Source organism: Nyctereutes procyonoides, unplaced genomic scaffold, assembly GCF_905146905.1.
Source record: "Nyctereutes procyonoides isolate TBG_1078 unplaced genomic scaffold, NYPRO_anot_genome, whole genome shotgun sequence".
Lineage (NCBI taxonomy): Eukaryota > Metazoa > Chordata > Mammalia > Carnivora > Canidae > Nyctereutes > Nyctereutes procyonoides.
The window spans coordinates 18,723,694-18,845,589 of record NW_026575139.1 but is presented as its reverse complement, the minus strand read 5'-3'; the positions used below and the strand labels follow the sequence as shown (position 1 = coordinate 18,845,589).

Sequence of the window (121,896 nt, the reverse complement as noted above, 5' to 3'; positions counted from 1 at the left end):
TCTGGGCCCTGAGACCCCTGTGCCTGGAGAGGGTGACACTAGCCAGTGCCCAGCTGTTCTGGCCAGCCCAGCCCAGGCACAAGGTGTGAAGGTCTTAGATATTCTGGGCCTGGAAGATGTCAAACAAGCTATTCAAGCCACACCAGCAGAAGTCCCAGACACAGAGGAACAGAGTTGAGCCAACCTCAATGTGCTCTAGATGTTTCTTCATGCCTTTACATTTGTAAGCAGCAGTAGATGCCTGCAAACACTGCTTTAAACAACACGTGCTGAAAATAGAGCAGCTTGTTAACAGGGACCAGAACTAGGCTGACACGTGAACTGGAGAACATTGCAAAATTTGGTGGTTTCTTTTTCCTGTTGCCTATAGTGCTATGATTCATACCTCCACTGTACACCTCCCTAGCTGCGCTTAGGAGACAGTGTAGCACTCTACTTAAGAACTTGGGTTTTAGAGTTAAGAAAGTCTCTTATTTGAGTTCCAGTGGCCTCAAGCGAATGGCTTAGCGTAGACCTCAGTTTCCTCATCTGTTAAAAGGGAATGACATGAATAATACAGATTAAGTTCATTAATGCATGTGAAGTATTCAGTGCCTGTCATATATTCACATTTTGCGGTCAGAATGGTGGTTGGTGGTGATCCCCAGAGCACAAGAGCCTTTTTTTTTTTTAAAGATTTTATTCATTTATTCATTAAAGACACAGAGAGAAAGGGAGAGAAGCAGGCTCCAGGCAGGGAGCACGATGTGGGACTTGATCCTGAGACTGTGGATCACGTTCTGAGCCCGGGGCAGGTGCTCAACCACTGAGCCACCCATGTCCCAAGGGCCTGATCTTATCTTTAAATTCAGTGTACATTTCAGTGCCTGGGCCATAGTGATTAATAAAGGCTGTTACATGAATGACAGAATGAAACCCTACGTTATAAACTTTAAGATCGACATTTTAACACGAAGGATGACTTTGCCTGTACATTATTTGGAGCTAAGCACTTTAGGTCAATGGAGTATGTCATTTCTACCATGAAGTCCTGTAAGAATCGGATGTCAGTGGGAAAATAAGCCAGTTCAATTGCTTTTGGCATCTTAAGGCCTCCAAAGGGCTGGACGGCACCGTCACGAGCATCCCTTGCAACCTGTCTCATGGTGCATGTGTAAAGCGAGTGGCTTGCTCCAGGCCACCCACCTGCTGTGGGGACAAGAGCAGAACTCTTCCCTTATGAAGGTGATGGCGTCCTTACCCTCTTCTTGCACACCCCAGGGCCATTCGGTGTGGTCAGGACTGATCACTAATCTCTTCTACGAAGGGATCGCGCACCTCTTGGAGAGGCAATGGGAGAACCCGCCGGGGAGGCAGGAAGCACCTGTAGGCCACGCAGGCTGTATGCGGGGACCCTTCCTTTACGCATCTGTCCCACCTGTCATCATAACTCTTGCACTGGAACAGTGACTCATCATGAAAAAGCCCCTTTTTTGCATTGCTGGGATGCAGTTTAAGTTTTCTGTAATTAATGTTGGGGTTTCATCCTAGTTCTTAGGCCTTTCTTCGATTTCCCTGCTTTAAGGCATCAATGTCTTTTCCCAGCTTAATTTACTGTGTCTGGTGAGAGCTGGTAGGACCTTCTTTGGTTTACCAAACCTGACGACACAAAGTAGCAGTCAAGTCTGTTATGTAGTTTTAATTGGTTTAAATTTCTATAGATAACAAGTAAGCAAACTGAAGCCTTCTTCAGTTCCTTTTTTTTCTTGCCTTTGAATTCAGAGCTGCTGTTCGCAGATCCAGTGTGGCACTTTTTAAATTTAGTCAAAAATAGAGACTAAAGGAAAATCGTGCACTGTTTTCACCTCTTTCTGGCAGTTTCTGTGCATCATGTAAGATGTTGCCAGCCAAAGAGCATTGTCCACATGGTATGGAAAAGAAAATAACATACTTGTGTAGGTTGGAAAAATTCAAGTCAATTCTTTACTAGGATATAAGGGTAAGGACTAAGACAGCTGGTAAGACCAGCTGAATGATTCCCCTACCTCTTGTCCCTCTTCCCAATCAGGATTGGTTTCTATTTGTTTTAAGATTTCATTTAGAACAAACAAGATTCAATTAATGACATTTTTCTAAGTAAAAAAACTACAGACAAGGGCTTGGGGGATGAGCGGGGAAACCCAGATGTGCCACCTCTGAAACTCACAGCTGTGCTTCGGATCTTGAAATAAATCTGTTTCCAAGAATGGAGGTTTCTGTTGTTCACATTTAAATCTTGAATCACACTAAAACGTCAATGACGTTTTTATGTTCCAAGTTCAAATCCTTATTTAGGATAGTTGAACCTCATATCCAGCACTCACAAGACTCCTGAGACATTCTTTTCGATCCTGACAGGTTAACAGAGATCTATTGAGAGGTAGGGAGAAGGCAAAGGGAAACTTCATTGAGCAACAACAGAAGATATTTATATGAATGTTCTGAAGCCAACTGACCATATTCTATACGAAGAAAATTTTTTTTCTATGAGAAAAAATGTGGGGTTTTAATAGTTTAATGAATAATCCAGCATTACTAGGTAATGCATAAGAGAAATTAATCCAGACCAAAAACACTTGGCCACTATGAAAATCAAGATTTGATGTAATAGTAACAATAAATGTAATACTAACAATAAATTACAAGGTTGGTAGATTTTTCAGGATCCAATCATAAGGTTAAAACTGATGACGTTCTAAGTGGTGAGAAAAATGGCATGGAGAGAAATATACAGGACCCATAACACAACAGTACCTCCTTTTGAACTGGTAGAGTCTAAAGCTCATTTTCCTTGCCTAAAAAGTTTTTTTTATGGTTTCTACTACAGAAATCGCTTCTAATTATTTCCTTGCATATATTCACGTATATGCTGTTACATAGTATTAGTAAATGTCAAGGCTCATCTAACCAACCAAAGTGGTAATACTGCTGATCTTACAGTTCTGATGTCCAATTTCCCCACAACATTAATATTCAAGGTCAGTCAAGGTCATGTAGGGTGGCTGTGCTCCCAGAAGCAAAATTTGAGATCCAATTTCTCATTTGCCACAATCTGCATCATCCAGACATTTTATCCAAGAATCTGATGCTTCTAAGCTGGAACATTTTAGCTCATATACTTTGAGTTGGCTGCTAGGAAGTTAGGGCCAGATTTGTAGCCTATTTCTAACATTCACTTTGTGTGCTAAATTCACTCCTGGTTTGATGTTTTTCACTTACACCTTACCTTGATTGGCTTACTTAATCCATGTAAATTTTATTGTGTGTGGCTCTGTAAGCCCTCTCTTCAAAACTTTTTGAGAAGGCAGAGAATAAAACCAACTTTAGATACGTTTCATATATCACAGGTTGATTCAGGTCAAAGACCTGAGATTTTAAAAGTTGTATGAGGGATAGATACCTGGTTAGCTTAGCTGGTAGAGCACGTATGACTCTAGGTCTAATGAATCTGAGCCCCATGATGGGTACAGAGATTACTTAAAACGTGGTAACAGGGTGAAATAGGTTAAGGGGATTAAGAGGTACAAACTTCCACTTATAAAAAAGTCACGAGGATATAATGTACAGCGTGGGAAATATAGCCAATAATATTGTAATAACTTTGTATAATGATAGATGACAACTAGACTTACTGTGGGGATTTTATAAGGTTAAAAAAAAGGTAACATTTCTTATCAAATCCATTTGTCCCTAGGGCAAAATTCAACTTATAAAAATCTGAATTTGGAGAGTTAAAAGTAAATGAAAGATCGATTCAAGCTGCCCCAAATGAATGTCCCCAGAAGCTTCTAAAATTTCAGAAAGGTCCATCAAAAACTGAGTCATTCAGATTTAAAAAAAGAATCTGACTGGAAAGATGCTTGGTCATGGCACATTATGGCATACAGGATAACCAGAGGTGGATTCTTTATTTCACAAGTTTCAAGATACAGTACAAAACGAATCTGTACATCTCTCTATTAACAGGACTTGTTTACACAATTATATTACACTTCACCAGCCTTTATACCGTATTTAATTAAATACAAAATAAATTTACAAAAAAGTCTACCATGGTGTTCCTTCCAATGCCAGCTTATAGTCTTTTAAACTTCTCCTAAATATTGATAGTGGTTATACCTCGATCATATTTGACATTATGATTTCTTTTCTTAAATCAAAGAGACTAGTGTCAGCTTGTCTGTCATTCCAGACAGGAAAAACAGTGCATGCGAGATGACTTCCTGCACATAATCAGGACATCCTCATGCACACAAAATCAGAGTTTTGCTTCTGCAAATAGTCACTTTAAAATACAAATCATTTTTACTCAGGATATTTTAGACTTTCTTGAAATACCAAGTGAAAGGAGAAATTTAGCATCAAGAACTACTATACCTGAAAAATCAGGTAGTGTCTTAGATAATGTGGTGTTAAAAAATTTTGTATTTTCACTTATGTTGGAGAGCAATGACTGAGGATGATTTTTTCATGAAAACAGAAGTTTCTTTTGCCTTATTGCTTGCATTCTTCTGGTCACAATATTGTGCAACGCATATTATATTCACTTCCAGAACAAATACTAGCTGTCGTCAGGGCAAAAGAAGCCCACACTGCTCTTCTTGGCAGGTATAGGGGCTGTTTATCTGACACTGTTCTGAAATGTGCATGTGAAACGTTAGTCCAAACCTCTGTAAAGGAAGTTTTTTTGCAGATGGAACTAGTCAGTAATACATATACTACACACATGAAGAGTTGTGGTCTCCACTCACAGGCTTGCATGCATACTTCCAAAACACTGGTTTGAAGAACAAATATGAGAACCAAAGAAAGGAGGGAAAAACGAAGCAAAAGAAAAAAAAAATCCTATACAAAATACTTAAGTTTCCTGGAGGCAACAGCAGCTCCTTAATTAAATAAAGCATCAGATCGTGGCCAGATCACCACAGAAGTTTCGAAAACTTCTCAATGGTACAGAGCTAGCTCAGCTTAGCAGTAAAACTTCCACAAATTAATTAACCTTATATGCACAAGGTAAATCCTCAAGCGTACTACAGTAAATGATTCAAAGTAAATCTCATTTAAGTGTTAAAATAAGGAAGTTCGGAAAAAAGGCTTTTCCTTTTTCTGTGCCATTGAATATTAACCAAAAATAAGATAAGCCTTATTAAGAAAACAAAAACTTCAAACACAGAAAGAAAACAAAACAAAACAAAATCCCAAACACCAATGCTACCTTTATAACATAAAACAGAAGCAAAGGGATGGTCTCAAGACTGAAATAGTTGACTAACCACAAACCGAACGCAGAGGAGAATATAAGCTAAGTACTACTGTCCTCACCTTCGAAGGCAGGAAGACAGGCTAGAGGGGTCAGGAGACAGGCTACCACGGAGAAAGAGAAACTGCACTCAATCTGCTAACTCTAAATTCTAACATTAAAACTCCTGAATCCCGGAGTTAATTTAATGTCATTGACATTAACTAGCTTTAGTTACTGTCATTTGATTCAAATGGATGCCATTTGATTAGGTAAGTATTGAGCATTATTTTAGGAGAAACACCAAACCCAGTTCCTACTTGCCTAGGTATTATGTCCCATGAACAGAAAACGAGGAGGAAGCAAGGTATTTGTAAATATACTGTTCAAATTTCCAGGAGCAAGTGACCCGGGGTTGGGGGGGGTCAAGCAGGAAGTGGAAACAAGCCACAAAGAGGCTACTTGGAATATCAGTAATAAAAAGGACACGGCAAGTAGTGGTAAACGAACAGGGAGTTTGTTATTGCATGAAGAGCACGATGGCGCTTTCCCATCTGGCTTCAGGTAGTGCACACTGCTTTAGGAAATGTCTTTTCAAAGCACGAGTGGAGGGAAGTAAAGCTAGAGATTAAAAAAAATCAGGTGGATGGCTAGAGGGGGAGAAAGGGAAGTTCAGTCATCTTGGAGGGTCTTAACACATTTAAATACATTAAAACGGTTCCTTGGAAATGAAATGTTGGCGCTCCTGTGAACTATCCTCATCTGTGAGGGGTGGTGGGGAAAGGTCAACTGCACTCGAATCTCAGGGTAAGAGGTCAAAGCTGTCTAATTAAGAGCTGTCCAAAACAACATGATGCTCTCAAGGCTCAGACTTGCTACCTCTCAGATAGGCTTTTACACACATGGTTCTGTGGCCACCTTTTCAAATTTGGAAGCAATTATGCGGGAGTCAAGTTTGAGTACCAGGTTTCTCGTAATCCTCCAAAACACACACAGAAAGCCTATGACTTCACATTCAAAGCCTTCATGTTCATCACAGACTAATTAACTCTAGTTCTAAATACAATGCCGACTTCAAAAACCAAAGTCTTGCGACTCTACAGGTAATACACTCTTCAAGTTTTCTGGCAGGTGAAGGATTATGGAGCAAGAGTAGAAAGGTTGTTATAAACAGGTTGAGGTCAGGAGGCATAGAAAGCCTGCTCAGATACGGACGTAGTCTCAGACTAGATGTAGGCTGGTGAATGCCACCATCTGACAATAAAAAGAAATACAAATTCGGCTTAAGTTTAAATTTCTTCCTTTGTATGATGTGTGATGTCCTCGCTTTTCTTTGTTGTTGCTGTGCTCCACACTATTTAACCAGGCAATTCTCAAGGGGCACAGCCTTGATCTTCCTCAAGTTACCAGTTGGAAGCTGGTGAATATGACAGCTAAGGACGTGGCTGACTTTCTACCGGAATAGAAAACTGCTGAAGTAAAAATCGCCCTGAACAGTATGAACAGGCTTTGGCTTTCCTCAACCACTGAGTTTAATGCATCTTAGAGTCTCTGAGCTTGTTTTATACTGGGAGTCACTCGATGACACATCCTGGCAATATCATTTCAGATCTAAAGAATTCAGGGGGGTGAGATCTGTTCTTTTGTGGTAGAAATACAAAGTGAAGTGAGATCCTGGGAACAAATGCTTCATCTTTGGGGGAAAAGTGTCTGTCATCTTGGTACCCTACCTAGACTTCTTTACCACTGTTTTCTAGTTTCTCCCACTTAGTCCATCCTCTGGCTTCTGGATCAAGGCTCTGTATACTCAAAACAAACAAGCAAATTACATTGAGTAAGTGGGGGCAATGTCACATGTTAGCTCAAGGAGTCAGTTCACAATGTTTTATATATTCCATTCCAGAGAAGTGAGGTTCATATAAAACTCTTTAACACGCCTTTCAGTCTGTGAAGGAGAGAAGTATGGGATAAAGTGTGACAATCACCAATAAGAAGAAACCTCCCCGCCTTCCCTTTTAAAATAACAAATATGTTCAATATGTATACTTGCATGTGGATTGGTAAAAGTTTCTCAGTTATTGCAGTTCTGAAACACTTTGCTTTTTTTTTTTTACTTAAAAGGCAAGTTCTATTTTCAGACTTTCAAACATGTTAAGGTTAAACTTGCAACTAACTGGTTTTTCCTTTTTACAGTGATGAGTTTTTAGTGTTGATGCACAAGACCTTAGAGGTGGTTGATAGAAGAACTTATGCACATTGAGAGAATGACTGAAAAGGACCCGAGAGAGACAGCTGGGTGCAGCAGACTTTTGAGTGTCTCACATGTTTCCAGAAAAAAAAAAGGGGACGGGAGAGGAAGCCATTGAGAGTTGTTATTCCACACGGCACTGAAACAAACATTCAACTCAGTGTAGGTAAGAGTTACTTATCCCTGAAAATAAAGGCATCAGATTCTAAGCAGCTTTAGGAATTCAATGCTTCTTGTGCCTCTTCCAGGAGGTGACCGCTGATCCGAAGTTCTAAATCAAATGCAAGTGTTCTCAGCAGACAATATCCTTGGTTGTCACTGATCAAGGCTGGACATGGTGGCTGTTACTGGGGTGGCTGCTGCTCCGGTGGCCCCTCCTGCTGTGGCGGCCCTGGCCGTGGTCCTGGAGGCCTGGGGAGAGGGATGTCCTGGTGCTGCCTCTGCCTGTAAGCTATAACTGTTCCCAAGAGCAACGCGATGATGGTCATGAGGTAAAGGTCCCACTCAGGTCCCAAAAGCTGGTCCATGTCAAGCTGGGTGAACAGATCTCGAATCTTAATGAGAATAAGAATAAAAAACACTGTGATCACTAAAATGTCAGGGAAGGAACTAGGAAAAAAGTAACATCACAAATTATACATGAATACAGAACTTATTAAAGTAATTGGTTTTAGGAACATTTTGCAATGTGATTAAACAAAAAAGCTTTAAAAAGCCTTCAGGAACTTTTATAATAATATGCTTCAGGAACTGAGTTATTGTCATAGTAGGTGCTACAAAGTGTCTGACAGGGTTCCTTTCCATCAGTAGTCCAATCTACTCATTTTCTACCATTTCTCACAGAAAATACTTGCACGGGATACTAGACAGTGGAGAGCCGAGGGGGGACAACAATCAGTACCTTGGCCGCCTGTTACCTGTCTGCTCTGACAGCACACCAGCTGAAGAGTCCTGTTCTGATGACAGCAAAGCACTTCACTTCTCTCATGTAACTGGAGATGGCAGGAATTCCAACGTTTAAGAGCTGCATGACTAATGCTTTTTAAATAGGATTTCACTAAATATTTAACGTCTGAATTTAAACTCAAAAGATAGTTATGTTCTTAGTCTAGGAGACTTCATTTTAGTGTCACTTAAGCCATTTCTGGTATCTGTGGACTGCTACCTACCTCCAAAGGAAATAAACATAGGATATAATCCTTTATATTTAAGTAAAGTTATATTTAAAAGGTCCCCATAAGGGCACCTGGATGGCTCAGGCGGTAAAACATCTGCTTTCGGCTCAGGTCATGATCCTGGAGTCCTGGGATCAAGTCCCATGTCTGGCTTCCTGCTAAGTGGGGAGTGTGTTTCTTCCTTTGCCCTTCCCCTGCTCATGCTCTCTCTCTCTCTCAAAAAAAAAAAAAAAAAAAAAAAAAAAAAACAACTTAAAAAAAAAAATAAAAGGTCCCCATAATATATATTTGCAGGTGCAGGTGCTAAATTTTTTGGGGAAAAGATTATAAGAAATTATTAACTGTGTTTCCTGGGGTGGGACCTGTGATAGGAGATTCGGTGTTTTCTGTACCGTCTGACTTTCTCACCATCAATACTTATTTATTATTCTCTTTTTTATACTTCTGTATTAAAAAAAAAAAAAACAAGACAATGCACTTAGTATGGCATATCGCATGACCCAATCCTAGATCATTAGCAGTTTCTTAGTCCTACAAACTGTGAGAGACAAGGGACTGAAACAACCATGAGAGAAAGTGAGCGAGAGGGGGAGAGAGAGAGAGAGAGAGGGCGAGCACAGGCTGCCACACTGTTGTTAGCTTTTCAGTTAAAGGAACAATGATTGTTTCCATTAGTGGAGGGTACAGCACTCGGCTCATGCTATCAAGTGATTACAAATTTAAATTTACCATTACAAATGTATAAGCACTTGGGAGGGTGGAGCCCCACACCTCCAGTCCTCTGGGGTGCCATGCATGGAGGACCTCAGGTAGTGCAGGACAGAGTTGCAAAAAGGAGCACTATGGATCCCAATTATATCTCTATCGCACAGGATGAAAAGCCTGTTCTGGAACCTAATGCTGAAATGGTGTATCAACCTATCCTGAACAATGATAACAAGTAGTTGAAATATCATCTTGTTCTGGTCTGGAGTGAATTAAAGTTAAATAGCCCTTGTTTCTGCAGACATTTTAGGACTTTCAGAGTTAAATCCCATACCGGTCAATCCATTATAAGGCAGTATAGGTAAACCAAATGTAAAACTGGAGACCCCACGGGCACTTACCTGTAAATACGGATAACTAAGCTCAGTAGTTTTGAAAGGGATGGGGAACCCACCTCTTATCCGGGTTCTAACATTAGCTATTTAAGTAGTTCAAGGTATTTGTACAGAAGAAAATTCTGGTGCTGTTTTAAACAAGTTTCACACTATCAGAAGAATTTGAAGTCCAACAGCCTGGGCAGGTTTTCAGGTTCTACTTCTTTCCCTTTTTAAAAATTCTCTTTTTAAGGGACTGGTCTCAGTCACTGGAGGCAGTCATCTGATTTATTGTTTACTGAATTTAGTTAGCTACTGTTTCAATTGCCAAGGGTTAGTCCCATTTTCTCTAGTCCAGAAGACACATGCGTCAATGAAAACTGCTTTAGCACCTGGAACCTACCTCAAAACATACTGCTCTATGGCTACATTCACCCCACACTTGATGCAGTCCCCTGGTAATTCACTTGGGGGAAGAAGGAAAAGGACCAGACACTTGCAGGACATTCCTCCCCTCTCCCTGAACTTTTAAAATACAAACGTCTAGACTGAGCAGCTTATATCATTTATATTTTAATTAAGAGGCATGGAGGAGTGCCTAGATGGCTCAGTCAGTTAAGTAGCCAACTCAGTTTCAGCTCAGGTCATGATCTCAGGGTCCTGGGATTGAGCCCCACATCAGGCTCCTCACTCAGTGGGAGCTCTGCTTGAGGATTATCTCTCCCTCTCCCTCTCCCCCTCATGCCATTCATGTATGCTCTATGGCCCTCTAAAATAAAAAGATAAATCTTTAAAAAAAAAAAAAAAAGGGCATGGAACACTTACGTTTGTTTCCCGTATGTACTGCAAGAAATATACCACACCCAGTTTGCATAGTGCTAGGAAGACTGGTACTTGGGCGTCTGGGCTGGCTTCAGCTGCCATGTCATAAAAACGTTTTGCAAGGTGAATATCCTATAATATAGGTAATAAACCAAAATTCATCTTTTGTTAAAGTAAAAATAATATTAATTTAGTTTATATATTCAGTTATCAATTTATGTATTTAGAACATTTATTTCACCTTTCAAGTTTTCATTTTACCTAATGGAAAAACTCAACCTATAATTGGGTAATATTTCTTTAATTATCTAACTGCTTAATTTTGAAAAATTTAGCTGAAAAGTATTAAAGTTTAACTCATGTTCCTCCTGTCTGACACCCTCTTTGCTGCATACAGCTACCTACCTTATGTATAACAGGTTTATCTGAAGATTCCCGGGGTGACCTATAAGTCTCAAGTTAATTTTTCCTACTTAAAATTTCAGTCACTATAAGTGATTTCTGGTTTCAGTTTGGAGCAGTGATCTTTCAAACTTGGTAACATGCTCACAATTTTTCAAAGGGTACTTGCATGGAGAGTGTTAAGGAACTTGCATTCTGCATTTCCCTGCCTTAGACATATTTCTGTAAAAGGTGAAACAAGTCATATGGATTCTGGCTTAGACTAGAGTGTTCTGCATACACATCAATGCAGAATGGCACAGGACATTGTGAAATTTTCATTTTACAACCTCACTTTTTCCATGCCCTGACTATTGTCAAAGAAGACCAAACTCCAAGGAAAGAATTCCAAGAAACATGGGAAAGAAAGTAAACATTAAGAACTTTCCCAACATAGTTCAATATAAGCAGTTACTTCCAACGATTCCCTAAACTGTCACTAGAGTGTGTCATTACTTAAAAAGAAGGATTTCTTCTGTTACTAACAATAACAGTATAGTCTGGTTTTTCAAAAAATGTAACAAGCTTTTCTTTTTTTGGACTATCACATTTTTTAAGATCATGGATCAAACTTTATGTGATAACATCAACTTTTGTGTAAGTGATTTAACAGGGTAACTAAATCTTATCAATTACATCCCAAATTATTTATTCTATATAAACAATAATCATTTAATCCTTAATATTCTTTTAGCTGTACTAGATGCTAGACTGAGTAGTTTTCAGTAGTATGAATGCTTATTGAAAAAATGGGAAAAAATAGGAAAAGGAGATCATAATGTTGTAAAAACTAATGGAATCATTCTGATTTTTATACATGATTAATTATTCTTTAAAGTTGCATTCCAGAGTTCCCTACTCGCATTCTTATAAAAGAAATACTGTGCTTTTTATCATTGTCATCTAGTCAAGAATTTATATAAGCTATACATATTACAAATTAAATTATGAGAATGCACACTAATTTTTTGGCTTCTGATCTATTATAAAAACACACTGTTAAGAGTTCTATTACTTTAATTTTGATTGCTTTCCGTAAATTATTATGAAGTGTATTCCATAAAAACCATACATATGTGCAATCTTTATATTAGTCATCAAACACATTAATTTTATTGGAATTAAAAAAAACGAAGTCAGACTTGCTGACAGAAGCGAAATCTGATCTGACTGACTGGTCTGACAATTAAGAGGGGCTTTGTTCAGTAACTCAATAATATGGTAGAGATCACCTACAAGCTGAATGCACTTTGCCTGCAGTTCCAGAGTCCTGATAAAACTACATTCAAGTATCTAATATTAATATAAGTGTAAAATATAAAACTATACATACTGGAATTAAAAACATTAATATGCAAATGTGGTGAAACAAAAGGCACTTGGACACTAGCACTAGTGCATTAGCAAAATGAAAATGAACAACTTGCCCTTAAGTACATTAGGTCAATAGAGTGTCTCTAAGTGACAGAGTTATAACAGAATCAGTTATTTGATCAACCTTGGTCAAGTCTTCGGCACTCCACCCAGAAACTGAGAAAGTGAACGACTCCAGTAACTAGGGGATGAATACACCTTTTGCAACCCTCTAGTTTCAAATTCTTTACTTTCAATAAGATTGAAGGGGGACTTAACAAACTGTCAATGATAGATCATTGAAAATAATGTGAATCACTCTGATTTGGGGCATATGTTATAGAATAAATGTTTGTGTCTCCCTAAATTTTTAGGTGGAAATTCTACTCCCTCAGGTGATGGCTGGGATTAGAAGGTGAGGTCTCTGAGAGTTACCACCATTAGATGAGGTTATTAGGGCAGAGCTCTCATGAATGGAATCAGCATCCTTAAGAGTCTTTAAGTGCTTGCTGCTTCCTTCTTGCTCTTTCCTTAGGTAAGGACAAAAGCTAGAAGAGAGCTGTCTCTGGCCCAGGAAGCAGGGTCTCACCAGACACCAAATCCACAGCCACCCTGCACTTCAACTTCTCAGCCTCTAGGACTCTGAGAAATTGTGTTGTTTAAGCCACCTAATCTACGGTATTCTGTTATTGCAGCCCAAAAGAAGACAGCACATAATCGTAAAGCAGTTTAAGGAATTAAGCGAACTTGCTATAGGAAGATTCCTCCCATTCCATAAATTTGTTTATGTGAACAAGATTCCAGTCATACATTTATAAAAATGATACATGAAATTAATGCCTAATCTACTCAGTGATTCTTAAACTGATTTTTAGAAGATGCTCCATTCATCTCATTAAAAGATTTGTTTTCAATAACTACCACAGAAAGTAAAATTTTAGTGAAATTTATAGTATTCTGTTGATTCATTCAATACTGTATTGATAATTAACCAACTTATGACTAATAATATCTCATGAATTTTTCTTACCACTTAGAGCATATAGGAAATAAAATTTAAAGTTTAACATACTTTTTTTTTTTTTTAACATACTTTGTTTCACATAAGTATGATCCAGTGATCAGTAAAGGAGCTCAGCATTAAAAACATTGCATTAGTAGTATGCAATGCTAGGGGAATAATGGACTGAAAATATAAACTCAGGAAGAAAAAAATAGACCATTTTAATGAGCTTGCTGAGTATTTAAAAAAATGAAGGTATCAAAATTTTGTTATTTAGAGTAATTTAGTCATTTTATTTTAAAAAATACTGGTGTGGGCAGCCCGGGTGGCTCAGTGGTTTAGCGTCGCCTTCAGCCCAGGGTGTGATCCTTGAGACCCAGGATTGAATCCCACGTCGGGCTCCCTGCATGGAGCCTGTGTCTGCCTGTGTCTCTGCCTCTCTCTCTCTCCTTTTGTGTTTCTCATGAATAAATAAATAAATTCTTAAAAAAAAACAAAACAAAACTACTGGTGCTTAGAATAGCTAGAATTTATATCCTGTGGCGCTTACAATGAAAAGTTTTTAATGTCAAATTAAAAAGCGCAGCTTTTAAACACAGTTTTTCAAAATTCCCTTAAGGGTATACAGGCAAAAACTTAAGGCCATGGGGTCTAAAGAAAGTTAGAATTCCTTAAGAAGGTGTAGACTTAGAAATACGTTTATCAATGCAAACATCTTAATTTATTTCTCAATAATTTAGAAACAACAGAATTTGGCTGGAGATGGACAGTTTTTCAAACAAGGAGTTCCATTTAAATGAATCTGGTTTTGGCTTACTATCCTAAATATAGCTAGCTGTGTGCTTTTGACAGCAACAGGCATGTGTCCAATGACAAGAGAGATGTAAGTAAGGATCAGCTTCTGAAAAATTACAAAACTGTCTCATTACTTAGTACTTAACATCTGAGCACATTCCAAAGAAAGCCTATATTCTAATAAAAATGTAGATGATTCCCCCAAATCACAATTATATCATTCAGACATTTATTTTGAAGCCCCGCTCACCTGTTTAATGCCTAGTCCTTTCTCATGCATATATCCCAGATTAAACATAGCTTGTGCACTGTGTTGCTGCTCAGATGCTAGGCGATAATGAATAAATGCAGTCTCGTAGTCTACGTCAGTGCCAAAGCCATAGAAATGGTAGTCTCCAAGCTTAATTCTAGCCACGGTATAGCCTTAAACAAAAATTAAATGCAAAACTGCCAATAAATGAAGGGTGTTTAAAACAGACCAAACTACTATTATTTCTCCTCCTGTTAACATGCATACATAAAACAGAATTCTAATTTGTAGTACATAAACTTTACAACAAATCCTTCAGCCAAGCTATAAATTCAATAAAGGTTTAAACTAGAGGTGTTGCTCTTCTGAAGAAGGCTTTGTAATAGGGAAGGGTAAAACAAAGTAGGTGGTAATCCCTATTTCATGATAATACTCTTCAAGTGAACATATTCTAGTCTGTCATGCCATTTACATTGTGAAGTGGTTCAACTGGACCACTGTTTGGGTTTGAAGAAGGGACAGCCAAGCAATGTTGAAAGGAGTATGTGAGAAAGGTTAAAATCTTTTGGGGTTTTAGGCTAGTATTTTGTTATACGTTCTATTCAATTCTAATTTTATACAGAATACTGGTCTCAAGCTAAAAACCAAAGAATAAGCCATAACATGGTATCAATGTCCAGTACAAAGACCTGGCAATTCAATTCAGAAACCCAGGGACTGGAACTTCTGTTTTAAGAATAAATCAGTCCCGGGCAGCCCTGGTGGCGCAGTGGTTTAGCGCCGCCTGCAGCCTGGGATGTGATCCTGGAGACCCGGGATCAAGTCCCACATCGGGCTCCCTGCATGGAGCCTGCTTCTCCCTCTGCCTGTGTCTCTGCCTCTCTGCCTGCCTCTCTCTCTCTCTCTGCCTCTGAATAAAAAAGAATAAATCAGTCCTGATGCAAACAAGTTAAGCAACAGTTGGTCTGTCTGCTTAATTTTAAGTTGATGAATGACATTATTTAAATTTTTTGGAGATAAGAAAACAAAATGGAAACAATAAAGAAAGGTCCATGAGTGGAACTCTTCTCTACAATGCAGTGGCCACTCACCCTGCGAGGCAGCCCTGTTCCAATGCAGCAAAGCTCTAGGGTAAGTCTCGTTCTCCCCCACGATGGTTGCTTCCCCTATGAGGGAGATGAAGTAAATACGTATCAGGCAATTAAGGACAGGCACTAGACTTTTAGGCTTCATTTATTAGTCAGGGTGGCTATGCAGAACATAATTTAAACAAGAATTGTGATATGATAAAAGTTAAATGAAAAAAGCATTGTATTGACGTTAAACTAGTATGAGAATAAAATACTGAGTTTAAAGGAATCACTGCCTCCATCCAGGACAACACTACTTGCTGCAAAATGCTGTATCCACAGAACTAATTAGGAGACTAACTACTGAGCCACTTCTAGGGATCTACGTACCACTGGAGAAACAATGTTCTTCTACCTACTGTATTTTGAAAAATGGACTTACTGAAAGCAGTTAATTTTGTGACAAATGGCAAATCCATTTCTACTGTCAACTCTAACATATTAAACTAATATGTTTAGTTATGTTAGTTTGGTTGGCTTAGGGAACTGAGGGAAATTACTTGAGCACCTGTGTTGTTATGGTCTATTTACAACAATAAAGAAGTTTCTTTGTGGCTTTTCTCTTTAAGCACAAACAGGTTACCCGAGATATTCTACAGCCAAGGAAGGCCCACACTGAACCTTACTCTGATCGAGAATGAAGGCTGCGTTGCTCTGTGCCACTTCATAGCCTTGTTCGGCCAGCAGGAGGTACTGGATCACTGCGGCGTTGTAGTCGCCATCTTTATAGCTATTATAGGCCGTCATAAGCCTCTCGGACCAACGGCCTCGTTCACACACATTCTTAAACAACTGCGAGAATAGGAAAGAAAAAAAAAAAGAACCCGGTAAGAAAATAAGGAACATCTGCCAGAAAATAAGTTCTGCACTTTGGCTACAAGTGACTATTAAGCTACCTTTCTGAATCTCTGGCAGCTTTATTAAACATATACGAAGTCTGCGATATTTATTTGAAGCTTTCAGTTAGTCTTTAGAAGAGCTTTATAAAAATAATCGTGAACAGTTACATACCATTACCCTTGCCAGGCACTGTTCTAGTGCTTTATGTTCAGTATGTACAGAGCTTCTCTTAAGGCTCCCATGAGGTCATGGAGGACACTCTATGAGGTAAGTTCTATTAACTGCCCCATTTTACAACCAAAGAAAATGAAGCACAGAGAGGTTTAGAAACTGTGCCAGGCATTCATCAAATGCCACTCTGAAGTGCCATTTATGAGAGAGCTAAAGAGGAAAAGTTCCCTTTGGGAGACATCAGCATTCCCCTTTGTAACATTCATTCAACACAGATTTTTTGGTGCTGTTTCAGATACTGTCTAGGTGCTAAAGAGACAGCAAACAACACCACCTGTCCTTATAAATGCAGATTCTAGTGGGAAGAGACAAATGAAATGAATAAGCATGATAGTGACATATGACATACAGGCCTTCAGAGTCTTCCCTCAGTGTATCAAAACTAATAGGTTGAGTGTGTTTCTACTCAAGAAGATATCATGCAAAGAAAACCAGAATTAAAATTAATCTGGGAAAATTAATTTCCTGTGTACAAGCTGGTAGGAAAGCCCTTACCTCCACTGCAGTGTGACATGATCGCATCACACCTGTGCCGCTGGCATGCATCTGTGCTAGGTTATAGAAAGCCAAGATATGGCCTCCCTGAGAAGCTAGATTAAAATACTTCAAGGCTTGTTTATAATCCCTCTTGACTCCAATGCCATCTGTAAGGAAAATCACACGAAAGGTCAGAAATAGCCTTAAATAAGATTTACTTGAAGCATCAGAGAAGCCTTACATAATGAGTAAAATGAAATGAAATTGAGAATTCTTAATCAGGAAAGATGTGAATCTTACTAATATAGATTAGCATATTAATACAGATTAACATAATTTATAATGAAAAACAAGATGCACAAAGCATAGAATTAGAAGAATATTAATCAGCCAGAATGTAATAGTTCTCATTTCATGTCATAGTGGCATCTAGTTGAAAATAAATAATTTAGATCTTGGTATATACAGTGTTTAATTCCAACATTACTTACTATAGTACATAGAGCCAAGCTGCAGTTGCCCATCCACCCAGCCTTGTTCAGCAGCTTTCTGGAAATACTTTAGTGCCAGATCATAATTCTGCAGGAAAAGAGGTTACATGATCACATGATGAGAGAGCTCAAAAGGTTGATATACTCAGGAGAGTCATTCATTTAAAAGAGTTAACAAAACACATAGAAGGCATTCTCAATCACTAAAAAGACGATCATAATTTTTTAATAATATATAGATGGTAGTCTAAGTCACAGAGGAATTAATATAGTTAAGACTATAACTATAGTTAAGTAGTTATTTATATAGTTAACTATATAGTTATATGGTCTTAACTGTGAAGAAAAGCAAACAGAGTTTTTGGGAAATAATATGTTCACTGTCAGAAAGGCTACACCACACTAGTGGAACACAAGACCAGGACTTAAGAAAGTTGTATCTTTCCTATAATCAACAAATCTTTTTTGAACCTCAATTTTTCTAACATTAAATAAGGAAAATTATTCTCTTCTTATTCATTCTTTCCCTATGTAGCTTATCAAGCACTATATGATTATTAGACTTCAAATATCATATGTATCCATAGAAAAAAATTAAAACAAAGATCACTACTGAATTTTAGTGTCTTGAAATGACTAGAAGGAATCAAAATAAGAACATACTACTTTCTTCTGAGCTGGTGAACAACTACAGATTAGCAACCTAAACCTAACTCTTTGTTTCAAGCCTGAATCAAAAACATTTTACCTGGAGAGATCATACAGAGAAGAGAAGAGGGCAGCAATGAGAATCTAGGAGCATCCAACATGAGGAAGTAGTACAGAATGAGAAGCAATGGCTTAGGAAAGCCAAGAGAACTTGTAGAATTCCAGGAAAGAAAAAGTTCAAGTGATGTAGAACCAAAAATGTCAACAGGAGTTGACCTTTAGAAGGTTACTGGCGACCAGCATAGAGCAGTTATACAAGGCAAAAGCCTGACTGTTGAGAGATAAAGAATGCGTAGTAGCCACTCATATGGTTCATTCTTTGGAGAAATCTGGCTTTGTAGAGGACTGGAGAGAAGAGAGGTAATAGCTAGAAGGGCAAAGAATAGAACAGAAAGCTTTTCTTCTCCTAAATGCACTTTCTTAGGCTTGAGTGAAGAAGTAGGGAGAGGGGTGTCTGGGTGGCTCAGTAGGTCAAGCATCTGCCTTCAGCTCAGGTCATGATCCCAGGATCCTGAGTCTGCTCAGCAGGCAGTCTGCTTCTCCTCTCCCTCTGCCCCTCCCCACTACTCGGGCTCTCACTTGCTTTCTCTCAAATGAATAAATAAAAAATCTTTTTTTTTTTTTAAAAAAAAAAAAAAAAGAGAAGTAGGGAGGGATAAGTCCTGGAGAAGTGGAAGCATAGGTAGGGTAGAGAACATAGAAGAATGAGAAACAGCTTCATCTCTTTAGAGAAAGTGCCAGAGACAGAGCCATTCAAAGAAAGCAGTTACTATGGTGGGTTCCAGGTGAAGGGTAGTAGGGAGTCAAGCCCAGAGAACAGGAAAAGGTTTAGCTCTAGTTATAAAGGAAGGATTTCATCCAGGCTGGAAGCAAGTTACACTTTCCTACCTCACTAGCTGATTGCTTGTTTAAGTCAGAAGGCTAGCCTCAAAACTTACAACTTGAACTCCTCTCCCGTACAGGTAAGCCATTCCAAGTCCACTCTGTCCGACTGGGTTGCCCTGCAACCAGAGACAAAAGAGTGAAAGGATTCATTAAAAAATAATAATAATAATAAAAATAAAAGGAAAGACTGACTACCAAAGAAATAATTTACAAGCATATTCAAAAAATGTCTTTGTAGTTTTCAATTCAAACTTTTCTTTCCCATCAGGCTAAATGTAATACTGACTTTCAGAGCTTTGGAGGTCTTCAATAATTTGCTGAAAAATAAAATTTACCTAGAATTAAATTTTAGTGACTTTACATTATGACCATCTGTTCCATGAGCTTATGATAGAAAACATGACTAATGTATTTCTTCTTCTTAAAATTAAAAGTAGGTCACTCCTGGGGTAGTTTTTCATTGGTAACCTCCCTCCCTGATAAAGATGGAAGATGCCATGGTGTAAAGTCAACAACCATGTAAGACAGCAATATTGGAATCAGGTGGAAAAGATACACTTAAGATTACTGGAGTGGCACAGAACAAAGACAATCATTGTTTTGAGACCTGAAAGAGAAAAATCTAAAATTCAACCTAAACTCAGAGGGGACGTTTTTTCAAGTCTCACAGCACTCCTTTGGGAAATACTCAACTGACATTTGGAACTAAAGTAGTTGGCAAGGAGATAAGCATACACATTGGAGGCATACAGGTCTTAAATATTCATACATAGTCTTCTCTGGGCCAAAGAAAGCCTGAATTTTATATTTATGATTACTGAAAGTACCCAGTTACATAAGTTTTAAACCTCAAGTTGCAATACAAATGGGGCAAATTATGTAAATCTTAATTGCATTGCTAAAATCAGTATTTCCCCAATGAAGAAACTTCTCAATGAAATTGAAACAGAGGCTTAATATTCAATAATGTGGTTCCCCCGTGCCAAATAAATTGCTTTTTATCAGGAAGGTTTTATTCCTAACCACTCCATTCCCACAAAAATCACATTTACATAAGTGCTTTAAATAATCTGAGGCCATGAGTTGGTTATGACTAATCCTTCTGTATAATAAACCTATTTATTAAAATAATAATAACATGGCACACATTTCAATACACTGAGTCATGAGGTCTTACCATGTCAGCAGCTTTCTTAAAGTAGTGAAGAGCTGTCTCATTGCTCTGCGGTACAATATCACTTCCCTCTGAATACATCTGGAAAACAGAGCCTAATTTTATTAAGAACTATACTCCTTTTGCCTATAATGTATTTCTAGCTCATCTCATTCTGGTTTTTGTTAGGTATCATGAAATTTTTCAACAAAATTTAAAATTCCCTGTAGGATATTTTTGATTTAAAAGCAAAACCTTAAAAGTAACATTATTATATTCTCTTTGTCATAACAAATTTAGGACTTCTCTATAAACATGAATATCGTAAAATCATGTCACAGATCAATCTCAGGAGGAGGAAACCTTTAACTCAAGGTGAATCTTTTCTCTCTATGCCAGGGTAGTCAAATGGTTGATGATCTGCCTGGGGTCACTGATTATACAAGAAAAAGGAGTGCTTTTGGCAATGCCCATGTCCCTTTCTCTTCTATCACTATTTCCCTCAGGGTAAGATACAGGGTAGATCTTAAGTTCAGGAAAATAACTAAAAGGTTATTTTAAAAGGTTTCAAGCACTGATGATCAGAGTACCAGGTACGGAACATGATAAAAGGGCCAAGAGAAAGAAGAACAGAATGACCAAGACTGCTTTCATCCAAATCTACATTAAGAAAACAACAATGGACATCTTTTTTTGAGATAGGGTTAATTAGGAATTCAGAGAAAGAACCAGAAGGGCTAGAATGGAAAGTTCTTAAAGGATTAACAAAAATAAATGGGGAATATACCAATTTCAATGCTATAATCGTTCAGCTGTCTACATATACAGTTCTCAGGCCCGAAATAACTGGTTGTGATTATGTGGCAAATACTAATGAGATTTTTCTATTTCCAAGAATCTTTGTGACAGATTTATTCTATCTGAGCATCCTAACCTTAGGATTTGGTTATGGATGAAAATATCCACTGATTTATACTGTATTTGTCTTCAAAATAATGAAAAAGGAAGCTCTGAGACTGTACCATGTCATATGGAATCTATTTGCTAGGTCTCCAGACTTCAGCGTTTCCCGGCTTAGAAAAGAACTGCATTGACAAGTAGGTGACAGCCATTACACTAAGATAATTAAAGTCTGCAGACAAACGCCAATAAACTCTAGTTGCCTCTATTCAGCATGGAAGAAAACAAGCAATTATGATTGACTTAGCAAAAAACCTGTACAGCATGAAGAATAAATTCCTCATTACTGCATAAAATACACACAAAGTAGGAGCTCAGTGAAAGCTAATTTCAACCATACTGATGAGGAAATGCTGTTTTTCTCATGTTACCTGAGAAAATACCTCAAAATAACACTTATCTTACCACAAGAGACAATTATCCTTGTATTGGAAGTTTTACTTCCAGTTTATTTTTAGTAAACTGTAGATCCTAACTACAACACGTGCTTATTATGCAAACACCTCTTGCTATTGCATAATACATTCACAGGATGTACAGTACCTTTCCCAAGAAGGCCATAGCATGTGAATTGCCAGCATTAGCTGCTAAATTGAAGTAGTCGAATGCTCTCTGTGAGAAAAGAATTAAAATAATTAATTTTTATAGAATCTGCCTTTGGCTTTTCACCAAAACAGTCATTTCAGGAACATTTACAAAATCTTGTAATATTGCAGTATCTCATTTAAATAGCAACATGCTATATATCTCTTGGATGCTTTAGGTATCCACCTCTCTTCAGGCCCATACCAATCCATCACTGGGGTCCTGTAACTTTCATCACCAAATTCCTCTTAAATCTACCTATGATCTTCTACTGCCACAATTCTAGGCTAAGCTACATTATCTCACAACCGAACTTCTGGGACACTCCCCTCCTTGGTCTTCCTGCCTTTAGTCTTTAGTGACCCAAAGCAACAGTTCAAAAAACTTAACATGCTGGTCCTTACAGATCCTTGAAGTTCTTCAGGGGATATAGTGACAGGATCAGACATGGCTTATTTTAGTACCGCTCAGCTTGCTCTCTGCACTCTGGTTCTTCACACCTCAGGACCTACACACATACCACTCTTTTTGGCCTGGAATGATCTTACCTCCACCGTTGACTGAAATGTCACCCATTTCTCCTCAGAGACAACTGCTACCTTCCACTGATTAACCTGTTACTGGACCCTTTCATTCTCCTTAGTAACAACAATCACAATTTATTACATATTTGCTGGTGTGTGATCACTTAAAAAATATATAATATTCTAGTTCTATTAAACTTGAAGCTCTGTAAGGACAAAGAGACCAAAGCTATTTTGTCTAGCATTATATCCTGAATGCCTAGCAGTAAAGAGGCACATAGCAGACACTCAAATTATTGTTGAATCAATGCAGTTATGTACTAGGAACTCCTTTTATTCCTTCTGAGAAGCTGGTGAAAAAATTTGTCCTTGTGTAGGTGTTTCACAAGTAGGCAGCATACACCAAGAATATCCCAAAACTTGTATAAAAGATATGTAGCAAACTCGTCATCCAGAATTGTTCTCTCATCTGACATTTTTATTAACCAGTTCATCTGGCCTAATGAGATATATCTTAATGACCTAAAGACAATTAAAGCAGTCAAAATGCCATCTGAATTAAAAAATATGCATATAGATATTTGGTATAGTTTTTTTTTTTTTTAAGATTTTATTTATTTATTCATGAAAGATACACACAGAGAAAGGCAGAGACACAGGCAGAGGGAGAAGCAGGCTCCATGCAGGGAGCCCGACGTAGGACTCGGTCCCGGGTCTTCAGGATCACACCCTGGGCTGAAAGTGGCACTAAACCGCTGAGCCACCCAGGATGCCCATGTATAATTTTTTTTAAAGATTTTATTTATTTATTTATGAGAGACACACTAAGAGAGGCAGAGACATAGGCAGAGAGAGAAGCACGCTCCCCTCCGGGAGCCCGATGTGGGGCTTGATCCTGGGACCATGGGATCATGCCCTGAGCCAAAGGCAGATGCTCAACCGCTGAGCCACCCAGGCGTCCCGATATTTGGTATAGTTTTAAGTGATAAGTGTATTTTGTTATGATCTAATTCTTAAAGTGGATGGGATATGGAAATGAAATAACCTTAATTAGAATATTTAACTTATAGCACAGTAACAGTTTTATTAGTCTACAAACATTTATCAAGAACTCATTATGTGTCAGGCACTGTCAGGTGCTGGGAATAAAGTGGTAAAGTCCATGCTTTTTTGCAACTTAAGTTCTAAAAGAGAAAAAATAATAATAATTAATTACATAATTAATGAATTTACAATGGGTAAGGGCAGTACAGATTTTCGGAAACTGTAACTGTGGTACGTGACCTATTGGTCCTGGAGTGGAGTTAGGAGTCCAGAGGAACATTTTAGGGGAAGATATACTGGAGTTGAATTCTGGAGGAAGAGTAGGAATTAGCTATGTTAAGAAAGGGGATGGGATAATATTTACTCTAGACAGAAGGACTCGCATTCCAGAAGTCCTGAGATAGGTTCTTCATATTTACAAAGACCTGAAAAAAAGGTCCATGTGCCTGTGAAAGGGTCTGGTGAAGTAAACAGAGACTGGTACAAGATCTTAGAAATCATGTTAAAGGTTTTGGTCTTTAAGCAATTAGAAATCGTGGACCAAGAGCTTGAAGCATGGGAACCATAGGATCAGGTGTGTGGTTTACATAGGCTCCTGCTTAGGAAATGCAAGCAGGAGATGACTCACACAAGTGGTAGGCATACTGATGGAATCAAGGGAAGAGATGAGGGAGATTTAGGGCATAAAGCACGCAAAGGTCAGTGACAAGATAGAGATGTAACTGCTATGGTTGTAATACTTCTAACTTATCACAAACGCAACAATGACTTTTCCTCAGTTCTATGGAATATTTTCCAATGGGAGTTTTAAGACCTATTTCAAACCATATACCTACAGGAAACCAAGACATTGTGTATATATTTTTGGCAATACTGAGAAATAGGTTTCAGAATTTAAAAAACCCTTCCCTCCACCATGAGGTATAATCACATTTTTAGTCTTCAGCTTTCTCAGGGGTCGGATCTTGAAAGATCATTTGTGATGATTGTCTAAATAACACAAACTTGATGCTACCACTGACTAACAAGAACTACATCTAGAGTTTCATTTCTTTCTACAACATGGAGTGCAAAGTCCTGGGAACAAAAAAGTTACCTGATGGTTTTGTTCTACTCCACGACCTCCATGCAGGTGCAGTTGTCCCAGACCAACCTGAAAATTAACAAAAATGAGCAAAAGTAAATGGTACCATCCAGTGTCATTAAGTTAGAACAAGAAATTATTTGGTCATAAAAAGGTTTCTCTTCATAATCCAAAAAAGTGAAGACTTAGTTTAAACTCCTAAAGATATTACTTTAACATTTTTTAAAAACTGAAAATGTTTGCTTTTATTTACAAGGTATAATTCTGAAATAAAGATGAAATAAAGGCAATTTCAGGCAAGCTAAAATTGAATTTGTCACCAATGAACCCACTGAAGAAATTACTAAAGGATGTTCTTTAGGAGGAAGGAAAGTTATCTTGGCAAGTTTGAAGATGCAGTAAGAACTAAAGAACAATGGAAAATTAAATTTCTGAGTAAATCTAAATTATATGGACTATATAAAAGAAGAATATCTTGTGGGATTCAAAAATATATAGAATTAAAACACATACGGAGTACTCTAAAGTTTACATCGTCTAAGAAATGATAAAAGTGATCATTCATACTAGACTTTGATAAGAGTAGTAAACAAAGTCCAGCTATTACCTTAGTAGAAGGGAGGAGGTACAATAGCAGAAATACTAAAACCAAAAGAAGGTAAGAAAGGAGATATAAAAGAGCATGAAAAATCAAAATGAAAGAAAGCAAGCAACATAGAAAATATAAATATATCATTCATTACTTTTAATTAAAAGCGTGTCAGAAAGGATAAAAAAATAAAAGTAGGCCAATAATGCTCCCAAGAGACATATCTTAAACATAAGAGGTTGAATACAAAAGATGGAAAAGACAGTCTATGTAAATACTAACCAAAAGAAAGTGGAGAGTGGAGTAGCTAGCTAGTATCGGGCAAAATACAATTTAAAGCAAAAAACATTTCTGGAGATAAAAGAGGATGTTTCGTGGGTCACCTGGTAGCTCAGTGGCTGAGCGTCTGCCTTTTGCTCAGGGTGTGATCCCAGGTTCCTCGGATTAAGTCTTGCATGGGGTTCCCTGCAGGGAGACTCCTTCTCTCTCTGCCTCTCTGTGTCTCTATGAATAAATAAATAAAATCTTTCTTTTAAAAGATTTTATTTATTCATGAGAGAGAGAGAAAGGCGGGGAGGGGGGCAGAGACACAGGTAGAGGGAGAAGCAGGCTCCATGCAGGGATCCTGACGTGGGACTCGATCCCAGGTCTCTAGGACCACGCCCTGGGCTGAATGCAGCGCTAAACCACTGAGCCACCGGGGCTGCCCAATAAATAAACTCTTAAAAAAAAAAAAGTTTCATGATATGCAAGTTAAACAAAAAGATAACAATATTAAGTCTATATACATTCCACATGGCCTAAAAATACATAAATCAAAATTGAGAGAAATACAAGAAGATAGAGACAAAGTCACACCCCAGTGGGCAATTTAAACAATACTGTCTCAGCACTGGAAAGAAAAAGCAAACTCAGTAAGGATCCACAAGATTTAAGCAACAGGATTAAAAAACATAACTCAATTGACACATTAAGAATACTATACCCAACAACTGAAAAATTTGTATTCTCTTTAGCACACAATATTTGGCCAAACTGACCAAGTGATGGATCATAAAGCTAGTCTCAGGAAATCCCAAACAAATGAAATCATATAATGCATATTCTTATATTCTTTTTTTTTCAAATTTAGATTTATTTATTTGAAAGAGGAGAAAGAGAGAGATTGTGTGAGTGAGCCCGTTGGGGGGGTGGGCAGGGGGAGAGAGAACCTTAAGCAAACCGTGTACTGAGTGTGAAGCCTGACATAGAGCTAGATCTCACAATCTGAGCCGAAACCAAGGACTGGATGCTTAACCGATTATGCCACCCAGGCACCCATACAGAGCATATTCTGAACACAGTGGATTAAGCTAGATATCAACATAAAGGGTAAGTAGTAAATTCCATTTATTTGAATACTAATCAATTCACTTCTAAAATTACACATGGGTCAGAAGAAATCACACTGAAAATTAGAGCTAAATATAATGAAACTATGACAGCAGAACATATTCTATAACATATCAAGAACTATAAAGTTATAGAAGTTCCAGATAGTACTGATGCACAAGACATGCAAGAGAATATGCACAGATCATTATTTGGAATAGCCTAAATCTGGGAAGAGTAAAATAGGTAAATAAGTTGTGGGATTTTTACACAATGAAATACTATAGGGTAATGTATGTGAATGAATTTCAGCTACATGAAAACACATGGGCTGATTTCATAAACATAATGCTGAGCAAAAGAAGCTGATATCAAAAAATGCTGTATAATTTTTTAAAAAAGATTTTATTTATTCATGAGAATAAATTTTTTATTTATTTTATTTATTCATGAGAGACACAGAGAGAAAGGCAGAGACATAGAGGGAGAAGCAGGCTCCTTACAGAGAGCCTGATGTGGGACTTGATCCCCAGACATGGGATCATGACCTGAGCCAAAGGCAGACGCTCAACCGCTGAGCCACCTAGGCATCCCTGATTTTTTTTTTTTTTTAACATAAAATTCAAAACCAGGCCAAACCAATCCATAGTATTAGAAGTCAGCTTAGTGGGCAACCCATGGGGAGGAGGGGGCTTCTTGGACGCTAGTTATGCTTCACAGAAGGTTCATCTGGTGATAATTCAGGGGGCTGTATGCTTCAGATTTATGTACTTTTTTGTATTAAGGTTGTAATTCGAGTAGTGAAAAGAACAAAATGATATACTATACCACAGATGGAGTTTTTAGTTTGAGTTTTCCACCAAATACACTGAAGTCAGCTTTCCACAGTAAGTAGTGTTCTACATAATTTTTGATGGTTGCATAAAATTCCACTACATGGAAGTGCTACAGTTGAGGTAAATCCCTATTTTGGGGCATTTAGATGGTTTTCAATTTTAACTGGCCTTTGATATAAAAGGAAGATGTTTAATTAGATAACTTTATTATAATTTCCACGAACTAGGATTTGGATCTTTCGCTATAATTTTTTTTTTAAATCTAAGATTCCTTTCTGTTAAGTCTTAAAATCAATTGTTCTCAAAAAAGTATCTAATGCTTATCTTTCTATATTTCTATATCAGAAAAGATCCGTAACTGCATAGAAAAAAATGTAAATGTTGAAGTCCTCCTTTTTATTTCAAGATCAGCAAATAACCCATGAAATAACAAATTATACACGGTACTTTCATGGATATACTATACAATTTACATTAATCAAGGCTTTTTCTGTCCTTGACACCTTGAGGAAATTATGGTCTAAGATGAGCAAAGGAACATGAACAGTAAATGGCACTGATGGGCATCTGAAATTCCAAATATTCCAGAGACTTTTTGTTGAAAGTGACAGTTTTCATCATTGGTGACTCCAGTAAGAGCCTTCATCATCAGTAGTACACTGCTCTGTTTAAGCAGCAGTTTTCAACTGTGGTGCAATCACCTGGCCAGCTTCTATGAACTCAAGGCCTAGGCTACATCCTAGATGAATCCAAATAGAAATGTCCTGATATTATGGGACTCTTGGTACTTTTAGGAAAATGCTACTCAGGTGATTCTAATACGCAATTAATAATGGCTCAGAGCAATGGAAATGTTTCTTATGGACATAAGTGCAAGTGCTTGCCCCAAGACTAATATATAATGCAGTGAGACATGCCATGAGATGTTTAAACACATACCTGTGCTTGTACATCACCTTTTTCCGCTAGAAACTGATAGTATTGAATCAAATCTTCTTCCAGCATTCCACTATTCATTCCTGGATTTTCCACCTCATCAGGCAGCCGTATTCTCTGTACTACTGAGCCTCCTGTCAGCGAGATATCACTAGCAACTGAAACAGGGGGATGAAGTAGTAACACAGAGGAAGGTAAGAAGGAAGTAGAATTTCAGCTGCCAAATGTTGATAGACACTACGCTAATAGAAATTATAGATTACAAAATAGTAATCTATACAAGCCCAGTCTTTTCTACAAAATATTTAAGAAGTGAAATCCAAAGTGCACATGCACGGGTGTGCGTGTACACACACACACACAAAGGAGTTCTTAGTCAATTAGTGTAAAGATCATTCCACTTAAGAGAGTTCGTCATGATTATTTCGTAGTACAACGACAACAGACGTATTTAAAGTTAATTCCATTTTGTTTTTTGTTTCTTTTGATAAAATGAAAGGCAAAATAAATAGATACCATGATTGGCAACAAGACGATAATGAGTCAGGGCCGATTCACAACTCTGGAGGACTCCGATGCCAGCCCAGTACCGGTAACCCTGTGAGACAAGCTCTAGTGAGAAGACTGCAGGTTCACACATTCCACTGGCATTCTTGTTGGAAGGAATAAAGCCACCTGCACTCAGAATGTAATTCCACAGTTCCTTGATCCCAGTACATTACCACTTCTTTTATCCTGAGTTTTAGGTTCTGAGGTAACTTATTTAACTCCAAAAATCAGACTTTAGCTAAGAACTAGGAAATAATGATGTTCCCACAGAAATCAAAATAGATGCTAGGAATTTTATGGGTGAAGTAAGAGAAAATTACTTAGGTTCTTGCTTAGACTACATTCTAATCTTATTTTAGACATGATTTTAACAAATATGGGTAACCCATCAAACCAGCAAAGCAGCAAAAACTTAGCAAAACAAGGAAGATGAGAAACTACTAGGAGCAGACATAGTAACATGAGCAAAAAATGATTTCAGAATGATGGGGAAGATAGCTAACTATAAAGAATAGAAAACAAAAAGTGGACCTCTTGAGTCATTTAGCTTTATAAATTTTAACAATCCTTAGGGCACTACTGTGTAATAATGTGTATAATATTTAATGTTCATATTCTGTAGCCACTATTTAAGAGAATTGGTAAATTAAAAAAAAATCCCGGTAAAAAATATAGAACATACTTTTGCCATATAAAAATATGCTTTAAACTTCTGGAAAATTCATCTAAAAAGAACTTTTCAATTATTAATTGAGGAATAAATGCTACCACAGATGAAAAAAATAAAAAAAACCCTTCAAAATTAATGAGGAATGTTTCAGAAAGTTAGAGCAACATCTTTGTTTTTCACTGGCTTAAACTACTTTAGCAGTTCATGTCTGACATAGATGGGGTCCAAGCTCCTTGGCATGATGTACAGCCCATTTACGTGATTCCTGATGAATTTCCTGGCATTCTACTCTCTCACCACACTAAACAGCTTGTATTTTCTTGCAGGTACTATATTCCTTCATCATTGTCCCTCTGTATGTATTGCTCCTGCTGTCTGAATGCCCATCCACTCGTATTCACTCCCTGCTCTTTATCCTTCAAGAACTGCTTTAGTTCCCTCAGAAGTATCTCCTTTAAACTCTCCTTCTAACACCAATATGGGTTAAGTGCCTTTCTAAGTAATTCCTATACTGTAATGATCTCCTGACTTGTGTAAATTTAAATGTTAATCAATTTTCAATGTAAAATCAATTTAAATGTAAAATCTGTTGATAACTCAGATGTAGAAATGATTTTGACAAACAATTCCAACTTAAAGAAAATAAATGAGCCATTTATCACATCTCTATTTTAAGGGTAATCAGTCAAATACATCATTTTATTTATTTTTTAAAGATTTTTATTTATTTATTTATTCATGAGAGATACACAGAGAGAGGCAGAGACATAGGCAGAGAGAGAAGCAGGCTCCGTGCAGGGACCCTGATGTGGGACTTGATCCCAGGACTTTAGGATCATGCCCTGAGCTGAAGGCAGAAGCTCAACCACTGAGCCACCCAGGCATCCCTCAAATACATCATTTTAAAGAAAAATTGTGGAGTGTACAAATTTTCATCCGCATGTAGATCCAAGTGTTATACCCATTAACAAGAATCTGAAGAATGTTCAACTGAATACTAGATCTTAAGGAATATAAGTACACCTCCTTCATGAAAGCTAGAAAAGTTGTGGCCCTTCATGAACCAAAAATTCTGCCACTCAACGTTACCAAAGTCTTACTTACCAAAACCATGTGTGCAATGAGGTTGCCCCCAAGAGCTCCAAAAGTATAATATACTAGGGCCTGTGAAAGAACAAAATATACTTAACTGAACACAGGAAGACACTGACCCAGTTCAAATGGTAGTATACAATAAAGTTTTAATAATATTACCTTTGCCTGACTTGAATTAACACCAAGTCCAGAGGCATACAGAAAGCCAAGAGCCTGAAATAAAATGATAAAAGTAAGAATTCTTCCCTAGTGGAGGTTTATCCAGCACAGACATAGTTTTATGAATGAAGAAAAGATTCAAGAATCTTTAGCTACTGAAAGACTTGAACTAAGTATGCACAAATGTGGAATTAAAGAACCTTAGAAAAGCATTCAAGAAAAAAAAAAAGAAAAGCATTCAAGGTTTTACAAATGACACAATAAAATACAACTTTAAATAAATCAAAAAGTTTAGCTTGAAGATTAAAGATAGTTTAATAAAATATTAACTAGAACAACAAAGCTGAACACACTGAAATATGGCTTTAACTTTTTTTTTTTTGGCTTTTACTTTATCTTGATCAACAGCTATTATGAGAACCAAACAAACCCTTTATCATTATATCAACACATGACCTGTCAAAGGAGAAGACACAATGCTAAGATAGACATCCTAGAATAACAAGTGGCGGCAAAGGTGACCTCAAAAGGGTCAACAGAGAAAAGTCACTTGATAATACGGAAGCACACCCAATTTTGCATTACAATCCGCGCCCCGCCCAAATAAAAGAACTCCAACCAACCAAACTGAATCGATAAGGTTCAACCCTTTGCCTGTTGAGGATGGCCCTTGATGACAGGAAAGCATAAGCTGAAGTCAGAAAGGCAGGTGTGGCACGTGCCAGCATTCATCAAAATCTATAAGCTCCCCTACATTTCCCAGTACCTTGTCCTTGGGTAGGGCCATGTGTCGAGGATGTGGCAAAGAGAAATGCAAGCTATTTTTAGGCCTGGCCATTAAAAACTTTCCAGAAATGCTCCAGCCCTCACTTCTCTCTTCCCAAAGGCTTGAAAGTCCCAGGTTTGAAATAGTGCAGTTATATGACAGGAGCAGCCTTGGGCTGAGTCACCATTGGGAAGAGTGCCACAGGCAGAGGAACTGCATCAACCCTGGTATGAACAAGTAATAACTTCTTTGTAGTGTTGAGCCACTGTGACTTTGGGGCTGTGTCTGTTACATCAGCTAGAAGTAATTACCATGGAGAGAGTGCTTGCAATATGCAATATAAAGCACCGGCATTGTAGGGTGCTATTACTAGAGGGAAAAGATGCTTAAGAAGTACCACCATTCTTTAGAGCCAAATGTGTCTACAGAATAAAGAATGTATATGTGAATTTGTATAAATTGACTTATACTGAAAAGGGAAAAAAACTCTGCAAAGGGGGCAATTAAGATATAACCTGTTTATAAATTAAACCAAGACTGTGTTAAGAGTTAGACTGGTTAGGTATTCAGACCTACAGAAAACAATGGTTACAATTCCTATAGTACTGTTTAAATAGTCTGAAAACAGCCTTCCTCTAACTATGACTAGAAATTTTATATTTAAGCAAAATCCACACCTTCAATAAACCTGAATTACTGAGAGCATTTAAAATAAATGTGGTGGCCCTCTAAACCCAGGTGTCAATCTTACTATTACCAATGTGGAATCAAGCAGATATTATTTATCAACTGGTGTGATGTGATATGGAATGCATAAGGCAGTCTAGACCAAAAATACTTGACTTGAGTTCATTAGTTTTTAGCTGTGATATCATCTATAGGAAGTATAGATACCAAACAAGTACCAAACAAAAGGACAAAAGGAAGAAGCAAACAGGCAAACTGAAGTCAGACATTCTGCAGAAAAACTGGCCCTCTCTCTAACACAGACAAGAAAGAAAGAAAGGCAGGGACTATGCTAGCAATAATAACCAAACAGAATGTCTAGTCCTGGATTGAATACTGCTTTGGATGAAACAGGTATAAAGGAAATGTTTTGGTTCAATGCCCTATGAAGGCATTATATGGGTATTCCATTTACTGGGATGGAATGGTGAGGGCTATTCATCGAAAAAGCAAGTAATGGAATAGCAGACAGGGACATCTTATTTTAATAAAAAATTTACATGTATAAAAACACAAAGAGAAAGGTCAAGAAAGATGTGCATGCATTACCATGTAACCAATGTTCAGGTCTGGGTGGTATAGATATGATATTTTCTTTCTTAGTTTTTTTTTTTTTTTTTTAGTTTCCTGTAATGAACATGTACTACTTATGTAATAAAAAATATATATATATTATATATATAAAAATAAATAAATAAATAAATAAATAAATATATATATATATATATATATATTTAATACCAAGATTACCAAAAGCTGGAGCATCTGAACTTTGGAAGAAAGGCAACGGGGAGTGAGTTCAGATAAAATTATAATTACCTTTATGTTTCATTCTTTACGGACTGAATTTGGAAAACTACAAATATAACTGTGGTAAGATACAGCTGCAAAAGTGCCTTAGGTGACCACAGTGTTCTCACACCGAGGAAGAAGACTGTCCAAGATCGATTAAATGGTCTGCCACAGAATTAGTATTTAAAGGTATTTTACCTTCTAGTCTTACTTATTAAGGGAAGGCAGAGCATAAAGAGTAAGCTGCTATGAAAATAAACAAGTACTGTATGCCAAGAGATTCTGCTGTGAAAGTACACTTACAGTTTGTCCCTTAGGAGAGCCTTCCTCAGTCAGTTTCTCAAACATCTCCTTGGCTGCCTGGATATTCTGTGTCAGGTAATCACCAAACAAAAGAGCATATGACACTCTCTCCAGGGCCTTGGTATGATTCATGCCCGCCGCCTTTTGAAGATACCGATATGCTCTTTAAACATAAGCAATTAAAAAAAAAACAAATTAGAAATATTTGGGGACTGCTATTAACATTTTTAAAGAATCTGGGGCACCTGGCTGGCTCAGGCTCAGTTGGAAGAGTATGGGATTCTTGATCTTGAGGTCATGAGTTGGAATGGCACGCTGGGTGTAGAGATTACTTAAATTAAAAAACAAAAAACAAAAAAAACAAAAAACAAACAAAAAACAAAAAAACACTTTTTTAAAAATTTAACTTAAATTGAAAAAGACTTTTTTAAATTAAAAATTTTTTAACAAAATCTATTAAAACACGGAATAAACAATTCCTCATTCTATAGAATCCCTGTGATATTTGATTTCCATTAACTTGTGTTACTTATGATATGTAGAAAACATTCTGGGCTACTTTTGTTTTTACATAGGGTACCAGCTCTGTTATTTCAATATTTTAGAATAGTCTAAAGAATTATAATACTGTGGTATCCAGTACATAATCCAATGATAAACACTGCAATTTCCTTTTAAAATCGTTGTACAGACTATAACAAGAGTCAGCTGAAATTAAGGACATAAAATGTTAAAAGACAGACAACTTATTTTATATTCTTTCCAAATTCCTAAATTCTAGTGTTTGTCTGCAAGACAATTACAAAGTAAAAATAAAAATAAAAAAAAAAACAAAAACAGAAAAAACACCTGACAACAATTCCTTTTGTTCTATGTCATTTTGAATTCTGAAGAGTATACATATTCTTGTCTCTTAGAAACTATTACAGCTTTAATTATTTCCATTTTGCTTATTGTTCATTCTGGTGATGAATATAATCTTTTTAGCCCATTGAGCTGAAATCTGATAAAAGTAATGCCCTAATGTCCATAGGTCATATTAGGTCTTCTGAAATTACAAACTAAGAGAAATCCTCTGTCTTTGGCAGTGCATTAAAACAAGTACTTCGCACTTTTTTTTATCTGAGTAGTGGCCTATGTCAGAAGCAGAATGGACGGACCAGTGCTACCTACTCTCTTTTTTGGCTTTTCTTGTTGCTTCCGTTGAGGATTTTCATTCCTGTCTGGTACATCATTTCCGCTTCCTGCATTTGCCGCCGTTTAGCAGCCTCTTCTTCAGCTAAAAACAAAAAGTCAGATGCTTTTAAATGGAGTTTAATCTTATACCAATTATTTGTCAAAACTCAGTATATATTCTTTCTTCTGGTGAAAGATACCAGATACTGATACCAACACAATGATTTTTCATTATTTCTCAGTCTGATTTTTATTTTTATGGTTTTAAAAGATTTTATTTCTTCATAAGAGACACCCAGAGAGAGGCAGAGACACAGGCAGGGGGGAGAAGCAGGCTCCATGCAGGGAGCCCGACTTGGGAATCGATCCCAGGTCTCCAGGATCACGCCCTGGGCTGAAGGCGGTGCTAAACCACTGAGCCATCCAGGGATCCCCCCAATGATTTTAAGGACATTTGCTTTTATGTGTGGCCTTTATCTGACTAAAGTTAAGACTTAAAAAAAAACTAAATAAAACTCATTAAAACAACTTTCTTTTAAGAAAGGGGGTATCAACCTATTTTTCGGAAGTTGCTTTTCTGCTAGTAACTCTAAACTTTTCATCTAAGTCAACCAAAATTCCAGCAGAGCCTTCTGATTATATAGCAATGTGAGCTAAAATTGAAGGACCATTGTAGTCAAAGGACACTTTAGCCTCACCTGAAAGGCGCCATCTTTACAAGAAGGAAATACTTGATTTATTACCTAACAGAAAATTAGTTGAAAAAAATGATTTTTATTAAATATAGAACTTGATTTAATATTCAAGTTCTCTTTTTTTCCTAAGTACTGATACGACACAGAAAATCATAGCATTGGTATAGATTTCCCCTATATTATTTTGCTACTGTAATAAAGCATTTTAACAGATGTCTAAAACTCTTCAAGAGACATTTGAGGGCAGCCCTGGTGGCTCAGCGGTTTAGCACCACCTTCAGCCCAGGGTGTGATCCTGGAGACCCAGATCGAGTCCCACATCGGGCTCCCTGCATGGAGCCTGCTTCTCCCTCTGCCTATGTCTCTGCCTCTATCTCTCTCTCTGTGTCTCTCGTGAATAAATAAATAAAATCTTAAAAAAAAAACCAAAAACAAAACAAGAGACATTTGAATATTTTGTTAGGAGTTTTATAGAAATAGAAGTGACTTCTTCTTGTAATAGAAAAGCAAAATTTGGTATATTAAACAAGAATACCTAATCGTACCGGCCCACATCCAAAGATGGACTATATTTGATGCTATTCTAAGGAATGCCTAAATATTCTATCAGAGCTATTATTTTGAAAATGTTATCTGGAATCAAAAGAGGTATGTTCAAAGTTTTCTGTTGTTCTTTAATAGTTAGAAAGTTGGGCAGCCCAGGTGGCTCAGTGGTTTAGTGCCACCTTCAGCCCAGGGCCTGATCCTGGGGTCCTGGGATCGAGTCCTACGTCAGGCTCCCTGTATGGAGCCTCCTTCTCCCCCTGCCTGTGTCTCTGCCTTTCCCTGTGTGTGTGTGTGTGTATGTGTGTCTCTCATGAGTGAATAAATAAAATCTTAAAAAAAAAATTAAGTTTTTCCCAAAAACTCAGCTTGCCTTTAGAGGCAATACTAACATTTAGGGCAGTGAAATATACTATATCCATCAAATTATCTTATAAATATACTATATCTGTCAAATTACCTTAGCACAGCACATTGACTCAAAGTATTTAAAAAAAGGTATTATCTATTTTTCATCTATGCACTATTAATTAACCTTTAGCATAATGTTCTGTTTTTCCTTATTGCCAAAAAATGTTTTACATTGATTAATTTAGCAGCCTGCCTGAGGGTTTCCAGAACAACGTATGCACACCAAAAGAAAATCATCTCTAAATAAAACATGAATGTGATAAGCTGCCCAAGTGACAGCCTGGGAGGGAGTACACTGCATGCTTCCTGTTCTTAAGTACATTCTGTAAGACTATAACTCTGTCGATGCTGACCATTTTTGATGAAGGTGGGGAAAGGATGGCTAGGAAAAGGCTTAAAATTGTATGAGACATAAAGCAATGTGGACACGCCTCCTACTGAGCAATACTTACTTTCACAAAAGCCCCACTTTTCATCTGCCTTGTAGTCATAGGTTGTAGCACACCACAATCTGCCATCTTCCCTCCCATCTGATGTACATTCGTCATATTCCTTATCCAGAAACAGAAAAGGGAAGTGGCAGGGCTCCCCATGTGCTGTGCCTTCAATGGCGGTCAGAGCTGAAAAGATAAGAAAAAACTCTAAACATGAATAGCACCTCTGGTATCTATGGATTTAATACTGTGAATTTCAATCATTAGATTTCGAAGACAAAACTACATGATTTGAAATGGGGAACATGAAAGGGTCAGCATCAATTTTCTTTAGGATGACTTAAGAGCGGGTCAACTTAGTGAACATGGCTGGCTTCATGTACATGACAGCTTTGTATCCAGCTTTAGAATTTCTGAAGGTCTTGAGATCTGATAACCTTATAATGTTAGAAGTCTACTATAAACTCTTGACTAACTAGCAAGCAAAATATAAGGCAAATGCCACCGAATCAACTCCACTGCTCAGCACAAATCCCCCTTTTTCTATCTGAATGTAATAAGTCAGTTTCTTTAATAGTAAAAAGTCATTCAGGGAAAATGCTCCCCCAGATAAAGTTCATCATTCATGTACGCCTCTGTGATCCCACAGCATTTTTTCAGAGCACTTACCATATCTGAGGTTCTTTTTTTTTTACCATACACTTGCTCTCACAACACCCTGAGCTTCTTAAAAGTAGAGATCATATCTCTAATCTGTTCTTAAGCTCTGAGTATCTTTTGGGCACTGGGAATTGTGTCAGGTGCTGGAAATGAGGTGGAGCACAGGTCTCTGCTCTACACAACTTAGTGCCTAGCAAGGAAGAGAGACATTAAACAAAAATGTGACTCGTGTTCCGGAAAGGAAAGCCTCCCCTGTCAGGAACTGAGGTTTATCACTGGACTTCACAGATAGGTAGGAGCAGAGGGTGAATGAACTGCTTCAGGGTGGCGTGGCAGAGGTACCATAAACAGAGGGAATTATGTGCGCTAAGAAGCAAATGAATGACAGCATGGTACTTTAGAAAACATACAAAAAGTTCAGCATGTTAGAACATGCAGTGTGCAGGCCCAAGTGCACAGGTTACACTTAGAGCAGCACAAAGAAGCTAGACTAAAAAGATTCTGATAAATCTAATTAGGGAGTTTGGGCTTTATCTTGAGAACACTGGAAACTCACTTAAGAGTTTTAAACAGGAGTGACATGCTCATACTTCCACTTTTATTAAGAGAGGGGACAATGGACTGGAGAAAAGCAAGGCTAGGTGCAAAGGCGACCAGTTTAAAAGTTGTGAGACTAGTCTAATCGAGAGGTCATGGTAGCCTGAAGAGGACGATGGAATGAAAGAAGTGGATGTACTCAAGTGATGCTAAGGAAGTAGATACAGCCCCACTTACTGACTAGATGTGCAGGTGAGAGGGGAGGAGTATAGAAGCCTCCCAGGTATTAGGCTTCAGGAAGTGAGGGGATGGCTGTCCTCACTAGGAGAACACTAAAGAAAGAGTAGGTTACTGGGTACGGATGAAATGGATCAGGGCAGAGACAAGTGAAGCTTTGATCCTGCTACATTCAAAGTGGCTACAAAAAACATAGCCAAAAAACAAGACTCTTAGACATCTTTTTAGCTGTAGTCAAAGAGAAATGTCTCTGGTTCATAGACTGGAAGCCAAGAGTAAGCTTGAGAGCGCCAAGTGAGTAGTTCATGAGAAAACCAGAGGGCCAGGGTTGAGCCCAGAACCATAAACAGGTGTGAGTATACATCAACTTCCAAGGGTTGCTTTTACATGGAGAATTTAATTAGGCATCATCACTTAGTGATTAAGAGCATAGCTCTGGATTCAGAACGCCTGATTCAAACCCTACCACTTATTAGCTGTACACTTTGAGCAAAGTAGTTAATTGCTCCTTTTTTTTTTTTTAAAGGATTTTATTTATGTATTCATGAGAGACACTGAGAGAAAGGCAGAGACCTAGGCAGAGGGAGAAGCAGGCTCTCCATAGAGAGCCTGATGCGGGACTCAATCCCAGGACTCTGGGACCACACCCTGAGCCAAGGGCAGATGCTCAACCACTGAGCTACCAAGGCATACCTTAACCTCTCCTACCTCTCCTCTTATCTATAAAATCATTTGCAGATAACTTATCTACCAATAGGGGTAACAATCCTTGCCGCGTAGTTACTCATAAAGATGCACGTAAATAATGTATATAAAGGACCCATCATGGTGCCTACCACTTAAGGTAATAAGTGTTTAAGAGATGGTACTGTTACTATCACAGGTTCTCCAGCTCTGAAAGGCTAGGAAATGGATGCTCTTTCTCGCCACTGCAAAGAAGAATTCATACTAAGATACATTATGAAAGCTATTTTCAGTAAGTTATGAAACGGTTTACCACCAGATAAGTGTCATTCACCATCCTGGTAATCACTAACCAGAGGCAAATACTTTGATCTGTGTTTATAAGAAATGATCTTTAGTACAATTTATAAGCAAAGTACCCTTTAGCAATGACCTCAGAGGGGTCATTTTAAGTACAGAGTTTGAAAAAAGGCACTCCTATGGACTGCTATTAGATTCAAATTTGCTTGAAAAAAAATAGTACCTGTAAAATAGCAATTTGTAAATCTGAATTTCAAATTAAAATAATATAATAGTTTAAAAATATTTGATTTTTTTCTATAATAGACATTTTTGTTTTAAAAACAAATAGCTTGCCATAAGATCCTAGTTTGCCAAAGTGTCCTAAGTGATGCAAGTATATGCAAGAATTCTTTCATGTGATAGAAGTATACACCAGAAGAAACTGGAAAGAGCCCAAAGGTTTTTGGCAACAAAAGGTTTTAACCTACTGCTGATTCAGCACTAACTAACTTAAGTAAAAAGAATCCCTTTTTATGGGTGCATGTGCTTCACGATTTAGAGTGAAACTTGGTCTAAATAATGTGTTTATTAGTATGTAATCAGAAAGAAAACTTGTATCTCTCAGTTACCTTCTCTAAGCAAAATCACAACCCAGAAGTTGCTACTACCTTTTAAACTTGTTTTAAATTCTTCTCAAAGTTACTGACTGGGACTTGCAAGTTCCAAGTCAATTATCTCAAGTCCTCACAATAGTGTTAATTTCAGTTAATTTTCTTTCCATGGAGAGATTCTGCAAGAATTTCAAAGCTATCATTTTAAAAACCGCCACAAAAATAGTACTAGTTTTAAAAACAATGGTAATTACTGCTCTGGCACAATGAAGCTGACTGATTATGCAATTTAAGTTAATGACAGCCAGTAGTCAAACCTGACTCTAAAAATGAAAGGGGGAAAAATCTGTCATTAAGCCAATTTTGCACCTTCCTGTAAAAAAGATCACAGTTCTAGATAAGGAATCATGTTTTGACTCTATAATAATGACACAGTACCACAATCCATTTAAACCTTGACAGTAAGATTTTTATAACTTTTTTTTAAAAGATTTTATTTATTCATGAGAGACAGAGACAGAGACAGAGACAGAGAGAGAGAGAGAGAGAGAGAGGCAGAGACATAGGCAGAGAGAGAAGCAGGCTCCATGCTGGGAGCCTGATGTGGGATTCTATCCCAGGACTCCAGGATCACACCCTGAGCCAAAGGCAGATGCTTACCCGCTGAGCCATCCAGACATCCCCCCCCCTTTTATTTTTAAAAATTTTGTATTTATTTTTGTTTATATTTTAAAAATCGCTCTTGCAAAGCCAGTTAAAAAAAAAAAATCAAGGGATCCCTGAGTGGCTCAGTGGTTTAGCATCTGCCTTCAGCCCAGGGCGTGATCCTGGAGTCCCGGGATCGAGTCCTTCATCGGGCTCCCGGCATGGAGCCTGCTTCTCCCTCTGACTGTGTCTCTGCCTCTCTCTCTCAGTCTTTGTCTCTCATGAATAAATAAATAAAATATTAAAAAAAAAATCATTCAGGAAAAGTTAAAAAAAAAAAAAAGACGAAAACCCAAACAATAATCCTAAACCTGAAGTCATTCAGTGTTGCCAGGGTACAGGTTAATGGGGACTTTCATACTGCTGGTAGGAGTGTATCAATCAGTACAACCTCTTAAAAAGGGACTTTTAGGAATACCTATTAGAATTTATACAGTCCATACTTTGGATCACATTTTTCTACTTCTAGGATGTTTACTTGTAGAAATGCTCCCATAAGGATACAAAGAGATGTGTGTAAGAATGTATTTGTGTATAAAGATACAAAACCAAGAACTCAAAAGTCTAACAATAGGAGATTGATTAAATCAGCTTTAGTGCAGCCATTACCTAAAAACCTGGCATAGACAGGAGCAGAGGATCAAAGGCTGGGTGTCAGGGTAACCTTGTATTTCAAGATCAGATAGATTCCAGAAAACCAACAGGTAAGTGATGAGAGCATCTTCAGAGTAGGAAAAAAATGTGAGGTGTAAGATGAGGACCAAGAACTGGCCAAGTATCCAGCAATGAAAATTATGACTGGCATCAAGTGGATTTACAGGTCTTGAGGGGACCTGAGCATCATGGGAGTCAGATAACAGAATGAGAAGAGAGGAAGTGAAATCAGTGAATACAGACAAATCTTTCAAAGAATGATGCTATAAAGGGGAGTAAGGTGGTTACTGGAAGGGGTTCTGGTTTTTAAAATATAAACTATTACAGCATATCTGAACGCTGATGGAAGGAATCCCAAGAGAGAGGAAGCAATGCAACAGTGGTTAGAATGTTGCTATATGAACTGAGTTAAATGTCCTGGGAATAGACACTATCTTTTCCTCATTTCTAATGGTAAGATCAAAACAAAACCCAAAAATATCAACTTCTTGATCCATAAAAACAAAGGTAAGGGATTTAGCTTTGCAATTTTCTCTCATCTTGGGGGGATTTACACAGCCAATAAAGACTGATATTGTATCTGTAAGTTCATATGAATGGTCTGTTAATAAGAAAACTACTTAATCATGCTGCTTGTTTGAAGCAATTTTGTACTTCCAAACATAAAAGGTAAGTAGCATTATTTAAATTTTAATTTTTTAAAAAGATTTATTTATTTATTTATTCATTCATTCATTCAGGAGACACACACACACACACACACACACACACACACACACACACACAGAGGCAGACAGACTGACACAGGCAGAGGGAGAAGCAGGCTCCATGCAGGGAGCCTGACATGGGACTTCATCCCGGGTCTCCAAGATCACATCCTGGGCCGAAGGCAGCACTAAAGTGCCAAGCCACCAGGATTGCCCGGTAAGTAGCATTTTAGTAAAACACACTTATAGTAGAAAATAGTTATAATACAATCATTTAATGTTAAAAAGCGATCAACCTCAACTGTCATATAGTGTTCATCAATTTTAGTAAACACCAAGATAAAAACTCAACCATCAGGAAAAATGCCTTTGTCTCTGCCTCTGTGTGTCTTTCATGAATATATAAATCTTTAAAAAAAAAAAAGTAAAAACCATATTTGAGACAAAGCAAATAAAGAGGTATTTATTATGGAAATATGGGATAACAATCTCTTAGGGAAAATACCAATGTTATATAATTTGCTACAAGAGCTTGCTTTTACTCAATGCTGATAATTATTAACTACAGTTGAGAAATTACATATGTTAAGGAACAAAGGAAAGACAAGTGGACTATATGCAGGGAGGCCCTGCTTAAGGATTAAAACAGAATTTTCAGAAGAATGAAATGTAAACATGGAGAATGAACAAAAAGTTAAGATCAGAGTTTACGAGCTCACTTCTCTCTGTGAGAAATTAATCATTTTAAAGTAGAAATAGAAGCAAGCACTGGCCCGTGTGCCCAGAAAAAAGTGACAAGCTTCATGACACTTAAATGACAGGCACTATCAGAAACCATACAGATAGAAACTTGCTCAGGAAAACTGCAATTTAGAAGAGTGAGCTTCTCTAAATAATGGCTTCAAAGATAGTCCTTAGAGTTTCAAAGGCCCCCGTTCGTGCACTTTTCCACAAAGATGGTCTCTTAAATGCAAAAATAATTTCTTACACAACTGTACAAAACAAAATAAAGGAAACAACAATAATAAAACCTTTATTCATTAAAGTTGGCACCCGTTGTAGGGAATGGTCTGTGTCCTTAACCATCTATCTTCTGTTAAATCTGATCACTAAAGTAAGGTTGGTTTATTCCCAGCCACCCCCATGCAAGTGACAATGATGCAGCAACGCCATCTTATTACTCGACCAACTTGCTTATTTCAGAACCCAATTTAAGCAGGATTTAGTCATTCGAAACAGCGCCAAGAGGCTCATTATTTGACTTAATTTTTTTTTAATTTTTAAGACTATCTGGATAATGTGTTTATTGTAACAAAGATAATCCAAGCTAGCAAAGTATACAAAATTAAAGAAAAATCACAGTCCTCATTAGACACCGCTGCTTATTTCCCTCTTTTCTCCCGAGGTAACCGCTGTTAGTAGAAAAGTAGTTAATTTTTCTTCTCACTTGCTAATTCATGGGGGAAAAAAGGCCTTTCTTTCACAAAAGGGAACTGTGATGGTTAATTGTGTGCATTACCATGGCTAGGCTTCAGTGCCCTGATAGTAGGTTAAACATTATTTTGGGATGTTTCTGGATGAGGTGTTTGTGGAGGAGATTAGCATTTAAATCAATGGACTTGGAGTAAAACAGACTACCCTCCATAATGTGGGTGGGCCTCATTCAATTAGTTGAAGGTCTAACAGAACAAAGACCAAGAAGTAATCATGCCAGCAGATAACCTTTGGTTCTATGTCTCTGGAGAACCCTGACCAATACAAGGGTCATTCTAAGTGAATTATGTGCAATGTGACTTTCACTTAACACTACCATTGTTCCAGGTGGCAGACTGCAGATTGTCTGTCAATTCTTAGCCTTTTCCTCATCTTGTGTAGACATGTGCTATGGAAATCAAGGGAATCAAGTACTTCCTTTATGACTCCCCTGGAAGAGTACTGCTGGAAACCTTGTGTCCTTTGGACTTTGTCCCATGCTAATTTTGCTTTATATGTATCCTTTTGCTACAACAACCTAAAGCTGTGAGTACAGCTGTATGCTGAGTCCTCCCAGAGAATCATGGATTTTGTAGGGATGGTCAAGTGACTGTCTTGGAAGTTTTACTGATGGCTCCTAGGGGAGTCTCCTGCCCTTCTGATGCAGGTATCACTTCTTCCTGAGGACCCAGGACCTGGAGGGATAGCTATCACCAGGTGTGACCACATGGAACAAACGTGAAGATGAAGCTAATTTACCAAGGAGACTGAATAGGAGAGAAAGGAGCTCGAGTCCTTGATGGCACAAGCCCTGAACTATGAAACCAAAAGAAACCTTTGCTTTTGCCACCATTTGATGGATTTTGTTATCTGCAATAAAAATGTTCCTTTAAAAATAACTATGAGAGGATGTCTGAGTGGCTCAGTGGTTGAGCGTCTGCTTTCAGCCCAGGGCATGATCCTGGAGTCTTGGGATCGAATCCCACATCGGGCTCCCTGCATGGAGCCTGCTTCTCTCTCTACCTAGGTCTCTGCCTCTCTGTCTCTTTCATGAATAAATAAAATCTTAAAAAAAAAAAAAACTATGAGTATTCTACAGTAGGAAACACTACCACATAATCATTTCCCCTCTTGATAGTCATTTATTCATTTTCAAAAAATGTTTATTGGGATGATGTGCAGAAAAGTTACCCTAGGCATAGCTGTTATCCTTTGAAAAGTGGGTCCTTGGCTAGAATCTGGGTTAGGTTTTGGAAGGGTTCCCACTGCCCTGAGAGAAGCGACTCATTGTGCCTAAACTGTCTGTACAATGTGGTTTATGCTCAACATGTGTTTTCCTCCTGGGAGCCTGTAATTTTGATACATGCCAGGCAGAGACTGGGTACATGACTGGTCTCCATTAAAAACTCCAAGCACTGGGTCTCTAATGAGCTTCCCTAGAAGGTTACATTTCACCTATGATGTCACATGTGCTAGGGGAATCAAGGGAATCCAGTACTTCCTTTATGACTCCCCTTTAAGAGTACTGCTAGAAACCTTGTGTCCTTTGGACTTTGTCCCATGCTGATTTTGCTTTGTATGTATCCTTTTGCTACAACAACCTAAAGCTGTGAGTACAGCAGTATGCTGAGTCCTCCCAGAGAATCATGGATTTTGGGGAGGTCTTGGGGACCTCTGAAGTCAGCTAGCATCAGAAGTAGGATTTGCTAGGCTGACACTCACTCACTGAAACATGATGAAAGCAGTGTTTGGGAAAGGAAGGGTAGGGGACAGGGTATGATGAATCTCTGGTGGTCAGGTGGTTACAGGGCTCTATCCATGGTACACAGCAGCAGCAGCAGCTGAGCTGTGTGTTGTGAGAGGTAAAAGTTAATGGTGGAACCTGAAAATGATAGATCCTACTCTCTGCTTGAGAGTAGGCTAGTTGCTTTTGGCCATGGTGGCTAAAGTGATGCCTTTGGGTTTTATTTTATCCGCCAGACAGGAGAAAGGGCTTCCAAATTCCCAAAGGTGAGTGGGCCAAAAATGTTAAAAGTTTACAGTGCTCTCTCCTCCAAGTGGGTTAGAGGGGAAGACGGGGTTAAGAGGGAGTAAAACCAGATCCTAATGATGTAGGAATGATGTTGGGATTTGGAGCCGATGGCCAAGAAAGAATTCTTGAGATGTCTTTGGTGCAAAAAGGTGTTTTTTTAAAGCAAGAGGACAGGACCATGAGCAGAAAGAACTGCACCAGGGTCACAAGGAGTGGCCCATTATAGACTTTCAAGTTGGGAGGTAGTTAGGGAGAGCATAAGTCTCTCAGGAATTTTGGAAGCAAGGTTTCCAAGACCTGGAGGGGGCTAGCTGTTGTGGGGGTGGGGGGAGAAGGTCATTTATTACTGTCTAATAAAATCTGAGTCATGAGATCTTTCAGATGTATATCAGTGGGTTATCTAGTTGGGGGATGATTGCCAACATATATCTTGAGAAGTAGAGATAAAGGAAGTTTCCAAAGGAATTTTTGTATGTTAAGTAGACTTACAGGGTTCTGGGGGTCGGGCTAAGATTGCCTTTTGCCCTTAGCAAAGTATGAACATTGAGGCAGCTGAGTTCCTAGAAGAATGTCACTCTGCCTGTTTCAAGGACTTGTCAATAGGCTGTAAGTAGTAAGGAAATTTAATTTTTCTTTTGCCTTTGTTTCCCACATCACTAGGGATGGAGTAAAATTTTAGATAAAGCAGAAAGAAAAGAGAAGAAGCCTGCTCTCCAGGAGGTTTTTTTTTTTTTTTTTTTTTTTTTTTTTTTTTTTTAGTCTAGCTGCTGCTGCAATGGCCTCCCCAACTCCCCCTTCCTCCCCTGCATTCCAGCCAGGATCTTCCCTGGCAGCTGTAAAGTTAACATGTAAATACTGAATTTACTTCCTGTCAGTTCCAGTAAATTTGCAATAAGAAAAAAAAAAGTAATTCTTTTAGTGGCTTTGTATTTCCTGGTTATTGCAAATGCATGCATGATAAAAATTGATAATGTTAAATGCTTACATGCCTAAGGAATCATCCTGATCAGGGGAAGCTGCAAAAAAGAAATGTGTTAGTGGGACAAACTTCCTTGCTTTTTGCCGCCAGTGGGCGGGTTAGAATTGAAACTCTTGAGTACAGAACAAGCCTCTGTAATTGCTGGCTTTTGCTATGGAAGATACGGATGTTTGCTTAGTGCAGCCTGTAGAAAAGGAGACAGGAGGACAGATGTAATCTACAGATGGAAACACACTTTTGGAGTCCTACAGAGGTTTTAGTTGGCTTCTGAAGGGAGAGTACTGACCTTAGAGCCTGATGGGCATATATGTGTGTGGAGGCAGGGAGAGAGAAACAGAGAGAGAGACAGGGCAAGCTTGCATACGCAAGTGGGAGCCCAAAGGCTGACAAGACAAAGGCGTAGCACAGCCTCACATACCACTTGGATGTTATGGCCCTCCAGCATCTTGCCTTTGCTGCTGGAAAAAAAAAAGCCCCTGGCTTTCTAAAAATCCTGAATTCATAGATCTTATTTACTTGGACTTGATTTTAAGCTAAAACGTGATGCTGTCTGGCATAGGCTTCCTGCCTCCATGTGAGCTGGACCAAACCGAGAGCAGGCACAGCTCAACAAACAGATCTCAGACTCTGACCTCTGTACATTACGCCACCTCTCTGGGGGGCCCCATACTGTGAGAAAAATTGTGAATGCCTGGTTGGACTGTCTGAGTCACACACAAATGGTCACAGGACAGGGCTGTTCTTTGATGGGACCGTCTGAAGTCAAGCTGCTGACTGGCTCTGTATTTCTGCTACAGAGGCTAACCATATTCTTAACTATTGTCTGAAGCTGTAGTTTGGGAGAAGATACATCACAGGGACTGTGACCCTTTATTTGCTCCTGACAGTTCGAACGACAGAGGGACTCCTGGCCCCCGTGGAACAGGTCTTAACTTGTGTCTGGCTCTCCTCATGAGCTGCCATCTCCAACAAGGGACTGATTACCTGACTGCTTCCCTCACCTCTCTCTCTCCTGCATACATCTTAGTGCCATCTGATTCAATGCAGTTGTCCTTAGAGAGGGAACGATCTTTTCCAGACTGCTTACTAGATAAGTGATCAGGGTGAAAGGGGTGCGAGGTTACATAACCTCACTTTGAAATTTTTTGAAAATTCAGGATTTTTGTCCTGACCAATTTTTGAACATGATGTTTTTCTGGCTCAGCTGTATAAAAATGCTTTTCTGTGAAGATATTTTGCTCCTCATACAGAATCCCTTCAAGCAAAAGGATTCGATGAGGGTAGGGGATGACTGAGAAAATATAAAATTATGATTACTGAATAGAAACACTGATTTTCTAACAACCAAGGGAAAGAAACTGAAGCCCCCTGCACCTGGAGAGGCACCAGTGAAGGAAAAAGGAATTATGATGTTTGGTTTTTGAAACTATTTCTGGAAGCTTCTTCCCGTTCCCAAAGGAAAACTCTCCATGTACCTTTCGAAGCTATTGAGAGTGATTCAGGTTGAGGAGCCTGTGCTCATACAAGACAGGGCTATGAGGCCGCAGGAGGTGGCTCAGCCTCTGCACTTACCATGCAGAAAACCTCCAGATGTTTGTTGCCCACACTCATGAGGCGGATGAACTGGTGTCATGGACAACAAAACTGCTTGGAACTATGTGACAGTCTCTCTGAAACTAAAAACTGAACTAAATTACTTGGACTGGAAACTCAAGGACAAGATGGCCATGGTAGAAGGCCACATTATCCTGCCTAACATATGTCTTGCTTGGGGTGCCCCAATGATGGTAAACTCTTTGTTTCTAGGGCTACCACATGTGCCCTCTGGGACTGTATTTTTAACATGCTCCCTGACTATCACAACACCACCTCAGTTTCAACTTACTGGCCAGTTGTGCTGGGACAGAATTGATGGCTTATGCCTAGGTAAAAAAATTAATAGATATTTAAGGAAGAAGCCATCTGGCTAAGGCAGGCCTTTATGATTAACGGGATTTGTTAATTGGCTAAGTCCAGGACTCATAATTGAAATCAGTATTGCAGATTGGCCACTCTTTATTGTCTGGGTCTTACTGAGAGTAACTGTGCTGTAAAGACAAGATGGCCAATGACCAGGGGGTAGACTGTACAGAGAAGAGTTCACATAGCAGGCTTAAACTTCTGTCCTTGAAAAGGTGTATTAGGTTAGGCCTTGGCTAGAGACTGGGAACTTAAGATTTTGGAAGAGTTCCCACTACCCTGTTATGAGTGACTCATCCCAACTGTACAAACAATATGGTTTGTGGTGAACACCTGCTTTCCTTCTGTAAGTTTGAAATTTTGGTATGTGCTAATAAGCATGACTAGGCCCCTAAAACGACTCCAGATATTAGGTCTCTAATCAGTGCTCCTGGTAGGCAGGATGTCACACATGTTGTCACAACTTGTTGCTGGGTAAATTAAATACCTTCTGTGTGACTCCCCAGGAAGTAGACCTTTGGAAGCTTGTGTCCGGTTTTCCCAAGACTTCACCCATGCACCTTTCTCTTTACTGATTTTGCTTTGTGTTCTTTTGCTGTAATAACTCATAGCTGTACGTACGACTACATGCTCAGTCCTGTGAGTCTCAGAGAATCATCAAGTTGGAGGTGTGGTCCTGGGAATCCCAGACACAGTTGGAAATAAGTATGAAATAGTCAACAAACAGCAAGAAGGCAAGTGTGGCTGAAGTTATGTGAGTGAAAGGAAGTGGCAGATGATGAAGTCAGAGGGGCTTGATCATGTAAGGCCTTTTTGGACTTTATTCTGAATGTGATAGGAAGCCACTGGAAGCTGTAAACAGAAAGGAAAAGTTGTCTGGCTGCTAAGAGAACTGACATAAGGGGGAAAGGAGGAGAGCAGGGACACCAAGCAGGAAGTTCTTACAGACATGAGACTCTTCAACTGCCCTTGGGTGGTTCAGATCTGCTTCAAAAAGGAGAAACTTATGTTCATCTTTAAAGATAAGTAGAAATACAATTAACTCGGGCAAGGGGGTGAGGAAGGTAATTCAAGTAGCAGGAAGAACTTGTACAAAGACCTAGAGGCATAAACTGCATGGTGTATTTGAAGATTGGTGAAGGGTCTGATATAGCTGCAAGAGGGTCCTGGGCAGAGATGCAGGAGATGAAGGTACAGAGGACAGCAGGCATGCTGCATGTGGAAGCTTTTGGGAATCATGCTAAGGAGTTTGTGCTTCATTTCACAGGCAAATGGGGAGATAATAAAGGGTTGCATATAGGGAAGCTATGGATTTTGGGTTTTAGGAAGATCAATTTGGCAGAGATATGGATGAGAGGCCAACAAAGGAAGCAAGTCTAGAAGTTAAATTTCATACTGCCCAGTTCTAATGTAGTTGAGACTGCACACAAAGCCATGCCTATGTAATTTATGTTATACATAAACAGGTGATGTGTTAGAATCATGTTAGAAACATGCTGACCAAAGACTTTCTGGCAGACACATTAAAGGTATTTACTACCAGGTGGGTCCTCCTTACCTATGGAATGCTTTAGCAGGATGTATGTTGTGTGTCTAGAATGCTCACTATACATAAACCCGGTATATATTTATGACAAATGACTTCCTAGAAAATATCACACAAACTATGCAGTTATCAGAAAATAAAGTGGAGAGGTTTCATAATGGAAACAGCTCCCTTTCACGAAGTGACATTCCATATGCATCATTTAAAGGCCTCATATGTTAAAATCTGTGCCAGGGTACATCCTCATTGAGGCAAGCAGGACCTGGGAGTAGTGCTGGCAGTCACAGACTTCTTAACACTTCACCTATATCTCTAAAAATATTAGTCAAGTTTGGTACTAAGATCTCTGATTTTTTTTTTTAAGATTTTATTTAATTACTCATGAGAGACAGAGAGAGAGAGAGAGAGAGAAAGAGAGAGGCAGAGACACAGACAGAGGGAGAAGCAGGCTCCATGCAGGGAGCCTGACATGGGACTCGCTCCCAGGTCTCCAGGATCAGGCCCTGGGCTGAAGGCAGTGCTAAACCGCTGAGCCACCCGGCCTGCCCAGATCTCTGATTCTTTAGAGTCCACAGTTTGTCAATCTGACCCATTGGGTTTTCTCACAGTATTTAATTTGAACTGGAAGAACTAGGATGAATGATACTTTAAGAGCTACCAGTACTGACAACTCAGTTGCAATGCATGTCCCTGATGTCTAGACTGATGCCTAGATTGTAGTGTCTAAATACGATTTCACACTTAAAGGAATCTGGGTGTGTTTTTTTTTTTTTTTTTTTTTTAAGAAATGGCAGATTCATTTCTGGATTAGGAAATGCAAAAGATGAATTTAAGATGTCCCATCTTGCCTAAAGAGAAAAAAGTTTAAAAGTCACCTATGATTAGTCAACAAAAGAATGGACTTGAAGGGACTCTCAGTATGCAATAATGGGATAACTGAGCAATGAAAAAGAAGGACTGCAACTGTGTGAAGCAAGTATACGTGAAACCCATGGATCTGGAATGATGCTCAGAAGCAAACAGAAACAAACAAACAAACAAACATGTACTTACTGGCCTCCTTTGGAGGTTGCTAGGGCATCAAATTATTTGAAAATATTTCAAGGGAAAGAACCAAGCATTTATCCTGCCTGTAAGGACTGTGTTTCAGAACAAGCAAATAATTGATAAGGCAAAGTTTGTCTTTATAAAAGAATCCTAGGTAACACATGCTGGAGGAATTATACACTAGAAAGCCATCACTTTGCAATTCCTAGAGAAATAATGGACCCAGCCAACAAATGGTTGTCAAAACCTCTAGGTGAGGGGATCCCTGGGTGGCGCAGCAGTTTGGCGCCTGCCTTTGGCCCAGGGCGCGATCCTGGAGACCCGGGATCGAATCCCACATCGGGCTCCCAGTGCATGGAGCCTGCTTCTCCCTCTGCCTGTGTCTCTGCCTGCCCCCCCCCCTCTCTCTGTGACTATCATAAATAAATAGAAAATTAAAAAAAAAATAAAACCTCTAGGTGAAAGATCAGTGAGGGTACTCTGAATGGCTGGATCAGGCTGACAGGACCCAGCTTCACTGATCAATTACCAGAAGTGGGACAAACCAGATCCTTTATGCCTCTGGATGTAATGTCATAGAAAGTACACAACACTCTATGAGATAGTCTCAATAAAAAAACAGAGCTACAGGGCAGCCCCAGTGGCTCAGTGGTTTGGCGCCGCCTTCAGCCCAGGGTGGAATCCTGGAGACCCAGGATTGAGTCCCTTGCCAGGATCCCTGCAAGAAGCCTGCTTCTCCCTCTGTCTGTGTCTCTGCCTCTCTCTCTCTCCCTATGCCTCTCATGCATAAATAATTAAAATCTTAAAAACAGGGATCCCTGGGTGGCGCAGAGGTTTGGCGCCTGCCTTTGGCCCAGGGCGCGATCCTGGAGACCCGGGATCGAATCCCACATCGGGCTTCGGGTGCATGGAGCCTGCTTCTCCCTCTGCCTGTGTCTCTGCCTCTCTCTCTCTCTCTGTGACTATCATAAATAAATAAAAATTTAAAAAATTAAAAAAAAATCTTAAAAACAAAAAAACAGCTACATCTATACCTCAGCCTCTAGAGTTAACTTCCAGCATACGGATTAAATAGCAGATGGTGGAAGAAGTCCAATGACAAGGATATGACCAGCTCTATCCAGAATGTGGGAGATTGTATAGCACAAGGGACATTATTTTAACAAATAAAATGAAATAAAAAACAAAAGAGAACTTTTACAGATAAAGAGAAACCAAAGATCTTAGTGTGGATACTGGTTTAAACAAATCAATTCTAAAAAGATATTTGAAACACAGGGGACACTGCAGAGAGACTGGATGATTAAGGAATCATAGCTAATTTTGCTGGGTGTTAAAATACCATTGTCATTTCGTTGGGGAAAAGAAAAGACACTTTTGGAGATATGTGCACAGGTGAAATAATGTGGAATCTGCTATAAATACTCTAGGAAAGCAAAAAGAAGATGTGTATGGGGTGGCAGAGATGCAGCAAGAGAGAATGTGAATGGCTACTGACCCTGGATGATGGGCACAGAGGGTCATTATACCCTTCTCTGTTTTGAAGTCTCCTTCATAAAAAATTAAAAAGAATGAATTAAACTATAGTATTTGGCAAAAATTTAAAAATGGTAATACATAATTGGCTGAGGCACAGGAAAAGGAATTGTTTCAAATGAAGTAAACAGAATTACTTTTCTGAAGAATAATTTAACAGTATGGGATCAAATGTCTTTTAAAATTTTACATTCAGTCCAGCAAATTTACTTTAAAAAACTGAGAAAATTTTCATAGGTATGCACAAAGGTACATCTAAAATGATATCACAGAAAAAAAAACATAGTAAGCAATCTATTTCTAACTTATGGTATATTTATATGTAAATTTCAAAAAAGTTTTATTTATTTAAGTAATCTCTATGCCCACCATGGGGCTTGGACTCATGACCCTAAGATCAAGAGTCGCGTGCTTCTCCAAATGAAGCAGCCAGCTGCCCCACCTGTAAAATTTTTGATAGCCATTAACTATCAAATTGTAAAATAATACTAATGATTGGGAAAATGTTCAAGATAAACTGTTAAGCACAAAATGCGGGCTGTAAAAAGATATATATAAATATATCCAATTTAGTCTTCTTAAAACTATACATTTAGAAAAGAGCCTGAAAGAGTTTTCTTCATGATGTTAATATCTATGATGTCTAGTTGATGGGATTAAGATACTTTTAATTTTTTTAGACATGATTTATCTATTCATGGGCATGGATATTTGTAATAAAAAAACTCTACTTTTGAAAAAAAATTGTATTTTTGAAAGGTAAAATCTTAATCAATTTCCAAAAGTGGCAGTAACAGAATACTAAGTGGGTGATCTTTGAAATAATAAACAAAGGACAGAAGGTTGGTGAAACAGGGTGGAGTGGATTAATAATTAATTTTTAGAAGGATAGGTATTTAGCACACTCTATTGTGAGAAAGAGAAATTTTAAATTTAAAAACAGAGAGTGTCAAGAAGGTAAAAAGAAAGGGGATCAAAGTTTATGTTAGATAAACAACTACATCAATTTCCTAGGGAGATTGAGAAGGTTAATGCAGTAAAAATCCTAACATAATTCTGAAAATAACCAGGGTAGCATATTAGACTATCATTCTTGAGTTTACATTTCGTGTACCACTTGGGCAGATAATTACATACTAGAATATGAAAAGAGGATGTTAGGATATTACTATAGTACAAATGCAATTTTGATGATTAAATTCAGCTTACATAACTTGGGTCCAATCTGTTAAGTGAATAACTGGCATATAAAAATCTAGTGGGCAGCCCGGGTGGCTCAGCGGTTTAGCGCTGCCTTTAGCCCTGGGCGTGATCCTGGAGACCTGGGATCGAGTCCCACGTCAGGCTCCCCGCATGGAGCCTGCTTCTCCCTCTCTCTGTCTGTGTCTCTGCCTCTCTCTGTCTCTTATGAATAAATAATATCTTAAAAAAATTTCTAGAAAGTCATACTATATTCTACACATTACATGTGCTTCATAATCAATAAGACCAGACTTCTGCATCTTTGTACACTAGTTTAAGATTTCAGTTGTCTCCTTCCTAAGTTAGGCAAAAGCAAGGAAAATGTCCAGACTACCTTGTTTCCGTACTTTTGTTGGCTCTTCGTAGTCCTTGTTTTCTGAATTCGGAGATTCTAGAAAGCTGATTTCTTCTGTGACACTTTCCCCTTCTTGGCTCCTGAGGCTATCTTCCTCTTCTTGAATAGGTGATTCTAATTCTGATTCTTCTGAATCAAGAAATATTTGCCCAGCAACTACTCTGCCCGCTGTGCTGTGGTCCTTTACCGACTCATCTGATGGCAAAGGAGTCTGAGAATATAAAGTATTTTTAGTTTTCAAATAGTATCAGCACTGTCTCCAACCTAATCTGATTACTTTTACTAATCCAGATATATCTCCTTCAGCTGTGAATGTGCCATACTTGCTCATCTCTCTAAACTCTGGTATGTGTTTATCACATGCCTTCATCACTTGCCTAACCTGATTCTTTCTTCCAATTTCAACGTAGATGTTATTTCCCCCAGGAGACATTCCTTAACTCCCGAGGCCTGGATTAGGGTCCCCTATAAACTCCCAACATAGCTTATACTTCCACTATGAAAGCCCTGTACTACAACTTTGTTTCTTATCTATATTCCCTCAAATCTAGAGATCAAAAATCATAACTGAATGGTCTCCTTGGATAAAAAAGTGTCATTCACTGAATCAACCAATTTAAATGCATTAGCTCAACAGATTTATAAAAATTGATATAAGTGAAAACAAATGGCAGAGGTTAAGTCTTCAAAATTAAACTAAAAACATAGGAATAAAATTGATCTCTCACTAGGCAGTAAAAATGTTATTGCCTTTAGGCTCCTACATACACAGCACATTCAAGTTAAAACTAAACCTAACAACTAACATTCTGAATAAAAATAGTTATTATTTTCCTACAGGTCAGTTATTTCCCCCCACCCCCAGAAGAACTAGTGTATTGATACCAGCTACATTTTTCTTTTCTTTTTTTTCTCTTAATCCAATTCTGTTGCCCAAAAGGGGAACAGGGGAATAGGATTTCCTATTCTAAGACAAATAATTCATGCTTTTAAATTGGGCATCAAATACTGGTCAAGGCAAATTTTAGTACACACCTTGGAATCTAAGGATTCATCCTGACTGCCTTCTTCATCTGTAAAGAGATTTTAAGACAATTTTGTCATCCTTCTTGTTAGGAAATCACAGATATTGTTAAAACACTTGATAAATACAACAAATAATAATTAGACACTTGATAAATATATCTAGAATTATCTAAAAATTGGTTGTATTCAACAACTGTTCAGAAAAGATTAGGTAAAAGGAAAACAAGGGGCTAGATGGGGTGGTTCTTCCTCTTTTCCCAGGGAAAACACTAACTTCACCTGTCTTATGTATAGGAAGACCCACCACTACCACGAGGCACTTCTTCAGATACCATCCAAAACTGTTCACATTTAGTCCACTACTGAGTTACTAAACTTATAAAAATAAATATCTGATTTTGTGGTTCAGGGTTCCACCTATTCTTTTCCTTTGCTTAGAATCTGGAGTCACTTAGCTTATTTTAGTGATTAGCATTTTATTGTTCACTAAGACTACGAAAGATAGACACTAACAATTACTATCATGTGAGAGAGTTGCTAGACTAAGATATTTAGGATTTGTGTTCTATTCTACTGAAGAGTTAAGCAGATAAAAGTAAAAAGTAGCACCATACCATCATGTACTCACTCATATGAGACCTATTAAGTAACCAATATCTCATATTCAATGAATAATAACTTCAGCCCCTGGTTACACCTTTCTTCCAAATTCATATCTGCTGCTTTGGCTTTGTCCAATTATGTTAATAGTCCTTCTACTATTCTGTTTTTCTGTTATTACTTCTATTCTGGATTTGTTATTCTTTTTCCTGATCTTATACAAATACATTGAACATAATGTCCATGTGTAAATGCTTGGTCATTGTATTCCTGGCCAGTTTAAAAACAACAACTGCCAAATGATCTCTAGGTTTCCTTCTTATTCTTAAAATTATCTGATTTTATACAGGAGTGGGCTTCAGTTATAAGCTCATCAGCTATATGAGAAATTAACCAGTAGACAAAATGCTATAAAACCATGTGCTTTTTGCCAGAAAACTTGGTGTTGAGTTACCATTTAACTTTACTTCATATGGCTACATCCTAAATATTATTCATAACTTGTAATTCTTTCAAGCATAAGAAAAACACCCTTTGGAATTTGTATTATCAAAGTAGTGAGCTAACTTTAAGAAGTATAACCAACTCATTATGTGTAAAATAACACAACACTATTTCACAGCATTTGTTTCTTTTGAATATTTGAGAAAACTAGTCTACCAGTGAAGTTTTGCCATATAAGAAAAGTGCTGTCAATTCAAAGACACTTAAGCTGCTTTCACATTTACTACTTTCAAGCTACCTTCCAAATATGTTTATTTCTGATGGGTGGGGAATCAAGGGTACAGCAGGTATTAGTCCCACGGTACCCATAACATTTGAGTAGTGATGGCAGTTAATTAACAATCATTCATAGTGCTGATTTCTTCACAAGTTTTACCCAAAGCCCAAATTCTTACAGACAGTTCAAGTTCCATTCTCAGTAAATCTTTGGATACAGGAAAAAAATTCATCTCTATTATATATCAAAGTTTTACGTGTGGATGTGTTTAAATAATCACAAACATTAACTAGTCTATCAAGAGCAGACATTAAATGTATAAATGTATACAGTATATCCCCAAACTTTAGATGAGCCAGAACTCTTAAATTACTAATCACTAAATCATGAAATTTAGTACCTTGTCTCTCACAACAGATTACACATGTAGCTAACAGGTATATAAAGCAGTACCTGTAAATAAATTTTAAAACATGTACATTTGAGATGTTACAAGCTATTAGACATTCAAGTAGCAAAATGTGTTTTTGAACTCCAAGAGACCTGGAAACCTGCAACAGGGTTATTTCACATGAATTGCATCATGCTTCTGTCTCTTCTCTCTTCAAACTAGGAACATATACTAATGTTACTGGTAAATAAGAGAATTCTTTCTCATTTACTAAACTGGGAAAGTCTACTCCAGATGGTAGTCTCAAAGCATAAGCTATTTTCTCTTTCAAACTGATATATTCATTCACAAGAACACTTTTATAGAAGTTACTTATAATCAAGAAACTTCCGATAGGAAGTAGGTAACAAAGTCATACAGAGAAGAATACAGATGTGAAGAAAAATTCATGGATGTATATATATAAATAAAAGTCATGTATAGTTATGTGTAAATAAAAATAATGCTTTTAGCAGAATAGACACAAAGAAAAAATGCAAAAGAATTCTCATTCAACAGCACCACATCCAAAATATAACGGTTTATATTACTTTAGTAATTGTAAAACTTCCTTTGAAAAAGATCAACTTTCATTTTTATTATATCAACTCAACTGCAAAAAAGTACCAGGGATATTCTTTCAGGGAAAAGTAATCAACACAAATTCATTTTCCAATTTGTCACATAAACCAGACTGATAGACCTTCAAACACAGAAGTCCTAAGAGTTTGAAGAGAGCAGACATCCCGTTCTATGCTTTACCACTGAATCTGTGCAGATCCTAAAATACTGATTTTTAATTACTCCAAAATCGAAGCCTGGAGAGCTAAGTTCAAACCTTGGCTTCATTACATATTAATTGTATACACGTGGTTCAATATAGCAAGGTTGGTCAGCCTCCTGTTTCTCAACCTGCCAAAAGAGAATACCACCGTCTTCTCTATTGACTCACAATAATGTTTTAAGGAAAAAAGGACAATGAAATTAAATACTGTCTGCAATCTGAAATTTACTCTTTGAATATCTGATAATAGAACTATTACCTGAAATACTTAGCAGAGGACCCAATTTAAAAGATTCTGTAACACTGTTTGGCATAAAGAAAAAAAAAAAGCAAACCATTTGTCTCCTCCTGCTGAAAATAAGACAACATGTATTTCTAAGTGAGAAAAATTATACATATGTGGAATATAAGAAATAGTGAAGGGGGCTATAAGGGAAAGGAGGGAAACTGAGTGGGGAAAAATTAGAGAGAGACACAAACCATGAGAGACTCCAAACTCTGGGAAACAAACAAAGGGTTGTGGAAGGGGAAGAGGGTGGGAGGGTTGGGGTGACTAAGTGATGGGCACTAAGGAGGGCACCTGATGGGATGAGCACTGGGTGTTATACTATATGTTGGCAAATTGTATTTAAATAAAAAAATTTAAAAAATATATAAAGAATAAAAAAGAAAAATTATAACATCTTTCATTACTGAGAAAATGGAGAAATATACTTTTAGTCTTCTCCTTTATGCACAGGAAAAAGAAAACTTTTCCAATAAAAGTGTCATATTTTTATATGCCTCTAAAGCAAGATATGAAATAATAGCTACTAACAGTGATGGAGTCAAGATTCCCTGGGAATTATACCTGGTAATAAATGCACACCTGGTAATAAATGCAACTTCCCTTGGGTAACCATTAATACTTAAACTTTAAGTCAAAGCAAAATTATGGACCAGGACTTGATTTTTAAATAGGAGCAAATCTTTAAATCTAAACTAATAATCAGGCTGACTTTCTGTATAAATATGCAATTTAATGAGTAAAAAAAGTCCACTGAAAATCCATGTACTGTTTCTAAAGCTTTACCTCACGTAAGTGCTTTACCGTAATTGCACTTCATGTGAGCACAGTAGTGCCTTTATCACCTGTCAGCAGGCACATCTCTACTGTTTTCGTTCAGGCTAAGGTCCTGCCTCTGCCAGAGAAAGGCTTCAGCACAGGTGAACTACAGTGGAAATCAGAACAGACATTTCTCGAACCCAGTCCTCTGCTAACATCAACACAATCCAAAGATTTAACACTTTGGTATGAATAATCTTCTATTATAACATGCTGAGAGAGTCCAACTGTTGATTAAATGACTTCTTCAAGTACCATCTACACCGACATGAAGTTCTTTGGTATACGAAATCTAGTTAACAGAAGATGCAGGAAAGTGTTGAGGGCTTTAATTTTCTTTAAATTATGCAAATTGAATTATGTTTTAGTTTCACACTATAGTGTGAAGAATTACTTGCGAAGCTTGTTGAACTAGAGATACCCTGACCTGTTCCCGACCTAAAGCTGCGTGTTTAACAAATTCCTAAGGAATTCTGATGCAAGTGGTCTATGGTCCATCAGGTACTCTATCCATTACACTCAACAGTTTCCTTTCATACTTCCTTTGGTCAAATAATTGGTAGCAGTGCTTCAAGAGTTATGGAGAGTTTTGAAGATGTGGTCATGAATACAAACCATCACTAAAAAGGGGGAAGGCAGACCAAAGCATGATGTTGGCAGTAAAGTAACTAGCATATGCTTGTTGCTTTTGAAATGGTATCTCAAACCACAATATGGATAGAATTTTAGGTTTAGACCTCTTATTTTAGAAACAGAATGACGTTATAGCATTGACTTACAACTAGGACAGATAATTTGGGGATTCAAATAACCATCTGGGAAATTTTCTGTTGAAGGGAAAAAAAAAAAAAAAAAGGAGTTGACATTTATACCCTGCCTTGTTCCAAAAAAATTTAAAGCCACAGAACAGCTGTCTTGTTAACCAAACTGATTAAAATTCAAAAGCTTTATTGTACTAATTGTTTCTTTACCAACATTTAAAAACACTAAGTGCTTTTTTAAGTTTTTTTTTATCAACACTTTCAAAAGAGAAGTTTTCAGATGTCGGCAGACTGAACTCTTAAAAAAGAAAAAGAATACATTTCAGAACCATAGTATTAATCTACCTGGGAAAATCAATTCAAAAGCACACGCATATACAAAAAAGAAAAGAAAAGAAAATCAGCTGCTATCCATTTTAAGAACGTATACGGACCCAGATTTTCTCAAAAAAAAAAAAAATCACAAAGTTTCTGTCAACAAGCACGGGGCAACTCAGAAACCCCGTGACAGCGATAAACACCACTTCCTCGGGGATATTTGCTTAAAAGGGGGTAGAGAGTGGACACAATCACATCAGAAGTCCTCGTTTTTTTAAACAAAGAGGCAAGGGGCCACCTCGGGTGCTAAGCAAACCCACCAAACCACTGTCAACATCCTGGGTTTGATGGACCTGGCTCCGCTCAGGGGCAACCCCAGGTGTGTCCATCGGTTCACTTACAAATCCCAAGCACACGAGCGGTCCGAGAGTTGAGGAAGTTCCAGCACGGCTTGGGTGTCGCTGTGGATCTCGGCCAGCTGTCGGGATTCGTTCCCAGAGTCCGGCCCCCTTTCGCGGGGAGTCGCGTAAAGTTTGTTAAGTGAGGAGAGGTGTGGGCGGGGTGGCCGCCCCTTCCCCGCCGCCCCTCTCTAGCTCCCTCAACACCCCCTCTCGCCCAGGCCAGCCAAAGCCCGAGGAACGACAGCGACTGACAGGCCAGTGCGAGGTGTGACCAGAGAAAGTAAGAGTCTCCAGCCCGAGCCCCCGCGGCCCTGCCCCGGGATGGAGGCCGGGGGGGAGGGGGGGGCGGTGGCTCCCGGCCTCTCCAGTCCGAGGGGGCGGATACTGACCCGAGGACGCCGAGGCCGAGCCCAGCAGCACCGCACAGAGCAGCAGCGTCAGCCCAACTCGGACCCGCATCCTGCTCGCGCGGCCGCTGCCACCCCTTGGAGCTGTCGCCTTCGCCTCTGCCACCACCGACTCAGGCACCGCCGCCGCCTCGCCGCTGCTCTTCCTGCTCTGGTCGCCTTCCTCCGCCCCTTCCCAGGCCTCCCTGCCCTAGTGCGGAGCCAATCCCCGCCCGCCGCCCCGGGCGCTGTGCCCAATCGCCGCAGTCTTCCCGCCCACCTCGTTGCCCCGCCCCCGGGGTCAAGCATTGACCAATCGCTTTGCGAGGTTCCCACACCGGCTTTCCCGATTGGACCACGGCCTCACCGACATGGCCCCAGCTAATTGGTAGATCCTGGGTTCGACCGTCCCGGAATCGGGACGTGAGTCCAGGGCCGGGAAGACAAGAAAGTCACCTCCGGACTACAGTTCCCAGCATGCACTTCAAGGGCCTCTTTCGACGTGTGCTCTCGGGAAACGTAGTTCGCTGTGGAGCAAGATTTAAAAGTGCAGGTGGCTGCTGAAGTTAGGAGAACTTAGGTAACACCTGGGCTGGACGTTAAGTCAAGGCTACGAACCCGCGTCCCTCCTCCCCCTTTTTTGGAGCCAGAATATGTATCAAAGAACACACATTTAAGAGTTTGTAATGTGTTAAAGCTCTTTCTCGCTCTTTGTTTTATTTAGAAAATTTGAATTGAACACAGTGATACCAACTTGGAGGGAAAATACAACAGCTGGACTGCGTTCGAAGTGTTTTTTTGGAATTTAGATGGAACAGGGCCATATTCGTGGAAACCGAAGTGGAACTCGCTCTCCTTTTTCCTTTCCCTGACAAAGCAAAAGGAAAGAAACCCCATCCAGGGCAGATCATCTCAATGCTAGTATTCGTTTTTAGGAGGGCCACAAGGTAATAATCTGCTGGGAAACGTGCCTTTGCAAAAACACTTTGAAACATCCCTCTCTTGTTCTTAGTTACACTGTTCTCTTTCTCTATGACTGACCTTAGGAGGCTGGATTGATTGATGTATTTGGAGGTAGAGGTGATGGTGATTGCATTGCAGAAAAGGAAAAGGTCCTGTGTATTAAGTACCAACCCCAGGCATGCTCCCACTGTGTAGCAGGGAAGTGGCTTCATGTTCCTGCCTCTGCATCAAATTGTGCCATTCTGTTTCCCCTAGCGTCCACCCACCCTCAGCTCATTTCTGGAACTGAGTTGAATTCAATCCTCAGCTCAGTTTGAGGTCAGGGTTCTGGAAAAGTCCACACTGCCCACATAATTTAACCTCCAGGCATTTTCTTCCATCTTCTTTGCTAGAAAGTCCTCTTTTCCAAAAAAGGACAAGGATAAAAAACTGCTTAGAAAAAAAAAAATAAAAAAAGACTCGGGACGCCTGAGTGGCTCAGCGGATTAGAGCCTGCCTTCTGCCCAGGGCTTGATCCTGGAGTCCCACAGATCGAGTCCCACATCTGTTTCCCTCCATGGAACCTGCTTCTCCCTCTGCCTGTTTCTGTGACTCTCTCTCTCTGTGTCTCTCATGAATAAATAAATAAAATCTTAAAAAAAAAAAACCCAAACATCAACTGCTGTTCCACATTCACATCAGAGGGGATGAAGGAAAAATATTGTCCTATTATTCTATTACCTTGTTGACACCCATTTCTATTTCTTTTTTTTTTTAGGATTTTATTTATTTATTCATGAGAGGCAGAGACATAGGCAGAGGGAGAAGCAGGCTCACTATGGGGAGCCTGAAGTGGGACTCGATCCAAGGACCCCAGGATCAGACCTGAGCCAAAGGCAGGCACTCAACCCCTGAGCCACCCAGGCGCCCCTCATCTCTATTTCTGTCACTAATAATGTGTCCTCAGAGTCCCTCTGATTTTAAATCATGGAGTAAAATATGACATAATTTTCTCCCTTTTTCATCTTCCTCCCTTTTTCATCTTATCAATCATCACGTGCTCACAATTTGAGCCATATAATTACTCTTTTATTATTTTTTAGGGTTTTATTTTTAAAGCAATCTCTACACCCAATGTGGGACTCGAATTCACAACCCCAAGATCACGATTTGCATGCTCTACTGACTGAGCCAGCTAGGTACCCCTGTAATTGTGAACATTTTGCTCTTCTCATTGGAAACTTCCCTACTGGGTCTCACTTTCCTTTACCTGCCCCATGCACCTGAGTTCTAGCTATATTCACCAACATCACTCTCTCTTCATTCTTGCTAAAGCCACATAACAGCCAGAATGATTTTGCTTTTAAAATTAAATTTCAATTCAATTCAAATTAGATTAAAATTCCTATTCAAAATTTTCAATGACTGCCTTTGTCATAGAATCAAAAAATGTTTGAACTGACAAAATAGGAACTTGTGCTGACAGTTCTACTTTCTTGGGGAAGTACTGGGAAGAAATTTCTGCCTTCTACAAGAAAAGCAGTGATTATTTGATTGATAGACTAGAGAATGTTCACTGCTTGGGACTCAGCTTCTCCTTCCATCTTTTTCTTTCCTAAGTGCTTCTTATATTTAAGACCCTCTGCTGGATGGTAGATAAACAAATATCCCACATCTCTGACTACTTTCCTGATTTCCACATGAATACACTCTTGCTTTGTCACAGGCTCCTTTACCCTCTCCCCACTGCCCTTGCTTCTTCTGAGCCACAACCATGGCATCCTTCCCATTTTCACTTGTGTTTCATCTTGGCTGAGCCTCTTCCCTGACTAGGCCAGTTCTCATTATTCTTTATTTCTCTATGTGTTTACAGGACACTCACAAACTTGCCTTTTAAGTGGGATGTAAACTCTTTGCAGCCAGAGACAATTACATAATTCAGTATATAGGTATTTAGCATTGGACTCACCATCTACTAACACTAGATAATTTATGTTGATTGATAGATATGTCTTACTTATATTTTAATAAGATTTTGAAAGTACTTGCTATAAGTTTAATCTTTTTAAAATTTTATTTATTTTTAAGATTTTTATTTATTTATTCATGAGAGACACACACAGAGAGAGAGAAGCAGAGACATAGGCAGAGGGAGAAGCAGACTCCATGCAGGAAGCCCAATGTGAGACTCAGTCCTGGAACTGTGGGATCAAACCCTGAGCCAAGGCAGAGATGCTCAACCACTGAGCCACCCAGGCATCCCTAGTCTTTTTTTTTTTTTAAGATTTTATTTATTTATGGAGAGAGAAAGAACAGAGGAAAGAGCAGAGGAAGAGGGAGAGAGATACTCAAGCAGACCCTAAGACCATGATATCATTACCTGAGATGAAATCAAGAGTCAGATGCTTCACTGACTTGAGTCATCCAGACACCCCAAGTTACAAGTTTAATCTTAAAATATCTTACAAGGAAATATTATGAAGCATTTGTACCTCTAGTATATAGGAAATTTACTTCAGTCCTCTGTACCTCTGTAAAATGAGTACATTAATAATATTCTCTTCACCATATGTGTTGTGAAGTTCATATCTCAAAAGGGATATGCAGGGAAAAAGTAGTTCTTTAATTATAGCGTGCTCTGCAAATATTATTTCTTATTGATTGCTTGATTGAAGCAAAGAAGAAAATTGAAATATTAGTTGGTATATAGATGAATAAAATTAATTTTATTCCCTTAATCTAGAAAGAGTTTAGAGCTGCTAGAGTTATTGTCCTTAGCCAATGACGAATAATTGACATCTTCTGAGAATGCTCCTAGGACCTTGACTGTTTGGGGAAATTCCAAGTCTCCAAACCAGGTCTAGAACATGGTGTGGGAAAATCAGATTTATTTTTCAGCCTGCTAGATTGCATGATGATTAATTAGTGAAAAAGTTGTGAATTCTCCATGGCCTTATCTAGGCCAAGTGTACATTCCTTATGGTTTCCTGCCAACATTCCCAGTTAAACTTATGTACTCGCTCTACTTGTACAAAATGTTAATAATTATTTATTAATTCACAGACTTCTTTAATATTTGCTCAGCTGTCTGTATTCTGTTTAACTTGTCCATATCAGTGTTCTGGGTTACTGTCATAGATTTCCAAGTTGCAGAAAACCTGTTTGCTCTGCATTATAATACAGCATAGGACTTAATGGAGATAGATAATAAGTGCCTTTTCATCCAGATGACCCTGAGATGACCTTATCCCATTGACATGAATCAAGCAATCAGCACATATTGAGAACTTCTTGAAAATTTTGAGGACATAAATCCAGTTTGCTCTTTGCATAAGTATGGTAAGACAACCCCCAGAGTCTTTTCTTGAGAATGCAGTGATTGTCACTAACTCTAGTTAAGAATATCCTTTCCTGTGCTATTCTTAGGCATATGTTTGGTTGACCATGTGCACAGGCTGTCAACACTTGTACCAACATATCTGCCAGGGCAGGATTAAGGAGAGACAAGGAGCAGGATATTTTCCCCCTTAGAGCTTAGAGAAGAATGTACTTCCTTTGATGCGGATGAGGTGAATTAAAGCCCTTATTTTTGTGTTCATTTGTCATGGATAAATGAAAATTGAAATCCTTTCACCGTATCATAGGATAGGACCTGGCATCTCCTCATGCACATTCTGAGCTCCTTGAGTAAATGGACAATGGCTTTATACTTCATTGTGTTAACAATAATTCCTGTATTGTAAATAGCAGGTACATAATTAGTAGTCAAATAAGCTTTGAATATATATGTAACTTCCTATAATTATAATTGTCATAACGGTCAGAGTGTAGATCCCAACTGCAGAGCACAGAATTCAGAATACCTAAACTTTGAAGCTGATAGAATGAATAAGTGCAGTGTGTGTGTGTGTGTGTGTGTGTGCTCAATCTCTACCATTTACTTTGGGGGACATTTATTTTGGTGCTGTCTATCTTTTCTAAGCAGTGTGAACTCATGTCAGATAAAGGAAAGGCCAGGATACCTTTATACCCTGAATAAGTGGACAGGCAACTTTTGGTCTATTTTTTTTTTCATAGATTTGTAACTACCAGCTCTGGAGAGAGACTGGATTAAAACTAAATTTCAATAAGAACTTGATTAAGTGAACCTTATAAGGTAGAGATAAATAGCTTAGAGCTCCCATTAAATTTGGAATACTTAAGTCTTGAGTAGATGGCAATGGATTCAATCAGTGAATGTTGGGTTAAAAACATTATAGTCATAGGATAGCCCAAACTTCTTCCTTCCTTCCTTCAACAAATATTTTCTGGGCACTGTCAACACCATTTAGCCAAAGGCCACCAGGGACACACCCATAGTTGAACACATTAGGTTTAGTACTTTCTGCAATAAGGAAGAACACAGCATGGCATGTCTCAGGAAGGAGGCTTTAGAAAGAACCTATTATAGGATTTGGGCTTTGATTGGGTAGTTGGCAGGAGGATCCAGGAAAGCTGGGTTTGCTCTAGATGGGATTCTGTTGAGGAGGTACCCCTGATTTCTATGATTTGGTAGAAATCAACCAGTAAACCTCACCTTAAAGGAGAGGAGACAAGAATGGAAAAAAAAAATATCACTGGTGAAGAAGCAGTAGTTATTTTAGCCAAGAGAAGAAGAAGTGTTTGTTACTTTGTGGGTGGCATAGGGAACTTGTTTGTGCTTAAACAAAATTGTGAAATGATTTGGTTCGTTTCAGAGTAACCAGTTGGGGATTGGTATTTTGAGATCATTTATGTCCAAGAGGAGAGTAACATGGTCTGGTTGCCAGTGCCAAGCCAGCTCCTATTGTCAGGGGCTACTCCTTGTTTTTTTTTTTCTCAGCAGCTACTGGGAGGCACATGGGGTTCTTGGTGCTGGGCATTCAGCAATCAATAAAACAGACAAAAATCATAGAGTGTTCATTCCAGCCAGAGGAGAAAAAGAATAAAATAAATAAGTAAATTATCATTTATTAGGTGATAAGTACTGTAGAGAAAAAACAATCAAGGAAGGGGGATAGGGTATTGAGGGGTAAGGTGGGGACTACCATTTAAATTGAAAGCAGGAAGGTAAGGGAAGGCTTCCTTGTAAAGCTCACATTCAAGCAGAGACTTAGAAATGAGCCATGAAGGTGTGGGAGTGGATCTGGTCTTTTTGACAGGTGTAAGGGGATATCTTTTTATGGTTTTGATTTGCATAACATCTGAAAGAAATATAACACTGTATGTTAATTACACTTCAATTAAAAAATAAAAAATAAAAAAATGTGGGTGTGAAGAGCCTTCCAAGCATAAGGAGCAGCCCCAATAAAAGTTCTAAGGCAAGAGCATGTCTGTTATGCTTCAGGAACAGCAAGGAGCCCTTTGGATGCTGAAGCAGATGAGGAAGGAGATGGCAGGAGAAAGGGAGCAGGACAAGTCAGAGAAGTGTCTGGGGCCAGATGATTTAGAGATTTTAGGTCAACATTAAGTGGTAGTCAGAATGCTACTTTTTATGACTCTGAGACTGGCTCTGTTGAAGTGTGGCTTAGATAATGGCCTTCCCCTCCCTTGCATGAGAATGAACAAATAATTGCATAAACCTCTTTATTAATGGTTTAGATATAATGCTAGGGTAACCAATTAAAACAATTGTACTCAAAAGTTTTATTCAGTGGAAGTTCACACACGGTTAGAAATTGAGGTGGTAAAAAAAAATAAATAAAATAAAAAATAGAAAAATAAAAAAAAAGAAATTGAGGTGGTAAGTGCAAAATTGAGTTGGTAAGATCCTAAGAGAAGGGTCTTCAAATAAGGATCCTTAAAATATTCGAACAATATTATCATAAATACAAGTCACTTGGACGTAAGTTTAGAAAACATTTATGATGCAAAATAGGGGTTTTGATCATTACCTATTCTGGAATAGACTCCCAGCTATGCCACGTTGACGTCACGTAAATCTAACTCAAAGGGCTGCATTGACAAAAAAGAAATGTATGTGTTATGTATTTTAATATAATTAATATGTATTAATAATAATTAATATTAATAATAATATTATTAATAATTAATATGTATTTTAATATATACATATTAGTAGGTACATATTTCCTATATGCACGAAAAATGTGTGTATAATTAAACAATTGAGAATAAGTTGCAGGTGTGATGCTTCTTTATCCCTAAATGTTAGTATTTCCTGAAAACAAGGAATTCTCTAACGTGTCCACAGAGCTGTTGTCAGAGTTACAAAGTTAACACTGATTCCATACTCTCATCTAATCCAAAGACTTTATTCATATTTTGCCAATTTGCCACAGTGATGTCCTCTCTAACAGTAGAAAATCCAAGATCATTGGGTACACCTAGTTTGTCATATCTCATTAGTGTTCTTTAATCTGGGACAGTTCCTGAAGGAGTGTGTGTGTGTGTGTGTGTGTGTGTGTGTGTGTGTGTGTGTTCCTGAACCTCTTGATACTAACAGCTTTTAAGTATATAAGCAAGTTATTTCATAGAATGTACCCTAATATCAATTTGTGTCATGATTAGATTCAGGTTATGCGCATTTGGTGAGACTATCACTGAAATGATGTTGAATTCTCCTTAGTGGATCATGTCAGGAGCCTAATGCTATTGGTTATTCCAAATCTTGGCAATGATAATATTGGTCAATTGGTTAAAAAGGTGTTTCCACTGCATTGACTTTAGTAATTAATGTGTATCTTGAAGAGGATATTGTGAGATTATGTAAATACCTCATTATTCCTTAAACATTTACCCAGTAGTTTTATCATGTATATTCATGATTTTTGCCTGAATCAATAATTACTATGACAGCTGCCAAATGGTGATTTTCTAATTCTATCATTCCTTCTACATTTATGATTAGCTTTTTTCTTATTTATTTATTGTTAATTTAACTGATTACATTGTTATAGACTCATTTGTTCTTTACTTGATAAGTTATAAAAATCCTTACTATAATTATTATTTTGATGCTCGGATTATCTCAGATTTAGCCAGGAGGTGCCCCTTCAAACTGACTCCTGTATCTTTTTGAGCACATCCTTACACTTTTGCACTATTTATATTTTTTTCTACTTTCCCTGATCCAGCCCTGAATTAACCATTTCTCTGAGCAGGCTTGCTTTCTTTCAGTGGATAATGGTGTTCATGTTCCAGGAGTACTCATTACTACTGGGGTATTAACGTATCTGAACTCTCTTAGAAGACAGAGCTGGGAAATGTGTGTGTGTGTGTGTGTGTGTGTGTTGTGGTGAATGGATAAACAAACAATGGAGTACCGCTTGGCCACAAAAAGGAAAAAAATTACTGATACGCACTTATCATGGATGAATCTCAAAAACATTATGCTGAGTGAAAGAAACCAGAATCCTTTATGATTCCATTTCTATGGAGCTCAAAAACAGTTGCAACCAACCTGTAGTGATAGCATTCAGAATAGCAGAATAGCAGTTGCTATTTTGGATGCGGCAGGAGGGAACTTTTGGGTAAGGCGAAATCTTTTGTAGTTCAATTAACATGTGGGTCACATGAGTGACAGGTACATATCTGTCAAAATTCAAAGAACCATGCCCTCAAGATCCATGCATTTTAATGTATGTAAATTATACCTCTTGGCAGGCAGAATAATGCACCTCCCTTCCCCCCACCCAAGATGCTCCTAATCCCCAAACTTGTGTGGGTGGTACCTTTGAAGGCATAGGACTTTGCTGATGTAAATAAATTACGGATCTTGAGTTGGGAAGATTCTCCTGGATTATCCAGACGAGTCCTACCTAAATGTGATCATAAGCATTCTTACAAGAGGGAGGCAGGAAGGTCAAAATCAGAAAAAGAAGATATGATGACAGAGGCCAGGGTTAGAGTGCCTGGCTCATAAGCCAAAGAATGGAGACAGCCTCTAGAAGCTAGGAACAGCAAAGAATAGATTATCCCCTGGAGCCTCCAGAAGGAACACAGCCCTGCCAACTTCTTGATTTTAGCCCTGTAAAGTCCATTTTTGGACTTCTGACATTCAAACTGTAAGATGATAAATTTGTGTAGCTTTAAGTCACTAAGTTTGTAATAAACAGCAATAGGAAACTAAGCTATATGGGCATATCCCATTTCATTGCATTTCACACATATTGCATTTTTTTTTACAAGGTGAATGCTTGTGGCAACCCAGCATGGTTCAAATTTATCAGCACCATTTTTTTCCAACAGCATTTGCTCACTTTGTGTCTCTGTGCCACATTTTGGTAATTCTCGCAATATTTCAAACTTTTTCATCGCGCACTCACAATGTGCCTGTTACATTCGATGCGGTGATCGTGATCAGTGACTACATCTCACTGAAAGCTCAGGGATAGCTAGCATCTTTTAGCAATAAAGGATTTTTAAATTAAGGTATGTACATTTTTTACAACATATGCTGTTGCACACTTATAGACTGTAGTGTAGTGTAAACATAATTTATAGGCACTGGGAAACTAAAAAATTCGTTTGACTTTATTGCAATGTTTGCTTTATTGTGATATTCCCTTTATTGCAGTATTCTGGAACTGAAACTGAAATAAGCCTGTACTTCATTTTGAAAAAAAAAATTAAAAAATGCTCTTAAGTGAGCAGTCCCATGTGTTACAAGAAAAAAAAAAAAGCCATGTTGTGGAACAGACCTGGGCCCAACTTTGGATTATGCCATCTGCCAGTTCAGCAATTCAGCCACAGAAACTTTGGCAAGTTATGTAACATCCCCGAGGCTCAGTTTCTTAATCTACAAAATCAGAATTATTAAATCTGCCTTACTTTTCAGAATTGTCATGAAGATTAAAAGCAATAAAGTAAGAAGGCAGTCTAACAACGAAAGACTGAAAAGTATAGCCTTATTTTTATGCTGGAATTTTACCCAACATAAATACATACATGACCAAGTTAGTAGGGCAACTTGAATACTGCCTCTCGTGTGAAAGGAGAGGGGTGAAGTTCATAGGTAGAGCTTATCATGCTGTCCTTGTTCATTATTTCAAAAGTAACTTTTTTATTTTGAAATAATTTAAGACTCACAAGAAATTGCAAAAATATGTTCCTATTCATTTTCAAAGAGTTGGCAGCCTATTTCTCTCTCTTTATTCCACTGCTGCAGGCATTCTGGAAAGCTCCTAGGTTCACCAAGTTCTAATAATAGGAACTCAGGTTTGTGGGCACCCACAGTGTGCCTAGCACTGTGGCAGTGCTTTACATATGCCATCATCATTTAAGCCTCTATCAGTGATAACACAAAGGAGATACTCTAGTTATCCCTACTTTTGTGGAGGAAGAAACCAAGGCATAGAAAATGTTTAGAAACTTCTCCCAATTGGTAGTTCAGAATGTGGATCCAGTATTTCAGCCTGGCTCTTGCCTTCAGAGATAAGCAGGAAAAGGGAGGAGGAAGTCCATCCTTGTATGCATCACAGAATAACTCAGAGACATTTCTGTATATCACACAAATATGCATGCAAGGGGAGGGCATGTATACATATGAGGGAGGCATTCTTACGCTAAGTCAGAGAATAAAGGCAAAACAAGATTTATGAAAAAGAGAAGGGAGACAAAAGCTGGAGACTGGAGTGTTTTAGCAATTTTTTAGCACTGATTAGCTGGTAACTAAGAAGGAGGTCAACCTGGGTATTTTGCTCTTGAGTAGTCCTTCTAAAGGTCAAACAATTTTTTCAATTTTTTTACTGATTCTCCAGAAAACTTTGGGAGGTTATCTGGCCAGCATGGGAGAGAGGTGCCTCCATTAAGGAGGGCCAGGTGCCTTTGTTGATTCCTTCTCGTTCATCAGCCGGATCCTCACCATTTTCCTCTTTTCAGAATTTCTCATTTGTTGGGCTTAAGGACTGAGTTCATTATTTAATAATGATTGAATTTATTTTGAAGTCCTAGCTATTCTCGTCATTTAATGTTTCCTGGAAGTTCTGCTTCCATTCTATTTCTATGGTCTGGTCACCACCCTGGTCATAGCCTTCATAACTTCATGTCACATAAACTTGTTGATGAGATTATCATCAGACTCATTTTCTTCAATCTTCCTGGCTCAAGAAGTCACAAGGATTTCCTATAACCTTGGGCAGTGAATTCAGACTACCCTGAGTGGCCACCAAGCATCTTTTTTTCCTCCTGTCCCTACATCTCCAATCCTAATTTTTTTTCCTTTTCCCCTAATACATATGTATTAGTCTGCTCAGGCTGCCATAACAAAATACCACAGACTGGGTGGCTTTGAGAACAGAAATTTATTTCTCACCATTCTGAAGGCTAGAAGTCTGAGATCAAGGTGCCAGTGTGGCTCCCGAGTGAGAGCTTTCTTGCAGACAGCTGCCTTTTGCCATGTCCTCACATGGCAGTGAGAGAGTGAGCATGCTCTCAGGTTCTGGTGTTTCTTCTTACAAGGACAGTAACCCCACGGGAGGGCTCCACCCTCATGACCCCATTTGAATCTCCAAATACCATCACAGGGGTGGGTGGTGGGTGGTGGTGGTGGTGGTAGGTGGTGAGGGCTTCCACATATGAATCTGGGAGGCGGAGGACACAATGCAGTATGTAGAAACATATATTCTGTTTCAGATGCAGTTACACCTGCTCGTTTAATCCTGTTTGTTCCTTTCCTCTGGTTGGACTGCTTGCTTTTATTTTCTGATAATCTCCCTTTATGAAACCCAATTCCAGATTCTAAGAAGTGCAGTTCCAGTTTAATCCTTCCTTTGTTGGACTTTCTTCCTTTTCACAAAATATTCCTTTGTGCCATTTTAGTTTGTATATATTTGATCTTCAGCATTTTGCTATATATTTTTATTCTAAAATTACAATTGTGTTGTAGTGAGGCAAGTGCTATGTTTTGAAGAATAAGTACTGCTATAAAGAGCATTTCTTTATTATGAAAAGATTTTGACAGCCTAACTAATCGGCTACCTATCTTTAGCACTACAAGACTCCATTATAAGCAAGACGGTGGTGGTGGTGGTGAGGGGGGCAGGAGCTTAGAGTTGATTGTGGCAAGATTTAGGATGTTCAAGCCTTTATCTCTCATATTACAGATTTTAAAACCTCGTGCCTCAGGAAGTGACTTGTTTAAGATCATCTAGGGTTATGGTGATGATATAGACCCAGATCTCTTGGTTTCCATTCTACGGTTTATTAAAATGTAATTTTGCATTGGAGACCTAGTTGGGTCTTTAGTTTTCTGTTAGTGCTTAACAAATTATGACGAATTTAGCAGCTTAAAATGCACATTTATTATCCCATAGTTTCCATGTGTCAGGAGTCTCAGCATGGTGGAGGGTTGTGAAACCCTCTGCTCAGGGTTTCACAAGGCTGTGGCTAACGTGTTGGGAGAGCTGGGGGTCCTCCTCCAAGCTCATGTGAAAATTGGCAGAATTTATTCCGTTAAAGCTGTAAAACTCATGGTAACAAACACAGGGTGGTAACACATTGCTTATTCAAGGCCAGTGGGAGAGAGAGTCTGTTGCTTCTGATCCCTGGACTGCAAACCTCTTTTAAGAGGCTTACCTGACTAGGTCAGGACCTCCCAGGATAATCTCCCTCTTGATTGACTCAGAGTCAACTGATTAGAGACCTTATATTTGTAAGAGTCTCTTCACTTTTGTCATAGAATGTAACCTAATCACGGAAGGGACATCCATCATAGTTGAAGGTCTCACCCACACTGTAGGTCAGAGGGTTATACTGGGTACATACATTGTGTTAATTTTTAAAAATTAAGAAAAACAGCAACAGAGAAAAACAAAGTCATTTCTAGTTTGGCTTTCTGAATAAAGTACCGTGGTGTGTTTCTTTCTAGTCATTTTTCTTGTTGCTGTTCTGATACTCCCCTTGTTTTTTCTCCCCATATTTTAAAAATAGAGTCACATGATATTTATAACTGAATTTGATACTTTATTCATTTGGTATAATTTTGTAAGAATTTTTACATGTTGTTATATATTCCCCCATAGACATACTTTTTTTTCCCCTTACAACCATGTCTTTTCTGTGGGGGAAGAGTGGAAAATGTAGATAAGCAAAAAGGGAAAGAAAATCAACTCAAATTGCAATATTCAGAATTAAGCCTTAGTAACATTTTGCGTTACATACTTCCTGGTTTTTTGTCTTGGTCTGAGTATTATGAGTCTACTCATATATATATTTCAAGAAGGAGAATGTTTTTTACCTTACCTCTCAGCATTCAAATTTCCCTTTGGGGGGAGATGTCACATTATTTAAGAAAAATATCCTGCTAATTCCTTGGGGCATAAGATAGGATCCTGAGTTTCAAGATATTGGATGATGTCAAGATTTCAGAGAAGGAGGAAGCTACTTTGCAAAGTAGAGGAGCAGAATCTGAAGCTCCCAGGAGATGTGATGGTGGGAGTGAAGAGCCAAGGGAGGGAGGGAGGAGGCAGAGAGGTGGTGTATGCTGCTGGACACTGTGTGATGTGACTGCCCATGTCCCTTTGCTGGCTCAGTTTTCATTATATCTCCTAAAATTTTGAATTCTTGGTGTGAAGGACTTGTTGATGCAATGCAGGGTTTCTCAATCTTGGAACTATTTACATTTGGGGCTAGATAATTTTGTGTTGTGCAATCTCTGTCACTGAAGAGTATTTAGTAGCATCTCTGACCTCTACTGGCTGGAAGTCAATGGCAGCCCACTCGCCAGTTGCGACAACTACAAGTATCTTTAGACATTGCCAAATATCTCATGGGGGCAAAATCAGCCCGAGTTGAGAATCACTGCTGTAATGGAAATGGTAGAAGGGGCTACGATTTCTATGAGGTGATTATGTTGGCTTTGTAATATGCCGACATGTCTAGGCTGAGCTGCATTTTCCAGAGTCTCATTCCCTGGATGTTTCTGGTTCAGGTATGTTTCTGGTTACGGGTATGTTTCTTGTCACCCTATTTGTGCAAAGTAGCAGCTGGACCTGCAACTGTTCTACTCTCCTTGAATCTTCTTTCAGCCTCTCCAACTCTGGGTGCATTGAGCTCTGTGGAGAAGGGCTCCTGTTTCTGTAGAATGCCACTGTCACTGTATTAGTTTGCCAGGGCTGCCATGACAAAATACCACAGCCTGGTGGTTTAATTAAGCAATAGAAATGTATTTTCTCACAGTTCTGAAGGTTAGAAGTCTGAGATCAAGGTGTTGGCTGGGTTACTCTTTTCTGAGCCTCTCTCCTTGGCTAGTAGATGGTATCTTCTCTTTGTGTCTTCACATCGTCTTCCTGTGGTGTGTGTGTTCAGATTCTAATTTCCTTTTCTTATAGGGATATCAACCATATGAGATTACGGCCCACCCTTATGAGTAATTTTAATTTACTTCTCTTGTTAAAGACACTATCTCCAAATATAGTCACATGCTGGGGTGCTGGGATGTATTAGTCAGCGTTCTCTGGAAAAACAGAACCAATAAGACACACACACACATAAAATATATAATATATAATGTAAGGATATAAGTGTATGTATAGATACATGTGTATACATACCTGGATACATACTTATATAATGTCCTATATATATTAATTATAATACAATTATATAATAAAGTATATTATTTATATATATGATAATTTATATATACAGAAGGAGATTTATTATAAGGAATCGGCTCATGCAATTATGGAGGCTGAGAAATCCTAGGATCTGCCCCCTGGAAGCTGGATATCCAGGAAAGGCAGGAGTATAATTATAATCTGAGACCAAAGGTCTGAGAACTAGGGGAATTCAAGGGGTAAATCTACCAAGGTAGGAGGACACTGATGTTGCATCTCAAGCAGGCAGTCAGGAGGAGAATTTCTTCCTTCTTCCATCATTTGTTCTGTTCAGGCTCTCAGCAGATTGGATCGATGCCCATCCACACTGGGTGGGCCATATACTTTGCTGAGTCATTCAAATGCCATTCTTGTCCTGAAACAACCAAACAGAAACATCCATGAATAATGTTTAATCTGGGCATCCTGTGGCCCTGTCAAGTTGATACATAAAATGAACCATCACGCGGGAGTGAGGACTTCAAAATACAAATTTGGGGGTAACTCAATTCAGCCTGTAGCAATTATCAAAGTCAGAGACCATGAGAAAAGAAGTGAACTCAGCATATGTTGTGGACCGCAGCTCATTTGTGTGGCCTCCAGCACATCCCTTTTTTCCCATCTTATCTCTTCTTGTCTTTCTGCCTGTCTGCCCTGCAGACGTCAAGTTCTAATATCAGATGCAAAGACTGAGTATCTAATCAACTCCCACAATTGTGTAAGATCAGATCTCTGTAACAAATACGGATAATATATATCAATGCTCACATTTGAAATTTGCTTCTCTGATTGGGCCCTGACTGATAGAGCAGGGCAGAGGCGGAACCACAGGGAGAAGAGCCTGAGTGGTGGGGAGGATCAAGGGACTTCCCAATGTAGATCCACACTTCCCTGCCACCTCCCATGTTCTTTCTAGAGCATGGGTGGAAACTTCACAGTGCACCAGGGTAGGGAATTAGAGGGGTCAAAGATTTTTTTTTTAAAAGAGGGAAAGAGAGAGGGAGTACAAGAGCAGGGGAAGGGGCAGAGGGAGAGGGAGATAATCTTAAGGAGGCTCCACGCTCAGCACAGAGCCCAATGTGGGGCTCGATTTCACAACTCCGAGGTCATGACCTGAGCAGAAATCAAGAGTTGAACACTTAACTGACTAAGCCACCCAGGCACCCCACCCCTCTTTTTAGGAGGGAGATAGTCTTTTTTTAAAGTATTAATTGATGCACTATTTTTTTCACCTGCCAAGAATAGCTGTTATTCTTCATTTGGTAGCTAAAGGAAAGAGCATCCATAGCTATGGGAACAATTTATAGGGTGAGACAAGGATGCCAAGTTCATGATTTCTATCACTTTAATGTTAGGCAGGATGGATTTTGATGTGGCACAGAGAAAAGAATTTATTTTCCTATTCCAGGAACAAGAAGGAAGAGAGAGGTAAAAGGATCACCTATCTGCAGCAGCAGAGCGGGTACATGGCCATGAGAAGAGGAGGAAGAGTGTTCTCCATTACCCCCTCCTCCCTCTCCCTACGCCCGCCCGGGAGTTGTGGCGTTTATGTGCGCCTGTCTGGGGATGGGCTGCTGCAGTCATAAGGAATGTCCAGGACAGGATAAAAAAATTCCTTCCCTGAACTGGAAGGTTTGAAATAAAGATATTTCGTGCTTATTTTCTGCCTGGGCCTTTTGAGATATTGTCTTAGTCTGTCTGAGGTGCTCTAACAAAATACCATAACTGGGAAGACTCATCAACAACAGGAATTTTTGATTTCTCACAGTTCTGGAGGCTGGCACTGAGATTAGCATACCTACACAGCTGGGTTCTGGTGAAGGCCCTCTTCTCGGTTGCAGCCTGCAGACTTCTCATTGTATCCACACTCGGCAGAGCTCGGAGAGGGAGAAAGCTCTCTGGGGACTCTCAGGGGGCGCCAGTCCCCTTTATGAGGGCTCCATTTTCCTGAGCTTGTCCAAACCTAATCACCTTCTAAAGGCCCCACCTCCTAATGCCATCACATAGGTGGGGGAGGATTTTACATATAGATTCTGGGAGGTCACAAACCCCATAGATTCTCCTTCTATCCCTAGGCATGGAGAAACTGTGGAAATGAGGACATGGCATGTGTCCTCACAGAAGGATCCAGAGTGTGGCTTGGGGTGTGGAGAGGATCTGAATGTTCTTATGTTCCTAAGAAGAGAGAAAGTGGAACCTGAGAACCAGCAGGCTGGTTGCCGGGAACAGAGACGGGAGACAGCTATAAAACATGCAGCTGAAGTCTCACAGAATCTTCTGTGTCACTGGGCCAACCAGTGAACCAGGTTGGCAGCGGGAATTCAGAGCCAGTGCTTGGACTGAGAGAACAATGCAGGAGATCAGGGACCGGGAATGCCTCCCCACCTCCCCTGGATGCCACTTTGTGATGTCTAATTCTTCTGAATGTAAGATGTCCCCTGGTGGTATTGGTGGTGAGGGGGATGGACGGAGGTGAATAAGTCTGGGATTGGTTCAGTTTCAAGGCGGAGGTGACAAAATCAAAACCAAAACAACCAGAAACATTTGCTTTATTATTTTTTATTTTATTTTTATTTGTTTATTTTTATTGGAGTTCAGTTTGCCAACATATAGCATAACACCCAGTGCTCATCCCATCAAGTGCCCCCCTCAGTGCCCGTCACACAGTCACTCCCACCGCCCAGCGCCCATCTCCCTTTCCACCACCCCTTGTTCCTTTCCCAGAGTTAGGGGTCTCTCATGTTCTGTCTCCCTTTCTGATATTTCCCACTCATTTTTTCTCCTTTCCCCTTTATTCCCTTCCACTATTTTTTATATTCCCCAAATGAATGAGACCATATAATGTTTGTCCTTCTCCGATTGACTTACATTTGCTTTATGAGACTGAAGGCAGCTTAACCCCTAATAGATGAAATTAAATCGCCTGCTATTAGGGAAAGGGCTGGCTCAGAATTCAGAGATTAAAGTGAGTTGTATTGCAGTTGACTCGGGGCTGTGACGATGGACGTGCACACCTGGTATGTCCTCAGTCGGCCTGATGAGCCTTAGCATGACCTGGAAGACAAAAGCCTGGTTCTTCTGTTGCCTGCTGCTTTGCAGGGGAGCCCGATCTCAGACGCCTCCTTCCAGGTCTGCGGCCCAAACTGCGGAGCGCTGGGTCTGGGGCTCTCGAGGGCCTCCTGCGCCCCCTTCTGGTCATTGCTTGACACGGCCCCCGGCTCTGGGTGGGAGAGAGGAAGCTCCTTAAGCTCCTTCTCTCAGTCCTATTCAGTCATGATGGCTCATGGGGAACATGGCCTGAGGTTCCCAAGCTTTTGGATGGGCTCTTGGTGACTTACACCTGACTGTCTCCTGAAAAGTCTGTCCATGACATCAGGATGGCTGAGGCACGATGAATCAGTGCCTGTTGTACCCCGACAGGTGTCTCTTAGGGGAGTCTGAGCTCTGGGATGATTGTATCACAGGACCACCTTCTCCTTCTCTATGGTGAGTGTCTTCTTAGCCTCTCCTTTCGTGCTGGGAGGCCTCATCTGAGACCATTTTTTCCTGACAGATTCTATCACAATAAAAAAATACATAAATACATAAACCTTTCTTCTTAGAATAGTTTTAGATTTACAGAAAATTTGCAAAGATAGCAGTGTTCCCCTATATTCCATACCAGTTTCCCTTATTAATACCTTACATTCCTTTTTTTTAAAAAAAGATTTTATTTTATTTTTTAAAGGTTTTACTTATTTATTCATGAGAGACACAGAGAGAAAGAGAGGCAGAGACACAGGCAGAAGGAGAAGCAGGCTCCATGCAGGGAGCCTGATGCGGGACTCGATCTCCAGGATCGCACCCTGAGCCAAAGGCAGGCGCTAAACCACTGAGCCACCCAGGGATCCCCAAAAGATTTTTTTTATTTATTTGAGAGAGAAGGTGAGAGAGAGAGAGAGAGAGAGAGAGAGAGAGAGAGAGAACAGGTAGGGAGGATGAAGGGCAGAGGGAGAGGGAGAAATAGACTCCCTGTTGAGCAGGGAGCCTGACATGGGCTCGATCCCAGGACCCTGGGATCATGACCTGAGCTTGAAGGCAGACACCCAGCTGACTGAACCACCCAGGTGCCCCAACATCTTACATTTTGAGGAGACGTTTGTCACAACAGATGGACCAGTATTGATATACTTTTATCAACTAAAGTCCATGCTTTATTCAGCTTTCCTTAGTTTTTACCTAATGTCCTTTGATGTTCCAGGATCCCACTCAGGGTACCACATTACATTTAAGCATGTCTCCTTAGGTACCTGTGGCCTGTGCCAGCTTTTCAAGTCTTCCTTCCTTGTTTTTGACGAGATTGACAATTTTGAGGGATACTGGTAGAGTATTTTGTTGAATGTCCCTCAGTTGGGACTTGACTAGACTGAAGTGATGGGTTTTGTGAGGAAGACCACAGAGAGGAAGGGCCCTCTCCATCATGTCATACTAAGGGTACCTGTGACCCATATGACTCATCACTGTTGGTATTGATCTTGATCACTTGGCTGAGGCAGTGTTCATCAGGTTTCTGCAGTAAAGTTATCTTTTTCCCCCTTTCCATGATGTGCTCTTAGGAAGGAAATTACCATACACAGCCCTGTTCCATCACCTTTGAATCTCAGATGGAGCCCGTCTCCAGCAGTTGCTGTGTTTTTCAGAGCTATTCCATAGCAATTGATTATTTGTGGTATGAGGCACATTGAAAAGTAGAAAATATTAATCGAAAATGCTTTATGAACTTCGTGGCAATTCAAATTGTTATAGCCTCAGCAGAGCAGCTTCTCCAAACTGGAATTAAAAAACCATCCAAGAATCTCAATGACTCAAGAAAAATCACATAATTTGGCACTACTGTCAGTAGAACAGAAAGTTTGTGGGAAATCTGATTAAACAACATAATTAGAGATATTGCTGAAATTAAGGCAAGAAAAAATAAATATTTGAAACTACTGTGTAATTTGTAAATTACATATGTCTTTATGTCTCATCCAGACTTGACCGCAACACAACACCCAGGCATGTGCAATAATGATTAAATTCAGCTCTCTGATATTTGCCCACTTGCAGTTATGATTGTAGCTTTGCATATTTTTTTGTGAAGATGTATTTGATGGGAGGATAGAACATATTTTGCTTAATTAATAATACTTTTAGTTTGCTAGAGACATGATTTACAGGCCTCCATTTGTACTCATGCCCTGAGCCCTGAAATGCTAGGGGCAGGCCAGGCAGGTGCGTCCACTGGTGTCTCAGTGGAGGGACACGAGCATGACACCCAGCATCACCAGTGGAAAGCTTCCTCCTTCGCTACTTTGGTATCTTTTTTGATTCTGTATTTTTTTAATACACCTAGAGAATTGGAAGAGGGTGTCGTGAGTTATAGTTGATGGGGTAGAAGTAGAGGGGACAACCTGGACCTGCAACAGGCATCTGAAGCAGAGCGGGGTGGGGGCCGTCTTATGGGAATGAGCCCTTTGCCTGAGGGATCTGATATGATCTCAAGGGAGAGAGTGTCAGAATTGAGTTAAACTATAGAACACTCAGCTGGGGTCAAAGTATTTCTTCCATGGACACCCCCACCCTCCTACCCCTCGGCCAACCAAGTCAGAAGTGCAGTGAGTATGGTAGTGAGAGTAGTGGAGAGTAGTGTAACTTACTTGGTTATACTCCATGGCACTTACCCCAGTTTGTACTTAACTTTTCATTTATATATTATCTGTCTAACATTTGTTTTCGTTGTTAAGTTTGAGGGAGATAATAAATCTCACCTTCTTCCTTCCCCAGGTTCAGGGTAAATTAAGAAATAAGACACAGGAGTCAGACACACAGAGAAAACATCGGCATTATTACTGGTAAGAAAACTACTCCGACAACTTTGCTTGTTGCTGATGTTTATGACTCATTCAAAGGGAGATGCCTTAGTTTTTGCAAGTTTGACTTGCCTACACATACATGGGTATTGTCAGTAGGGGGGCTGCCCAGCATGCTCTCGCGCTTGCTCTTGCTCAGAATGTTGGGCTCGGGGTGATGGAGATGGATATTTAGGGAGAAAAATCCCCCAACATTCCAGAGTCCTGAGCTTGTAGGCACCCTAGAATCTCTGGCTTAAAAGGGAGACCCAACTTTTCACTCCTTTTCAGAGGATACTTTGAGACAGTGAGATTGTGTAAGGTTGCTCAGGGGCCAGGAATTTGGAGAGATAAAAAGGGAGTGGGAAGAAAGAAATAGAGATAACTCAGGATATTCAGACCCAGTAGAAACTTTATGTATTCATTGAAAGTACATAAAGCAAGCCACGTGAATGCTTATACTGAGATTGCAGACTGGGAAATGTTAGTCTTTGCTGGGTCCAGCAGGTGGCCAGGTGGAGGTGAGCCTGCCAGCTGTATTAGTGGAAGGTCATTTAGAAGGAGGAGTTGTGGGAAGATGTTAGAGGGCTTGCCTGGCATATAGAGAAAAGGCAGAGGAAGAAAACTGCTGTTACCTCTAACGGTGAGGCTCAGGATCCTGCAGCACCCGGAAGGGCTGCTGTTGGAAGAACATAGCAACAGTTTGTTGTACTCGAATAGAGGTTGAGTAAAAAGTCATTGCTTGAAGGAATGTAAACAAAACCTGCCAGTTAGATCTGAGAAGAGCATTTCCTGTGTTTGAAGCTAAAGAAACAATGGTTCAAGTTCAAGGTTATATTCAGTTTTAAGTGAACGCTCTGTAGGGTTGACTTCAGAAGGGCATCTTTACACACCACCAAAATGACCCAAATAAAGCAAGTGGTAAGAAGCGCACAGCCGCGCAAGAAGACATTCTGTCTACGCTGGGCATCCCAGCCATTCCGAATTTACTGACTTTGTTTCACTTTAGAACCCAGCTTTTACTAGGACTATAGTAGGAGTGTAATAAATCCAGCCTTTGGGCAGAGTGGCCTTTAACAATGTAGGTCAAGCAAATTAGCTATCTTATGCCATTTTGCAGGCAGGTAGTTGGGAAGGTGGAACTGCATTTGCAAATCCGCAGCTTCCAAAGCTGTTGGTTTCAAAGACCAAGGGGTTACCTACGATGGCCATTTACTTTGCCTTTTTTTAAAAAGGAAATTTAGGGCCAGATTGGCCCTTTGATATAATCTAATCCTGTCCTTTCATTTTAGAAAAGGTAACAGATCCATAGAGGTCGGAGTCTGTTAAAGATTGCAACATGTAGCTAGCTGTTGATCAGGATTCCAGTAACTGGAAGGTGTGCTCTGATAAGACCAGAAAATGGGGAATCTATGTTTGTGGGTATATGTGACAAGCTGGTCAGCAGGGTCTCTTGAGGCTGCCTTCAAATCCTTCAACACACTTGTCCTCATGCAGAGGACTGTGGGAATCTCTGGTTCTCCGGACAGCCACGGGGATGACTTGGAAGAGCCCAAGGACCAACAGGGAGTCCCGCGTGAATGGCTTCCTGCATGAATGTGCTTCTCACTACCACGGCTTGGTCTCTGGCTGCTGCAGTGGCCTGTGAGCTAGGAGGACAGCAGAGGCTTTTGTGCTATTTTCTTTCCTTAGCAATTTCTCAGAAACAGAGCTTATACACAGGCTAGTGACACGTGGGGATCTGAGGATCCAGCTTGGAGACTCAGACACCAGATGTGAGAAGGGGAAGGTCAGTGTATCCTGCATCAACTAAGTGTGCAAGACTAACCTCCACAGATGTCAACGAACTGATAGCTGAAGGGAGAATATAAAGCAATGATGTCAGCTTTCCCTCCATTTCAAACCCAACCCCAAAGCTATATTGAGCTAGCGCACACAGCATTATTCAACAGATCTTTGTTGATTGAATGAATACATTTGCAGTAACAAAGAGAAGATTGAGATTTCAGAACACGGTGGGGTATGTTTAACATTGATTCCCTGATCTCGGAGAAAAGAAAACAGAAAGGCAATTTTCATCTAATTTCAATCAGAATATTCTGGAGATGAAAGGGATCTTAGTGATTATTTGGTTTCTTTTGTTGTTTTACAAATAGGAATTTAATGACTTGCATTTCTCGCTGTCTGAACCATGGTTCAATAACATATACTCAAGTATTTTCATTTTTGGATTGAATGTAATATATATTGGATAGATACCCAAACTAGTTTTCCCTCAAAGTTCCCTGCTCATGTTTCCTGAATGTTTGGTTGTGGAGTGGTTCATTAAGTTGGGAAACAGGAGGTAGCTTTGAGGTCTCAATGCTTTCATCCTAAATCTTGCCATCCTAAGTGGGCCCCTCGACAGTTACAAAAACTGCTGGAGGTTCTGATTTATAAATACTGACAATGTTGTTGCCCGGGCTGTTTGGATGAGTGCAATTAAAATATACAGCTCCAACTACCCTCCTTTGTCATCTTCTTTTTCTAGAACTATTACCTACTACTAACTCTTAGGTAATTTAGATAATCTAGAATGTCAATAATCAAGACTCGTGCTCCAAAACACCGCACAGTGAACAGATGCAGGATGGCAGTGTAGTTTCAGCTCTTAGAGAAGTGAAGGGAAAGGGAGCGAAGTGGCCACAAGGCTTTAGGCACATCATTCAGACTGTGGAAACCTCGCTGCAGCCTGAACCATCTGGCACATAGTAGGTTCTTAATAAATGTTAAGTGCTGAATGCATAAATCTGTAAAGAGAAGATGCTTTTAAATAATGAGCTAAAAACTGTATTCGAACAAGTCTTAACTTTGCCCTGGTTGAGCACAAATGACATGTGTGCATGGTATGCACTCAACCCATGATACATATTGTTGCAAAGGTACGACTGCTACTTTTGTCATTCATCCATTTGAACAAACATTTAATGAATAACCATTACCTGTAAGACACTAGAGATAGAACTTTGAACAAATTAGGTTTGATAAGAATCATAGAGGAAAGCATACGGGCTTTGGAATCGGACATACCTGGGTCTGGATGTGCTCTTACCGACGTGGGCATACTAACTTCTCTGAGCCTCACTTTTCTCACCTGTCATGTGGGGATATTAGTAGTCTTTTTGAAAGCTGGGTGGTTATGGTAGATTAAATAAAATAAATAATATCTGTGACATCTATAAAGTCACAAAAGGTGGTCAGTACACATTCATTTCCAGCAGTACTAGCAGTGTAGGAAAATCTTTCGCAGGACTGTTTCAGATGCTATGGAATTTCCCCATGAGAGGGCGGCATAACCACACGATTTGGAACCTGCCTGTCTCCCTACACAGATGGTTCTCAGCGCTCAACGCCCATGTTAGTCTCACGTTGTGAGTCTAACGCAACACTTAAAGGCCTCGATAGCTTAGTATAATATTTTAAAAGTGGCAGGCTCTAACCTCCAGGCTTCTGTTCACTGGATATTGATAGGAATGATCAATTAAGTATTCTACATTCCAGATGTTGAGAATATTTTTGCAATTAGGACTCAGTTGGATCTGAATTTTTGAGTCTTAAAAATTAGGCCAAGTTATCTAAAAGCGTCAGGCCATCTTTGGCTATATCCAGAATTTCATGGAATTAGCCAAGTGTTACACTTTGGCCTCCTGGCTGCCATTTGAGATTTGGGTAAATTCTTCACCCTGTGGGAGACATTCTACTAGATAGAAGATGCAAAGATGCTGTCTTTCATTTACCAAATGCTTATGGTGGACGAACTGCACACCAGGTACTGTTCTAGGTGCTGACCATTCAGCAGGAGATTGAAAAGAGACAAGTTAAGGCATCATTGCTGTCATTAAGTAATATATCAGATTTATCAAATTCCTAAATAGAAAGTAACAAGAAAGCAGCAGCCAATGCCCTGAAACAAGAGTGCGGCAGCTGGTCCTTGCATCAGGGCCTATAACTGACTTCGGCAGATCCCTTTGTTGGAGTGACCCAGCACTGGCCTTTGCTCATGGCTGATGCCCTGGATTGATGTGATATCCCAGCAATAAACATGTGCATTAGTGATTCTGAATCTTCATGCCATGACACACTGGTGTATTCCTGGGAACTGTAAGGAGTAAATAAGGGGATGTTTGCTGTTACTGTGGATCTCAGCAGGGAAATCAGGCCGCCCAAGCTGTAGCCTGCTTTATCCTCCAATGAGTCATTCTCATTTTATTTTGTTCCCTCCTTCTGTTAGGATAGCAGAAACTTCCTTTAGTCATTTTGTGGCTCTGATTCTGGGGTGGGCAGTGCAGCAGGGGGCCGAGGGTGGTGTGAAGACACTGGTGTGCACGCAGAGGCAATCCTTTAAGCCCTGGATGTGAGCTGGGCTGTGGGCCTCTGTTGAGAAGTCTATTACTCATCTGGTCCCTGGTTATCAGCTCACTCAGGTTGTCAAGGAGACATTCATCCTCTCTCCCATAAGTTTCAGATTCATTAGCCCATTCTCCTATCTCCTGTGCCTTTAGGGGTGCAGAGATTGCTTTATTCCACAATGTGAGGCTGCTGTGGCCTTGTCTAGTTGTTCCAGATACACCAGGCAGCTCTTCCTTCTCTGAATCTTGCTGCCTCCCAGGGTTCTTCCCTAAGAGGGGGGAACCTCTTTCCTGCTCTCTGATGCCTCATCTCAAGCCTTCCTGCGGGTTTCAGTGCCTCTCTGGAATTAGCCCAAAGGGGCCCTTCCTCTGTAATCCCCAGCTTCCATGATCTTACTGCCTCCCCTGAGGCTTTCTCTCTCAAGCTTGGGAAATTCTTTTAAATTTAAGAATGGGAGGGATCCTTGCTCTTTTATTCATGATTTCTCTCTAAACACCTACATCCCAAATTCTCTTTGTTTCACCTAATGCCTGGTCTTTTGGAAGTACCAAATCTAGGATGAATCTTGAAGGCTGTTTGATTTTCTCATTGCCATGTCTCTCTGCTTCCCCTCTCCCCACAAAACAAGTCCAGGCTGACCCAGCTGCTTCGAGGTGGGCAGGAAGAGAAGGTCAGAAAGGTGAAAAAGGATATAGGGAAAAATATTGGTTAACATTTCAAATACATTATCCTGCCATAGCAATAATAAAGTACCAACATTTGTGAATGATTTATCTTGTTTATAAATTGGAGTGGTTTCAAGGTTATCCTGTAATAACTTTCATCCTATTATTCCTTCGGATTTCAGTTTGATCATTGCTTCCTCAGGAAAGGGTCTCCCGACCTACCCTCTTCTATGCTTTCATAGCACTGTTTTTCTCCCTCTTGTGACACTTACTCTCATTAAAAAAATTGTGGTAAAGTACAAATCATGAAATTTGCCATCCTCACCATATTTAAGCATACCGTTCAGTGGCCTTAAATACATTCACATCGTTGTGCCGCTGTGACCACCAATCCATCCACAGAATTCTTTTCATCTTACAAATCCAAAATTGTCTTAACTTTATTTGTATTATTCTTTGATTAATGTTTGCCTGTTCATGAGGATCTAAGTTTCATGATAGTTCAGATTGTGCTCTGTTCTCCTCATCACTATATTTTAATGTCTGGCACAGTGTATACCATAGAGCATTTGCTCACCCAGGACTTAGTGAATGAGTGGGTGGCTCTCACATGATTTCCCTTATATGCATTCTTGAGTAGGAGAGAAAGGAAATAGATACAGCTAGTGTGCCAGGAACTTCTCACAATTCTGGGTGCATATGGAAGTATGTTGTACAATTTAACAACATCTAGAGAAATTTGGGGTTTTTGTGGTAGACTCACACTACATCTTTTCCTCACTATAGAGACACTCAGAAGATGCTGGGACAGAGTAGAATCCCAGGTTGGCCTGGACTCTCTAGCAGCCAGACTATCTAGAAGGTAAGATGAGCCAGAGACTAAAATTCTGAGAAGTCTTATGAATAACCAGAATATTAAGAGAAGGAAACTGAGTAAACTGACATAGTTTTCTTTATCTGAATGAGAAATAGTGGGAATGGATCCTGAAAGAAAGAAGGGAGTGGAAGTGGGGAGCTCTATCATTTGGCGTGAAACTGGAGAAACCCACTGAAGTACAAGGTCATCTAGTGATGAGGATGAGATACACACATTGCCAAAGGGTGACCCTCTGGGCAGTACAGATATCAAGGGAGTGGAAGAGCGAGCATGATTCAGGTTTCTAACCAGAGCTGCTCTGCTCACCATCTTTAGTGAGCTCTCTCATCTGTGTCTTGGACAGGAAATCAAGCTGGTCTTGCATACAGTGGGAAGATCGTCAAGAAGTCACCCGCTATATCAGACTGGCTAGAAAGTCTCCTTGAAACTGTTGAGCATAAACAAAATATAAATGGCACGGCAGCAATGCAAACCTGCTACAGCAAAAGACACAACAAACCACACACCAAAGTGAGTGAGAAGTATATGACATAGAATCTGTTTTAGAAAATAACATAAGGAACAGAAGAAAATTCTTTGCAATTGCTTTATCTAACAGAACAGTTTGATCTTATAAGAGAACAAATATAATAAATCAATAACTCAGATACTAGAAAAATAGAGTACACTCAAGGAGTTATGGAAGCCTGTGGAATTCAATTCAAGAACTAAATGAAGTCACTATGGAATTAATAATTGGGAATAGCAAAGAACAACATTTGCTGAAAGTTGAATTATTGTATATAAAGGCTTGAGACACAATCTTGGTAAGTATAATGAAAAAGACAAAACTTAAAACAATCAGATGGAAGCTAAAGATGTAAAATGCAGAAAAACAAATCAACATAAAATATTGGGTGTCTCAGGGTGCCTGGGTGGCTCAGTTGGTTAAATGTCTGCCTTTGGCTCAGGTCATTATCCCAGGGTCCTAGGATTGAGCCCCAAGACCAGCTGAGTGGGGAGTTTGCTTGTTCCTCTCCCTCCACTTATGCCCATCCTCCTGCTTGTGCTCGTGTTCTCTCAATCTGTCTCTCAAATAAATAAGTGAAATCTTTTAGGAAAAGGTATTGGGTGTCTCTGAAGAATTGGGGAGGAAATAATGAAGGAACAGTTCTCTGAAAACAAAACTGTGTCTGCAAATCCAAAGGGCATGCTATGTTTTAGAAAAATCAGAAGCATAAGGCTCTTAGTTAAGAAGCTGAAATTCAATAATAAAGAAACAATTCTTCGGGAATCTAGAGAGAAAGAGCAAGTCATCTACAAGGAGCAAAAAAACAAAACAAAACAACCTCCCCCCCAAAACCAGACTGGTCTCAGATTTTCCTACAGTATGTATGTATGTATGTATGTATGTATGTATGTATGTATTTATTTATTTATTTATTAAATATTTTATTTATTTATCAATGAGAGAGAGAGAGAGAGAGGCAGAGGGAGAAGCAGGCTCCATGCAGGGAGCCCGATGCGGGACTTGATCCTGGGACTCCAGGATCACGTCCTGGGCCAAGGCAGGCGCTAAACTGCTGAGCACCCAGGGATCCCCTTTTCCTACAGTATTTAATGGCAGAAGACAATGAAACCAGACCTCTAAAGTCTTGTTAGGGAAACATTTGACCTTGGACCCATTTACCTGTCTAAGATGAGGTTCGAGTATAAAAGGGTTTTGAAACACAGAAGAATTTAAAGGATGCAGCACCTGTATGAACTTCTTGGGGGGAAAAAACCACATGCAGTTAAAGCCGGCCGCTTCATGGGTAAATCAAAATACAGTATACAGGAATGTATAATCCCTGGCAAATATTGTGTGGAACAGAAATTTATAAATTTAAATATATAATTTATATATTTAATTTATATATTTAGAATTCATGCTAAATGACCATGAGAATTGTGGGTAAAGAACAAAATGTGGATATCATAAACATGGGCAATGTAAAAATAATATCACTAGCAAATAATCAGGAAGGGTAGAGAGGATGGGAAGATGTATGAGATGAAAGTCTTTGTCTTTCATAGCAAATAGCAGGAAGTACAGAGAAACTTGTACCGAAATAAGCAGCTTTAAAAAAGACTTGTAATCCTCAGATATTTTTTAATAAGCTAATTTCTTAACCTCAGAGATTTTTTTTTTTTAGAGAGAGAGAGAGAGAGAGAGAGGAGGGGCAGAGGGAGAGACTTTCAAGCAGACTCCCTGATGGATATAGAGCCTGGTGGGGGCTTGATCCCATGACCCTGAGATCATGACCTGAGCTGAAACCAAGGGTTGGACTCTTAACCAACTGAGCCACTCAGGCACCCCTAGAGATATCTTTTTAAAAACATTTTTTTAAAAAGCGAGGAAACATTTATTTGATGTTCAACAGTTCCTGCTGTTTCACTGTAGTTTCTTTTACTTTTGTAAACCCAAAGCAAATTTCAAATGAATACTTTTTAATAAAAAATGTACATATAAGAATAACCCCATTTTAATAAATGCAGTTTCCCTCTCTTTCTCTATTTATCTGTCTTTTCTTTTTGTATGTTTGCATTGAAAGACATTTATGATCATTTTAACTTAATATGAACAGTTATTCCTGGATATGGGCTTTTGATTTTTTTTAACCTTTAGTTTTCTACATTATTTACATTTTTGTAATAAATGTAGAATTTTGACCAAAATGAATGATTTTTTAAATTTAAAAACCAAAGAGTGGAGGTCAACATGATACATTAATGGTGGTCAAATCTAGTAGGTAGAAATTGGGTGATTGTTATGTTTTGGCTTTGTACTTTTCTGGATTTTTTTTTAATTTTTCAAAAAATTTGTAGAGAGGAAAATAAAAAGCAGGATAAGTTGAGAATATCTGTTTCATGTCAACTGAATATCAATCATGCTGGCCTCATTTATGGGCTGCCTAAGAAATTTAGGGATGGGTTGATAGAAGGACTGACAGGCCAGGATGGGATGTAGGATCTATCATAATAAGCTGCGGGATGACAAGCTGGTGTGGCACATGGCCACTCTTGGGTGGTCTAGGAGAAAAGTGACAGTGTCTGGGTACTGGGAGTCTCTTTTGAGGGACTAGGAGAATTGCAGAAATTTCAAGAGAACAGTCAGACCCATTCATCATTGCATATAGTTAAATATGCCATGACTCAAATTTCCCCTTGAAGCATAACACCTAGTAAAGTCTGGGAACACTTATAGGTGTTAATTTTTTCATTGACTTTGTAATGGAATTTTATTTTACTTATTAAGCATTTGACGCAGAGAGCAATGCATCAGTGAAAGCGAGTGAAACAGTAAAAGTCTTATACCAAAAATAAGAGCAGATTTTGTTATATTAATAGGAAAATGATATGATATCTAAACAGTAGATAAAACATAAAAGGAGTATGGCTAAGAGTAACTACACATTCCTAATTTCCTAACCAGGCTGGTCTGATCCTTTACTTGGTGCTCTAGACAGGCAGGCAGGGCAAAGGCCAAAGAGCATGAAGCATAATGTCAAATTTCCATTCCTCCACCTACAACTTCCTTCTCCAGGAAGTGGAGAGACTAAAGCCGACGTTGGATTGATTCAGATGACGTGTATGGAAAGCACAATGAATGGTTCACTGGAGTAAATTACTACTGGAGCATGTTGATGAACAGGGCAACCTCTTCCTCTTCTCTGGAGGGACCATCGACTAGCTGTTACTCAAGAGGTGTTGTCTTTCCAACTTGACCAGTTGCCAACCTGTACAGGGGGTCCACTGCAAAATTAAACATGAATTAAACTTTATTCAGAGGGAGATGTGGGATGTTCTAGCTGATAGTCCTGAAACTGTGAGAGAATAGCATGTGTGTGAGGCCTGTGTGTTCATCTTGTGTGCAGAGAGCTGGAGGGACCACAGAGGAGCTGGAGGGACCACAGAGGAGCTGGTCCAGCATCCTGACTTTCCAGGTAAAGACACTGAGGCCCAGAAGGGTGAAGGCCTGCTTAGGCTCATACCTTTACTTTGGTTTACAGGGGAGTTTGAGTGGAAGGATTAGCTTATGGAGAAGTGCAGAAGTTCAGAAACCAGCCTGGGGAGAAAGGGTTGACCCTGACACACCTGTGTCAGAGCCTATGGACCATTCATTGAGATATTATCATTCCAGCAGCGCATGTGTCCTTGGGGTGAAATGTTCACTCCTTGTTTCCAGGAAGCCTTGCCATCTTTTCTCTTCTCCTTGGTTCATCTGCTGATGAGCACATTGTTTAATTCTAGAAGTCTCATTGGACAATAGCTGCTAACTGTGACATGTTCAAGGAAGAGTCTTGTACATGCTTGGACTGCAAAGAAGATCGTGTTGAGGGCTGAAGTCAGAGCTGCACCCAGGAGTGTTCCTGGATACAGAAGCGAGGGTCCACAGGCCAGGCGCTGCTGGGTAGAGAAGGAGTTAGGGACAGCGCAGTCAGCCATGAAGACAGGTCATTGCTCATAGTTGTTGTGGTCTAACCAGGAGAGGTTAGCTTCTGGGCACTGGGAAGGAGCAGCTCAGTGATGAAGCAGTGCTGGGAAGACAGGTCCACAGAGACTTAGGAACAAGTGGGGCTTGCAGTTATTGCTGCTGCTTCTTTCTTCTTCTTCTTCTTCTTCTTCTTCTTCTTCTTCTTCTTCTTCTTCTTCTTCTTCTCCTCCTCCTCCTCCTCCTCCTCCTCCTCCTTCTTCTTAGATAGACATAGGTCTTTAGCTTGAAGTCAGCAGATTTGGCTGAACTTACTCCTTGTGTGGGGATTGAGAGTCTGTATCTTGGAAGGATGTACTTCTTTCAAGATGAGCCCCTGGCAGACACTTGGACAGAGCTAGGCTGAGATTTGTGCTTTGCTGCATTTTGATGTTCAACCCCCTACCCACCCCTTCTCTGCTCACTCTTCCTTTCTCCAGGGTCTTCACATTTGCAAAATCGAGAAAGCACACATGTAGTAACTCCAGGAGAACAGAACAAAGATACTTTATGAAAAAGAGACGTGATCTCATAGAAGAGGGATGTTTATTTACCCCAGCCCTGGAGAAGTTCATTCTAAGGGCACCATTTTAATGCCGACGAGATGAACACCTGTGGGGAAGCTTTTAAAATAAACGAGGACTAAAGATTGGTCATTGCCTCAGGGCCCTAAAATTTGAAGGAACTAGCACAGATTTATAGACAAACTCGCAAAGTTACTTTTTCCTCCCCATTGACTTTAATTTTTTAAATTTTTGCTGGGTTTTTTTTCCTGAACTTTTTATATTTGGAGAGAGGGAGGAGAATATTCTTGGGGAGTTGGGAAAATTGGGTTAAAATTGTAGCAATGGACATCAAATGTTAGTAGTGAATCTCAGAGAGAGTCACAGCAGAAGAAGGTGAGTATGGAGTTAGGGACCTTGCTCCCCTTCAGGACCACTTTCCCCAGAATCTACCTTTCTTTCACCTTATTCCTGTTTTGTCCTCCTCCTGTGGCTATGGTATGTCCACTGGCCTTCTCTGTCTTTTACATGCTGAACTAAAGATTCCATAAACAAGGTCACCTCCTTGATCTTAAAGAAACAGGCTGTTAGGCTCAATGCATAATAGGTGCTCAGATATTCATAAAATAATAAGTAAATGAGTTCTAGGTTTAACACAGACCAACTGAGGCTCAGAGACCTACTCATTCACTGTCCAAAGTTGCATCCTAGCAAGTAGCAGAACATTTAATTTAATTTAACTTAATTTAATTTAATTTAAGAGAAAGAGAACAGTGGGAGGGGTGAAAGGCAGAGGGAGAAGCCGACTTCCCACTGAGCAGGAAGTCTGATGCTCGGCCCTATCCTGGGACTCTGGGATCATGACCTGAGCCAAAGGCAGATACTTAACCAACTGAGCTGCTTGGGCACCCTGCAAGTAGCAGAACTTAAAGTCTGGTGAAGTCAGGGAAAATGCACGTAGAAATAGGAACTAGTGGATGCAGGGTTTTTTCAGGGTCACGCAATTAGTACAGGGCACTAGTTGTCAACTCATGTTACAGGAAGTGGGCGATGTCTTCTGAAGCCATCAGTAAGACTTCTTGGAAAAGATGGGGCTTGGGTTGAAAAAGAAACAGTGATAACGTGGACTGGAAAGGAGCATCATGTCTCAGGTAGGAGGTGAGCTTTGAGCCAAGGCTTAGAGGCAGTCAGGTTTGTAGGTTATTTAGGGAACACCTGAAATACCAATTTGACCAAAGAAGCCTGAGTGGAGGTGCTGTGGCAGATGAGGCTGGAGAATTCAGCAGATGCTGGGCGAGGAACCACTGGCCACCTTTGTCATTTGCATCTTCCTGGTTCTTGATTCCCAGGATGGAGTTGTGCTCATATGCCCCCTTCAGGACTAAGCATGCATTCCCCCTGCTGCCAGGAGTGTTGCCAGCTGCATGCCCATTGCTGAGTATCTCCCCAAAGAGGAACTGCCTCATTCAAGATTGTGCTCTCTCTTTTCATGATTAGTTGACATGGGGGTACAAAGGCCCAGTACCCTTGCTCCAAGGTGGGCAAGATTCATTTATTTATTTGAGAAAGAGAGAGACAATGAGCAAGGGGAGGGCAGAGGGAGAGGGAGAGAATCTCAAGCAGATTCCCCACTGAGTGTGGAGCCTGACCCAATGCTTGATCTTACAACCCTGAGATCATGACCTGAGCTGAAATGAAGAGCCAGATGCTCAATGGACCAAGCCACCCAGGTGTCCCCAATGTGGGCCTATTCTTAAGAGCCATCTCAGCTTCAGAGCTCCTGTGTGATGGACTGAGGTCTCTGGCCCCATTCAGTGTCTCTCTCTGCCCAGTTCTGCTCCTCACTCCCTTGCAGGTATGGTTCAAGAAAGTACTCCCCATATGCTTTTGGCATGGAAATCTACTGTCTCAACATCTATTTCCTAGGAGACCTAAGTCAGTTGAGACACTAGTTTTTCTAGGAAGCAGCCTCTAAGAAAACTGAGCACAATGAAAAGACTCCAGTGGAAGGTGGAGTCATGCTAGTCCTTGGCCTGCCATAACTGTGTAATCATTTGAACTCTGCCAATGGTGAGCTGGGATGGGACAGGAGTGAGGGAGACCAGTTGAAGTCACTGACTAGTGACAGCTAGAGATCCTCCCAGGTAGATATAAACACTCTTTACTCTTGAAGCTGGAGAGCAGAAGAAACTAAAGAGAAGGCTCAGTATTTAATTATAAGAACTATGGGTCTCCAGAAAAGGTTGAATTCATAGCCCAGCAGGTTTACCTCACCAGGTCAAGACCCTGATTGGGAGGAAAGAGGATTCTAAAATTTGGGGTGGGGACATCTGAGCTGATGCACCCAGAACTTTTAAAATCCTCAGACACCACCAAACTATCCAGGTCTACAGAAGTGGCTGACTCTACCCTGCAATAATCTGAGGCTTCAGGGGTTGAAATCTGGGACTGGGAAGTTTATAAGAAGACTAGAAATGACGGGAAGAGCATGGGAGATGATGGGGAAGGAATGAGGTTTGTGTTCCAGGAGTCTAATGCTCCAATGGCTACCAGAGTAGGAGGCAATTTAATACATTGATGAATATGGTATCGTAATAGAAATAAATATGTTTTGTCTATGAACAGATTAGGTATAGTAAATCTCACATGTCCTCAAGATAGAATGTATTTTTCTCTTTCCTATTTTCCAATTTCCATTTTCAGTTTTATGTCATGAAATAATAATAACAATTCTTGCAACAGTGATTACACTAATAAATAACATTGTGCATTAGTGCATGGGAATGAAGAATGTACATTATAAATAATAATAGTTTATTTATGATACCATCCCTACTCACCCTTTCTATTCTGTCAGCAAGGTGCTTGGGGATCTCAAAAAGCTACCAAACACCCCTGCACACACATATATCCAGAGGAGGTATCATTACATATATATTTGACAAGCAAGAAATCCTCCAAATGATAGTTCATAAAGAAAATGGTAATCCTAGAATAAAAATCATTAGAGATGGTGGACATTTATTGAATTTATGTGCTACTGAAACTTGGTTTTATGAGTGTGAAACTTAATTTAGACATTTTTGGAATACAACTAGATAGAAAGTAAAACATTGACTTCAGGTAGAAAAATACATTTGTGTGGCATTTTTTTTCTGATAAAGCTATGCATAGCCTTTCAATTTTCAGTGGTTTCTAGGTGTTTGGATTTTTGGATTGATACAATAAAAAAAAAAAAGCCCAACATTTTGAGGACCAACATGGGCTGCAATATATTTTGTGAATTAAGCTTATTTGAAAAGAAGTCACTGTTTTTAATATCATTATTTCATAAAAAAGAGTCAAAAGTCAAAAGGTAGGAAGATTATAATCTCACAATAAAGGCCTTTTTTTTTTAAAAAAAAGATTTATTTATTTGAGAAAGAGAGAGAGAGAGGAGGGGAGGGGCAAAATGAGAGGGAGAGGGGATCCCTGGGTGGCGCAGTGGTTTGGCGCCTGCCTTTGGCCCAGGGCGCGATCCTGGAGACCCGAGATCGAGTCCCACGTCAGGCTCCCGGTGCATGGAGCCTGCTTCTCCCTCTGCCTGTGTCTCTGCCTCTCTCTCTCTCTCTCTGTGACTATCATAAATAAATAAAGAAAAAAATATTAAAAAAAATGAGAGGGAGAGAGAGAATCCCAAGCAGACTGACACGGGGCTTGAACTCACAACCCTGAGATCATGACCTGAGCCAGAATCAAGAATCAGGTGCTTAACTGAGTGAGCCACTCAGGTGCCCCAACTGCAGAGTTTCTGAATAAGTGGGTGAGGGGCAAGAATCTGTATTTCTACCAAGTTGTCAGGTGATGTTCATACTGCTGGTCTGGAGCTCGCACATTGTTAACCAATGTTCTAGGTTATCAGGATGTGTTTTCTGTTTTCAAGGAATGTTATACTAATTTGGCAATCTTCCTCCTTTGTATTCCTCAAAAGAGTAGATTCAGGCTGCTAGCTCCATTTCATAGAATAGAAAATGCAGCTATCTTGCCCAAGTGTCCCATAGCCTGGATGCCTTTATCATCCTGTCCTTTGAATGAGTGAAGGCTGAACATCTTTCTAAAGCCTGTTTAAAAGAACCATCTCCTCTTAACTCCTCAGGTAGACTCTATATGCCTTCTTCTCCCCTTATCTCTTATTTCTGTCTCTCTTTTTATTTCTTCCTCTTTTACTCCTTCTTTCCCCTTCCCCCTTTCCTTTCTTTCTTTTATGGATATCCTATTGGATTCTGGCCTTGTGGAAAACAAGTGGCTTAGCTCATTTATCTTTGAATCTTAGAATATAGCAGCTTGCCTGCTGTTCTTGTATCCATTTGTTTGGCATATTATGGCAACAACCAAATCAGTGAATCGAATAATGATCTAGTGGATTTGCTCTCTATGGATGGTCTGGATTATTCCAACTGAACACTTTGTTTCCTCCCCCTCCCCTTGCCCCATATAATCTGTGGCACAGTGTTATTTTCCTTAGATCATGTGGACAGCTGTTTAAGTGCCTACTGTGGGGTACACTGTGCCAGCCAATGAATCAAATATTGGAGCAAACATATAGAAGTCCCCAGACCCCATATTTGTCAATTGCTAGTCTAACTGAGATCCTTAGACTAGAATCATCTTCAGTATATTCCTGGCAAAAGTTTGTATACTATTCCTATCAGCTTCGGGGAACATCAAGGTGTGATGCTTTAGATAACCAAATTCCAAAACTCTTCAAGGTCCTTTTGAATATCAAACATATATAAATATGCTCTGGGCATTTTTCCAAATTCCAAAGGTAGGAATGGGAATCTGGAGCAGTCTGGAGCATCTTTCTCCAGTGGTCCAATGATCCTTCTCTCCATTTCCTATATGCTAATAGGATAGCAAAAATATTAATGGGTATGAGTGCATGCCAAATGCAGAATCTTTAACTTCATGGATTTGTTTTTGCCATTCTGGTCTATTTTTTAAGATGAAAGACGCTTAATTGTATGACCCAGTATATAAGAAAAAGCTGAATGACTATGGAAAAAATAAGTAACTTGCATTACATTTACCACTATTTGTAGATCCATACAGAGATGAAGGAGCAAAGCACATAGATACTTAGAAAGATATTAGGGTAATAGAATGGGATAGAATAGATAAAGGGATTTGGGGTCCCAGAATATTTAAGACATTTCCTCTAGCTAATGTAAGATATAACATTTCTCTCTATATATATATTAACTAAGTGAAATAGAGACCATTTTAAAATTAATTTTTTGTCAAAAGATGCCATTTTCCACAATACCTCGTGAACAAGACTCATTATTCCTTAGACATGTTTAGATTGCTTGAACTCTTCCATTTAGGAAATGTAGAGTGTCCTGTCCTCAAACAGAACTAGGCATTTAAGGAACATTTATTTCAAGTGCTTTGTTAGGTTTCATTCAAAGGTGTCTATGGAGTGCCACATGCTATTAGAAGCAGCAATCTTTATTTTGTTTGCAGACAATTCAATTATGGAAAATACCCAGAAAGAAGTTGTGAAAAGAATATCATTAGACAACCAGGTAGCTTTCCTCTCATATGTATGCTTGGAAGAGGGATCAGCTTGCTGGTAATTGACTACAGAATTGGGTTGTTCCTGGAGCAAACATTTATTGAGATTGTAGGAGGTAAGAATACATACACAGCAAGCTCCCTTGTAAGAATACCTAGGAGGTTCAGGGTAAGGATGGAGAGAAGCAGATTTATCTCTGGCCTTCCTAGATAGGAGAGACCCTCTGCTATGTTTAAGGCAAAAGCAACTCTGTCAAATAATATCCTGTTCCATCTTTTATTATTCTGGAGCCAAGTGACTTTGATCCTTCTTGGGTTTTGTAGCATCATTTGCTGTCTGCCATTTTCTTGTTAATTAACGAGACACGGCTTCATATCAGCATAGGAGGAAGAGAGGCAAATGCTTGGGGGCCGTGTTGGCTAGTTAGTCAGGACAGCTGTGTGTTAAAAGTTTCACATATAGGTACTGCCTCCCTTTAGTGGCCTTCGAAACTTAACCAGCAATTGGATAGGCAGCCCTCGGCAGGTCTGGCCAGTTTCATTTTCTCTCTTCTACTCTCCTGTGGGTGCTCAGTGTGTGCCTACCCTGGACAATGCTTCTGGCCAGAGGGTAGGTAGTCCCAAGATCTGGGTTTAGGCTTATGAAGATGGCAAAGGCCTGTTTAGCCTTGTAGTAGAACACATGCACCTCCCAGGTTATCAACCAACCCTTCATAGGAGTTTAGAGCATAATTCCAGATAATTAAAAATAGCAGAGTTCTTCATTTCCTACTTGTCATTGTCCCTTGTATAAGGGACCTCGCAGTGTGGAAGGGGGCTGGCTAAGGCAGGATTGTGGCATTCCGGGTGTCTCTCTTTCCATAACATCTCATACCTCATCAAAACCCACAGTAGGGGGATCCCTGGGTGGCTCAGCGGTTTGGCGCCTGCCTTTGACCCAGGGTGTGATCCTGGAGTCCCGGGATTGAGTCCTGCATCAGGCTCCTGGCATGGAGCCTGCTTCTCCCTCTGCCTGTGTCTCTGCCTCTCTCTCTCTCTGTCTATCATGAATAAATAAGTAAAATCTTTAAAAAACACCCACACAGTAAAGTTTTTAGCTTTTCATTGTATATATGTTTTTTATTCATTTAACAAGCTCTTGTGCATCTAATAAGTTTTTCTATACTCCATTCGGCTGGATTGTAAATTCCTAGAAGGTCAAGTGGCTATATTTTAAATTTCTTTGTAGCTCTCATCTTTTCTTCCTTGTTTTAGAATCTAGCAAAGTGCTCTCCGTGCTTTGTAGGCACTGAATAATTATTTCTAATTAAACGAAATGCTGGATGAAGTCCCAGCTTCCTGAGAAGATCTGAGGCTAAAAGAAACATATTAGGTAGAGGAAAGGAAAATCTAGCAATGGCTGAGTACTGTATGCCAGTGACTTTGCTGGATACATTACCCAACAGGGATAGAGAGCCCAGGGGCTAGTTTTAGGGCTTGGCAAAGAGACTGTCAGAGCCTTCCATGGAGATTACTCACGAGGAAGAGCAATCTGAGGCCACACCAAGTATTCGTTCCTGGAAGGACAGTCCATGTGAATGCCCATTTTGACAGCCAGACACAAGATAAAAGATAGAGTATGGGGGACTCCAGGGATTCCAGAAGGGCTATAGTGGGAGAGTTGCATGTGGAGCTTGCCAAGAAGAAATAAAGAGAAGAAAGAAAGGGCAGGTGGTTTGGAACAATGCTCCTGTTTTCTACTGCTCATTGTGAATTGATGAAAGTTGCTATTGGACATACATGGTTCTTATTCTCTTCATGGTCTGAGTCAAGAGAGGCCCAGGATATGCCTAAGGCTGCTAGTGTATCAAAGACTGAAGAAATGCCAGAAAAGTGTAGAAAAATGTAGATTTTTAAGAACCTTAATATACATATGTATATTTGTATTCATGTGTGTGTGTGTAAACACACAGACACACAGACTTTACCTGAAGCTAATGTAAAAATCTAAACATGAGACTGCTATAAATGTGGGTCAAACGTTCCTCGAGCTCACTCTCATACTATAAATAGAGAAACTGAGGCTCACAAAGAATGAGTGACTTAAAGGTCCCACTAGCAGGTGGTGGAGACAGGACTGAAATCTGGATCTATGGCATACTAAAGCTTTTTTTCTCCTTCTTTTTCTTTGTCTTTTCTCTATTTTTTTTTTTTTTTTTTACTTTTAACTGAACCATTACTGTTAAGGCAGGCATAGGGATCAGACAGCAAGGGCTGTGTTGCAGGGCAGGGCAGGGCAGGGCATCCTGAAAACCCTATAGCTGTACCTACTGTTTGATCCTTGTTTACAGCGCAGGGAATGGCGGCTGTCCCCCACCAATACTGCTATCCTGCTGGTTGTGCCCCTTTTTGCAGATAAGATGAGAAATGTGTTTAATAATCTTGTGGAGTTTGATTCTGTCTAAAAGAAACTGCCACTGCCCCGAAGCAAAACAAAATGGTTTAAAGGGCCACATCAATGTACTTAATGACTTGATAATTAAGACAACACTCCATAAGCACAGTCTAAATGTAAGCAAATTACTTGGAAAGGAAAAAATATGCAAACTCTTTCAGATACACTATTTGTTTCATTAGAGCAGAATCTTTTTTTGTTGTTGCTGTTGTTTCTTTAAGGCCACTGACAATGGAATCCTAACTGAATTGATGGAAAACAATAGTAATTAAAGACATCTCTGATAATAGCCCAAGAAAACAACCTCAGTGAATTGAAAAGTCAAAGGATATTTGGCAGGGGCTCTATAAAGAGGGACAGAGAACGTTTGAGTTGTTCTCTTAGTTTAGGCCCCCTGAAGCAGAGGTGAGGAAGATACGGGCCAGGAGTTTATTGGCCAAGTGATTCCAGGAAGCACAAGTAAGGTGAGATAGGAAAGGGTCAAGAGTCAATAAAATCTGTGTGTGTGTGTCTGTTTTTAAAAGATTTTATTTATTTATTCATGAGAGACAGAGAGAGAGAGAGAGAGAGAGCCAGAGACATAGGCAGAGAGAGAAGCAGGCTCCATGCAGGGATCCCGATGTGGGACTCAATCCCGGACTCTAGGATCATGACCTGAGCCAAAGGCACTCAACCACTGAGCCACCCAGGCACCCCCATAAAATCTCTGTCTCTGTTAATGAAAAAGCTATTGTTGTGGGCAACTGGGGACCCTCTGAGAGACTGCTTAGGACACACTTCAAAATTGAAAATGAAAACACCAATTAAAAAAGATATATATCCCTATGTTTATTGCAGGATTATTTACAGGTGCCAAGATATGGAAGCAGCCTAAGTGTCCACTGGTAGATGAAAGAAAGAATATGTGATATATATATATATATATTTTATGTATATACAAAATGGAATATCATTCAGGTCTAAAAAAAATGAAATCTTGCTATTTGTGACAACATGGGTGAACCTAGAAGGTATGCTGAGTGAAATTAGTCCAACAGAGAAAGACAAATACTCTCTGATTTCACTTTTGTGTGGAATCTAAAAAACAAAACAAAACAAACAAAAAACCAAACAGATCCTTGAATACAGAAAATAAACTGGTGGTTGTCTAAGGGCAGGTGAAGGAGATTAAGAGGTGCAAACTTCCAGTTACAAAAGAAAGAAGTCATGGAGATTAAAAAGTACAGTATAGGGAATATGATCAATAATATTGCAGTAATGTTGTGTGGTGACAGATAGTGACTCATGATGGTAAGCCTTGAGTAATGTCTAAAATTGTCAAGCCACTATGGTGTACACCTGAAACTAATATAACATTGTATGTCAACTCTACCTCAATAACAAATTAAAAAAAAATTGTCCTGCTGAGGGTCTGCTGAAGATGGGGCATTTATTCGCCATCCCCTATTGATTGGGGGTTGCTCCTGGGAGCATTAAGACCTAGGCTACCCTGAGCAAGCTCCCAGGGCTGTAGAAAAAGACTTCAAGGCAGAAAAGCAGAGAAAGATTTCCCTGAGGAGGGAGTGGGGAAACCACTGGCATGCATGTGTGTACTTGGAGGCTGCTGGTGAATCCAGAAATGGCCCAATGGGCATGGTGTGGGGTACCACAGCAACTGTTACAGAGAGGCTCTTATAAGGTATCCTCCTTCTAGACCAGCTCAGCACCATAGAAATATGATGTAAGCCTCAGGTACAAGCCACATACGTAATTTTACATTTTTAGTGGCTACATTAAAAAAATGAAAAAAGAAACAGGTGAATTTAACTTTAATAATATGTTTTATTTAATTCTCTATGTTCAAAATATTATCATTTCAACATGTATTCAGTATAAAAAATTACTAATGAGATATCTTCTGTTCTTATTTTCTTATTAAGTCTTTGAAATCTAATACACATTTAATCCTTAGCAGCACATGTCAGTTTGGACCAGCCTCATTTCAAGTGCTCAATAGCCACATGTGGCTCATGGCTACTATACGTGGGTATATAGTTTGGGATGAATATAAGGAGGACACTCATTTGTAAATAGTATAAAGCAAAAATCTGGAATTTCCTTCAAGATAACACTTAGGTCGTAATCTTCCGAAGTATTTTAGGGTTATCTTTTCTTATTTTATGAATATTATTAAATGATATTGCTTTATGATTTATAGATTTTTTTCCAGGAACTTTTCCCGTCCTTTTGATTCCAGAGTGCCTTCTTCTGATTTATGTGTGACAATCTTTGCCACATAAATTTCTCTTGAGAACACTGATGGGAGAAGGCCTCTAGGCCTTTCCCATCTCATTGCTAATGGGGTCCATAACCAAGGTTACCATGGAAGTGTTTGGGAGCAATGGGAAGGCAGGAGCACCATTTGGCCTGGCCTCTCCAAGGTAAGTACTGGCAAATAAGGCTCTACCTATACTGACTGCATTAAAAAAAAGCCCATTTGTTAAATATGCACAATATATACTTTGAAACTACATTTCTTGAAACTGTCTCTTTCTCTCTCTTTTCTTTCTTTCTTTCTTTCTTTTTTTTTTTCATTTCTTCCTTTAAAAAACATCTGGGAACCCTAAGAACTGGTCTAGACCTTTCTGTATAGTTGAGAGAAGTAACAGATACTCTTCATTGACTAATCTTTCATTTCCAACTTCTTTCAAACAACAACAAAAACAACAACAAACAAATGAAAATTGATTTTCTAGTCTTCCTTGAAGTCAGCAGTGATAGTGTTGGCCAATGAGTTATAAGACAAAATCTGCTGCCTCTTCTTCTTCTGTATTCCTTTCTGGAACTCAAACATGATGGCTGGCAATGTGGCAGCTGTTGGCAACCAGGAGGCATTTGGCATGACAGTGAGGGCCAACATGCTGAGGATGGCAGAGAAAAAGAAGATTTGGTATCTGGTAGCAATTTCAGGCTTCTTTGACAGCTCTGGAAGTACTTACAGACTTGTTATGTGAGACAAATACCTTATATGTTTAAGCTGTTATTAATTAGATTTTCTTAAACTTGAGAGAAATAAGTTTCTGTCTGATACAGAGATTCTGCCAAAACCATCAGTGAAACAAATTCAATATGCATTTGCTTTCTTGCTGCCCTCTACAAGTGGCTAATTAAGCAGTCATCCCAAAATACAATTAAAACAACCAAATATACAAAATGCTACAAATCTGAAGTTATTAATTCTCCAGAGGCCTAATTAGATATGTTATATCTTTGAAAAGGTGTAGACTGATCAAAGCATTTACCTTTGTGTTCCAGTCCCAAAGCCCCTTATTTAAAATGACTATAATTTTTTACTTGAATCACCACTCTCTTCATTTAAGGGGGGGGAATAATTTATGATTACTCATCTTTGGGTCTCCAGTTCCTACCTTGAGCTTGGCATTTGAAGGCAACCAGGAAAGGTTTATCATATTGATAAACTGTGATAACACCATGCCAGTAAAAATAACTTCCCATTTAGGGTTTGTTCATCTTTGTCCCTTTATGAGAAAGGCTCCTCAGACTTTTATCATGCTGCCCCAGTCCAAGGACAATACTGACAGGCTGTTGCTACCCTAAAGATGCCATCTGGAAGTTGCCTGGGACCTTCCCATAGTGAGAGGGGCAAAAGGAATAGGCAACTCAAATTAGGGAGCTGTTTTTCTCAGAAGACTTGCCCTCCTACAGTAACTGGTCAGCACTTCTTATAACCATAAGTGAGGAGTGGTTAATTTCCATATTATCTCTTTTTTCTTAGACATGTAACTCCAAATGAGTGCTTTGTGGAATCATATGGAAGTTTTCTCCCTTCTCCATGTGGGTGAACCTCAGGGCTCTGCTGTAGAAGGATGAAACCTCTGAGTTCAGATTTGGCATCCCAAACAGAGGGTTCAAATTCCAGCCTTAACGTTTTCTGATTAAAACCACCTTCTATGTGGTTGTTAAAATAAAGCTTTTCCATTGGCTCACCCAAATTCTCTGATCTCTCTGAGGACAAAATGCTGCAGGCTTCTGTCTTCAGTTTTTACCTATCAGACTATCAACTGATGGTTGAGCTTTCACAACTTAAAGTTGGACCAGATATTTCAGATAACTGGAAGGGTTATCTAACCTTGGATAAGGTACTGCAGGGTTATCTGACCTTGGATAAGTTACTTAACTTCTCTGAATATCAGTTAGTAGAGCATGAGACTCTTGATCTCAGGATTATAAGTGCAAGACCCATGTTGGGTATTGAGATTACTTAAAAAAATAAAATCTTAAAAAAAAATCCAGAGTTATAATAGTATGGATCTCATTGGGATGTTGTGAGGTTCCAAGAGATAACACATGTACAATGCTTAGCACAGTTTCTTGCATAGATGAAGCCCTCAATAAATGTTGCTTGCTATTCATGAAATTAACATTATTAAATTGTCAAGATGAATAATTAATACTTACTAATAAAGTAATATTTACAGCTGTCTGACCAGACTTTGTTTTAGATTAAGGTGAATAGTGCTGATTTGTCTTCAAGAGGACATGGCCTCCACGTTCTTCTTTAAGCAAATAATTGAATGACTTATAGGGTCTCTTTGGTTCTCTTGTTGGATCTACTGGATAGCCTGCTTGGGAACCATGTCAAGAGCCAGGGCATTAACTTGAAAAGAGGATTAAGAGCCTTCTCTTCACAAGTTATTCTAGAAAGTAAAGGTAAGTAAATAATTCAAATTCAACTCTCCTCCCCTCCTCCTCCCCACCATCTATGCACCTGGATGAGAACAACATGTAATGTCAGCATTAGAACGTCTTTTCAAAAATTTTTTTTGATCATGTCCTTATAGCTATGGTGAAATAGAATTGGGATTCTTAATATCCAAGGAAAGCCCATTTGGTATCTAGTTCTGATCCAGCTTGGGCCTGAACAGCAGATGATGGCTTGGCAGTCATGGAAGAACAAAGTTGTTGAACATTTTGAGAGTTGAGAAAACTTAGCCTTTAATTCAATCAAGGCCTGGGAGAGGGAGGAGGAGGGGTTCTTTATTTTGTTCCGACTAGTTTACCCTGAGTGTGCAGCTGGTTAGAGTTTCTGAGAGGCTGTTAGTTCCAATTAATTTGGTATACACTCTTGTATGTGGGCTTGATGAATTAAGAGGCAGCAATGAATTTATCTGTGCACCAGCCATAAAATTTCCATTACTTTTCTTAATGAATTTTACATTTGAATCTGAAAGCTTTTTAAAAAGTTGCTCATTTGTTTTTCAGGGCTTTTCCCTCCTCCTTCTAGATAATTTGTGTCAAAATAAGGACTTCCTTAGAGAGAGATTGGACATTTCTGTAAGATATTTTGCTTTCAGGGCCAGGGAGACTTTGCCTTTCCCACCGTCTGGCAACTTCAGAGGCTGTGTATTATCATGTACTTCTTGGGCTCCAAAGGAGGGTAAGATAGGAAGTTCTAGCTGAAGAGGATGAGTTTGGGTTTGTGACAAAGTTCAGTTATCACTGCAGAGGGAAAGGACAATGAAAAGGAAAAGGTGTGGGGAAAGAAATTAGATATTCTGCTGCAGGAATGTCAGGTCTAAGTTGCCAATCCTGAGCTCTGTACTTCCTTTCAGCAGAGAAGTCTGGCAAGACCAAAAGCACCAAGTTCAGTGAGTCTGGATCTTGGCCAAAGCCTAGTCCTAAGATTCTCAAAACCTGGAGGGGAGTGACAAAAGCTGATAAACCTGCATTTCAAAGCTCTAAGTAATTTTCTCTCTTGCATGAAATAAAGACTGGAGTATATTTTTGAAGCATCCTGTTTCTTTGTTCTGGAAAGAACCTAAATATACAATTTTATTAAGTAAATGTAATGCACACCATAATCAGAAGATGTGTTTGAAAGGCTGTGACTCTAAGAAACTACACAGTGAATGTTTATGTTGTTGGCTTCTTGTATCTCTGAAGATTCTATTTCTTTTAGAGAAATGCTCCTCCCCCTCCGCCCCGGTGTATTGATTTAGAGTGGGCCATGGCTAAAGAGTGTTCCTTGTTTTGGTGTTGATATGAAGACTGAAGGAGGGTGGGAAGGATAGCAAGAGTGATCTTCACCTTGCTCTGGAGCAAGGCTGTAAGAAAAGAGCCAGACCAAGATGGTGGGAGTTCACCCTGGACTGTACTTTTGATAGAACTCAGACTTGGATATGGAGTGACCTTCCTGTTTGTGACTAGGGGTTGAGTTCGTTCAGTTGGGTAGTGATGGGTCTCCCTTGGAGAGAGTAAACAATTCCAACATTCCTATTATTTGTCCTGAGAAATGAATACTTAGATGGTGGGCCTTAGATTGGGGCCCCTTTGGATCTGTTTTCTGGGCCTGGTCATGGACTAGCCTAGACTTGGTGTGAACGCTCTAGAGGATTGAGGAAGATGGCCTGCCTGGGGAGACAGTGCTCTCTAAGGGGGCGTTTCTGAGCATGGGCTAGTCTTCGAGTCCTTAAAACAGCCAAATCTAGAAGTTACATCCTTCCCTGAGTTTAATATTTTTTCCTGTTATGCTGAGCCTAGCATATAATTGTGTTAAATATTATAGCCTAGTCTCCAACATGTGGAAAATTAAGGTAAAATATGTAGTCATCTTGGTTCAGAATGGTAAAAGAGTAGCTTTGCACAGAGGGCCCAATAGTGGGAAGAACCTATGAGTGGACTCCCAAGAATGGGAGGGACCTGTGTGTAGAAGAGGCCTGTGGGAGGGTAGAGAATTGAGTTTATAACTGCTGAGTGGAAGTGAAGTGCATTTTGGAAAATATAAAGTTTGACCTGACCCTTGAGAAGGAGAGAGATATGATGGCAGGGAGACCAGTAAGGAGGTTTTGTCCTTGGGTTGTAGAAAATAAAAGAAAGGGGTAGGAGTGTGAAAGCCACAGACTGGGGATCAGTCTTTCTCTGGAATGCTCTCCACTTTCTTGGGCTTGAAAAAAGAAGTCATCATCTCCGCCTCATTTTCTTCAGCACAGAATGGGACCGTTGACAACAGAACAGTCATCTAGGGCCTCCTAGGTACTCAGTATGAAGGACATGCTTCCAGTGGCCTATGAAGTAGGAACTATCACTAATGAGGAAACTGAGGCATCAAACAGTAGAATAGCTTTCTAGTGCTCTTACTGACACACCATTACAGTGTTTCATTGCACTAACACTCCTCTTCCCCCTTTCCTTGCTGTTTTCTGTGAAAGAATAAAATAATAATTGTGAAATTTATCTCTTTTGGAGCATAAATGTGAAATAAGTCTTTTTTTTTAATCTGCTGAGCCTCCCCCAAAGTTGAAAATGTAATTAATTTAGCACCCATTGCACAGATCTTCTGCATTTCTCCTCTTCTTGATTATGAAGGGATGAAAGCCCAGAGATGTTTGCTCCTATTTCCCAGAGTAGGGAAGGTATGTGTCACCTACCGGAAGCAAGGGGCGCATGCTAATGCAACATCACACTTACGAAGCTCATAGACTCATGTTGTCTCCATTTACCATGATACTTGTGAGGCAGGCAATATTTTCCAGACTAGGTGACTATATCCGAGAGAGATTGTGATTTGTCTAAGGTCTGGCCACACTGGTCCAGAAAATGGGGTCTCACCTGTTCCCTACCCTGACTTGTCAAAGGGCCTTTGCTGCCAGCGGAAAGTGGCAAGAACTTCTCTGTCATCCCTTCCCACTTGATTTGCGACATTCACAATATTTCTGTGTGGTTCTCTGGGTAGTGGTTGTGAAGATGGAGAGGCCGTTTCATGCTGTTCACGTTCAGGGGGCCCCTCCGGAGGCCTATTGAGATAACACATAGCGTGAAGGAAAAGAGGCCAAAGTTGTTCATGAAAGTTGTGTGTTCACTTGGGGCTGCTGATGAGGGGTGCTGACATTCTCTCCTCCCCAACCTAGCAGAACTTTCCTCATCTTTAATTTCTGCCCTCCGTTTGTGAAATCTTTTGATTAGGATCTCTGCACAAGGCCATATTCCCAGCGGGATCACACTCTACCACCTCATTAGTCCCATTTGCTGCTCTTCACAGCAAAGTGTGGGCTCACCAAGAGCTGCAGGTGGAAAGACCACGTGGGGCCCAGCGCTCTGAAGGGCCTCGGTTCATCTTTAGATGCTGGATTGTTTCTTGACCTCGATTTTTTGCTTCTGACAGCAGGGCTGTGTGGGAAGAATGCAGACTTTGGAGTCCGGCCATGGGGAAGTATGGAGAGCTGGGGAATCACTCTACCTCCGAGTTCTCCTTACAGCCATCAAACAGGCTCTTTTGACAAGCCAGATGTTAGCAATAAAGCGGGGGATTGGAGGCAGGGGCAATGAAGCTTTGCCCATAATACTTGTTACACGGCCGTAGCCGGGACCCCTCTGCCTATCATGAAAGCCTCAAGCGTTCACTCTCCCTCTTCCTCATAATTGCTCCGTATGTGAGGCTTAATAGACCTGCAGTTCCTGTGGAGAGTGGGCTCATGTTTGAGAGCCCGATCCCTTGACCCAGGCTGTCTGAGAGATGAGTTCCAAAGGTTAATATTTCATTGAGTGACTGACAAAGGCCTTTCAGAAGATGGCTGTATTCCAATTCCAGGGGCAGCTGTGAAGACCCCGTCTCCTGGTGGGGTTTTTATTCTGGTGTCTGAGATCACAAGAAAGGCTGGTTTGTGCGAGTGAGTCCAGTGTGGGCTTCTTTGGAGTCCTGCCTGGGAAAGCGTTGGGTATCTGGAAATATGGGGTCTTTCCTGCTGCACTCAACTAAGGGGGCAATTGCTTATTTATATGCCTGGCTCTCCCCACCCCTCAAGACAGAAGGTAAGTTCCTGGAGGGCAAGGCTTGCATTGTAGACAACTTTCTATCTTCAGACTCTGGTAAATAGTCAACCCTTTGTATATATTTGCTTAGTAAAACTTTTGATTTCATTAATTATAAGTGGTAGATAAGCCTCTATTTTTAAACCAGATCTTCACTGTAAAGGTAAAGCAGGACCATGGTACAAATTTTAAAAGTGCAAAAGGGTAAAAATAAAAATGAAATTCTCACTCGGCTGGGAAAAATCACTATTAGAAGTTTTCTGTATCTCTTTCCAGAAATGTCCAATGAGTTTGCATCTCAAGTACACTTTTTTTTTCTCAAATGAAACCATACTACGCCCACTTTTCTGCAACTAGCCTTTGTGTAGTTAATTATCTATCTTGAACATTTTTTTTATAGTAGTGCATACAGGTTTACCCCAGTGTTTATAATGGCTGCAGTCTATTGTATAGATTTTCCATAATTTATTTGACCAATTCCCTATTGATGGATATATGAGATATTGCCAAAATCTTACTGATTACAGATAATGCTTAGCAAATATTTATTTATGTTTATATTTGCATATCTGTGGGATAAATTTCTAGAGGTCTAAGTTTATTAGATATTGCTAGTTGCCTTTAAAAAATTGCACCAATCCACACTCGCCAGTAAAGTGCCCATTTCTTCACATTCTTGGTAATGCCAAAAATTAGCAAATGCTTCTATCTTAGAATAATAGGAGAAACTAACTCAATTTTTATCAAATTTGTATTTCTTTATGAGTAGGTTTTGATCTTTCATGCATTTATGGGCTATTTTATTTTATTTTGTATGAACTGCTTGTTTGGTCTTTTACTGATTTTCGTATTGGATTTTTCCTCTCTTTAAAGTAGATTTATAAAAAAATCTTGATTTATTCATGACATTAACTCTTTGTCACATTTGTTAAAAAATTATCAAAGTTTGTTATTTATCTTTTGACTTTGATTATGACATTTTTGTCATAAAGAATTTTAACATTTTATGTAGTTAAATTTTCCAGTCATTTTCTTTATACTTCTGAATTTTATGTCATTTCTAGACAGGATTTTTCCATTCAAGATTATAAACAAAATTCATTGATTTTTTTTTTACAAATATATATTATTAACTATCTATAACTATTTGATCCATATGGAATTTATTTTGGTACAGAGTCCTATAGAGACCCAGATTTATTTTATCCAAAGGGATAGCCAGTTGTCCCAGTTTTGTCTTTCTCTTACTCATTTGAAATGATACTTTGTCATGTATTAACCAATAAATATTTATTTTTCTTGTGAAAATACATGGTGATATTTAAAGGCAACCATGTCCTTTTCCAGATCTATACTACATATAGGTTTTTCCAGGTTCCCTAGGTGAGTTCTTTGGAATTGTTCTCAAATGTAGAAACAAAGATTTTTGTTGTTTTTGTTTAAAACCAACCTTTCTATGGGATGTAAAATGGAAAAAGGGTACATTATGAGCCCTTTGGGCAGTGAAGAGAGATTCGGTGCATTTTGCATTTAAAAAAGCTTTCCTGGAAGGATGGCTATGCCTCAGTTTCTGGGGCAGGGCTGCAGACTGCTGGGTTTCCTCTCACTCTCATCTGGTCTCACCGACAGTAGGTCAAACACACCAGTCTGCTACTTGCACACAACTCCCTATCTGCCTCCTTCCCTAGGGTGGTGCCTGAGTCCCTGTTAGTGGAGTTTAGCTCAGTGGAGAGTACTCCCTCCTCCCACACCCTTTCATTCTGAATGAAAAAGCTTTTGATCCATGCATATTGCTGTTTGCCATCATTTGTCTGCCTCAAAGCCGAGGACTTGGCTTCCTGAGACATAATTAAATTAACCCAAAATCCAAACCCTAAGAAATAAATGAATATTGTGTCTTGATCTCGGGGAAGGGATCCCTCCACCTCAGGAAACGTTTCCTGGGCAGGAGATGTTTCCTTTCAAATTCTGCTAAACTTTGGACCCCAGATTTCCCCTCGCAAGTATTAACTAAATACATGAGTCTAGGCAGGTTTCCCCTTTGCTGTAAAGATTCAAGGTCGATAGACAATAATTTAATTATTTGTATCCCACAGACCCATCATGGTGAACCTAAATTTTACATGTCCTGCAGGAGGATTCAACATGGCCCTTTCATTTACAGTTAGGACAATTAAAAAAAAATAAAATTCATCTTTGTGCCATGCCACACATAGACACACAAAAAAACCCCCAAAAGTTTACTTGTAAACTTTAGTTCAGTTGTTGAAACTTTCTAATTTTCTTGTGTCTTTTGAGCCAAAAAAAAAAAAATGAAGAAACTCCCTAGGGATTTCTCTAGCACTTTTCATCAGATGCTGTCAAAGCCCTTCACACTCACTATCTAATTAAGACTCTGAATACCTCAGCGAGAGAGGGAAGCATCCACACCATAAACCTGACGAACAGAAGTTAGATCCCCTGAAAACCTAACTAAATAAAACAGCTCTGTGTACATGATGAGAATGCACTGCAATCAAAGTATTGAAAAGTTTGCATTTTGTCCACCTGCAAACTCCATAGTGTCTCCTACAGCGTCCAGATCATTCTGCTGAGACTTCTGTGTTGCTGGAACATTTGGAGCAAGTTGGTAGAGTTTCAGTGAAATTTCTCAGGCAGTAAGTATATCATAAAGGGAATTGGAGAGCAAAGAAACACAAAGGAAGAACTTCAGGAGCATGCTGTTTGAGTGAGGCAACTCCCAGCAGGTAACTAGGAGGGGACCATGGAGAGTTCCTATCAGGAATGGTTCTTGGGAGGCTGGGGAAGGTTCAGGACGGGTGTTGTGTGTGGGAGACTCCAGAATCTGTAATGATGTCAAGATTCTTCATTGCAGAAACCAACTCCAGTTAGTGGAAGCAAAAGGGACATTTATTTTTTAAAGATTTTGTTTATTCATGAGAGACACACAGAGAGAGGCAGAGACACAGGCAGAGGGAGAAGCAGGCTCCCTGTAGGAGCCTGATGTAGGGATTTGATCTCAGGACTCCAGGGTCACATCCTGAGCAAAAGGCAGAGCTCAACCACTGAGCCACCCAGAAGCCCCAAAAGGGATGTTTATTGGATGGGTATGAGCATCTCTCAGATTCAAATTTGTGGGGAGGGGAAGGATTTAGGCTGGAATCAGCCCCAAATTGGAAACTTAGAAGAAGGAACTAATTTGATGGACAAATGGTTAATTTCAGTGGGCTCTGGGCCACAGGGGCTGTCCATAGTTAAGTGGTACCTGGCCCTGAGGTAATGAGGGCAAGGGATTAGTAGCCCTGTCTGTGGAAGCCTGATGGAGGAGGTAGGGGTGTAGCTCTGGGTTGGTTGGTTTGCATTTGAAATGCACACTTAAGGGAGAAAAGTTTACTGTGCTAGGAACTGGCTGGCTCTGGAAGGGGCAGCTTCCCCGGGGTCACATCCTTCCCAATATCAAAACATCACAATGTAAAAAACAGAAATATAGTTGCTACAGCAAGCAGAATTAGAACTAGAAATTCAAGGCCCTCGCTGTTTATAAACTGGTAACATCACAGCAGTTAGGATAGCAACCAGAATTGCTCTTATTATTATCTACACCGATGCTCTTTCCATTCCTAAACTGGACAATAACAAGGCAGAGAGAAAAATAATCTTATTTAAGACTGCAGTGCTGGTCTTAGGTAGAGGGTTCTGCTTCTCTAGTGCTTTGCTCTGGGCAGGAAAGTCTTTTGCAAACAATGCCTTGTTCAGCCCCACGGCAGCATCATAAAATTAAGTGTAGTGTCCTTTCCACTCAGTGAGATGGAAAACAGAGGGGCCCATGGCAATCCACATGATTCTGCCAAGGTCATACACTAAGCATGAGTGCCTGAGGTGGAAACAAGGCCTTGGGAGTCTTATAACATGTTCCTGAATATGGAAACGTGGATTTACTATTGCATATTAGACCTGCCAACTGAAGTTCTTAAAAATCAGTGCAATGTAAATCTGAAGAAAGGGGCTCATATTTGTCAGTTTACACACTGATGCAACCCTCATGTAGCCTTTCTGCCCCAGTATCTACCTGTAACTCTTGGTCAGTGTCGGATGAGGGTCTGTAAATACTCAGCACCTTTACAAATCCTAGCCCATCAGGAGGTTAATGGGTGCTTGGTATGGCACATTTAATGTGACTGATATTTCTTGTGTCCTGGATGCCCTTGCTGCCTCTTCTGGTGCTGTGGCTAACCCCAGCTGGCACCCTCAATAGAATATTTCAGCGGCCCAAGAAGTAACTAGGTTAATAACTGAAAATTTGCTCCTGTTTTCCCCACACAGCCAAAGTGCTCAATAAACCTCACATACAGAAATCCTTTAACCTATTCCAAAAACTCAGTCAACAGAAGCAAATAGAAGCCTTTAGACAGAGCCCAGCATGAAGCAGTAAATTGTATTCCCCATACCTAGAAATTTAGCAGGTGTGAAACATAGTATGTGGGAACTGGATGACGCATATCAGGAGACTGGCTTTTGACAAGAGACATAAGTGGTGTGTATTCTCGGAGAGGCAATAGAAGCTGTCTAATTTGGATCCAGCTAGGGCTATGGACTTTCTCTGTTTATTTGTGAATCATCTTCACCATCTTTAAGACTATCTCACACCCAGAAGTCATCCGAACTCCGTGCTGGTCACTGAACAAAGAGTCTGGGTCCCAATTTTGTGGGATAGTATTGTCTTAGCTTTGCTATACTGACACCAATAGATTTAAAAATACATCAGGCAGAAAAACTTGCACTAGCATAAGCAATTGCAGGAATACAAATTTAGGATCAAAGGAATTGAGTGGTGGAGAACGAAGACAGAGTCCTGAAATTCTACTTTCAGACTAGTGGTATACAAAGCACCAAACGTGAGGAATGAACAGACACTGAAACCCACAACTGAGGACCGAGTGTTGCCATATATTCGGAACAGTGGCATCAAAATACCTGGATAACTGACTTGCCTGGATTTTATTCTAGTATGTCACTTTGAAAATCAGTTTTTCAAAGAAGATTATGTTTCAGGATCTCTTCAAATGCTGGAAAGAAGAAATGAATAAGACTAACATTCACAAATTGGTGGTATAAGGCAACATACTCAGGTGTCTGATAGGGAATATATGGGCTATAAGTATTTAGGGGCAGAGGTGACAGGTGGATGTTCTAGGCTCAGGAATGACAGGACAGTAGGGTGTTTGTAAATTGGAGTCCAATTTTCAGATTAACAATGTTTATATCAGTGCAAATAATAAAGTCACATATGTCCAGTTCTGTTCCCTGCACAAGGGTATTATTGTCTTCACTAGCGAAAGGAAAGTGGAAAGGCTAGAGGTGGTGGCATCTACGTGCACCTTGCCCAGGTGGAGTGGCCTGCCATGGTGGATATTCAGTAATATCCAGTAGAGGAGGATGGAGAGTATGGGGAAATGAGCATGGCACAAGCATAGACATGTTCCATGATGGATCCTCTGCTGGTACCAGGATGGAAGTGATCTAGTTGCCTCTCTGCCAGAGTGGTCTACACACATCACACATCTTACACACCATAGACTTTAAGTGTCTGGGTTTCAGTCCTAAGCAAGAACAGCTGAGTGGAGAGAGGGGACTCTTATGGACATTTTTAATTTTTCTGGTGGTCCATATTCTAAGCCCTTCACTGCCTAGTATACTTGAAGGAAGTTCACATAAGGCCATGGTGTGTCATAGATACTACTCCCCCCACCCTAGGTTCTCCTCCTTCTATACCTGCACAAGCTAATATGGACAAATGACTTGGGCTACACCAATGGGGGGCTATCTCCCATAATGTAGACTCTTGGAGGGAGTGTTGTAAAGATGTCAGAATAGTAGAAGTCACTCTATGGCAAAAATAGCAGCAGGAAGCAGACAAATTGTTCTCCCTGCCAGACCCGGAGTTCAGTGTTTTCCTCCTACTTTCCAAGTCCACTTCTTGAGTCTCCTCTTGAGCCTGAGAGATGCTGATATCCTTCTAATAAATGTCCTTTTTGCTTCCACTAGCCAGAGTTGGTTTCTGATACTTGCAGCTAAGAATCCTGACAGCATTACAGATTCTGGAGTCTTCCATACATACCCTTCTTGAAACTTCCCCAGCCTCTCAAGAACCACTCCTGAGAGTAGCTCTCCATGCCCTGGCTCACACTAACCAATCTTAAACTCATTTACCCTCATTTGTCTGTTTCTCCCTGTGGAAACCAGGATAAAGGCTCTTGTCCATGTCTCCCTCAATCCCTACGTCTTGATCAATTCCCTTGCTTTCTTGTGTAGACCTCTCATGGAGTAGCATGGTCCCTTTTCTCAGGGATCAGTGAGTATAACAAATTATCTTTTATTGTCAGTTGTCTCCTGATCTGATGCGCTTGTCAACAGATAATACTAAAACCTAATTGTCAAGTACTTCCCCTGTTATAAAGTTGAATCCAGATAAGGTTAAGGTCTGGAAAGATCTAAATGTATAGATGTAAACGTGGTTGTGGCCAAATAGTATTGAACAGATTAAAAAAGTCATTAAAAAACTGGGGAAGTGGGAACCTGATAATGTTGGGGATTCATTTAGCATATGAGAGTGAATATACAAACAGACAAGGGCCAGACCATATGTGACAATAGAACTCTGATCCACAACCTCTGCAGCAATTGGCTCAGAAGAGTCAGAACTTGGTCAATGACTGCTAGCTTTCCTAATTTTTATCCCTGCCCCAATTCAGAGCAATGAGAGAAAGACAAATATGTTCCCCAAATCAATCATGTAGAGTGCCCCAGCTCTAGTTAGTGGATCCTCAGCTTCCCAATGCTGACAGCCTCCAGAAAGGGCATATCTTTTTTTTTTATAATTTTTTTAATAAATTAATTTTTATTGGTGTTCAATTTACCAACATACAGAATAACACCCAGTGCTCATCCCGTCAAGTGTCCCCCTCAGTGCCCGTCACCCATTCACCCCCACGCCCCGCCCTCCTCCCCTTCTACCACCCCTAGTTCGTTTCCCAGAGTTAGGAGTCTTTATGTTCTGTGTCGAAAGGGCATATCTTAAGCCTTCTTTTCCTCTTGTCTTTGAATCTCCATTAAATCCAACTGACTCCCTTGTTAGAGCATGTGTATATATTTGATATGTATACATACCTATTATATATATACATATCTATACACACACACACGTATATATATGATTTATTGTCAGGAATCAACTCATGTGACCATGGAGGTTCAGGTCTTATGACAAGTCCTAAGATCTGAATGCAGCGAACTGGAGACCCAGGAGAGCCAACGGATCTCCAGTTTATTTATTTGACAGAGAGAGAGAGAGAGAGAGAGAGAGAGAGAGAGAGAGAGAGAGAGAGAGAATGAGTGCAAAAGCAAGGGGGAGCAGCAGGGAGAGGGAGAAGCAGACTCTCTGCCAAGCAGGGAGCCTGATGTGGGGCTGGATCCCAAGACCCCCAGGATCATGACCTGAGCCAAAGGCAGATGCTTAACCAGCTGAGCCACCCAGATGCCCCATAGCTGTATTTTTGAAAAGCATCTCCAGGTGATTTTATGTGTAGCTCAGATTAAGAACCACTGTCAGATCAATAGATCAAACCAAACTACCTCCGTCAACACAAAGGTCCTTTAAATGTGAATCTACTTTTCCTTGCTTCTCAAACTCCTTGATAACAACAAGGATACTTGTTAATTCCTATGTTCTACTGATTTTGTCTCTGAATCGTCAACACTCTAAGGGAGGGACCTGAGGTGTTGAATGTAAATTGAGTACTCGAAACTGTTCTGATGTCAGGGATGGTGGGAATCTGCAGCAGAATATCTTGCAGCAGGGAATCCCTGGGTGGCTCGGTGGTTTAGCGCCTGCCTTTGGCCCAGGGCACGATCCTGGGGTCCTGGTATCGAGTCCCATGTCGGGCTCCCGACATGGAGCCTGCTTCTCCCTCTGCCTGTGTCTCTGCCTCTCTCTCTCTCTCATAAATAAATAAATCTTTTTTTAAAAAAAGAATATCTTGCAGCATCTCAAGTGTCGATGTGCAATGAATCACTTGGATGATATTGTTTATCTGCAGATTCTGACTGAGGAGATGGGCATGGGGGCGCCGAGAGCTTAGAGATTTAACAAAGTCCCACTGCCATTGGTTCTGCAGCGTGGCCATTAGGATTTTAGAAAAGCTCCTCACGTGAAAGCAGTGTGCTGCCAAGGTGGCAAACTACTGTTGACCAGCTTTATCGCTTTGGTCTACCTTTACTTTCCCACAGATCTGGATCACTCTTCTGTATCATCCTCATTAAACCACACCCTACAATTTCTGCAAGCTCTGCTCACAAGATGACTTCCTTTTCCAAGATACCTTCCTTCCCTAAGCAACTCAGCTTACAGTAATTTTCCTTTGGTTTACTATAGCACAGAAGTGTACAATTTACACTACAGAATCGCCTGATTATTTACAGACCACTTTCAAGTTATGAATGTATCCAAGTGTACCTGAAACTTTACTGTAGGGCTTGGCAGGTAGTGATTTGATCTTCCTAGGCACTGTCTACATATACCTCTACCACTTCAATGTCTTGAACACTGTCACAAAAATTATCCAAAACTTGGAAATAAGCAAAAGGTATCACTGTATGCTGAGGCTCAGCCCTGGGCCTGATTTTTCTATCGATTGATCTATTTTACAACTCTAGAAAGGGCATAGGTAACCTGTCAATTTTTGTCCAGTGGAGATGCAAATAATGCCCATTTATTGGAAGTGATAACCTCTGAGGTCGTAGGTTATTGCCCCCGTAAGACATCCGTCAATTTTGCATGTGACCCAGCAACCTTAACATTCATTTATGAAATTGGCTATATATATCTCACTTGTTCCCTCATTAATTAATGAGTTGAATAAAATCTTTGACATATATGATTTTGAATGAGAGTCATGATTTTACCTTTTTGAAAACTGCTTTAAAATGCTGAAATGCTTACATGGGAGTTTAATCAATGCATGGTGAAATTAATTCGATTGAAGCGGCAAGTCATAAAATTTCATATCTGAGGAGACAATACTTTTTGCAAGTGTAAAATGGAATAATCGATATATCAAATAACACATGAGAAACTCTAAGTAGCAATAATTTCAAATAGGAACAGGCCATACTGATCTGCACACTCTCAGTCATGGAGGACAGCCGTTCAGCACACAGTTTTCAGCTGATTTTCCCCTTCCTGTACATTTAATCAATGCAAGTAAAAGTTGAAGACAGTGAAGCGATAGTGGGAGGAACCACAGCCATGAAATCACACACATAGTTCATACCTTGGCTCTGCCCTTCTTAGGTATTCCTTGTAAATAAGGGTTAATAAGTCCCTATGAGGAGCGTCAAGTGCATAATGGGTGCTAATCAATGCTGGCTCTGTTCCTCATAGGCATCGTAGAGGCTGAGAGAGGTGGATAACTGCAGCCTAGTTTGGAAAACTGAGTTTGGAGAAAGAGTTAAAATGACTTAATACTGTTTATATAGGGCCATAAAAATACCATCTGCTGGCTCTACCCAGTTAGGCTATTACCAAGCTGACATACACTAATGCTGTCCTGATAGGGAAGGAATGGCCAAGGTTTTGCTGTTTCTATCATTGTTCGACGAGCTGCCATCTCGGGACCAGTCTCCACTTTACCCATCACATAACCCGGTTGTTCAACATTTAAAGATTTATTTTGGGCCTTAAATATTTATACTCTCCTCCAACCTTTTATTGCTATAGTTACTGCTACAGGAAAAACAAGACTCGGGAGATTCCTGCGTGGCATGTCAGCAGTTCTAGACTTTGCTATTAGATTGGGGTGTTTTAATGTTCAATTAGACTCAGATGGCTGAATTAATATTAAACTCTCATTTTGCATGATGAGGGTAGATGTGTCTGTGATAAAAGAGTAAAAGTCTATTCCTCTTTATACCCAGCAAGCAGCAAGGAAAAGACCACTTATTCTGCAGTACACAATGCTGAGCTAGGAGTGAATAGAGACAGATCCTAGACCTTAGTGGGGGTTTGCCTCCAAGAAAGCACACAGCTGAAGGTTGTCCCAGTGGTAGATGGGAACTCAGTGATTGCTCCTGCCGCTGCTCACAACACCTGTGTTTGTATCCTCAGTACCCATTAGGCATAATGATGGGCTGACTCCACATCCCTGGGACATTTGGCCTCATCTGGATGATTAAAGAGAATGAAATATATATCCCAGACACCTGCCAACTTGCAATAATAATAGCCTGTATTTACATAATGTTTTTCTCTAAGAATCTCAAAGCCCCTTGTCTTTGAAAATCTATTTTTTTTTGGTAGAGAGGGAGAGATAATCTTATTTCCATTTTGCACAGTCTTAGAGCTGTGGTAAGGACCTAAATATCTGGTCATTTGGGCAATCATTTGGTATGCCAAACATTGCTGCACATTAAAATCACCTGGAGATCTTTTTTTTTTTTTTTAAGTAGGTTTCATGCTCAGCATGGAGCCCAATGCAAGACTTCAACTCACAACTCTTGAGATCAAGACCTGAGCTGAGACAAGAGCTGGATGCTTAACCAACTGAACCACCCAGTTACCCCATCTCTTGGAGATTTTTAACAACTGTGGATAACTGACTCACATGCCCAGACATTCCCATTCAATTATTCTGGGAGATGAGCTGGGCATCAGGATTTTTAAAAGTTTCCTGGACACGAGGATTTTAAAAAGCCTCTCTGGTTATTGGAATGTGCAGAGAACTTTGGGGACCCCATGGATAGAGGTGTTTGTTCTGTGAAGTGTTAACAGTAGAAAGCATTTCAAATAGTGGAACTGTTAGAATTATTCTTCCCCACTGACTTTTCCTTCCTTATTGGTGTTTTTCACTCCTGACAAACCCTGCTAATAAGGAGGAGAGCTGTTTGAAATATAGCCCAATGCAAGAATTCTTGGGATGACCCTACCCTGTCTCCAACCAATATTAGGTTAGCTCAGATCATTCCTGCAGGAATTATATTTTGGTGGAGTATTCAGAGAGAAGACAAATCAACATATAACTGTAGTTTGAAAAGAGGACAACAAATTTATCCCTTGGGAACTCTATATATGTCTTTGACTTTGTAGAAACTTTGGGGGATATTGTTTTCCCATCAGTGAACTGGATTTTTAAGGAGGGAAAGTACTGAGGGACTTTTAATCAGAGTGGGGAAAGGCTTCCAGAAATCATGAATGAGTATAGCAGGGCCCTGTGGTGGTGAGGCTGGGAAGTATTTATCCTAAATCTTACTTGCCATTCCTTCACTGTCACAAAGATGCTCAGGTTGTACTGAAGGTTGGAAAAGCCAAGTATATACTGGGTGGCCAATATATCCTGGGTCCCTGCATCACTGCCCGCGACTCAGCCATAACTTCTGGTGTGGAACTCATTTCGCTTAAAGATGAACCAACCTAATGTTGCCATTTGGAGGGAAGTGGCTGTTGCCTGAGAGGGAAGTGAAACTTTTTAGATGTTGAGCTGCTACCCAATTTGGCAGAAAAGAAGAGGGTACAGGAGTAAAAGAAATGCAGAACAACTATGAAACATGAGAAATACAGAGACCACGGGGAAGAGGGGAGACAATCAGAGAGAAGGCAATAAGACTTTACTGACTTAACAGTGAATTTATTTTCTTTAGTGGTTAGGGCACTAAAGATAGAAGTCATGTCCTCCACTGCCACTAAGAGAGAGTAAATGAAGTGATGCGAAAATGTATTAAGGAAGCCTGGATTTCTTTCCGCTAACTGGTTCTATAGGTCCCTGGAAGGTTCTAGATTCTCAAAGCTATTTGACTATGTCTCTTGTGAGCAGTCACTTTGTTCCTATAGTCCTTCCGGTGCCTTTACTTATTAGGATAGTTTCAGTTTATTTCTGGAGGCACAAGAACATCCATAGATATTTAGGATATTTGAGTAGTTCTCAACAGGCATTAGGTGAGTTAACGGGAGGGTGCATTAGTTTCCCAAGGCTGCCATAACCTGGGTGGGTTAAACACAGAAATTTATTCTCTCACAGTTCTGGAGGCTAGTAGTCTGAAATTAAGGTGGCAATAGAGCCATACTCCCCCTGAAGACTCTAGGAAAAAATCTTTCCTTGCTCCTGCCTAGTTACTGGTGGTTACTGGGAATCTTGCCATTCCTTGGCATATAGATGATCACTTCAGTGTCTGACTCCTTCATCACATCTTTCTTCCTTGTGTGTTTCCTCATGTCTTCTCTTCTTCCTATAAGGACACCGGTCCTTCGATTTAAGGTCCAGCCTAAATTCAGAATGATTTCATCTTGAGAGTCTTGACTGATTTAATCTGCAAAGACGAGATCATGTTCAGAGGTTCCAAATGAACACAAATTTTGGGGGAACACTATTCAGCCACTATAAAAGAGTGAGAGAAACACAAGACAGAAAAAAAAAATTGATGGACAGATTGAGAACAGGGCTTAGACCAGTAATTCTTACTTAACATTGGTTGTTCATTAGCAACCTGGATGAGAATGGGAGCCTTTAAATGATCTCCATCCTGGCCTCATCCTGCATATTCTGAGTAACTCAATCTAGAGTGGAGCCTGATATATATATATATATATATATATATATATATATATATGATAAACTTGTTTATTTCTCTGAATTTAGTTGGCTGCATGCTGTTCCCTGCAAAGATGGGATAAGTACATGATGTCCTTGAGGCACCATCCCAGGCCTGGTCGAGTATTGTCCACAGGTGGCACTGCCCATCAGAGGTCCAAGAGAAATCTCCTAACCTGGGCCAGATACTTGGGTTTCAAATAGTCGCCCAGCTCCTCCTTACAGACCCAGACGTGATGGTCCTATTTGCTGGCCCGAGAGAAGTCTCCAGTTAATAGCAGGGCTTTGAAGAAGAATACTTTGGCACCAAGGCTGCTCTCTGTCTGCACTGCCTGAGGGAACTTGAACTTGTAGTGGCCACAGGGGGCATTTCCTAGGAACTTGGCCTCTAGGTTGTTCTCTGAGAGTGTAGCCAGGGTTCGCTCTGCTGTTCCTCGGAGGGTCTCCCCAGGCTGCCACTCTGCCTGGGTCTATCTATCTATCTATCTATCTATCTATCTATCTATCTACCTATCTACCTATCTATCTATCATCTATCTATCTCACTTAGGGGCTGGGCACATAAGGTATATGGATGAAGAGGGTTGGTCTAAAGTAACAGACTGAGGAATCTGAAGGATAGGGGGCTTCCAGGCAGAATTGTAAAGCATTCAGATTCGATTTGGCAATGTCTCCCAAACAAAATGGGTTTGCAGGCCTTGAAAGGCTGCCAATTTCAGATGGCAGGTACAAATTCTTTTAAATTCTTCTACTGTAGCTTAGATCTATGGAAATGGTAACT

General features: G+C 39.7%; 1 protein-coding gene across 2 annotated transcripts; it reads right to left on the bottom strand.

Annotated features, from left to right (window-relative positions):
- Positions 1 to 3,907: 3,907 nt before the first annotated feature.
- SEL1L (SEL1L adaptor subunit of ERAD E3 ubiquitin ligase) lies at positions 3,908 to 61,102 on the bottom strand. Of its 2 annotated transcripts, XM_055304026.1 has the most exons (21): positions 60,368 to 61,102; positions 54,868 to 54,905; positions 53,812 to 54,043; positions 36,605 to 36,772; positions 34,501 to 34,606; positions 33,328 to 33,490; positions 30,741 to 30,794; positions 30,591 to 30,650; positions 28,784 to 28,865; positions 28,271 to 28,425; positions 24,548 to 24,604; positions 21,842 to 21,910; positions 20,363 to 20,440; positions 19,239 to 19,301; positions 17,593 to 17,680; positions 17,120 to 17,268; positions 16,180 to 16,345; positions 15,515 to 15,589; positions 14,424 to 14,596; positions 10,585 to 10,713; positions 3,908 to 8,059 (listed from the first exon to the last, which is right to left on the bottom strand). In XM_055304026.1, exons 1-21 carry the CDS (start codon positions 60,435 to 60,437, stop codon positions 7,850 to 7,852), a joined length of 2,385 nt encoding a protein of 794 aa, XP_055160001.1. In that variant the 5' UTR covers positions 60,438 to 61,102; the 3' UTR covers positions 3,908 to 7,849. The 2 variants fall into 2 exon arrangements, with proteins under 2 accessions (XP_055160001.1, XP_055160002.1); XM_055304027.1 differs by lacking the exons at positions 53,812 to 54,043; positions 54,868 to 54,905.
- Positions 61,103 to 121,896: the final 60,794 nt, after the last annotated feature.

Excerpts from the sequence above, each read along its gene's own strand:
- SEL1L (XM_055304026.1), bottom strand. The coding sequence starts at position 60,437 with ATGCGGGTCCGAGTTGGGCTGACGCTGCTGCTCTGTGCGGTGCTGCTG. Across the intron at positions 28,426-28,783 it reads TCGTCTTGTTGCCAATCATG|TTGCTAGTGATATCTCGCTG; the intron begins GTATCTATTTAT and ends CCCCTGTTTCAG. Across the intron at positions 24,605-28,270 it reads AAGGTGATGTACAAGCACAG|GTTGGTCTGGGACAACTGCA; the intron begins GTATGTGTTTAA and ends GTTAATTTTCAG.